The sequence below is a fragment of the Vigna umbellata genome, chromosome 9 (genome assembly GCF_029865625.1).
Source record: "Vigna umbellata cultivar VRB3 chromosome 9, Vumbellata_1.0, whole genome shotgun sequence".
In the NCBI taxonomy this organism is placed as follows: Eukaryota; Viridiplantae; Streptophyta; class Magnoliopsida; order Fabales; family Fabaceae; genus Vigna; species Vigna umbellata.
Window position 1 is genome coordinate 28,021,470 of NC_142173.1, and position 103,359 is coordinate 28,124,828.

At 32.7% G+C, this 103,359-nt stretch overlaps 9 protein-coding genes, 1 long non-coding RNA gene and 2 pseudogenes across 12 annotated transcripts in view; 3 read left to right on the top strand and 9 right to left on the bottom strand.

Annotated features, from left to right (window-relative positions):
- Positions 1-4,699: 4,699 nt before the first annotated feature.
- LOC148193136 (NADP-dependent glyceraldehyde-3-phosphate dehydrogenase) lies at positions 4,700-8,894 on the bottom strand. The gene is made up of 9 exons (XM_088098695.1): positions 8,591-8,894; positions 8,021-8,214; positions 7,794-7,922; positions 6,817-6,936; positions 6,456-6,592; positions 6,189-6,344; positions 5,467-5,845; positions 5,251-5,367; positions 4,700-5,126 (listed from the first exon to the last, which is right to left on the bottom strand). The coding sequence occupies exons 1-9, from the start codon at positions 8,736-8,738 to the stop codon at positions 5,013-5,015; spliced, it is 1,494 nt and encodes a 497-aa protein (XP_087954821.1). The 5' UTR covers positions 8,739-8,894; the 3' UTR covers positions 4,700-5,012.
- A 12,990-nt stretch (positions 8,895-21,884) lies between these two features.
- LOC124838863 (uncharacterized) lies at positions 21,885-23,195 on the top strand. The gene has a single exon (XM_047314570.2). The coding sequence runs from the start codon at positions 22,018-22,020 to the stop codon at positions 23,095-23,097; it is 1,080 nt and encodes a 359-aa protein (XP_047170526.2). The 5' UTR covers positions 21,885-22,017; the 3' UTR covers positions 23,098-23,195.
- Positions 23,196-24,946: 1,751 nt separating this feature from the next.
- LOC124838867 (uncharacterized) lies at positions 24,947-27,907 on the bottom strand. Of its 3 annotated transcripts, none has more exons than XM_047314575.2 (3): positions 27,794-27,907; positions 25,894-27,315; positions 24,947-25,792 (listed from the first exon to the last, which is right to left on the bottom strand). In XM_047314575.2, exons 2-3 carry the CDS (start codon positions 27,156-27,158, stop codon positions 25,300-25,302), a joined length of 1,758 nt encoding a protein of 585 aa, XP_047170531.2. In that variant the 5' UTR covers positions 27,159-27,315; positions 27,794-27,907; the 3' UTR covers positions 24,947-25,299. The 3 variants fall into 3 exon arrangements, with proteins under 3 accessions (XP_047170531.2, XP_047170532.2, XP_047170533.2); XM_047314576.2 differs by having other exon boundaries at positions 25,894-27,145; positions 27,794-27,903; XM_047314577.2 differs by having other exon boundaries at positions 25,894-27,100; positions 27,794-27,899.
- A 1,445-nt stretch (positions 27,908-29,352) lies between these two features.
- Positions 29,353-32,779, bottom strand: LOC124838866 (pentatricopeptide repeat-containing protein At2g33680-like). The gene is made up of 3 exons (XM_047314574.2): positions 30,618-32,779; positions 30,235-30,313; positions 29,353-29,965 (listed from the first exon to the last, which is right to left on the bottom strand). Exons 1-2 carry the CDS (start codon positions 32,761-32,763, stop codon positions 30,264-30,266), a joined length of 2,196 nt encoding a protein of 731 aa, XP_047170530.2. The 5' UTR covers positions 32,764-32,779; the 3' UTR covers positions 29,353-29,965; positions 30,235-30,263.
- Positions 32,780-35,967: 3,188 nt separating this feature from the next.
- Positions 35,968-45,213, top strand: LOC124838861 (FIP1[V]-like protein). Its single transcript, XM_047314568.2, has 9 exons — positions 35,968-36,648; positions 39,298-39,554; positions 40,025-40,151; positions 40,229-40,297; positions 40,409-40,549; positions 40,724-40,825; positions 40,931-41,205; positions 41,856-43,476; positions 44,363-45,213. The coding sequence occupies exons 1-9, from the start codon at positions 36,076-36,078 to the stop codon at positions 44,888-44,890; spliced, it is 3,693 nt and encodes a 1,230-aa protein (XP_047170524.2). The 5' UTR covers positions 35,968-36,075; the 3' UTR covers positions 44,891-45,213.
- An 11,859-nt stretch (positions 45,214-57,072) lies between these two features.
- Positions 57,073-58,029, bottom strand: LOC148193137 (ABC transporter I family member 1 pseudogene; annotated as a pseudogene).
- Positions 58,030-67,010: 8,981 nt separating this feature from the next.
- Positions 67,011-68,130, top strand: LOC124835213 (uncharacterized). Its single transcript, XR_007028540.2, has 2 exons — positions 67,011-67,794; positions 67,872-68,130. It is a non-coding gene; the product is annotated as an uncharacterized LOC124835213 (long non-coding RNA).
- Positions 68,131-68,266: 136 nt separating this feature from the next.
- On the bottom strand, positions 68,267-72,051 carry LOC124835217 (glycerophosphodiester phosphodiesterase GDPDL7-like). The gene is made up of 10 exons (XM_047310121.2): positions 71,930-72,051; positions 71,483-71,600; positions 71,121-71,402; positions 70,915-71,027; positions 70,299-70,791; positions 70,172-70,207; positions 69,790-70,071; positions 69,567-69,697; positions 68,951-69,425; positions 68,267-68,830 (listed from the first exon to the last, which is right to left on the bottom strand). The coding sequence occupies exons 1-10, from the start codon at positions 71,972-71,974 to the stop codon at positions 68,502-68,504; spliced, it is 2,304 nt and encodes a 767-aa protein (XP_047166077.2). The 5' UTR covers positions 71,975-72,051; the 3' UTR covers positions 68,267-68,501.
- A 2,802-nt stretch (positions 72,052-74,853) lies between these two features.
- LOC124835215 (temperature-induced lipocalin-1-like) lies at positions 74,854-76,217 on the bottom strand. The gene is made up of 2 exons (XM_047310117.2): positions 75,618-76,217; positions 74,854-75,215 (listed from the first exon to the last, which is right to left on the bottom strand). Exons 1-2 carry the CDS (start codon positions 76,206-76,208, stop codon positions 75,033-75,035), a joined length of 774 nt encoding a protein of 257 aa, XP_047166073.2. The 5' UTR covers positions 76,209-76,217; the 3' UTR covers positions 74,854-75,032.
- Positions 76,218-77,858: 1,641 nt separating this feature from the next.
- LOC124834863 (two-component response regulator ARR12-like) lies at positions 77,859-81,241 on the bottom strand (annotated as a pseudogene).
- An 11,826-nt stretch (positions 81,242-93,067) lies between these two features.
- On the bottom strand, positions 93,068-96,248 carry LOC124834895 (uncharacterized). Its single transcript, XM_047309715.2, has 5 exons — positions 95,554-96,248; positions 95,170-95,206; positions 94,727-94,963; positions 94,586-94,633; positions 93,068-93,609 (listed from the first exon to the last, which is right to left on the bottom strand). Exons 1-5 carry the CDS (start codon positions 95,850-95,852, stop codon positions 93,355-93,357), a joined length of 876 nt encoding a protein of 291 aa, XP_047165671.1. The 5' UTR covers positions 95,853-96,248; the 3' UTR covers positions 93,068-93,354.
- A 3,610-nt stretch (positions 96,249-99,858) lies between these two features.
- Positions 99,859-103,359, bottom strand: part of LOC148193138 (uncharacterized) — a 14,607-nt gene continuing 11,106 nt past the window's right edge. The window contains exons 3-9 of the mRNA XM_088099364.1: positions 103,058-103,097; positions 102,578-102,692; positions 102,176-102,211; positions 101,586-101,711; positions 101,065-101,171; positions 100,891-100,965; positions 99,859-100,592 (exon numbers count right to left, since the gene is read on the bottom strand). Coding sequence (XP_087955490.1) covers positions 100,222-100,592; positions 100,891-100,965; positions 101,065-101,171; positions 101,586-101,711; positions 102,176-102,211; positions 102,578-102,692; positions 103,058-103,097 — 870 coding nt within the window. The 3' untranslated portion in view covers positions 99,859-100,221. The remainder of the gene's footprint in view (positions 100,593-100,890; positions 100,966-101,064; positions 101,172-101,585; positions 101,712-102,175; positions 102,212-102,577; positions 102,693-103,057; positions 103,098-103,359) is intronic.

Genomic DNA, 103,359 nt, shown 5'->3' on the forward strand with positions numbered 1-103,359 from the left:
TTTGGCGGCACCTTGGAGAGAGGCGGAGAAGGCGTTGTAGAGAGGTTGAACAGGGTCAGCGTTCTGAGAAAGAAAAAAAAATTAAACCAAAAATCAAAAGGAGCAAAAGGTTTGGGGTGATTAAATGAAGAAAGTAGTAACTGAAGCAGGAGATTTGAAGGAGGAGGCGTGAACGACGTCGTTAAGAGAGGAGACGGGCATTTGGAGGATGGGGGAATTGGCAGCGGCGGAGGAGAGAAGGAGTTGATGGTGATGTTGGAGCATGAGAGCGGAGGCTTTGTCATCGGTGATCTGGTGGTTGCGAAACTTGGAGGCCAAGTTGGCCTGTTCGAGGTCGTAGGGGAAAACGACGTTGTTTTCCGGCGTGGTTTCGTCGGAATTAGGGTCCCATAAGGGGTTGTGTTTGGGGTCGAGTGTCCATGGAGAAGACGAAGGGAGATTAGAGAGCATTTGCTTAAGGAAATCCTCGTTTGAAGTTGCATCAAAGTGGATCTGTTGTTGATTGTTAAAGAGAGAGTTATTGTTAGCGCCTTGCATTTCTCTACTACAAGGTTGCATGAGATTAGAGTTATAAGCTTTAAAGCAGACACAAAAGAGAAGAAAGGAGGGTTTCAACACAAGAGTAACCGCAAGACAGTGCTACTTTTAAATACGTCCCTCACCACCAACCTCTACTGTTTTATTATTATTATTATTCATTTTCTTTTTCATTTCCCACCAAGGGTTTCCTCTACGACTTGTCTGTCAAGTTTCTTAATATCTCATATTTTATTTTCTTTTTCTTTAAATTGTAATGTTAATAATCTGTAATTGATTTTAATTTTGAAAATGTTTTCTTAACCATTCATTTTTTACATCTTTTTTACCATGTTAAGATCAAATAATATTTTTAGAAATGAAATTTCACGCGAAGAAGAGTGTTTTTGGAAACAAATTTTGTTTGACAGGTTTTTGAAATATCATTTGGAAAAGGGTTCATCTTTTTCCTCTTAAAATCTCTCTTTCTATCTCAAGTCACTCTCAGCGTTGTCTCTTGTATTAAATTTGAAATCTCAAACCTCAGTTTTCAAGCTCTACTCATACTTACACACTAAAAAGAAGGCTCATCCTTTGACGAAATATTAAAATAATACTAAATTGCCTATATGGAGTGATGTTCTACTGCAAGTTTTTGTACAAAATCAAATTTTTGTACGGATAATTGTTTATAGGATCATTGTAATCGATTACAAGGGACCTGGCCTCCACTTGAGGACTGCACCTAACTTGGTCATCACAATTGGATCTTTCCTCCATCATAAAGTTCTCAAACCTTAGTTTTCAAGTTATACTCACACTTAAACACTAGAAAGAAGTCTCAAAAAAATATGAAAGAAATACTTAAATTGCCTTTAGGAAGTGATAGTTCTTACTACTAGCTAAGTTTTTATACAAAATCAAATTTTTGTATGGGTAACCGTTTACAGGGCCATTGTAATCTATTACAAGGGACTACAAGTGTAGCCCATACAGTAGATTACAATGGCCTTGTAAACGATTACCCATACAAAAATATGATTTTGTACAAAAATTTGTACTACAATACCCAACTGTGAGAACGTCACTCTCGAAGAGAATTTGAGTGACATAACATGCTGTCAACTTTGACATTTGCGGATTATTTCCACATACCTCCAAATGATGTGATTCCTTGTTTATTAGAAAATAAATTCAAAAATCTTTACTAATTTGTGATTTTTGGACATCTCTACTTAATTGCTTAAAATTACTGTTTTATATATTCTTGCCGCCACCTCTGGTTGTTTTGCTCGTAACTTTCTTCATCAAACTCTTAAATAAGTTGATTCTTGTTTGGTTGGAATGTAGACTCAAAGAGCTCAACTGACTACTAACTCATAATTTTTAGACCATTGTACTAGATGCAGTTAATTTTCCAAAAATAATGTTTTTCTAAGTTTCCTAAGTTTATTATTGTTTCATGTTTCTAAGCTTCCTAAGTTTATTATTATTTTCCAAAAACAATGTTTTTCTATCTATGAGCATTGCTGGCCATAATTGATTACAATACAATATTCTTGTGATCGGTTACTAGAGGCTAGAAGGTCATTTTGAAAGAATGACGAATGCACAACTACATTAAAGAAAACAAATATTTCACGCAAACCCAAACAATAAAAATGAAAAAACAGACCAAAATCGCAAATAAGAAATGCTAGAGAAAATTGAAAGATAACACAAGTTTAATTGTAACCAATATTAAAATATTAAAACATATTTTTCTTTAAAATATTAAAAAAAATAGGCAATGTTGTAAATTTTATTTTCTAAAAAACAACTTTATAAATGAAATAGGTTTTAGTATACTTTTAAAAGTTCATTTCCATTTCTTTTAACAAAAACGTTTAAGTGATTAATGGAATATACTAAATATCCTCTAACCTACTTTCTAACAAAATAAATAAATGTTAAATACCAAATATAATAATAATACCACGTATAAAAGTGAACTAATTTAAAAACACATAACAATATAATATATATATATATATATATATATATATATTAATGATATCATATTATTAATAATTAATTTATTTTATTAGATATATAGATTAAATCTAGACTAGATTTAAAAAAATTTAATTCACTCAAGATCATTATTTAATTTTAACCTGAATATCAATACAATTTCTTAGCTTGCATTTACAAATGATATCTTTTTATACTTTTTGATTATTAATGTTTAAAGAGAACACATAATTTTGAAGAAAAAATAGGCTTTTAAGTATATATTATCTAGGAATCAAATTTTAATGAACACATAATATTATTATGTCTTATAGTTATTTAATTTTTCGTGTACTTTAAATCACATCATTTATAATCTCATTATCCACTTTTAAATACACAACCTTATTAACATAATATCCTGATATATTTTATTTTCTTGTTAGATAAATAACACGTACGATCTCATTTTGGTGCTATCATATGTATAAATAACGTATAAGTTGAGAGAAGATAGAAGTGAAAGAGAGAAAGCATAGAGTGAATTTGTGTACTGAGTTGGAAAGAAAGAAGAAAGTCTTGAAAAGAAATAGCAATGGCGGAACAGACGGTTATGAGTTACTCGCTGAGGTTTCGGAACTGTTGTCTAATAAAGTTTTGTTTTGTTGAGAATTCATAATGATAACATTTACAGTAGTTTTGGAATCAATAAAATGTGAACGTTAAACCCTTTTTCAAGTCAACTTTTTATAAAAAAAAAGAATTATTTTAAACGAATCAATCAACAACGTTGTAAAAAAGTTAAAAAAATGAGTTATCAATTTGTTCCTTTTAATTTATACAATATAATTTTGATTTTAGTAATATTTGGTCACCTGTGTTTCTTATAACTGAATAAACAACACATACGTGGACACCTGTTTCTGAAACCGTTACACGCGTCCAAGGTACGACTTTTTCTCAGAAAAAGAATAATAATAGAACATAGTAAGAGACGTGAATTAACGTTGTTATGTTTTTAATAAAAATAAATCAAAATATTGGTTTAATCTGTGTGTTCGTAAGAGATAAATGTTTATCATTTCTGTTTTCTATTTTTTGGTGAGGTGGGGCAATGTTAATTTACGAATTTCATATTAACACTTTATAAAGTACAAAAACTTAGATGTATAAGAATCGAATATGTTGATTCAAATCATACCTATAATATTTTTAATTTATTCCCAGGAAGCATATACTTTATGGGTGTGACATAACATGAATTGAAAGTAGCAATGGTCATTAGGTGATGTCAACAAAGTCGAAATGCCTTTCATAACGTATAAAAATATGTGACATAAGTTCAAATTTGAAGAGAATAAAATCCCAGCATTCTAGTTTTGTAGATGATGAGAAGCAAAGAGTTTAAACCCACACGATGATGAGAAAGTTATAGATAGAGAAAAGGGTTATTCTTAAGTGAGACAACAATAAACCTGAAAGAACATAGAATGTTGATATGTTATATTAGACATGAATAAATCTTTATTAAAGGTAGCTTGGTAATGGCAAAAGAAAGTTGTAGGTATATGTCCTTCTCCTGTACCAATCACATCCCCAAATCCCTTCAGCTCATAGGACTCTCTTTACACCTCAATCTCCACTTAGTATGGAATTCCCTAAGACCATTTCGGAAACTTTTCATATTTACTGCCATTTTTTTCCATTAATTTTTATCCATTCAAACGATGCTTCTTCCATATATATATATATTCATGTTTTTAATCGCACTTTATTCTTATTATTTTAGTTAAAAAATTGTTTTTTTTTTCAAAATAAAGATCGAATTTTACATTAGATAAATAGAATAAAAGAAATTAGGTTTACAAATACTGAATATAATTTTCTTGACAAGTTCATTAATTAAAAGTAATATCTGTCGAAGTTTGTAGGATTTGGGCTCAAGCCTGGTCCATAATCACGAAAAGCCCAATTTTTGTATTGTGCATGGTTATTTTTCTTTAGAGAGATGCATGGCCGTAGATAATAATGAATTTTAAGAAAAATCTGTATAAAATATTTCTCTAATTTCTCTGAATGTTATGATTTACTTTTTATTCATTTAATGGATGAAAAATTGATATCCAGAATTTGGAGTTGCATTTCGTGCACTAAGAAAAGTGGGATTATGAGAAAATAATTGGGGAAGAAATGGAAAGAAAAGCAGAGTTATTTCTCCTGAATTCACTGATTTAACATTCAACTTTTAACAGGAATTGAGTACATAATGATGACAAGGTAGAAGACGATAATTGATATTGGTATGATGCTAAAGATGAGAATGAGAAGCAGTCACATGAAGTAGATGTATGTGACCCATCAATCAAACTCATTATTCATCTCTATGATTCACGGCTGCCAAACAGAACCAGATGCTAAACTCACACAGTTTGTACGTTCACCATGACTTACGAGACTCACTATAAATTGTTTTTCTGCCACGCAAATGAATGACTATAACAGGACTAGCCCATGGTGTAGGAAGGGCTGGGTAAGTTGATCACAGTGGTTTTAACCTTGGTCATCATGTTTATGCTGTTGGTAATCCCTTGAGATCCAATGCCACTGTCCTTTATACCCTGTCAGACAGTATTTTTTGTTAATAATGGCTCTCACATTTGGATAAACAGTTTCATAATTTCTAAGTTTTGGAAATAGCAATTGTGAATTATGAGAATTTGGTTGGTTTTTGACTGGGTTCACCTGAAAGGGAAAATGGTCTGGTCCACGAGCTGGGGCAGAATTTATCTGAACTGTTCCTGTTTCCATTGCATCACTGATCATTATTGCTTTGTTTACATCCTTTGTGAACACACATCCCTGCACAAGTTCAATTTGTTGATAAAGTTACGTCTATCATAACAAAGCATTGTATAAAGGGCTAGTGATGTGCAAGTTTGAGGGCTGTAATTTTCTGACCTGAAGTCCAAAGTTGCTGGCATTACAATGATGGATTCCTTCTTCAACTGAATTTATCCTAATTACTGGCAAAACTGGTCCAAATGGCTCTTCCCATGCAATTCTCATGTCTGGCCTCACATGGTCCAGTAGCAAAGGCCAAATGAGATTGCCTTCTCTTTTGTACTCCTGGCAGAATGTTGCTCCTTTCTCCTTAGCATCCAAGACCAGGCCTTCAATGTAGTTGGCTGATGATTCTGACACAACTGGAGTGATATCACTGTCATCCTCTGGTGGTCCGACTGTTAGTTTTGCCACATTAGCCTTCACTTTCTCAACCAAAGCATCGGCAACAGATTCCATTACCAGGACAACCTTAACAGCAGTGCACCTCTGCCCACTTTTGTTGAAAAAAATATGGAATCATAATTCAAGTCAAATTCCTTAAGAATGTGATTTTGTTGTTGTTGAATTATATCTGACATATACCATAAGAAAAGCACATGATGCTGGAATTCTAACCATTTAACATTCATCTCATATGGGAGAATACACTGATATTAGAAGCAATACCTCACAAACTCTATATATTTCACTGAAAGATAGAAAACAAGAATGCATCATGCATGCAAAGTGTGGATGAGGAAGTCTGTTTGTCTATATTAATATAGCTCGCTGTTCTGCCAAATCAGTGCATTAGAGGAACCCTTGTCACAGAAGTACTAATACAGTTGTGACATTACCTGTATGAAAAGCCTCCTTTTATAATGTTTATTGCAACCAAATCCAGGTCAGCATCCTCAAGTACAATGCAGGCATCTTTTCCTCCCAACTCCATTTGCAGAGGAATCATGCCTGCCTTCTTTGAAATTCCAATGCCAGTATCTCCACCAGTAAAGCTGGCAAACCAAAGTCACAAGTCAGTGGAGGAAAAATTACTAGCACAGGGAAATTGAGGATGTGTGGTATGATACTATCACAGAATCATCCAAAGGGGAGCAAATCGTCACCTTATACAGTTCACTCCTGGATGCATTGTTAGGAAGTCACCAATTTCTGAGCCTTTGCCAGTGACACAGTTGATTAGCCCTTTGGGAAAACCAGCCAAGTGAAAGCAGTGAATCATGTGCAGACCAGAAACGGCTCCCTGAAATGGATCATTAAACAAACATTAGAAGGAGCAACAAAGGAAAGAAACTAAGGAAATAAACATCCTGGAATGGAATGGTTGTTGCTGTGATCTGTTTAACTGCTGCAACACTCTTAACGCTGGCATAGCACTTTTGTGACATGAGCTAGTTTTTACTTTGAGGGTGTGGATCTAACTAGTAGGTTCCCTCTGGAGGGTTTCACAATGAAGGATATAATTACCTGAGTCGGAGGCTTGAGCACAATGGAGTTTCCAGCAATCAGTGCAGGAGCAATTTTGGAGACAGCAAGATTAACAGGGTAGTTAAATGGTGGAATGGCTAAAATCACTCCAAGTGGAATCTGAAAATCAAATGAAACTTTCTTATTAGATCACATCAAAAACCAAATCTAGAAAGCATGAAGATACTTGGCTACTCACCTCATCACGATCATTCAGTTTGCTAGTCATTAAAAGTTACTAAGATAATGGAATCTGATGCAGATATTACACAACAATATGAACTCAGGGTTTTGATATTGTGTCTGTTTGTATGTGTGAGTTAGCAAAAATAATTTATTATATTGATTTTTCAGAAGTAGCTGACTGTGTCCAGGAATTACAGAAGAACGTACTTTTCCATGATAAAATATTTCTGGAATGACTATGGTCTATGGTGTCCACTGTCCAGTAAGCAAGTTCTTTATCAGTGTTATTTAAGTTGACCTCCCTCGATTTGTTGCACTAGTTATACTTAAACCATTCTTGATCTATAAATTTTTCTTACACGTGGACATCTTGAAAGAAAAGAACTTTGCAGATGAACGAAGAACTTGATTCCTCCAGTTAATTTTAAAAGATAGAGTGATTTATCCTTGACCTGATTATTTTTGTCATTTCTCCACCAATACACGTTATACACGAGTGTAGGAAAGCATGTATTGTCTCTCTGAAATTACTGTTTATTGCATCAATACCATATTTCTAAAGCACCCATTCTTCATGGGTCTTTTTGCTTATAATGTCCCTACTCCATCACCCCCTTTAAATGTGAGAATTGTTTAATCCATTCTCTTTGATATTTCACCCTGAACAAAATCTTTTATGTTAACATGTAAGCTTCAATGCAAAAATGTATGAGAATCCAGTAGTAAGTGAATTTTGACCTGTGAAGTCTTTTATGTTAAAATTGAAGTTTGAAAGAAGTGTTGAGATAAACCTTGGATGTGAGGCAATATTTTGTCCTTTCATTTCCAGGAAAGCTATCCGACACCAAGAACTTTCCCTCTCCCAGAATCCTTACCCCTTCTTCAGCACAGTAAGAAATCAGATCACCAGATCTTACAACCTTCAAGGAAATACAAAACCAGTTATCTCCATCCTTCCAAGTAATAGTCCAGAACAATAATTCAACTTGTTTCACATAACCCGTGACACAATATGCACCTCTGTAACAGCATCTTTGGCTGGCTTTGCTATTTCTTTCACCAGACACTCTGCAATTGGAGCCTTGTGCTCTTTAAGGATAGCAGCTGCCTTGTGAAGAAGTTCAGCCCGCTTCCACAGTGGGGTCTTTGCCCATAATTTTTGTGCAGATTTTGCCAAGTCCATGACCTTATTAACCTCCTCTTGTGAACAAGCTGCATGAACACCATTTTAGAGCTCATTTTAGAGCTTATCACACACACTTATCTTCACTGTAAAAGTAAATAAAAAGAAGAACCTTGCTTTCAAGATTCAGTTTGGTTACACAGAACAAGAACTTGAGCCCTAAAAACACAAAATTTAGCAACAGAAACTGCTTTCTCCTCACTAATTCTCCAGTCACAAAAAATTTAGTAAAAATTACACATCAATTGTTTCTCTACTAACTTTAACTGACATCTAGAATTGTAATTCTCAAGCTGCTAGCAACATCCACAAGAAATTGACTAAAATAAAGGGCTTCGTATCCAAGAAGAAGGGAAATCACTGACGAGCCAAGTGCTAGCATACGAGATTATTTAGGTGATTTACCTTGAACTTTGTATTGAGTCTTTCTTGTAGTGGGGTTGATGATGGCAACAGTTTTCCCAGAAGAAGCTTTCTTCCACTCCCCATCGGCATAGTACTTGTACACATCTCCATCCAAAATCTCTGCAAAGACACCGGTCCCGGGAGCCATGTTAGAAAAGGTATGCAGGTGAAATGCAAAAGTCCCAAGGAAGAGAAGTTTTTATAACGGTGTGATGAAGAGGAAGAAGAGATTTGAAGGTTAGGAGGAGTGTCTGGTGTAGTATGGTTGGTCTGGTTTTTCTTTTTTTCTGGTGATGGTTTGGTGTTGTGTGACAACATGCGTCGTATATGTAAGGAGAAGGTGAGCCACGCATGGTTTTGTCGTACATGTCCTATGACATTGGGACAAACAAGAATTGGTTAGGTGTATGGTTCTGAGATTGCCAAGTGTGGTTTGATTATCTTAATCACCTTGTCCTCTCTATGTTTAATTTAGTCGTAATTAGCATCTCATCATGGCGTGGCAATGCAAGTATTCAAACTTAGTATCTCCTTTTTTCTTGGAGGAAGAGAGAGACAGATAACATCACAGTTGTTGTGAGAGTAAGAAAGTGCTACTGCAGCAGAAACAATACACAATAATACAAAAAGTTTCTAAAAATAAATTCTAGTCTTTAACTATTTATTTTCTGATAGAAAAGAAAAGGCACGTGGCATGAATGGATATACTTGCTAATTACGTGGCATGCTAGCATTCACTCATCTCATGCATATTTTTCATGTATTATGAAAAAGTTAGAAATTTTATGGTAAGTTAAAATAGCTATCACACAAAAAAGTGGTGAGGATGAAGTGAAATCATTGGTTTTGTCGACGTTTTTAATTCCACATGTGAGAAATGCTGTTTGTAGATGATGTAGGTGGTTGGCATTTGAGTGTAACTTTTTGTGGTGGTAATTAAACGGTGAGTTAATACTGGAGCTACAAGTTTTCCTCAACTGTGACAACATATTTAACTGATCTGATATGCATAAAATTAATCTGCTTCAGTAGTATTAATTAAGGGTTGAGAACTACACCCTCACAATTTAATTCATGTCTCTTGGTATTATTTCACTTTTTCAAATGTTAGTAAAACCTTTTTTTTTAAGAGTATAAGTCCAAACGAACAGATACCTACTAAAGGAAATGTCTAATAAATATAATTATCTACTCCTGTATTATATATATTATTTATAGATTTTGAAATGAATTTTTTATTTAAAATGTGTTCAATGTTCAATAACATATTTTATCTTGGTAATTATCTAGACAATCTTAATATAGGAGATGCTAATCGGTTAATATTGATAATGACCTATCGATTTATGTTGGGTTGACTGGTCCGTTCAAATGGTATATAATCAAAATCCAAAAACAACCTTGTACTAACAACAGATTGACCCTAATATAAATCTAGTCCAAGTTATCTTTGTATTAGTTCTGTACATGTTGATGGTATTGTTAAAAATCTCACATGTGACTAATATAGAGCATACCTCAACTAAATTCAGACATTCTGATTTGTTTCAATAAAGCACCTACAACCAGACAAAGTTTCAAAGGGTTTTCTCCAAAAGAAAACAATGTCCAACATATTTGGGGTGTCATGTTCTCGAGTGCCCTCAAAAGAGGGGAAAGCATGTAACTTTGATTAAGTGAACATTTATAACCAAAAACATCGTCTTCGTTTCTAAGAGTTTAATTAAGTGTTGGTGCATTCAGAATGGAAAATAAAATGAAAAACTCAGTTTTGAGACAGTGAACAATGACACCTTTCACTGCAGAACATCGAGTGTTCAACGTAGATCTCATGCAGTTGACGTGTTGTGCAGGAATAGATGATGACCACAACACAGGTATATTTTCACTCTTCTTTGTTGGCACCTTATTCAGAATTAAACTGTTCCCACTTTTGAAGCTGATGCATGATGTCCAGGAAGACATCATGTTAAAGGGAAAATCAGAAAATTGTTGAAAGAAGGTGATTCCTTCAGAATTGTTACGGTAAAGTTTGTTAGTTATACAATAGAAACAGTCATTAGACTGAGCTAAAATTTAGGAGATAAACCAGGGCATTGATTAATCTAAGAGAATGGAAACTTTCCTAAGAAATTACTTACACATGTCAGGGGACAGACATTGGAACTTTCTTAATAACAGGAAATTACACGTGGAACACATCCAAATGATGAGAACACCTACTTTTTTTTTTGTAAGTAATAATACTTTGACATGTATTATATTTATTTGAAAACACATTTTATAAGTAAAATAATCATAAAAAAGGTTAATTTTGTATTTGTATTTTGTATTTGAATGATAATATCAAATAAATGTAAGAAAATTTTGTGTGTCAAAATATTTTTTACCATGTCACAAGATTTTGATGATTTAACTTTTATCGTTTTTGTTTATGTTGTTATAATGTTGCAATTGATATATATAATATTTTTTTACCAAATATCTTCAAATATTCTCTACAATTTCATTCAAATATAGAACAAATAATCAAAATTGAAATACTACAGAGGTATAATTCCTTTTACCATTTTTTTTTACGTATTTCATACTTGTTCATTTCCTCGTTTACTGAATTGATTGAGAGTTATATATGTTCTAGAAAAAATTTAATGTTATGGAAAATGTTGTTGCTCAATTGATAATGTGCAATACTATTGTTTTGTCATATAAATGATTCCATATACGCGAGTCTCTGAACCACACAATAATTTCTGCAAGTTTTTTGTAACCATTTGAAAGTGATGAAAACGATAATGTCGTAAGGGTTGAGACAAGTAAAGAGATGGAATAGCTAATATCTCAACAAAGTGTTGTTGAAAATTTGAAGAACATTGTCTTATAGTTAAGAAAAGTAAGACATTGCAAGGTATGATTTTAATTGAACACCACACAAAACCTGACAAGAAAAGAAAGAGTTGTTGGGAGTATTGTGTGGTAGATGGCTGATAATAAGATGAACTCTATCTCTTCTGAGATGAAGCAAGAGCCACTAGTTTCATCAATGGCTGAAAGCATATATAGTGATTTATGGCTGAGAACCATTTTCATTTTGTAGCCATTTGAGATGAGCTTACAGATATGTTCCAAAAAAGGGCATGGACCACCTTCTCATTGCTTCCTTTCAAAATAAATTTCCATGGTCACTGCTTCAACAACTTTTTTAGTATTGAAATTCTGTACTACATTCAATGTAGAGAGAGTGTAACACATATAGATCTCTATAATCATAAGATATTATTCGTTCTAAATCAAATTTTTACAGATTTATTTTTTTTATCAATGAAAAATATTTTATGTATATATAAATTCAGGTTGATTCCTATTTTTATATGATATAGAACTTTATTTTTATATTATATATGATTTATTTCTATCCTAAATTTAAATTTAAGACAAGTCTTACAAGTTTTCATCAAAACCTTTGTCTCAAACATTAACCTTTCACTCTTTTACACTACACAATGATTGAAGGTAGTTCACAGTGTAATATTTCAGTGTCATAAAAAATTTCCTCAAAGAATATCCATTTACGAAAAGAATATCCATTTATGCCACACTCTCCACTGGTTGTGGAATTGGAGAAAAAAAAACAAAGATTTGGTTCAATTTATGTAATACTGTATAATGTTTATTTATCTGTGTGCATCATATTTATTTTATCTTTACTTTAAATATCAAAGTTAGAAAATCATACTCTTTAATTTTTGTAATTAAATTTATATTTTAAAAGTAAGTTATTTATGTTTAATCTAAATAAAATTTAGACGAGGTAAAGTATGAAAGTAAAAGAAATAGAGTTCAGAGTTGCATAAAATTTTATCCTTTTAAAAATATTTCTTGTTCTAATTTTAGTGTGACTTCCATTAGTAATAAAAGAGAAAGTGAGATGAACGGTTTTATATTAATGTTAATATATTTGTTCATGTCTATTAACATTTTATTATTTATTTTAAGTTATACATTATTTTATTTAATTCATTTTTATGTTTATATTATTTAATTTATTTTTAATAATATATTGGTCTTCTTCAACTTTTATTATTTAATGATATTGAGAAAGTGACAGATAGAAATCCAAGATGCTAAAAATGATGAAGATGGCGTGGATTGGGAAAACATAATCAATAATAAAGGAACAAAAAAGACGGTTGTCGATTATTGTGGCAGCTTGGAAAGATGATTTTAGTGCGCAATACCAACCTCTGGTTTTTGCAAACAGAAATTATATTTTGACATATATAAATTTTACATTTATTTAACTTTATCATTTTATTTTATTTTAAATACAAAAATTTATTTTTTTATAATCATTTTATTTTTATAATATATCTTAAATAAATATAAATATACATCACCTTATCTTTATTTTATTTTATTTTGTAAATCACCAACATTATTTGTGTCCCAAAGTCTTTGGTCATGTTACATGTTTCCTTTTCAGCGGTTGGATTCCCAAAATAAGCCACCAAAGATACTTATTTTTGTAACTTGTCATTCTTCCAATAACATTAACATGAATTAATAATATGATGATTTTTTAAAATGAAATTAGAACTAAATTAAGATATTTCAAAAACGTGAGATTATATTAAAAAAGTATAAATATAAAAATAAAATTTATTCAATCTAATTTGTCGTTATATTATTTAATTTATTTTCAATTATGAACTAATTCTATATTTTAATTTATATTTATGTTATTGACAACTATATATTAGTCCTTTTATTTATTTGTTATTTTATTATTTAGTTTATTTTTATTAATGTACTAGTCCTCTTGTTAATGTGTTATTATTAAATTGTATTTATCAACAGCATGATGTTTTCATTTTCAATTTATTTATATTTTTATTATTCAATTTGTTTCCGGTTATATGTTGATTCATTTCCTCACGCTCTTTTTGTTTAAAATTATTTTCTACTTATCCTGAATTTAAAATTCTTGTTTTAATTCTTATTTTATTTTTTGTTATGAAATATTTTTGAAGTCCTATATCAACCAGACATAATATCAATTAAAAATATATAAGTGGATGAACGGAGTTATAATCTATCCTAACAATAATTATTGTTTATTGGACATATTACTCCATCTGCTATCAGGTCGTCGGACTAGTCATTAATGTTTAGTTTCACACTCGAGATCTATATACTTTGGCGTGGGGTATGTTGAAAGTCCCACATCGACTAGAGATAAAGCCAATTTAGAATATATAAATCGGTGCAAACCTTATCTTATAAGTCAGTTTTGTGAGTTTGAATTAGACTTAAAGTCAACTTCTTTCCAAAAGATATTTTAAATATTGTTATTTTATAATTCAAGAAATATATATATATATATATATATATATATATATATATATATATATATACACACGTTATAAAAAATAAATAATAATAAAAAGAAAATAAATTTTTAATTTAATAAATTTGAGAAGAAAAAAAAATTACATGTATACTTTACAATTAACTTCATAATTTTCATGTTTTTTTTATATTTCTTTGAATTGTGTATATAAATTATAAATTAATTTTTAAAATAAAACATGACATATCTGATCTTGAAAAATTAAAAGAACATGTGAGTTGAATTGAGAGAGAGTTACAAATATTTTTTTGAAATGAACATTATGTAAACACGTGATTATTTGTGTTTAGAAAGTCAATTAAACTTGGTGAAAATAATAAAGTAAATACATGGATATTTAGATGTTCTATAGTACATTTTATATAATGCCAAGGTTAGTAATATAGATGTTTTTTTTACAACCAAAAATATTTTCTAATTGAATTTCCAACATTTTTTAATTAATAAGAATTTGATGTATAATCTTTCGTTAAACAATAGAAACAAAATATAAAAGATGTAGTAAATAACTTTTTAGGAAGAAAGAAAACATTTTTGAATGATTTTTTTTTTTTATAAAGGAATATCTAATTCCAGTTTTATCCTTTACTAACTTTTAAGAATTAAAAAGTGTATCCAAGTTAGATTTTTTTTATTGTAAACTTTGCGAGAGTTTTATCAAGAAGTTGTACTTATATATATATATATATATATATATATATATATATATATATATTATATATATATATATATATATATATATATATATAAAATTTACCTGAAGTCTCATTCACTTAAACAACTTTTTATATGCGTAATTATAGTAGATAATGCCTTTTCTAACATTTTAATCATACATACAAAAATCACCTGCAAATATTATTAATATGTATTCTGATATGTATAATAACAATAAATTTATGAGCAATGTGTAGATAAATATTTATTTTTGTTATAATTGATGGGTAAAATAAAATTGCTAACGAAATAAAATTTATGGATACTTTCCACAAATAATTATCATACTGTTTGTAGTGATAATAATATGGTTACATGTTTATGTCCATACATTAATGGTTATGAAAGGTATTTGTAACTAATAATGGATTATCTTAAATTTTGTATTATGGTATTTTAACAAGTTGTGTAGAAATTAAGTGGGCATGCTACAGGACTAATAAATACATTTTTGGGCTTTTTAAGTTTTATTACTCTATTTTCATTAACCTTTGAAATATATATATAAAATAAAAAAGTAATAATTATTATTTACCAAACGTATTTATTATCATATTTATATTTATTGAACGATCATGCATTCCAAGTTATTTTTTAAAGTATTTTTTAAAGAAGTTCTTCCTTCAACAATAGCTTTGCTGATCTTACTTTATGTTGTCTTCATTTATTGTATATTTTTATTGTTCTAATTCATTTTTGTTGGTTAACTTTTTGAAATTTAATATTCATTTACTTTGAAATTTAATATTTATTTAGTTTAAAATTTTATATTTATTTTTTTATATTTTGTATGTATTTGAATTTCAAATTTAATTTAGAAAATTTACCGTATTTGGAAATTCAATTTTTAATTTTGAAATCCAATTTAAGAAACTCACCTAATTTTGAAATCTTGTTTAAGAATTGATTGAACTTTGAAAATTGATTTAGAAAATCATCAAATTTTAAAATTCCATGAAAAAATCCAGTGAAAGTTTTTCCTAAATTTCAAAATGTTATATTAATTTATTTCAAATTTCGAAATCGGATAACCACTTCTTTCAAATTTTAAAATCCAAAAATCAAATTTTGAAATATGATGAATTTCTTAAATATAATTTAAAATTCTGATACATGCAAAATACAATAAAAATAAATATAAAATTTCAAACAAAACTTAATCAACAAAAATGAACAAGTTAAATGAAAATGAAAATAAACAAAAGATGAAGGAAAAACAAAAGATGAAGGAAATGCCGTGGAAGGGAGTGAAGGAGAGAATATAAAGGAAAAAAAAATTACATATAAACTTAAACTGTGTTGAATTATGCAGGTCTTCTTTCTGAATCATCCTCCCCTACCCCTTCCTATTATTTTATTCCCTCTTCCAAACCTCAGTCCTCTAACATGAACAAGGAAAAATGGAGAATTTTTCTCAACCCCCTCCCCAATAGCATTTTGGGCCTGCCATCCCTACAGCCCACACCACGAACAAGAACAGCCCACACCACAAACAAGAATTATAAGCTTAACTTTTAATGCCACGTAATAAAAAAATTGCATTGTCAGCATATCCTTTTAACGGTGTTATCTTAATTTGACGGAAAGCCCCTATTTGATCCAATTTTACAAAAATAAGGATCCAATTGAGACGCCAAAAAAGACGGAGACCTATTTGAAATTCTGGACGAAAATAGGGACTTTAGGAGACATTAAACCTAAATATATTTGGTAAGAAGTAGTTACAGCTTACCTAATTTATTTTATATTTTATTTATTTATTTATTTATTTCGAAGATTAAATTTGTCTTTGAAGTGAATTTGAAGATGCAGGATAAAAACTATAAGGGTGTTGCTCCCTCCACCCCCACATCTCTTCCTCCACCTCCCCTTTACTATTTTGCCCCTTCCTCCACCTTTCCTTTACTATTTTGCCCCTCAGTAAAATTTTATTTTTAAAATTGTTGTTTTTTAATTTTATTCATTTATAACATATTTCACTGATAACCTACGTAGTTTCTTGTATGAGTAAAATATTTTTCTACAAAGCTTGGTGATCGTGAAAAGAATTATCAAACAATCTTCTTCTTGTTCTCGGTGCAGTACGTGGTGCAGTGCGTTTGTGGTGTAGTGTCCTTGTCGTGGTTCCTCTCCAGGTACGTAGTCATAATCCTTCCAATAATCCTAAACCCTAAATCCTTCCCATACTTCCAACTATAATCCTTGCATGAGCCGCAAAACGTAGTAAAATAAAAACGAAACGTAAAAGGAACACTGCCTATGGACGGATGACATCCTTCAACGGATGTCAACATCCGTTTAAGGCAAAACGGATGTCGACATCCGTTTAAGGCAAAACGGATGTCGACATCCGTTTTGCCTTCAACGGATGTTGACATCCGTTGAAGGATGTCATCCGTCCAGAGGCAGTGTTCCTTTTACGTTTCGTTTTTATTTTATTTGTTTATTTTATTTACAGTAATTTATATTTAAATTTATAATTTTAAATGTTATATATGGTTAGTTTTTAAACGTAATAATTTTGTTAAAATATGAATTTGTTAAAATATGAATTTGTTATAGGTGGAGAAGAAGCTTAACGGAAGAGAGAAAGGTAAACGAAAATGGAAGAGAGGAAGAGGTGCAGAGGGAAGTAAATCAGAAGTTTTAAATAAATTAAAGGTTTAATTGCTTCCTTTGTCCCAGTTTGGTTGAATTGTGTCAAATTCATCCTCATTTTTAAAAAGTTTCATTGTCATCCTCACGTGGTGTAAAAGTTTCATTGTCGTCCTCACGTGGTGTAAAAGTGTCAATTGAATCCAAACATAGAAAAAATTTGTGTCAAAGTAGTCATTTTTCCTATATATCTGTGTCTTCCTTTCATACAATCAAGTACAGATATTCATTTTACCTTATCCAATTAAGGTTTTTCATAGCTCCAGAGAAGTGACATATGAAAGGAAGACACAGAGATATAGGAAAAATGACTACTTTGACACAAATTTTTCTATGTTTGGATTCAATTGACACTTTTATACCACGTGAGGACGACAATGAAACTTTTTTAAAAATGAGGATGAATTTGACACAATTCAACCAAACTGGGGACAAAGGAAGCAATTAAACCTAAATTAAAATATTAAATAATAAAAATAAAAAATTTTAACTTTTGAGGATATAATTGTCATTTTAGAAGGATATAATTGGCATTTTAGAAAATTGGGGAGGTGGAGGAAGAGACGTGTGGGGGTGGAGGGAGTAACACCCAAACTATAATGAGTGTTGCCCTTGCACATGCACACCAAGGCCCAAAACAATTGATTATATTCAGTTGGATTGCTTCCTACACCTCTATATTTCTTCCTGAACCCCATTGGTGTGATAAAATACTATTTTATTCTTAAAAAATCAATAAAAACCTGAATTGTTTCTGGATACACTAGTACATTTTAAATCCGACATGGACAATCAAAACTACGTTTCAAATACAATACAGTACAGTACATGTTTGACATTGTGCATAATTGCATCATATTAACTACATAAAAATATCTCTTGGAGACTAATACTATTTCATTCAATGTTTTATAGTTAAATGTCGTGTATCTAAGTACTACTTTGGTATCGATTTTTTTAGTAAATTGTTTAAAAATTAAAATATAAATTAAAAGTTTTATATTGAGTAAAGTATTATAAATAAATAAATAAATAAAAACCCTTAAAGTTTTGTGTTAAAAAGATAGCATAAGATCTCATATAATCAAGTCATACTTCTTGATTGGAAATCTCCTCAATCTATCTTCCTAAGAAATTATCAACATAAATTAAATGTTTAAACACAACTTTATTATAACTTTTCTTTAACTAAATTCGATATCTATACATCACTTCAATACAATATTATAAAGTTAAAGTCATGCATTTAATCAATACTCCAATGCAAACTTATTTTACATTCCAATGATGAAACACACTTTGATTTCCTTTATTAAAAATATATAAAAAAAATTGTTTCAGAATATGACTTCTTTATAATAAATTTGTATGTACAACCTATTTCAATATTTTTTAAATTTATTCACTTTTATAATTTAAAAAAAAAATTACAGCATTTTCATAATTTATCCATGAAGATTGTGCTTAATTTGCTATGTTCAAATTAGCAAAAGAAATATTGGTTCGATTAAAAATAATTTGTGGGGTCATAGTTTTAAAATATTATCTACAAGTTTTCAAGGAGATCATTTTCTAAGTAAAACGAATTATATCATTAACATTATGTTTTTATAACTTTGGAAAGAAGAAGCCATGGAGGACGTGGTAGCCAAATAGAAGTAAGAGGTAATCTCTTTGAAAAATCTATTAATAGTCTCAAAACTAAAAGTTAACTTTAATAACTCACTCGAACATATACAGTATAATCTCCTATTTGAGTTTAACTTATATTCTACTTAAACGCTGATAATATCTATTTAGTAAAATTATATCTTTAAAGATATAAGGAAAAATTTTATTCCCAGGCAATATCTTTTTAGTTATACCTTAGAATATGATTTTATATCTCTCTTACTTTTTCCTTTTTATTAACTTTATTAACTTAAAGATATGGTTACACACTTAGAAAAGATATAGATATTTCCATTAATTTTTCAAACACAATTTTCTTTTTTATAAAAATTAATGCATCCTTTGTATCTATTGTTTCGGGTGAGGCAAGACCAACAGTTCAGATTGTGTTGTATTGTCATGTTTAGTAAATTAGTTATCGTTAAACTGTTTGGATGATATTTACAATAGATACTTCAATATCAAAATCAATTCAACATTAATATAATAGACAGAAAATAGTTAATGCAACAATTAATATATATAGACTACCTTCCTATCGCAAACTTTTATTTATGGGTTTGGTAATGAGTTATTGATTAACATTGGCCTAATTACAACCTAATTGTGAGTAATTATACTTTATTCTAGTTGATGAGTTTTAAGGTTAATCTCTTCTGGTTTGTTCATCATGATCAATCTAATTCAAGGTCAGATAGTTTGCTTGGTCATCATCCATGCTCGCCCTGCTACCTGAGCCAATGCTTGACTCATCCGAGTTGGTGCATGGTTACTCAATGTCCTATTGACCAGGTTGATGATTGGTTATCAAGGCTAATACATGGACAATCAACCTGTTTGTTGATTGACCGAACTCTATGGCATGTGCTATGGGCTATGGGACATCTATTAGGGGTAGTGTACAATCAACCAACTTGTTTAGTATTCGGTCGAACTCATTAGTTTACTCTTTGAACTCCGAGTAAGTTATTGGGTTGGTTCGTGGTTGGTCGTCCTCTTTAAAGACTCATCGTTGACTTACTGATTAACCATCGAACTGTGATTGATCGAATAGTCATAAAAATACGAAGAAATAAAAATGTTTCACTAAAAAGAAAAATCAAATATAAAAAATTTCATGCATGGCATATAATTTAAAATTTTCTAAATTTATTTAATTAGTAAATATAAAATGTTTTTCTGGTCTTGAGATAGGAAAGATTCCAAGAGTGATAAGGTAACTTATTTGATAATTATGTTATAAACAATTATTATTGAACAATTTTTTAAATTTTAAATTATTAAAGAAGTTAAACATATAGACTCTCTTATTTGTTTTTTTAAAAAAGTTACTAGATAAGTATTTTAATGCGTTTATTCTTATGTCAATCAAGTAATAGAGAGATTTTTTTCTTCTAAAAATTGACGTGAATTTGTAAAAACAACAGTGAACAAGAATCTAGAGACTAATAAAGAAGTACAGACTTAATGTCAAATGTTTGGTCAAGTATACATAAATTATGGGTGCAACGTGAGAGTTGCATTTCACTAAACTCACTTATCATTTATATTCAAATTATATCCTCCACTTACTTAATTATTTAAATTTTATTTTTCAAATAATTAAATTAAATAAATTTGTTGAATATCAATTTGTTAATCATTATAATATATTAATCAATTTGAGATCACAATACACTAATTTAACTTATTTTGTAAAAATCCAATAAATAGTATTTTTAAATTGGTAATGGTTTAAAAATAATTAAAAACTCATTTATTTTAATATTAAACTATTTTAATATTGATAATTTGTTATGAATGAATTTTATTATTTTAAAAATGTAATTTTTTTATAAATTATTTTTCTAAAGTTCTATGATTTTTCTTCTACAAGTTTTCTTCTTCTGTTTGCGTGATGAAAGCCTGAAACTAACCATAAGCGAACTTTTCATTTTGAACATATCAATTTTTCATATAGAATAAGTTGACTTTTTTTTTCTTTAATCTATTTTGTCTTCCTTTACTTTATAGTTGTAATGCATGTGATGTTTGAGTCTTCTATTAGATTCTTTACTAATTAGATATCTAATTGTCTTTTTATTATTTATAAAAGCATGATTTCCTCAACATTTGTAATATGATTATTATTATTATTTGCTTTTATTTAATGAAAATTTTGCACACAATATTTTATAACTATGATATATATATATATATATATGATATAATATATGATATAACTTTCTCCCTATCAATTGTTTATATGGGAAAAAGAAGATAAAGAAAATATATTTCAAATAATTCATTTTTTTCAATAATGAGTTAGGTGATTTTTTAAAAGTTTGAACATACAAAAAACATTTATCTTTACTAGTTTTGATAAATAAAAGATAACTACATTCGGTGAAAGCACACAAATCTCATTGCATGAATTCAAAAATTGCTGAAACTATAAACTAAATAAAAATAAAAAAATCCAAATACTTTAATCTCTTAAATTTAAGATACGTTTATTTTTTTCTCTAAATCTAAAATTTATTTTTTTTAATTATCATATTTTTAAAATATTTATTTTAATATTATCATCTTATATCTTCTTTGAAACATAACAAATGATCCATAATCAATTTATAAGATATTCTATTTATTTGATATTTTTGTTATCAAATATGTAATGAATATACTTTTTCATTCGAAATATTCATTTTAACAATCAAAATTAACATGCCAAAAGCAATATTTTTCAAATTTTAGAGGATAAAAAATTAACTTAAATTTTAAAAGATAAAAAGCAATCTTAAATTAAATTTTAGATTATATATATAAATCAGAACCAGGTTAACTTCTATTCTTAACCAAAGCTGTCGCCAAAGTCGGTTACTATAACCAATCGTACATCATCTTCTAGGGTTTGTTTCGACCATCGGAAAACCCCAATCGATCACTTTTTCAATCCCCAATTCCACATCACAAACCCTAGAAAATCGTTCAAATGAATAAAAAATCGCTCCAAATCCTGGTGCAGTCACCGGACCTCGGAATTTCCGTTCAATCCACTACCAATCACAGAACCCTTTCCGATGTCAAGCACCGCCTTCTCCCCCGATCACACCAATCCTTCTACTTCACCCTCAATGGCAAGCCCCTACCCGACGAAACCCTTCTCTCGAGAATTGCGCCTCTCTCCACCCTCTCCCTACGGCCCCGCCTCCTCGGCGGCGGTGGAGACGGCGGAGCCACCGGCGCCGAGTCCCGCGACTGCTACCTCAATATGTACGCTGAGAAGAAGCCAGATAAGGTGGACCCCCACGAACAGCGTCTCTCAAAGTGGCACAATTGCTCTCTCTCAAATGAGCCCCTGAGGGAGCCCTGCGTGATCGACAAATTGGGGAATATATTCAACAAGGAAGCGCTGGTGGAAGCTTTGCTGGGGAAGAAGCTTCCTAAAGAATTTGGGTACATCAAGGGATTGAAAGACATGATCAATATTCAACTTTGTTCGATTCCTGGATCTGATGACGGGGCAAAGTTTCAGTGCCCCGTTGCGGGGCTTGAATTCAATGGAAAATATAGGTTTTTCGCGCTGAAAAGCTGTGGGCATGTTTTGAGTGCCAGGGCTCTGAGGGAGGTTAAGTCTTCGTCGTGTTTGGTTTGTCACAAGGAGTATGCCGACGTTGATAAGATTGTGCTCAATGGGACTGATGAGGAGGTGGCGGTTCTGAGGGAGAGGATGGAAGAGGAGAGGGCTAAGATAAGGGAGAAGAAGAATAGGAAGGTTAAGAATAGTGATGATGGTGTGAGTTTGGAAGGGACTAAGTTGAGTGGTACCAAGCATCGTGTTGATGTTAAGGCTGTGGAGAGGGTTTCAGCTAAGGTGGAAGGAAAAGGCAAGGTTGCTAATGGTAACGTTGGTTTGAATGGTGCTGTTGCTGCTGCGAAGCGTTTCAAGGCGTCGGATTTGGCACCAGCGAATGCTACTAAGGATGTGTATGCGTCCATTTTCACTTCGTCTAGGAAGTCTGAATTTAAAGAAACATATTCTTGTAGGTCTCTTCCTCTTGGTAGAAACTGATTGAGGAATCTGTGTATTGGTGTCGCTACTGTTTTATTGTTGAAGAATGTACTGAATTTTAGATTGTTGTATAAGAAATTGAGTTTTCCTCTTATGAATTTACTGGTTTCATTTCCATCACATTATTATCATTAATCATACTTCGGAAGGAGTTTTGTTGATAATATCTATTATTTGGAACGAGAGAGATTTTGGAATTTGTACTCGTTGTTTTCCTATATTTCTGATTATATACCGCTTGCGCATTATTCGATAGATAATGTTTAAGTGATAGTTGCCATATAAGTTGGGTTAAGAATTGAGCATGCTATATTCAGGATAATTATTTTAGTTTGTCATGAATGACAGTTTGAGTAGGTCAGTGATGTCTCCATAGTCAGTAGAGAGCATTGCACTAGTATTACCCTTTCTTCCTTGTAGATAAGGAATGTGAGAGGGCCTTTCCTAGCGATTATAGAGAGCTTATTCCAATAATACACCATAAATTCTCAGTTATTAAGCTATTAAAAACTCTTTTTAATTAATTTATCATTTAAACCTTACATATCTTCTGTGAGCTTATTCATTGCTAACACCTATAAATGAATGACAAGTTTGGATCCTATATTGGAATCACAATGCTTATTCGTTGTGTATCAGTAAGGCAATTTGACTTCAAAACAACTGGTGGATTTTCTGTTAATGAAGTTTGTGCAGGATGAACCTGTCAGATGGAGTGGTCGTGTGCAAGGTCGTCATACTACAGTTTTATCTGTAGAATTACACGACTTTACGATACTTATGAAGAACCGTGGTTTTCATCTATATACTTATGCAATGTAAGTTGAATGATAACTTTTGTTCATAGTTTTTGTGTAGCAGTACTGCATTTTCGTTGTAGATGAGAAATGTAATTCAAAAACTGCACTTATATTGTACTGGGTTATTTCCTTTTCGTCCTTGAATGAATGATGCCGTATTTAGACCACGGCCCCCGTAATTCATATATCAGCATAGCATTTTGGATTTCCTGTTAACGAAAGAAAATTCTGTTGAGCTTTGACAGCATGGTTATGTATAAAATGAAAAACAGTCCTCTTGTTAACAACGAAATCGACTTTAAATATATCTATGTAACCTAAATCTTTGTTGCGTTCAAAGAACATAAAACTGAAAGCTAAACAATTTTTCACAGCTTGTTCGCAAATTTTGTGTTGATGAACCATAATCAAAATGAGAAGCGGAGATTTAGAGAATTCAAGAATTCTGGAAATAATCAGGGCTTGAAAATAAGACAGAATTGCTGGCTGCGTAAGCTTTTGGTAGTGTTTGGATAGAAAATCTGAAATGCACGAAGAACATACAAAGGTATGACATAAAAGCAACACATCACTTTTCGTACACTCGAATTAAATGATAGGTAAGTAGAAATAAAACACAAGTTTGGAAAGCAGAACAAATATAATAGGGTGGTTAACATTCTAAATTACTTTTCACAAGCAAAGATAATGGTATGAGCTTCGGTTTGAATGTATGCCTACGACAACAAAATTTACGACATTGTACCTGTATAGCATTTGATTAGAATCGTTGTAGGAGATCGATGCTTGACCTTTGCGGAGGCAAAAACAGAGCTGATAAAGTGTATTAGTGATATTTGTGAATAACATACAAATAAACTTGTGCTTACTTAACATTATCAATACATGGTCTATAATCCACGGATACAAACAATGCATTATCGGTTGTAGGCCCTTGAAAATAGTATAGAATGGCAAGTTTAAATCGTGACAATACAACAAAACTTGTAATAACCTGCAAGATCATTAATAGACGAGGTCTACAAGCGCTTTAAATAGAAGATAAAAGAAACAAACAGAATCACGAGTCATATGATTAGTTAGAATTGCAATGATATAGGTGTTTCTTTTGCAATGGAACTTAATTTACAGCACAAGTAGATGGTTATTGCTCAGCTATGGCTTAATAGGTAAATATCATATTGTAGACTAAAAAATAACAAAATCTAACATATATATTCGTCCATTACTTTTGTGTCGTTACCGAGTGATGGACTCAGAACCACATCACATACTTTATATATTGTATATGATGCGAAGCAGGGGAGATAGACATATAACAATCAATTGTATGCAGTGAAAAGTCAGGCCCAAATCAAGTAGAAAGAAGAGGTTGACATTAAAAGATTGGAAACACAGTTCACTAAGTCACTACTACTTCAGGATCAGTAGCACTCTTGTTATCAGTGATGGCTTGTTCAGGATCAGCAGCACTCTTGTTATCAGTGATGGCTTGTTCAGGATCAACACTCTTGTTATCAGTGATGGCTTCTTTACGATCAGCACTCTTGTTATCAGTAATTTCTTCAGGATTAGCAGTCTTGTAATCAGAAATGGCTTCTTCAGGATCAGCACTCTTGTTATCAGTGATGGCTTCCTCATTGACAACACGCAGATCTGGATAATTTCTATGGTTTAAAGAATGCAACCAAAGAGCAACAGTTCCTTCCTTCTGCTCCGTGGAAGAAATATGGGAATATATGTACTTCATTTTGAACTCCTCAGCTTCTTTCTCATATGCTTTCATTGACACCTCTTCATGGCTATCTTTCCACTTCTGGTTATATGAAGAAAAGAAGCACTCGTCCAGATATAATCCAACCTCAGGAGCAGTAGGCACATTAATGTTCACATCCCTGCGTTTAGGAAAACAAAAGTAGAAAAGTATATCCAATGAGAATCACAGCATTTCAAATGCAAACTTATAGATAACACAAACAATAGAAGTTGTACTCACTGCTGCAAAGCTTTATTGATAAGTGATTCTGGTGCACAATTTCTCATTATTGCCACTGCCAGCCCTATCATCTTCCGTATCTGATGAAGCATGAAGCTCTGTCCCACAACCTCACACTTTACAAACTCAATGCCCTCAACTACAACAGTAGTGTTAGCATTGAATGAAATAATGTAACGACGAGCAGCAGGGTCCTGTGCTTTTGTTCGGGTGGTGAAGTTATGGAAATTATGAGTCCCAACAAAAAAATTTAAAACCTTATTAAATCTCTCCCTCTCCTTCTCACCGTAACAGAACCTGCTTCCACCAGTAGACTTATCCACTCCGTTCATTTTTTCTTCCTCAATAATGTCTGAATTATTCACAGATTCACCATTCAAAGGCACATCCTCATCCTGAACAGTAATCATGTTCTCAATACCAGTTTCAGGGTTCGTGCCATCAACTAAAACTTCACCCTTAGTATCAATCCCAGACTCCCCATTTAAATGATTATCATCCCCTTTGCTCAGAGAAACTTCCACATCCTCTGCAACTACAGAATCAAGCACAACATCTCTGTTTGATCCAGCGTCAACATCCATAGCTTCAAGTTCCAGATTGTGCTTACGGTTGCCAACTAATCCTACCACCTTTCGGCCTCTCTCAGAACACTCCAAACATTTAACAAGCTCGTTTGTAGATCCCAAACTAGCCATGACAGTCTCTCTATCACGGTGACAACTTGGATCAAGAGCAAACACAGGAATGAGATAGACATACCTCCTCCGGTCACAGAACTTCTTGGCACTAAAAGAACCTGTCACACGCTTGTAACCAAAGATCCTTATCTGAGAGGGAAGGTTTGAATTAAGGCGGTCAACAAGGCCAGGAGGATCAATGTAGAAACGACCGGAGACAACCTGACCAACAGCACTAACACCTTTATCTGTTCTAGCTGAGCGAGCCCAGTCATATCGTTTAGGAATTCCACGATCATGTTCAGGAACAGCTCCAGACACATATAAGGCCTCTTCTAGGTCACCTTCAATGGTCTTTGCACCAGGGTTTTTCTGCATACCCTGATAGCCAACACCACAGTAAGCAAAGAAAATGGCAACCTTACGGCGTTTGTATCGCTTCTTGGTGCCCGGGGCAGTTTTGCATTCTTCATCGTCAGAAGTTGTGGTGGACATCTTCAGCTTCTTGGGCTCTGGCTCGTCCGCAGCTAATGGAGGTGGTGGAGGCAGGGATGAAGTTGTCAGCGCTGTATCTGGGTTTTCCATATTATAGAAGTGACAAGAATGACTGGTAGAAGTCAATGTTTTAAAATGTGGAATGTTCAACAACCGGAAAAAGGTACTGGCTCAAGACTCAAGAGTCAATGGCCAGGCCAGGGGACAACTAATACCAAATCATTGACACCAGCATGAGGCCACAAACCTAAACAACAATTTGATTTATTAATTCAGAAATGAACAAGTCCTATAGACGTTCTTTCAGTGCATTTATAGTTTCTACACACAGCTCCGGATGCAATTTCAATTTCTTGAAGTTTTAAAGAACTCGACTAATCACAGTTATCTCTACTTTTTGAAAGCCTTTTCATGTTTTGCAACAAGCAAGTTGAGAGAACAAATAATTACGATCACAACAGCAATAGCGTGAATTATTGCTTGCTGTTAACAGTTGATTTATGATTGAAACCACATAAAAGACTGAAACTATTCAGATAAAAAAGACGGGGGAAATCCAAAGATCACTAGGAACATCTACCCAAAAAGCATGAGATTTTCTTGAACTCCACAATCCACATCCACTTCGAAAATAGCGGGAAAAAATGGCACCTAAATATTATATCATATTTTTACAAAAGAAAGAGAATACGATAATGAAACAATGAGCGCAAAAGAGGTATTACCAGAGGAATGAGCGGGAGAACGGTTGAGAATGCTAGCTGGGTTGAACTGCAAAGTGAAAACGTGTGTGCGAAAAAGATGCAACAAATGTTAAACCCTCGTTTCAAGTTTCACAGACAAACTGGGCACGCGCCACTGATTTCTTACATCGGCCCCATTACGATTTTTTGCACATGGGCCTTAACCTAAAATTGAACGATGGGCTGACAACTTTTTAGGGAATTTTTTTTGCATCCGTGTTTTTTTTTCTGCACCCCCATAAATATTAAAATTCCCACTTTGCCTTTTGGTGTAAAGTTTTGTTGGATTGCTCCTCTGGAAACTTTGTGAATTGTGAAATCTAGAATTTAAAAATGTATACCAAATTACACAATCTAGTATAGTAAATTGAAAGTCAATTTTAATTTTGGATGGTGTAATCTATATAATTTAATATTGTTTTTTGAATTACATAATTCAGAAACTCTATTTTAAAAAAATATAATAATTTATGAATTCAAAAATGACTTTTAGATTCACAAGTGACCTCCGTATTAAACAATTCATAAGTCATGTTTTTCAAAAACAAAAACAAAAAGCTTTCGAACTGTAAAATTTCAAAAGCCTGGAAGTCTTTTATTTTAGAAAAAAAATTATGAATTTTGTAATTCAAAAATGTTTTTTTGGAATTACGCAATATGTAAGAAGTTGCTGAAGTAGAATTCGAAGAGTGGGTGGGGACAACAAAGCAGTGAAAGCAAGGAGGTAATGCTGTTTAGTCTTTTAAAGATCCTTTGGAAGTGCAAGAGAAAACCATAAGGATGCAAAACAAAATACTTAATTTAGTATAGTTGGTATTACAATTATTATTTTATATGCATATAGTTATAAATCATATATCACCATGCCTTCTAAAATTGGCCTAGAGATGGAAATTGATGTATTGTTTGTCTCAAAGTTCAACTTATTTTTTATGTTATTCACTGTGTAACAAAACATCATACGCCGACAAAAAAATGGGAAATACAAATCATACAAAATATGAAAGTCAGATAAATAGGTTGGGGATATGCTCTAAATACACCCGATTAGTTTGTCTGTGACTTTTAAAGTGATTTATAAGTGTACAACGAGAGCAAAAATATATCAATCCTTAATCTAAACGATTAAAATTGTAGGTACCTTAATTAATTTACATTAGAGGTATATTTTTTATGTCATTTTACATGTATATTTTATTTATAGGAATCAAACCTCAGCCGACAACCTTTCTAATCAAAATAGATAACTTATTTGTAGATCTTGTAATTACACTAATCAGTAAATATTACTGCAATGAACGAGAAGGATGGAAGTTGTTGCCAGTGCTGAAAATTCCTATCTCCAATTACTGCTGTTGGCCGTTGAGGATCGCCCTGTGCATAAAACTCTATGCATAGACAGCAAGTGGATATTGAAGATAATAATGATTCATGGATTCCAACAGCGAAGCAGCAGGCTTTAGCAAAATAAATTTTCCATCGTGTAGTTTTAATGATCTTAGATGTGTGGAAACTTTCACGTTAAAGCAACAATACGAAAATCAAGAAACAGAAATTTACCGTTATACCAAATCAGTGTATACATCTTGAATTTTATGCATACCTCCTCTTTCCAAAAGTTTTCTTTAGGTGCTGGGTTTTACGGTCCATGATGGGGCTGTAGTAATTCTATGTATGACCTTAGGTTTTCTTTTTGGCATATATGACAATATGAGCTTGGTCTATTTAAACAAACCAAAAGAACGCCTAGTCGTCTAAGATCTTGCTAGCACTAATAGCACATTTAGTTGCCTGAAGTGCAAATGACCCAGCGCATTATATAGCTGGAACAGAAGCAAGTATAATTTGTTAATTGACTCTCCGCTTCACTCTTAGGGTCCGATTGGTTGACCTAAGAGGATTAAATAGCTACTGACCTCTTTCTCTGGTTCCTGATCATGTATGTGCCCCATGAACGGCCTGACCAACGAGCTCATGAACTGCACATAACAGTCGCAGCTTGAAACTTTTGGATGTGGGCCAGATTCTGAATCATTGGCTCGTAAATTGCCATACTTCTTCATGATTTGACAATCCTCTTAGCTAACCAACCAGAAAAAAGCACAAGACAGCAACACCAATGCACTAATTGCAACTCAGTGGTTAAATGCCATCCTGGATTGCAATATATCACCATTAATTTGAGATTGTGATGAAGGGGAAAACAAAAGAATAGTTACAAAATAATGACTTCCAGGGCTGGAGGAAGAAATGCTAACATATAATCTCTAAGATAAAGAAAATTGTTTGTAGATGCAAAACAGAAAAAGGACAAATTACTTCACAAATATACGTAGAAGCAATCTTCAAATATCTCAATCAACGAATTGATATAAAAGGGGGACCATAAAAGTGAGGTTTCTGAATATAATGAACAATCTTACATTGGGCATGAGTTGATGATCTCATCAATCTAAAAGCCACCACAAACCCTGAGTTGTATCTCATCGCTGCCTTCTTGATCTACGTGAACAAGGGAAATGAAAATAAAGTTTAAATAAAAAACTAAGAATTGAAATAAATTATAAAACCAATATATCAAGAAGAAAAGGCAAGCATGAGAAGCAAATAAGTTTGAAGACAGAATATGCTGGTTCAGATGCAGATCGTATTTATCTCAAATTTTCAATACAGTTACTAAGAGGCTTTCTTAACAGTAGAATTATACCATACCCCGAGGTCCAATCCAAACAACAAAAGAAAAAACACTGCATAGATTACTTGTAAACATTGATTGGTACAGATGGGAACTTTTATCAAATAATACCTTTCAAATCATCACTGATAATTTTAGGAAGTAATGGATCAAGAAGAGGTTGATATCCTTCATCTTTCATTAACTTGGTTAACAGTTTTAACGCCAACCTTATTTCTTCAATTTGTGGGTGCATATTGTCTCCAACAACAAATACATGGGTCAAACTTTTCAACTCAATCCAGCTACAACCAGGTTCTTTAGTCACCCCTCGGGTCTTCATCATCCCCCTGACACGCTCCACGTCTTCCCATTTTCCTAAAGCCGTATATATACTCGATAACAACACATAAGCAGACGATTCTGGCGAGCCTAACTCCATTAGTTTCTCTCCAGCATAAGCACCAAGATAATAGTTACGATGGTTCTTACAGGCCCCTAATAATATGCGCCACAGACATAGACCATGATCAACTGTTGCTGATTCAATGAATTCTTTTGCTTCATTTAGTTGTCCAGCACGGCTCAAGATATCAACCATGCAAGCATAATGCTCTACTGTAGGAGCAATGTTAAACTCATCAAACATCATCTTAAAATAAACCCACCCTCTTTCCACCAAACCCATATGACTACAAGCAGAGAGAAGATTCACAAATGTGACACTGTCGGGCTTTGTTCCCTCCGAGCACATCTCTTCAAACAACTTCAAGGCTTCAATGCCGCGACCATTTTGAGAAAGTCCGGATATCATTGCATTCCACGAAATTACATCTCTAGAAGGCATCCTCCAAAAGATGCGGCATCCGTCATCCAAACTTCCACACTTTGCATACATGGCAGAAAGAGCACTTCCAATCGGAACTTCCAAGCTAAAACCATACTTAATAATCCCGGCATGCATTTGCTTTCCCTGATCTAAAGCCACCAAGCTAGAACAAGCCTTTAGAACACTAGCCATAGTTAAATCATTGGGGATAACTCGCCCCATCTGCATTTTACCGTACAAATTCATAGCACCTTCATAATCCCCATTTTGTACATAACCCGTTATGATTGAAGTCCAAAGAACAACATCAGGTTGTTGAATATACTCAAAACCATTCCGAGCATCCCCTATACTACCACACTTCGCGTACATGTCCACCAAAGCCGACATCACATACAACTGCAATTCATAACCCAGCTTCAAGGAATACCCATGCATTTGTCTCCCTTCCACAACAGCACAAGCATCACTACAAGCATTGATCACCCCAACAAGAGTATACTCAGTGGGCAAAACTCCAGAGCGATGCATATCATAAAACAGTTTCAGAGCCTTATCCGCATCCCCGCTCTGAGCAAAACCAGTAACCATAGCCGACCACGTGATCGAATTCTTATTCCCCGACAACTCAAAAGTCTTGAGCGCATCCTCCAAGCTCCCACACTTCGAATACATCGTCACGAGAGCATTCCCCACAGAGACAAAGCAAACACCCCCGTTTTTCATCGCAAGAGAATGAACCTGCCTTCCGGTGTCCACAAACACGTGACTCGTCAAAGCACTAAGAACACTAGTGATCACAAAATCTTTTTCATTGTCACTCTCTTTTTCATGACGCAATAGTTCAAAGAGCTGAAAAGCCTCATAAGCAAACTCCTTGGAAGCATACCCAGAAATCATGGTAGCCCAAGAAACCACATTCCTCACAGGCATTTCGTCAAACAGCTCACGCGCCTCCGCAACGAGACCCGTTTTGCAGTACAAGTTAAGAAGCGAACTGGCAACGAAAACGTCATCGGACCAGGCCGTTTTGACGGCAAGAGCGTGGGCCATGCGGCCGGCGCTGGCGTCGGAGAGGTTGGAGGAGGCGGTGAAGACGCCGGTGAAGGTGTGGGCGTTGGGGAGGGTAGTGCAGGCCATCATACGGCGAAAGAGACGCATGACGTGAGAAGAGGCGTAGGCTTGCTGTTGGGAGAATGCATTGATGAGACAGTTCCATGAGATGACGTCCTTGTGAACGATGTTGTCGAATACGAGGTTGGCTTCTGCGAAGTGACCACACTTTGTGTAGAGGTTGATGAAGGCGTTGGCAATGTGAGTGAAGGAGAAAAAACCGTTTCTGAGAATGCGAGCGTGCAAAACTCGACCTCTACGAAGTTCTTTGTTGACAGTGTAGCGAAGGAGAGCACGCAACACTTGCACGTGTTGGGGAGGAAATGGAAGAGGCATGCATCCACTGCTAACAAATGACAGTGTCTTTGTTCAACTTCACTCTTCTGGGTTTGCTTTATCTATCTTATATAAAGATGTAAAAAATTTAATTTTTTTATTTTTTTATAATATAATTATTGTTAAAATATAATTGTTACAAAAATATATTTAATTTTGTTAAAAAATACTTATTTTTAATATATAAAGATAATTTCTTTTCACATATTTCATATTTTAATTTTACCTTTTATAATATAATAGGAGGTATCCGTTTTTTAATTATTTTTAATAAAATTGTATATTATTTATATATTTTTCAATAATTAGGTCTGTATCTAATTACTTTATTGGGTTAAATATGTTTTTAGTCCCTAAACTATTGGCCGTTTTTTGTTTTCGTCCCTCTTTCAAAGTAAGGTACAATTTGATCCTCGTTCTTTTCGAAACGTTCGTTTTAGTCCTCGAAAAGTAACACCATTTAAAAATTTGGTCCTCACTCAGCAACAAAATGAGGACTAAGTTAGAAGGACTAAAACGAACGTTTCCAAAAGAATGAGGACCAAATTGTACCTTACTTAGGGAGGAAAACCAGAAACAGCCAATAATTTAGGGACTAAAAACATATTTATTTATATAATTTAGAACAAAATAAATTTTAAATTCTGGATCATTCAGTAAAACATCAAAGTGAATTTCTTTATTTCTGTATATTAAAGATTAATAAATTTTACAATAGTAGAATGATTTAAGTCATTCTATTTAAAAATTATATTATTTTTACTTATCCACAAAAATCATATTACACTAGGTCCCTGTTCTTATAGTTTTTGTTCTATTTTTTCTGAGAATATGTTAACACAATATATGATATCATCTTTATATAATACCATTAAAATATCTAATAGGACATTTAGATATTATATAATAATATAAGTTGTGTGTTTATCTTCCTTACAAAAAAAAATATTACATCTTAATATCCAAAAACACTTCAAAGTTCTATTATATACTTTCAGTTAATATTTTCTCTTTTCCAATAAATATATATATATATATATATAATAGTAAAGATTATAGATGTTATCTTATATGTGTCTGGATTTTTAATATTTATATTATAATATAAGTTATTAAATTTATAAATTGATTAAGATGTAAAGTCATTTTTTATTCGTTAATAAAATTAAATATATATTTACTATTATATATATATATATATATATATAATATATATATATATATATAATGTTAAATGTGTGATTTCGACTCTGCTAATTTTGCTTATCGGTTAGTGTATGAAAGCATACTCGTTCAACAATCATATAACTCGCTTAACAAAAATAAACACTGAAACCCACAAGTTTATATTATTCCAAAGTCGCCCAAGAACACTTGTCTCACCTAGTCACTTTCAAATTAGTGAGTTATTTGAAATGATCACCAAATCAATAGCTCTTGCTTATCGAATCTCCATAATTCTATATAACATAATTTGAAAATTTATATCATTCTAAATCAAACAACAATCATAAATATCAAAACGTATCAACTAACAAATATATAATACTTAAAGGCTTAATTTATTTCATTTGCAGCATCAACTAGAAAACATATGCAATTTCATAATACAATTCAATGAAGTCAAATTAAAACCCTAATTTAACTTCCCATATCATATTTCATTAGACAAATAAATCACACAAACAAAACACTATACAAGCATACAATTGACAATTTAAAGTATTTACAAGTTAAAAACAATGCAATTATTTCTTTCTTTCTTGAGAAACAAATGAATTTGTTCTTACGAATCTCAAATCTCTTACACTCACAAAATGTCCTATCTATACTTAAGAACAACACAAACACGATCACGATACACCATTAGAATCATTGATTAACAAAAACTTATATAAATGACTAAAAAGATGTATGTAAGTAAATGAAGACTCACATGCGATATATAACAGAAAATATTGAGAAAATGACTGAAACTTAACTTATGCGAACGAAAAAACTGATCGACCTTGAAAAGTTTAAGACAAGAATTATTATTATAGTTTCGCTTCTTCAATCATATGAACAAAGAGGAATGATCCTTAAAAGTAAAATAACTTTAGAAAAATAAATTTGAAAATTTAAAACAATAATGAATTCATATCAAAACTATTTATATAAAACTTTTTAATATTAAAATTATTGAATTTTATTGTTTTTAAATCACTATTATTTTTAAAATATTATTTTAACATCTTTAACCTTTTATAAAAGTTTCAGGAAAACTTTATTTTTTATTAAAAAGTAAAATAAAATTTTCCTTAAATATACAAAAGTAATAGAAACAAATTTTTACAATCTTATTAGTTATCAACTACTTATTTAATGGAATAGTAAGGATTTAATTACTGGCCTTTTGAATTAAAACCTTGTCCATGACATAGCTTTTTAAAATATGATATCATTTAAATGTAATTTTTTTATAGATAAAATTACTATCAAGCATAAAAGGTTAAAATATTAAAAGAAAATAGATAAATTTCAAATTCCTGTCCAAGATTCTCATGTCTTTAAAGAAAATGTTTTTCTTCTTCCAGCATGCATAAAGATAAATTAGTATATTTTAAAGAGATAAAATAAACAATTATAAAGTTATATAATTTTGTACAATTTTGAATTCTAACATCTTTTAATAATATTAAATTATGAAATAGAATATTATAAATTTGATAAAATAAAATAAATATTTTAAAAAATATAAAATATCAATATAATTTATTCACCATAATAACTATAATATATATATATATATATATATATATATATATATATATATATATATATATATATATATATATATATATATATACACACACACCAAGCAAATGAGTTTTTTAAAAAATGTACAAAACAATTAGTAAAAGGTTATGGAATTATTCAACAAATTTTTTACACCGTAAGTATATCATCATCTATTTCACCGTTTACCTTAAACGTATTTATATACTAAGACTATAAATTTATAATGTTACAATCTCATAAAAGGACTTTATCAATATCTTTTCCTTAAAATAAAAAATTTGGTGTTAAATTCCCAAACATTCAAATGTAAAAGTAGAAAACATATAATTTTATATTTCTATTAACTTAAAAGGAGATGTTAGAAGAGAAAGTGTGTATATTTTTTTTTTTTATGAAAATACAACAATAAAAGAGCACGTTAAGAAGGTGATGAAGATTGGGCTTTGGCACTCTGCCATCTCCCAAACCAACTAAGCCAAACAAAACCCTTTTTTCTTCTAACCTCAATACACTTTCTTGAACACAATCGCCATGGAAGACGATGATGACTTCGGTGGTTTATACACCGATCTTCCTCAGCCCTTCGCTCCTTCCTCTCCTTCTCCTCCTAAAGCTCAACCCATTCACAGCCAGCAATCACCTCAACAATCACCGCGCCACGCGGAACACGTAATCGCTGATTCCAACGTCGTCGTTGAACCTTCCGTTGATTTGATTGGCAGTGACGTCAAATTCGACATCGAGGATGAGGAAATCGACGGCGAGCCACTCATTCCGGGACTAACAGGAGACGCCGTGGGACTAACAGGAGACGCCGTAGAAGCTTCCAGAAGAATCGGCGAGGGTGATGATTGGGAAGACAGCGATGATAGCGAGGATGACCTGCAGATTGTGTTGGACGGTGGCCTTCCTGATGTCCGCGATGACGGTGGCCTCGATGTTGAGGCTGCAGCTGACTACACTGAGGAGCGCGATTGGGACGAGAATTCCACTCAACCGCTTGATGGTGAGAAGAAGGAAGCGGGAGAGTCGGTGAGAGTACTTGCGCCGAAAATTGGGTACAGCAATCAGGGTTATCATCATCCTTTTCATTCTCAGTTTAAGGTCAGTGTCGTTGTAATTGTACATTTAAGAATAGTAATAAATAAAGTTTGATGATCCAATTTAGCTGGTTTTGTGTCTCTTTTGTGCTTCCTTGTTGTGAATAGCTGAAAAAAGAAGAAAAGCTTAAAAGGCAGTGAAATAGAAAGAAGCCAATGCAAAAAGATTTTGTAATATTTTTTATGTTATTATTAATATTATTACATCGTGACTTACAGTTACACCAATGAAAAAAATTTAGTTGAAATTATTTTTTTGTTATCCTTTTCTTTTTGTACATTAGCCGAGCCTTGGATTCAAGGACCAACCGAGTATGGATGTTAGTTGACACATGCGGATTACAGAACATCAGAACATATATCGAGCATGACATCGTCATATGGGCGATGTTCTGTATGGTATCTGAATAACTTGTACCTTGGCAACCTTGTTTTTTTGTTAAATGTGAATGAAAAGGGCAAATAATTATGGTACTGGTTTGTGGGAAAAAAATAAAATAAGATGGAAGGATGTAATAAGTCTCTCTCATAAACTAAAATTAGTTTATTCCCAAGTTCATATACAAAAACTATGCAGAATCTCACTCATGTTTCATGGTTGAGTCGCTGTTATTTCCTAATCAGCTGCTACGGGAAAATGAATCACAATGAGAGTGTTTTCTTCATTTTGTTAATTCAGTTCCTTTGCGTTTGGTGAATCTTGAAGTATAACTGTTAATATCCCTTCTCGCTAGTGTATCAAGCTTTCTAAGCTGATTACTCTAAATATTAAACCATGTTGACATTAATTATTTTTACCGGTTTCCATATTTAACTTTAATCAACTTATCAAATAAATGTTCCTTTCCAAGGTAGTGCAGACTACAGAACAGTTTCACTGAATTTTGGGTTTTTTTTTTTTCCTTTTTTACTTTCTGGGGAATGGAACTGCTTGATCTTTGCATCTTTGTTTGTTGCTTGAATTGAGACGAAGACATCAACAACAAAAGTTTTACCATATTCTTTGAGATGTTATTTACCATAGAATTCCTTTTCTCCACTACTTTCAATGTTTTCCTCGTTATCTTTTTATCTTTTTTCACAAAACTAAAAGTATGCAATCTACTCTTCTTACTAATGTTTATAGTTGCCTTTTTTTCACATGTCCAAACCACACTGCACGGCAGTGAAGCATGACTAAAACTGGCAGCCATACTTCAATGATTCTGAGTCTGAGATCTAACTAATAACTCACAAATGTAAAAATCATGCACAAGCCTTCACTTGGCATAATAAGCTCCTAGAATATTTTTGTTCTAGACATTGGCTCTGTGTTATAATTTTTTTTTTATAAACAGTAAAAGAAGAAAATGAGAAGGAAAAATGAATTAAATTTATTTTAAAATGCAATTACATTTTTGCCTTTTAATAGAAACTGTTTTGTCTAACTTATAAGTTGATTTTAGATTATAGAAAAATAACTCAATTCATTTTACCTTTTCATTTTCTTTGCTATAAAATTTTGTAGAGAAATTTATTTAAATAGGACTACAGTGTTATAGTTTTTATGAGCTTTGACCTACTGGCCCCACATTCTAAATAATTTCAGCACAAGTAATCATAGCATAAAAAAATTAGTAAAAGAACACGGAAAATGTACTTTCAATTATGTGGGATGTTCATGCTGCTCAGCCTGCGTCACCTTTTAAAAATTGTGTATTATATAAAATTGAGGTAATTTTTTCAATAGCAATTGGTTATAATTTGCTGTTGCCTTAAAGAGTCATTCATGACATGTATATTAAATCCAGTTTGAGATGCTGCAGACACAGGTAATTAGCTGAATTCTGTTTTCAGAATTCCAGAACCATATTCTTTGACACACTCTTATGCCCTCATTTAGTATTGTTGGCCGAATTTTATGTGGGTCTCACTTCAATAAGTCTACATTATTTGCAATTATGAAATTAGTTTACCTGATTTATATGGCTTGTTTCTTCCAAGAAACCTTTAAATACATTAGAACGGAAAAAAATTCACCGAAAGGTTTATGTGCTCAAACTATATTGGTTATTAATTATATTTGGGTGAGCATTTACCAATTTGTTTTAGATGAACTTGATTTTGTTATATGAGTGTCAACCCAAGTGGTTTATGTGCTGTAATTTTTATCCAAAAAGTGAGCTTGTGAGAGAATTTGGTATAAAATTCCTATCCCACTGCAAAAGTTAAAAATTTTCATTGCTGGTTGGAAGCAGAATTGCATTATGATGCTTCAAATGTGAGTTGGGGGCTCTCCTAGCACATTCTAGTGGGGTCTTGTGATCAATTGTTTGTTTCTATAATTTATGTGTTTCTATGCATGTTGAACCTACAGAACTTGTGTCTCCATAGATTCTATCAGTAATTATGCTTTCTAAATTTGGCTGGTTGTTGTACTTCCTCTCTGCTGGTTCATTGATTAATTTTTATCTTAAAAGTAATCTTTTATGGAAGAGAAGAAACTATCTTCTGTTCCATTCATCAGACAGTTAGATATTTCATTTACTCTAGACTCGTATAATTGTTTCCTTCGTTTTAAGTATATAAATATGTGAACTATGGATTATGAAATGGAAAGTAATTAAGTATCTAATGATTAGCATTTTTCACTTTTGTTTTAATTGTAATGTAGTATGTCAGGCCAGGTGCAGCATCCATCCCTGCAGCAACTAGTTCTACTCCAGGAGGTCCTCTTGGTCAGATTCGTCCACAAGCTAACATGAATCCTTTGGCCGGTCATGGCAGAGGGGATTGGAGACCAGCTGTAATAAAAGGTGCTGCAGCCATGCAAAAAGGTTTTCAAGCAGGTTCTGGATTACCTATGCGGGGACACAGTGCAGGAGGACGGGGCTTTGGTGGTGGATTGGAATTTGTGCTTCCTTCTCAAAAGTAAAATTTAATTGACAATTTTATTTGTCTCTAGCTGTGTTAAGACAACAAAGGAAGTGATTGATGTCAACTGCTAACTAGAAATTCTTTTTGTTAAGCATCTGAGTTGCATTGCATTTAGGGGAGAAGTGTTTGGAATATGAAATATGCGGTTTCTGAGTGGAAAGAGGCTAATAATATTTTTTTTTTTGTTTTCCTTTTGATCTATAAAAGCTTTTTGGTAATTTTGATTTGAAGTATAAAGTGTAGATAAGGTTAGTAAACGAGCTTTATATTGCATAAGTTGTTAGATCAATATGTTAACCAAGGTCATCATTATTCATTTTTCTCGGAATGACGTTTTTGTAGGGCAAATCTACTTAATCGTTTACACCTCCATTTTATCGCCCCCTACGTCCTCCATTTTATTACTACTATACTGATTTATCTCCCAGTGATTTCTTTTTTAACCTGCCACTTTTTCTTTTCAGGACAATATTTGATGTTGATATTGATAGTTTTGAGGAGAAACCATGGAAATATCCTGGTGTTGATGTATCAGAATTTTTCAACTTCGGTTTGAATGATAATACCTGGAAAGATTATTGCAAACAACTGGTAATTTTTTTGCTTATATTCTTTTCCAGTAGAAAGTTAGTGTAGACTGAGAAAATCATTTTTTGACTTTCTTCTAGGAACAACTACGGCTGGAGTCTACCATGCAAAGCAAGATCCATGTTTATGAGAGGGGTCGAACAGAGCAGGTAATGATGTTAATGTTGGCTAGGAACAGTTCCTTATCACATATTTCTGGAGTTCTTTTGGTCCAGTGCTTATTTAAAATAAATTAAATCATCAACTTGATTTCATTCCAGGACTATGATCCAGATTTGCCCCCTGAATTAGCTGCAGCTTCTGGTATACATGATGTTCCTGTTAATAATGGTAATTATGTAAAGTCAGATGTTGGACAAAATGATCTAATAAAAGGTTCTGGACCTATGCGACCACCAATTGTATGTATTTCTACCATTCATTGAACTCCTCTATTTCGTTATGGCCATATACTTTTTTTTTCTGGCGTATGGCCTGCTTGTGTCTGGTTATTATAGTACAAAATATTTGTAGAAGTTTCTGCTTTTCTTATTGATTCTCTTGCTAGGAGTTATTAATGTTATTCATTTTTTCAGCCAACTGGGAGAGCAATACAGGTGGAAAGTGGTTCTGGTGATCGTCTTCCTTCCATTGACACCCGACCTCCTCGAATCCGTGATTCGGATGCTATCATTGAGGTTTTTGAGCTATTGTCATTAACAATGTGTCGTAATTAGATTTGCTTTTATTGTTGCATCCTGCATGTGCAATGTTGTTGTTACTCACCATATTTTTATGAACAGATTGTTTTACAGGATCCAGCAGATGATGTTTCCAATGCAAAAATTGATGATCAAGATCAACAAGAGGGTGATGAGCCCCAGAAAAAGGATTTTAGTGATGACCATGTATCTGGATATGAAATTCCAAGGTTAGAGTCCAAGTATTTTAATGGTCCAAAGGGAGAGCTGATTGGAAGAAGAATGCTCAATATGAAAGCCAGTCCTACTAGCATACCCATAGAAGATGAACATTTGCCCTTCCCCCAGGAAAAGACAAATGACTACTCTGATTCTAGGTACCAAACTCCTGACTCCTATTATGTTCTTTACATAGGATAGATATAGATAATTCAGCCAATCCAGGTTAAATTTAAAACCATTCTTAATCCATTCCACTTTGATCCTATTTATGCGAAGTTTGTGTATGATGCATTGTGAACTTGGGCGGCATGAGATAGGACCCAAAAATGATAATTCAGATCCGTAAAGAATTGCCTAAAGACACAATCAGTAGCAAATACTATTAGTTCTGGCCAGATTGGTCAATGTCGGCTTCTTATTCTTTCTCACATAAGCATTCCATATCCTATGAAAACATTGAATGCAACATAATGAAACATATCCAACTCCTAGGGAAAAAAGAAGGCTGAATCTAAGATCAAGGTCTTGCAACCACTCAATGTAGAAAATAATTTGGTTAAAAAAATATATTTGTCAAATTTATATTTAAAATGAAAAAGAAAAGGATTGTCCAACAACTTAGATGCTTGCAAACCTTACAGGAAGGGATGGTTTTTCAAGTTTAGGTGTGTTGGCGTGTTAGTAAAAACTTTCATTTTTAAGGACAACAACTTATTTTGTTATTCTTTGCATGTCCTGGTGGTTTTTGATGAGTGCTCATTTATTTTAATCTGCAATTCATTAACAATTTGTTTTCTATTTGCAGGAAAATGCAAGGAAGTGCATGTGATGATCAGTCTCCCCGTTTTACTTGTAGTCGAGAAGTGACAATTGTTGACAATAAAAAAGAAGGGTCGGTTGAAAGCATGGAAGCTAGACATAGTGCACACTTGTCATTTCCTGTCGTTGAGGATGTGAAGGAATCCAGCATTGAAAACAATCAGCTTGAGAAAGCTCGGACAACTGATAGAACTTCCAGGTTGGAAAAGGGAGATAGAGACTTAAATGCAGTGGACAACAGAGATGTCATTAAGGATGGGGTAGCAGAGAGACAGAAAATAACATCTCAAGTTGAGCAACCTTTGCTTGGGGATGGAAGTGATTGTGAGGACTCAAAATCTGTAAGAAGTAGTGATAACAGCAAAGCAATATCAGAAAGCAGCAGGGATTATCATAAGCAATGGGATGGTTTTGAAGTACGTCAGGATCCTCATGATGTTCATCTGGGTAGCATTAGAATGCAATCTCATGATAATGAGCAGGTATTCCATAGAAGAGAGCAAGATGGGGGCAAAAACACAGAGACAAACGGTATGGTGATTAGAAGTAGAGAGAATTCATACTCTCACAAGGACCGACACCCTAGCTCGGCACATCAATCACACATAAAGATTGATGGCTTTGAAAGTCAAAGAGATAGGGTTAGCTGTGACATGGATTGGGAACGTAGAAATGATGATCTCTATGGAAAAAGGGTTAAACATGATGAGCCAAGAAAGAGGGATAAGGGTAGGGTTCGTGAAAAGGAGAGAAGCGACAATGATGATTCCTTTCGATCAAGAAAACAGTTGGATAATGGTACCTACAGGGTTCCATATGACAAGGACGTCAGGTCAAGAGTCTCAAGACACAAAGAAAGAGATGATAGCTTGAAAGATAAGCATGAAGCTTTGGAGGATTTCCGTAACAAGAGGAGGAAGAATGAGGAATATCTTAGGAGGGAGCATGTAGCCAAAGAAGTTGTGCGTGGGTATAGAGAAAATGTCAATCGGCACAAGCCAGAAAAGGATTCAGTATTGGATCCACGGAAGAGAGATGAGCATCAAAGAAGTAGAGTTGACCTTGATGTTCAATATGCTGCCAGACAAAAAAACGAGGCCTGGCTACTGAGGGAGAGGGGTAATAGGAAGAGAGATAGAGAGGAGTGGCATCAGGTGAAACAGTCTCGCGAAGAACATCCATTCAAGCGTGAAAGAGGAGGTCGAGATTCTGTAAGAAGTGGACGAGAAGCTGAAGAAAAGATATTGGCTGGCCTTGTTAGGGCTAAGGATGAACATAAAGTTTCGGAGAAAGAATACCAACATAGAGAAGCAATGCGACACAGTGACCAATTGAAAACAACGGATCGAGTTAAGGGTGAAAGCCCACACCGTAAGGGGCATGACGATGCTAATGTCCGTGGAAATCAATACAACAGTGAGGAAAGGCGATCCAGGGAGGACAAATCAAGTAATCGAGGTTATTGTGCCACTAATTCTTTAGATACTCAAAGAGTTCACGAGAGAAAGCGTGATGACGACTCTAGGAAAAGCAAAGAACCCATTGTTGGTAGTTTAGGCACGTCCAACAAAAGTCCAGAAGCTCAAAGTGGTCAGACCAATTTCAAGGTATACTTGATGCTTATATATTTTAAATGTGAGATTTATCTGGAAATTATCCATCTCTACGTGTGACTTGTAGGAGAATGGGTCTATAATAATGGGTAAAATTAGTGCCTAACCATAGAAAACAGGCTTGGCATCGGGTATCTAATTTCATTCACATGGTTCCTCTTTCCCCAACTTAATGCCTAGGGAGAAAGGTAGAAAGCAGAAGATATGATTCGGTTTAGCAGAATTTTGTCCTTTTCCGATTAGGCTTTATAATTTAGTGCATAATATGAGCCATGCTTAAGTATCTATACAGTTAAGAACCAATCTATTATTTTAAGTTACAAGTTTCTTTTTCTCTACTGGCTGTAGTTAGTCCTTAATGTTTTTGCACAAGAGATTGTTATTATTTCTTTGACTGATATTATCTGTCACTGTCAGTATTAAGCTCGATCCTGCTTGTAATGACATACATGTGATTAATGATTGGAAGAAATCTTGCTATTACTGGAGTGTTTCCGCATAATTTGATTATATCCATCTCTCACATTTTTCTCTTTTTTCGCTATGGTCAGCAGTTGGACCTAGCCAGGTTTTCGAATTCCCTTGAACGTCATTGTATTTGACAGGATAGGTTAATGTAGTCAGCAGGATTCGGGCTGTGAAATATCACTCTTCGAAGAATGAAATTTTGAGACTTATTTCACGAGAGTGTGGTTTGATAGTTCTTAGTAAGCCTTGGACATCGATTTTAAATGCATTTTTCCTTTCTCCTTCTGTCTCTTCGAACCAAAAAGTGATTGTGGAATAATTTTTTATTCCTTCTTCTGATTTTGAGCTCAAGCTGATGTAAACAGTTACTGGGTACTAACTTATATACGGTCTTTTGTTTCTGTTTATGAAGGGCATGAAAGGCTCTGGCGATGAAGATCATGCAGAGGATGAAATCCCAGGGCATCGGCTGTCCAGAAAAAGGAATGGAGAAGCCAACTCAGATGATGAACAGCAAGATTCTCAACGAGGACGTTCTAAATATGACCGCTGGACAAAGGATTTCAGTAACAGCAGCAAGTCGTCATCTTCCTTAAAGTTCAAGGACCTTGAGAAAGATAATAATGATAGGTCTTCTGAATCTGGGAAACCTGTTGACGACGAATCTACTAAGTTAGTTTATACCAATCACCAACCACATTTATCAGTTGAGGGGAAGGGTTTTGTAGATGTGGAGATGAAGGATGCTAAAGCTAAAGAATTAGAGGATCAGCACCCTGATACTGTTGATAAATTGAAGAAGCGTAGTGAGCGGTTCAGGGTTCCAAGGCCAAGCGAGAAAGAGGCAGCTGTCAAGAAGTTAGAGGATGAAAATCCAATGGATTTTTCAGAGGTCAAACAAGAGCGACCACCCCGGAAAAGGAGGTGGATAGGTAACTAGATGAGAAATCTGGGAGCTTATTATCTGACTACAAATCTCGTTTATTTTTTACCCCACGAAAATGTATGCCTGGCCTAATTTTTGTAAATTCTAGCAGGCTCCCCTTCCACCCATTAAGACATTCAAAACTCCTTTACCATAATTCCTGATGGATAACCCCAATTTAGGTTTATTAGTGCATTGTGATTTTGAATAATTTGTTGAAAGTAACATTTTTAGTGTTTGACATTATATGTAGTTAGACCATTTTTGTAACCACGCACCCAATACATTATTATACACTGTATATATTGGTAAAATGTAGACCTTGAAATTTCACAATACATACACGTTTATCTGTGTCTAAATGTGATCCATATCGTAATTTGATGTGGGTTATGAGAATTATGGGATTAGCATGACCGAGGCTTGTTGCAATATTGCTGGTGATGCACGAGCCTTATACTGGCAGTGTTCCTCTTGTGACCGAGATGTTCCAAGTGTCAGAAACCAGAGACATCCCTGGTGAAGGACGGTCTGAGGTGGATGCTGCTTACTTCCTAACCTCTCTTTGGTGATTGAATATGAGATGTCAGCAATGATTGTTCTTATTGTAAACTGTAAGTTAATATTGATTACTGTTTTTTCCAACAAGAGGATGATTATACAATAATTTTAGCTCTGTGCTTGGCTGTATCTAGATGTTAATGAAATGTAGTTCATGAATTTCTGTAGTAATAACAGAAGGCATCGGCAAAAAATAATCCATTTACAAATCTTTCAATCTGCAAGTTTATGCGAACAAGTGCCTTTTTACATACTTTGGTTAGGGAAAGGATGTGGCAGATTCTTGCAACTTATGCAAATATTTTGCACTTGCCTAGCTTGAAAGACTAAAAGGGTAAAGACATTTGGTTGGTTTATTTGTGCTTATTTTTCATAAAAATGTGTTTTTTTTAATAAAATAACATATATATTCATTTATTAATTTATATGAAAAGCACTCGTACTGTGTCCTTGAGTATGACATGGTGATGCCAACTAAATAGCATGGTGAGTAAGTGGATTGTTTGTTAATACCACATCTTGTGGCAATGGTGATGCTAACTAAATGTCATCCACAACAAAGTTTAATATTAGACTTAATTGTTTAATTGGTGTCCAAATTCATATGTTAGTATTAAGTTAGTATCTTTTTAAAATGTCTTAATTGCGTCTTCACATGATATAATTACATCAATCAAATTATTTTAGAGAATTAATTTCGTGATGACTAACAAATAATTGTTTTTATGACGTGATGTATTTTGAAAAGCCATATTTTCATGTTACGAATAAATATTGCAAACAAATATAATTACATCAAGTATACCATTGACACAAACTTCTGATAGAAGTAGGCTTTTGCTTGTGGCTTCCGACTCCATCTTATTTTAATAAGTTTTACAATGAAAAAAATCCAAATATTATGAACATATTTGGAGAACTTTTTTGCCGAAAACATTTAGAAAAAGAATTAAAAGGTGAAATTTATTTTTTAGTAAATTAAAAACATTAAGAATGAAAAAAAGTTACATTGAAAAAATTCAAATATTAAGGACATTTGGAGAACTTTTTTGGCAGAAACATTTAGAAGAAAAATTAAAAAGTGAAATTTATTTTTCAGTAAATTAAGACTAAAAATAAAAATTTAGAAATTTTAGAAAAAGTAATTATATCAGAGAAAAGAGACTCAAACCAACTTTGCACAGAGGAAAAGAAAACGGTTACTATTATTATTATTATTATTATTATTATATTATAATAATAATAATAATTATTATTATTATTATATTATAATGATGATAATAATAATTATTATTATTAATATATTATTATTATTATAGTATTATCATTATTATTATATTATTAGTATTAGTATTATACTATTATTATCATTATTATTATTATTATTATTATTATTATTATTATTATTTAAGATTTGAATTAATTAAAGCAAAATACGGGACAAAATAAGAACATTAAAAAAAGTATAAATATATATTCATAATAAATCTTGTTGCAATATCAATAATTGTGTTTTACGTATTTAAATTCTGAAACAAATATCAATTGTTTTTTTTTAGGATTTTGGGTTTATAATTAAATGAAGCTAGTTCATGATTAATGGAATAGATTTTTTTACAGAGAAATAAAGAAGCATAGAGAAGAAATGAAGTTGATTAATGTCTGACAAGCAAAAGAGAATAGAAAAGAGAAAAAAAAAAATGCCAGAAATTTTTGTCAGATCACCATCGAGTTAATTCTTTTTTATATATATTTAATGGAGGAAACTTGATCAATGTAATTATAGGAGAACGTGTTTTTAGAAAGAGTAACAACTTTAACACAACGACTGAATTCGAAACCAATTAAACAATTAACTCCATATAATAATATTTCACTTATATTTATGTATAAAGGAAATTTTCCTTTTTGTATTTATATTTATTTTCCAATTTTATTTTATGAAATAAAAGTTTTTTAAAATTAAAATAGTTATTTTATTCACTCTACTCTTTAAATGAATCCTTTTAAAATTCAACCATTTTTTCAATTTAATATTTTTTTTAAGTTTAACTTCTTTTTTTAATTTAATTATTTTTTAAATTTATCCATTAATCATAAAACTACTTATAGAATAAATAAATAAATTCAATAAAATTCTAAATACTATTTAATTTAATTTTATAATTTAAATAATCACAATAATAATTATATTATTTATATTATTATAAAGAAAACTTGTATAACATGTGTTTTTACTAATAAATAGTAATAATAACTTGTTTCATCTTCAATATTTTAATTAGTACAAATTAAATATAAGAACTTTTTATTTTATATTAAAAAGTAAAAAATAATAAAATCGTGTACTGTAAGAGGACGAATAAAATAAAATAATAAAGCATGTGAAAAGAGTAAAAGGGAAAATTTATAAACATTTTAAGAAAAAATATATCAAATAAAAATGCTCAAAGTTAGCGTTTTAGTAAACGTCACCTTTCGTAATATTTAAAAAGCAAACACTATAAACTATTGAAAAGATTTGGTTTACCGAAACCCTAATAATAGATTCACGCGAATTTTTCAGCTAGTAAAAACAATTCAAACTAACTAAAATGGCAACTCTAATACGTTGCGTTTAAGACTTATTACACTTAGTTGTATTTTTTCCTGCTATTTTAGTTTTTAATGTTTTAATTATTGGTAGTTTTAATCCTTATTTGATTCCTTAATTCTTAATTATATGTAACCTTGTTTAATTTATAATTTTAAAAATATACTGACTCGGTCTAATTATATTTGGTAATATGTGACATTCCATAATTTTACTTCATATTTATTCTTTCTGTAAATATGAGTTGGGTGACAATTCTAAACGTAGTTGATAGTTTTTAACTATTTTTGAAATTTTGGAATGATTCTATCTACGTTATCCATTATAATATTGTTGCATTATGATTTTTTTTTTAAGATAATGATACTTTGTCAATATCTTTTTATAATATTTTAACATCATTTACGTGTCATTCTGTTATTGATCCAAAATTACTCCATAATCAATAATAATAATCATAAACACCAACATAAACCAATTTAGAATGACATGTAAATAGTATTAAAATATTGTCAAAAAAATATTGTCAAAATATCATTATCTTTTTTTTATTCAATGAGGGTTTGAATGTTAGTTTTTAGACCCTTTATTCAATTTGCAAAATTTAAATTTATTTTTTTCCCTTTGCACACTATAAAATTGAGATGAAAATGTCCCTCCAATTTTATGTTTGAGATTTTATGTTTGAGTTAATGTTATGTCTCTAATTTTGAAAATCCTATAAAATTCCTTTTATTCACAATACAAATTTCATATGTTCACGAGTTATTACTTACAAATATGTTTTTTGGATCTTGTATTTATTTGATAGTCTATAAATATATTGTTTTGTGCATACTGTAAAACTGAGATGAGAATTATTTTTTCTGTTTATTTATTTATACATGTGTGTGTGTGTGTGTATATATATATATATATATATATATATATATATATATATATATATATATATATATATATATATATATATATATATATATATATTACCTTCTTAACTTTTAAGTATTATTTAAATCTATTTAAGTAGTTTAGTATAAAGTTTATTTTTAACACCCGTATCACGTCAAAAACACCCGTTACTACATTTCATCTTCAACCATTTTCATTTCTTTCTGAAACTTTTGGGATCCTCATTTCATTCTTTCTGGTTTCTCCCTCTCATCTTCATCCACTCTCCGAGGCTACTATCATTGGAGTAATGGAAGGAAGAAGAGATCTCAACAGGCGTGTGAGAGTCGATGGACAAGTGTTAATGATGGTTTCACAATTATTCGTATAATTATTCGTTTTCATGTTTCTTGGGATTGAAGTTAAGAGTTATTATGTTTTCAAAATGGGTCTTTGGTAATTTCTTGGAATTAATTCAAATAAACTCAGCAGTAGGTTACTCTTCTCTTTTAAGAATTTATAAACTTTTAAGCTTTTTCTTTTACTCTCTTGGTTTTGTTTAAATTTTTTTGCTAAAAGGTAAGATCAGCCACTTGATGCTTCTATTGTTCGGTCTGAACTTTATATTTGTTACATTTGATTGGATCTTGATTGTTTAACTGGATTTTTTATGTTATAATGCTTTATAATTGGGTAACTGGTTTCTGATACATTAGAAATGAAGGTCTGCAGTAATCAGCAATAGCAGGAACTTTCGTAGTTGATGATTGTCCATTCTAATTCTGTGTGCTTGAAATTCTGTTTGGGAGGCTTTCTAATTCACTGTATAATCAGGTATTACTTTGAGTTTAAAATACTTAATAGTTACTTCAATTTACTGGCTAATATATTGTCTTGCACTTCACTGATATGTCAATAGGCTCTGAAGAAAATTTCCAAGTTTGTGAAGACAAATATTCTTCATGGTCCTGTTGCAGAGGTTGGACTGCTCTGTTTTGTGCCTGTGTTCACTCGAACCCAGAAGAAGCAATTAGTCAACTTGTTGAGCCAATATTACTTTCTGTGATATCTTCTTTGAAAGTCACCACGCACTGGATTTGGAGGAGGAGGAACTTTTGATGCTTCTGCTTCATCAAAGGCACCTTGCTTGGTCCTGTGATTATCTTTTACTGCTTTGCTGCTTATGGATTTTCTTGAAAGGTGACACTTTTTTTCAGGTTAGGTCCACAATTTCACCAGCTCTTGAGGCTGCAATAGACTATCAACTTAAGATATTGTCAGTTTACATCATATATGGAGGTCCAGCACTCCTTCGCTACAAGGATCAATTCAAAGAAGCTGTCTTCTTTCCTTTTGACTCACCATCTTGGAAGGTCTTTTTATTTCCATTGGTTCCTAATATATTTGATTGTTACTTCCAATGATAGGTCAATGGGGTTGATTAGATTAGTATAAGTATGTATATATAAGTGTTTGACTATGTTTATTTAGTTTTTTCTGCCCTCATTTTCTGGTTTTATATCTTTCTTTTGAAATTCAAATGTTAAATTTTTTATTTTATAGGTATGTTCTTAGTCACCCTGATGCTGTTGCCGTTGAAATGGATTAGCACAAAAGGTTCGCTTGTGTTGGGTTCGGTTGTGATCGATTGGGTTCAGTTGGATTGGGTTGAGTTCGGTTGGGTTGGGTTGGGTTCGATTCAGTTCAGTTGGGTTGGGTTAGGTTCGATTTGGTTCGGTTGGGTTGGGTTCGGTTCCGTTGCGTTGGGTTGGGTTCGGTTAGACTCGGTTGGGATGAGTTGGGTTCGGTTGGGATGGATTGGGTTGCTCTGGGTTGGGTTCGGTTGGGTTTGATTCGGTTTGGTTCGATTGGGTTGCGTTGGGTTGGGTTCGATTGGTTTGTGTGTGGTTCGTTGGGTTCGATGGGGTTGGATTGGGTTCATTGGGTTGCGTTGGGTTGGGTTATGTTGGTTCGGTTGGTTTCGGTTGGGTTGGATTGGGTTCATTGGGTTGGGTTAGGTTAGGAAGAGTTGGGTTAGGTTCGGTTCAGCCATGTTGGGTTGGGTTGGGTTAGGTTTGGTTGGGTTGAGTTAGGTTTGGTTTGGTTGGGTTAGGTTGAGTTGGGTTGGGTTCGGTTGGGTTGGGTTTGGTTGGGTTTGGTTCGGTTCTTTTGGGATGGATTTAGTTTGGTTCGGTTGAGTTTGGTTGGGTTTGCTTGAATTGGGTTTGGTTCGATTGGTGGGGTTCGATCGGGTTGGGTTCGGTGCGGTTCAGTTTGATTTAGTTGGGTTGGGTTTTGTTCGGGTCGGTTCGGTTGGGTTGAGTTTGGTTGGGTTCGATTGGGTTGGGTTGGGTTGAGTTCGGTTCGGTTGTGTTCAGCTATGTTGGGTTGGGTTGGGTTGGGTTGGGTTGGGTTGAGTTGGGTTGGGTTGTGTTCGGTTAGGTTGGCTTAGATTGGGTTGGGTTCGGTTGTGTTGGTTTCAGTTGTGTTGGGTTCGGTTGTGTTGGGTTCGGTTGGGTTAGGTTCGCTTGTGTTGGGTTCAGTTGTGATCGGTTGGGTACGGTTGGGTTTGGTTGGGTTGAGTTCGGTTGGGTTGGGTTGTGTTGGGTTGGGTAGAGTTGGGTTGTGTTGGGTTCAGTTGGGTTGGGTTCGGTTCGATTCAGTTGGGTTCGATTCGATTTAATTGGGTTGGGTTGGGTTCGATTGGGTTTGGTTGGGTTGGGTTCGATTCGGTTGGGTTGGGTTGGGTTTGATTCGGTTCGATTCGATTGGGTTGCGTTGGGTTGGGTTCAGTTGGTTTGTGTACGGTTCGTTGAGTTCGATTGGGTTGGGTTGGGTTAGATTGGGTTGGGTTGGGTTGCGTTCGGTTAGGTTCGTTTCAGTTGGGTTCGGTTCGGTTGTGTTGGATTGAGTTCGGTTCGATTCGGTTGTGTTGGGTTAGGTTCGTTTCGGTTGGGTTGGTTTGGGTTGTGTTGAGTTCAGTTGTGTTGGGTTGGGTTCGATTGGGTTGCGTTCGGTTGTGTTGGTTTGGGTTGCGTTCGGTTAGGTTCGGTTGGCTTGGGTTGGGTTGGGTTCGGTTAGGTTCAATTCGGTTCAGTTGGGTTGGGTTCGGTTCCGTTGGGTTGGGTTCGGTTGGGATGGGTTGGATTGGATTGGGTTGGGTTGGGTTAGGTTGGGTTGGATTGGATTGGGTTGTGTTGGTTTGGGTTTGGTTGGGTTCGATTGGTTGGGTTGGGTTGGTTGGGTTGGGTTGGGTTCGTTTGGGATGGGTTCAAATTGCTTGGGTTGCGTTGGGTTGGGTTATGTTGGTTCGGTTGGTTTCGGTTGGGTTGGATTAGGTTCGGTGGGTTTGGTTAGGTTAGGAAGAGTTGGGTTAGGTTCGGCTATGTTGGGTTGGGTTGAGTTAGGTATGGTTTGGTTGGGTTGGGTTTAGTTGGGTTGGGTTGTTTCTGTTGTCTTTAGTTGTGTTAGGTTGGGTTGGATTCGGTTCGGTTCAGTTTGGTTCGGTTGGTTGGGTTGAGTTCGGTTAGGTTTGGTTCGATTGGTGGGGTTCGGTCGGGTTGGGTTCGGTGCGGTTCAGTTCAGTTTAGTTGGGATGAGTTTGGTTCGGGTCGGTTCGGTTCGGTTCAGTTAGGTTGAGTTAGTTTGGGTTGGGTTCAGTTAGGTTGGGTTGGGTTCTGTTAAGTTTGGTTGGGTTGAGTGCAGTTGGGTTGGCTTGGGTTTGGTTCCGTTCGATTCGGTTCAGTTGTGTTGGGTTGGGTTTGGTTGGGTTGTGTTAGGTTCGATTCGATTTTGTTTTGTTTGTTTTGTTCGGTTTGGTACCTCTTATTTAATTTTATATCCAGCCCATCCCAATCGAACCCAGGCGATCCCAACCCAAACCAACCCATTTTAATCGAACCAAACCGAACTTAACCCCACCCAAACCAAACCCAACACAACCAAATCCAGGCCCCCCCAACCCAATCCAACCGAACCTAACTGAACCGAGCCGAACCCATCCTAACCCAACCCACCTAACCGACTCGAACCCAAACCAACCCATCTGAACACAACTCAACCCCACTCAACCAAACCTAATTGAACCCAATCCAACCCAACTAAACCCAACCGAACCTAACCCAAACGAAATCAACTGAACCCTACCCAACTCGACCCAACCAAACCTAACCGAACCTAACCCAACTGAGTTGAACTGAATTGAACCTATCCCAACCCAACCCAACCCAACCCAACCCAACTCTATCCAACCCAATTCAACCGAACCAAACTGAAATGAACCAAACTCAACCCAACCCAACCAAAATAAACCCAACTGATTCCATCCGAACCCAACGCAACCAAACTCAATCCAACCAAACGGAATCCAACCGAACCAAAAGCGAACCTAACCCAACCAAACGAAACTGAAATTGTTGACAAGTGCGTAGAGAATGTAATAGAAAGCAAAGTTAAATTCAATAAACATATACAACTCTTTCTTCTACCAACAATGTTGAAAACCTTGGCCAAATTTGAAACCGAAGAACATAAGAAGAAAGAGAGAGGTGAGAAAAATGTACGTGGATCACGCCTTCTCGATTTCTGATGAGGACCCGATGATGAAAACCGCGTTCAGGGAAAGCAGCAACAACAAGCAACCGATAAAAGATATCGCTCTCGCAGTTTCTCTCATCGGCTTCGGAATCATAGGCATCATCGTCGGCTCTCTGATGTCCTACAATCAGATCGGCGGTGACGTCGCTCACGGTAACATCTCTTTTCAGAATGAAGAACTAGTTAATTGTTTTATTTTTTAATTTCATGTTAATTGAATCATTGATGTATAGGTATGTTCTTTACGATATTGGGATTAGTTTTGCTCATTCTGGGTTTCTACTATACGCGGATTGCATATTACGCTTACAAGGGATACAAAGCCTTCCCTCTCTCCAATGTACATCCTGCATAGTTATTTTCTCGACTACTTCATGTATAGATCTTCTTTTCGTCTCTTTGTTTTCTATTTTTCTATTCTTTGGTAAGTGACTGTTATGTTTATTTATATTACATGCGTTTCAAAATTAGTATATTTATTACTCTTAAGCTTCTTCTTTTTTACTGAACAGCCTTCTGCTTTGATCTTCTTTCAAATTTTCCATTATACTACTGTGAATAGTTGAAAAAGGAAATAATATGTGTGCAAGGACTGATTCCCAATCAATGATGGATGAGTGACGGGATCAACAGTGGTAGCTGAAAGCTAAGAGCTACAAAACTGCAGGGACTACACTAAATCCTCATCAATGATGGATGGGTGACGGGATCAACAGTGGTAGCTGAAATCTACAAAACTGCAGGGACTACACCCATATTTATGTGACTTGCAGTGTCTTGGAAACGTACTCCCCCTTAGTGTGAAGGTGGAAATCTGAAAGATCACAGTTGCTGAACCACTAAAACAAAACAAAATATTAAGCTACAATGCTGAAATAAAGGCATCAAAGATCCAAAGACATGTTGGAGGTCCAAAATTCTTTGCTGGACAACTCCCAAGTGGTGATACTTAGCAGTGTATCACAAGAAGATCGGGCTAAACTCTAGCATCGAACAACGGCAAACAGTGCTAACTCTAGCACCAAACAGCGGCAAACAGTGCTAACTCTAGCACCAAACAGCGGCAAACAGGGCCAAACATCGGGCTAACTCTAGCACCGAAAAGTGGCAAACAGGGCCAAACATCGGGCTAACTCTAGCACCGAAAAGTGGCAAACAGTGCCGAACAGCGGCAAACTAAACGGCGCCGGACAGCGGAAACGGCACCTGGACAGCGATCAATAGTGGCTGGACAGTGGTCAAACGGCGCGGACAGCGGGCAACGGCGCCTGGACAGCGGGAAACGGCGCGTGGACAGCAGCAAACGGCGCGGGGACAGCGGCGATGGTCTGGTTGGCGAGACCGACTCCGATCATCAAGTTGGGCAGCCATGGAGAGGGAGAAACCCTAAAGAATTCAAAGTACTCCGATTTATGCAACGACCACAGATCCAGAAAGAGGGCGAAGAGGCGATCACGGCAGTGCTGATCGGCAGCGGAAATCTCCGGCGACGCGCCGGCACGCGCGGCGGCAGCAGCGGCAGCGGTGACTCTTGCGGCGGCGCGTGAGAGGTCCGTTCGCCGCGATCTTCATACCACGGTGGTCGCCCGGTCGAGACGATTCCGATGGTGTGGTCGCCGGTCGATTCTGGAACTCCGGCGGCGGCGGCGGCGGTGGCCGGAGGCGGCGACGGACTGGCCGGAAAGAAGCGGCGGCGACGATGGAGAGATCTGACTGCACGGTGCTGACTGTGGCACAGATTTAAGAGAAAAAGAAAGAGAGAAGGGTTGCCCACTGAAATTTTAGGGGCTGCCGGCGGCCATGGCGGCCAGCCGCCGGCAAACAGCAGAGACACCAGAAGAAAATCAGAGAACCTGGCTCTGATACCATGTTGAATATAGTGAAAAACTATATTTGAATAATCTCCCTTGTGTAAAATACACACATAGGGTTCTCTATTTATAATAGAAGAAATATGGCTAAGCCCAAAATAAATGAGAAATAATAACAAACTAACTAAAAGATAAAAGATATATATATCTAACAATATGTATGAGCTAAAATTTATGAACAAAAATTGTGATAGAAGTGTTGTTCAAACTCTAAATTAAATTTCAAAATCATATTAAATAAAAATATTATATAAATTTCTTTAAATTATAATTTATTTGATATTGGATATTAGAGGTTGATAGAAGAAATATTACATTCCATAAGATGATCATGCATGCATAATGAATATCATCACCATCACCATTACCAGAAAGTTGACAGGTGTGCAAAGAGAGGTGAAACTTTAACAGAAGGCAAAGTAGAATTCAATAAACACACACAACTCCTGTTTCTGTCGTAAATCTTGAAAACCTTAGCCACATCTAAATATCCAAGAGCACAGAGAGATAGATGTGGATAACTCCTAATCCATTTTCAATGAGGACATAATGATGAAACCGATATTTGTATAGAGCAACAAGCAAACAATGAAAGAGATCACTCTTGCCATTTCTCTTATTTGCTTCGGAACTCTAGACATCGTCATCAACTCTCATATCTTACAATCACATTGCTGTAACATCGCTCACGGTAACATTCTTAATGCATATGTATGTTTCTTACAATGTTGAAATCAATCTTGTTCATTTTGGGTTTCTATTGAATGCAAACTGTGTGTAACACTTACAAGAGATACAAAATTATTTTTCTCTGACGTACGTACTTCCCCACATAGTTCTGTTAGCTTTATCACTTCAACTCTACCTTCAACCTTTATTTTGACCTCTTCATTTTTTTTTTCTTTTCACTGTTAAGTGACTAGTATGTTTATTGATATTGCTTGCGTTTCTAAATTAGTATATTTATTACTATTAAGTTTCTTTTCACAGTCATTCTACTCCGATTTTCTGTGTGTTTTCATTATGTGATTGTGAATGGTTAAATTTACTTTGCATAACGATTTCTGTTGTTGGTGTATCTGCTAGAGCACGCACAGGGAAAATGGAGAAGCCAACTGCGATGATGCACAGCAACATCATCAACTAGGACGTTCTTAATATGAAGGCTGGACAAGCTATATAATAAGGAAAGGGATTTCAGTATCAGTAGCAAGTCATCATCTTCCTTAAAGTTCAAGGACCTTGATAATGATAGGTCTTCTAAATCTGGGAAACCTGTTGACCAATCTACTTTAGTTATACCGATAAACGACCACTGTTATCTGTTGAGGAGAAGGATTTTGTAGATATGGAGATTAAGGATGCTAGAGCCATAGAATTAGAGGATCAACACCCTCATACTGTTGATAAGTAGAAGAAGCGCAATTAGCGGGTTCAGGTTCCAAATGCCAAGTGAGGAAAAGGCCTAGTAGAGTCAAAAGTTAAAGGCTGAACCTCAGTCCTCTGCAGAAAATGAAAATCCAATGGATTCAGAGGTCAAACAAGAGCAATCACCCCCGTAGGGACAGATAAACAACCTGTGTTCGTCAGTCTACTGTGTTAACTACATGTATTAAGAAAGCATAACAATTTTCCTGACCTGCCTTTATAAACAAGGAAAAACATGCATGTATCACTCCAAGTCAAGATAAAGCAAAAATCTGCTAATTGGAAAACCATTTCCAATTGCATTCTCAAATGCAGCACATATACCAAGAGACAGAGTTCACATTATCAATAGACCAATGTGATCGAGATTCAGCTCCTGATTAAAACCAATAAGTAAACTAAATAAGCTATAGTAAAGCTTTGGACTTTTTCAAAAGCTAAAAATTCTACATCCAAACCTCATTTTTAAACGACAACGAACTTATGTGAGTAGAGAAGCCCCAAGAAGAAGCATCCAAACAGGCCCTTAACTGATATCCGCCCGATCAAGCATATCCACGTGGGTCATCCTCCTGGGAAACCTAGGTGGAAGTTTCAAAAACATGGAATCTTCTATCTCGATGGGTAGATGAGTCGCCACAATCACAATTCCTCCGTGTTTCCTATGTTCTGCGATGATATACTCAAGTAACTTTACTCCTTCATCGTCTAATGCAACCGAAGGCTCGTCTAGCAACCATATGGGGCGATCAATTGCGAGCAACCTGGCAAGTTGTAGTCTTTTACGCTGGCCCATAGAAAGCATCCTTGGTTTTTCATTAGCTAATTTTCCTAGTCCCATCAATTCCACTGCAGCCAAAGCCTTCCCTTCCTTGTTCTCAAGAAGTTCAAACCATTGTACATTGTTGAGAACTGTGAACTTATCATTAATGGCGTCCTTGAGAGAGAGCCAGTTAAGTTGAAGCTTATACTGATGGAATATTGCAGATTGTTGTATGTCATGGCCATTCCAAAGATTTCGCCAGCAGAAGGACGAGAAAACCCAGCTAACATACGCAGGAAAGTTGTCTTCCCCGAGCCATTTGCGCCGTTAGCACAAGCGCCCCTCCATCATGGAGAGACACATTCACATGACGCAGAATTTGCTGTGCATTTCTCATACATGAGACATTATTGAGGAGGAGACGAGGGATGGGGCTCTTCGGTGCATGACGTTTAACAATTGAAAAAAAAAAAAAACTGCCAAATGTGTGCAAACAGAAATTCCTAAATAATGCTTTCTGATCCTTTTATTTATACTGATGATACAGTTAGCAGTAGTCACCGCGTCTCCTGCACAATCCTGCGGCGAAATAGGAGAGAAAAGGACAATTTCTCTGCTGAAGAGTAACTCAAACTTAACTACACACGAGGCAAAAACACCTCTTAAAAATACTAACAATTGCCTCTGGTGTTTAAGCATTTTCTTCAATTCCAGATATAGATGAAACTTGAGGGTTGGACTAACATGAAATTGGATTATAATATAAGCACTGCAATCTACAGAAAATCTTATAAGCAGCAAGTTGCAATGCAAATGACAGTATGAATCTATAATAATATGCAAGAGTCCATGATCAAAGCTGACATGGATTGATCACAAAACAAAATCAGAATGAAATCAAAATTTCAGCACCAACCTATTGCCAAAATTCGGTATCAAATCAGTAATAAAGAACACCAAATCAGAGTCAGCTCAAATTTAAGGATCAGATTCGGAGTGCCAAACATTAAAAATCAACCCCGAAAAAACAAAAACTAAGTCACTGATTTGATGTGAGAAATGAAAACGGAGGGCCAACCTGGACGGCGACCACTGGTTTCACGGATTTGGCAGCTTCGCAGTGGTGGCGGCGTCGTTGGGGGCCAGGCCTGAGAGGGACCAGGCGCTGCAGAGAGAATAGAAGATGAACGAAGAAGAAACAAAACCCTCTCGATTTGAAAAGCCTTGTCACTGTAGTCATGTTAAAAAAAAACACTAAATTAGTTTAAAAACTCAAATAGTCCATCTTAAAGTTTTTAATAATTTAAATTAATTTTAAATATGTTAAAAATATCAATGTTAAAAATTGATTTTAAAACACAATGTTAAAAGTTTCAACTAATACTGATATAAAATTAAAATGTTTCAAAACTATAATTTTCATAGACTATTTAACAACTCTTTTCCAAAGACCAATTTAGATCTAATAATTTATGGAATAGAATTAAATATATATTATATTTTTTCTTCAATTAAAAAAGAAAAATTAAATATAGATTTGAAAGGGGTTCCTTCACTACTTTTTGTGTAATTTGTTCAAATTGTTAAAAGTAAGGCATTTTTTCTATAAAAATATTAATTATCAGTGAAAAATTTGTTGGCAACTGAATAATTCATTAAATATGAAAAATAGTAAAATACGTATTTATTTTCTTAAAATAAATTCTCGTAATTTTATTACTCGAATCTGTGTTGGTAAATGACTAAAAGGCCATTTTTGCAGCCGCACACTACATTTCAGAAGGAGACCACTCGTTGATGCTTTCTTAATAATAATAATTAAATAGATTTTTATAAAAAAGTTACTGAACTAAAACACAAATGTATACTTAATTTAAGAGTGGTTCTCTCTGGATCTAACCGGTCTGCACCTTCATATTTTTCTATTATTCTAATCGTGTCTATGTCAGAATAGACGAATATCTAAGTCTTAACTGTTGAAAGGATGTTGGTACTCGGTTGGATTGGAAGCCTTTTTGAGTTAGATGGAACGAAAGTTGAGACGTAGTAATTGAGAACACGCTGGCAAGAAGAGCAGTTGTAAAGGTTGCTACTAGAAGTGCGGTTGGGCTGCTAGAAATGCGATAACCGTAGTTAGAAGTGTGGTTCATACCATACCACAGTTGAAAACGCGGTTTATACCACGCCGCAATTGGAACTACGGTAACCACACTTGGAAGTACGACTCATTTAAGCCGTAGGTGAAAATTGCGGTGAACAGATTTTGTATTGCCCTTTCTTTCTTTTTCTTTGATTCAGTATATTTAATTGTTTTTAATTTGATTTGTATTTTATTTTTTTATTAGTTTATTTAAATACCTAATATTTTGCGATTAATATTTTTATTTGTATTTTTATATATTTGATATTTATTTAAATAGTATTTTTAATCTAATTAACTTTTCCTAATTTCTAAAATTAAATTTGTTTGTTAATTTTTTGAATCTATAATTATTTATTAATATTTTATTTTTCAATATGATTATTATTTAATTATTTGTTTATTTTTTAAGTTTTGATTCGTTTTTTAATTTAAATTTAATTGTTGTCTTTTTGTGATTTTTAATTTTTATCATTTTTTATTTATTTTTTATTATATTGATATTGATTTAAATATTAGTAATAATGTTAATTAAAAATTTACATTTTTTAATTTTAATGTTTTTGAAATTATTTATTTATTTAAATAATATTTATGATTTTTTTTCTTAAAATAAAAAATTTAACAAATAACAAATAACAAATTAAGGAAAAAAATTTAAAATTAAATTAAAAATCACCAAATATAAACATCATTAAAAAAATTAAAAAATTAACCATAACAAAATGCATACCATATATACAAAATAACAAAAAATATTCTAAACTAAATTCTAAATAAATAGAAAATTGGGAGGTGCAGGTAAAACATGTGCGTGACTTCACTAAACAATAGCATAGGATTAAGGATGAGTGGTGGTTGAAAAATTATTAAACTATTATTACACTTTTTTCGTATTTTATTAAACGAAGGATATAATTGTAAATTGGAGGTGAGGTGAAGTGTAGGAGGAATGCTCTTAATTTAATTAATTCATCAACTTTTAGGAAAAAAAAATTAAATAATATTTTTTACTAATTTTTACTTGATTAACTTTCACATTGTATTTCTTAAATTAAAATCACGCATGTTTTTCTGTATAAATATTATATTTTTTTAACAATAAAATTTGTATACTTAAAATATCACCTCTTAAATTTTGATATATAATAAATATTTTAACCACGATGGTAATAATTTAAATTAAGAATAATAATTTTATATTAACAACGGCGACAACTTCATATTAATAATTAAACAAATTTAAGTATAGCAAATAACAAATAATTTCGTTAATAATATAATATTATTTTCTTAAAACAAATACAAAATAATAAAATATACAGTATAATTAATAATTTTCTTGAAATCAAATAACTAGTTTCTTAATTCTAAATACAACATAAATTACTTACTATGTATAATTTTTTTCCACCTAATGATTAAAATATACAATAATCAAATTTATCACATATTCTATAAATTGAAAGGGTTTTAATAATTCAAAACCCAAAAAAGAAAAAAAAAACATTAGTTCTAATAATTAAATGTGTCTTGATGTAATAGTCATTTCATTATTTCTTGCTTAAATGCATTATCATATATTTTGATATGATATATTTCTTTCAATAATATGAGCCTGATTTACATCCATAGATGTATTTACAAGTTATTGTTAGACTCGTATCAAGTCTATTATTCTTATCTTTGGCGTTACGAACTAACGTAATTGTTTGATTTTATAAGTCTTAGACACAATAATCTGAACAATAATAAAAACTAGGTTAAAAGTAACTCTCTTTAGTTTTCAAAAATTTTAAAAAGTATTTTAATTTATTTTGTAGTCGTAGTGTTGTCAAAATGGGTTTCAACCCATGAGCTAACCCGGCTCACCACGAGTTTGAACCAGGTTGGATTGGAAAAAAATGTGAAAATTTTGATGTGAGCCAATTTTGACCCGGCTCGCTAAGAACCCGGCTCACCCGGATTGAACCCGTGGTGAGTCGGGTTGGCTCACCAATCCACCTATTTTTTTTTTATTGAAATCAAATTAATTATTCAAATTCTATTTTTTTTATTGAAATCAAATTAATTAAATTAATTATTCAAAATGTATAACATTTACTTTGCAGTAGAGCTTTTCGTGTTGCGTTGTGCTTTTGTCTATCCAAAAGTTCCCCTCTACTATATATTTTGTTAACGGTCATATGTAGTTTATTGATTAAACGGTTGTGTATGTCTCATTAAACTAAATTGGCAAAATTTTATGCTTGATAGCTTAAAATATATAAAAATAGAGTTCTTTTATTTCATTTTCTTTTATATCAATTGATTCAATTATTACTATTTCAATTTGATCGATCAAAGTAACATGTTATAAGAATATGAGAAGAAGAGGGTGAAAAAAAGTTAAGTGACATTTCTAATTCGTGGTCTAATTCGAAAACATTTTGCTTCCAACATAGGAATTGCTAAGAGTAAAATTCGGCAAAAAGAACCGATTGTATGGGAAATACTTCAAGAAGTTATGCAGGGACATCCCGTATTGCTAAATAGAGCACCTACTCTGCATAGATTAGGTATACAGGCATTCCAACCCATTTTAGTAGAGGGGCGTGCTATTTGTTTGCATCCATTAGTTTGTAAGGGATTCAATGCAGACTTTGATGGCGATCAAATGGCCTCGTTTAACCCACCAACCCGTGGTGAGTCGGGTCGGGTTCAAATTTTTTCGGCTCGCTAATAAATGAGCCGAATTGGGTTGCTCACTAAGTGGTCAACCCGTGGTAAGTCGGGTTGGGTTGGGTCGGGCCGGGTTACCAGTTTTGACAAGTCTAATATTTATGTTATAATCTAGTCTTTTAATATAATTGGTTTATTAATTAGTTTTTGTGTTTTAATTAGTATTTGTTATAGTTGAGTTTATTAACCTTATATACAAAAATATATTAAGAAAATTAATTGTATAAATATTTTTAAATATTTAAAGGTATTTTAGTGTAACGGTAAGTCATCGAAGTATTAAAATAAATTTATAAGTATGGAAATAAATTTATTTGATAAATAATTATGATGAAAGATAATTAGATAAATATACTTAAATATTTTATTTGGTGTTTTCAAATAATTATTTTATTTAAACAGTATTAGCAAATATATTTTTAAATATTTATAAATTTTTACGATAATCAAATATATCTTAAACACATTAGATTGTTTAAAAGATAATTACATAAAATTATATTATCACAAATAATATTAAAAACATAAAAGTTCGAAACAAATACCAATCTAACTTTTATATAAAAAAATACAAGAAAACACGTAAAAGGAATTTAAGAACTTTAACCTAATCACATTATACATTTTTACTTTTTAATGTTATTTTTCCATCACATAGAGTGTTAGGCCTCTGAATTAATTTTATTGTAATTTTTTAATTAGATTAGAATGAAATATTTTTTTGTTCTTTTAGTTATTTTTGTGGTTTATATTTATTTTGTGTTTTTTTCTAAAAGTGATGATTTTTATATAGTAGTTAATTAACGAATTTATCTATTATATGAGTTAAAAAACTTAAATTTAATTGAAATTATACTCTGATTTAATTTATAAACTGTAATGTTTAGTGTGATTAAATGAAATTTTACTTTTGAAACTTTGATTTGATTAAATATAACTACTTTAACTAAAATTAGTCATGACTTTATTTTAATTAATTAGTTTTTTAGTGGATGAAGACACAAATGAATATACATTAGACATATAGAAAAATGTTGTTTGAGACTTAACTTTTAAGTGAGATTATAATTTAATTAAAGTGATAACCGGCAACAAATTTATTGAAACTTTAAATTGATTAATTTAAAATTTTAAAATAATAATTAATTGAAATTTTTATATAACTAATGATAAATGAGAGAAAGGAGTCAAATCAAGGTTTTTTTTTATCTATTTTAAGTCTTTGTTTCATTAATTAATTAATTATTTAAAATGTTTATCTTCATGTCTTGATTTCATCGTATTTTATTATGTATAAAGTTTATAAAAATTACCATCTTAAAAATTAATGATATGTTCATTGAAAAACAAGTGAGTTAGTATACTATTATTAATTTTGTTGTTATTATCTTAATATTAATTTAGTAATATTTTTAACATCCCAAAAATATAACTGTAAACTATATTTAAGAGTCCTTGCATTTATTACATTTACAATAAAATAGTTTAAAACTTTACATAAACCTATACTAAAACAACCCAAAGAACAAACTGATCGGTTATATAAGAAGAGTATCAGTCGAACGGTCCTACACTCAATGCAAAACAAGCACAAGACCGAACGGTCTTACTCTAACGAAAATCATCCTTTCCTGCCAACGCCTGCTCCAGAGAACCCTCCTCACCTTCTGCTCACACCCATAGGGTGATCATTGCAATGACAAAGACGACCGAACAGACAACATGACAAGAAAAAATAAGGGTAAGTTTGTGTAATTTAATTAATCCGGTAAAACATATAATTCACACAAAATCTCATATTTAATAAAATCAATAGGTCAATCATGCAACAACCAATCATACATTTTCAACAATAACCGAATGGTAAAACATGCAATGACCGACCACTTTACTCTGACTGTCCGGACTGTATGAATTCTGTGTAGCTACGACGTTTGTGCACCCGAATGATGTAATAGCTGGGATGCCCTCAACAGCTGTCACCCGAGGTTAGTCCATTATACCTCGCCCAAGTTCACCTTGTGGACTAGGACCTCCTGCCATTCTCACACATGATTTACTCTTCTCTACTTGAGAATGAGTAATCATAAAATATAAGGATAAACGTCAGCTAAGCATAACCACATTCATACTCTACCATTCAATAACAAATCCTAAGATATTCCTCCCTAGAATACTCCTTCATATCCATATAATACAAATCACATCATACTTTAATGTCATCATATTTCTTCATCCATAACACATTTAATTAAAATCAAACCGAACGAAAAAGATCAACACAACCTATAAACAAGGTTGAACACCCTATGAATGTTGGAGACCGAACAGTTTCTCACTATCCCAGTATAGAACCGATCGGTAACGACTATCACACATAATTATGAATGAACGGTCAATTTGAAGAACAAGGCTCAAACATGAGCCAAATACAATTTGAGGGTCAAACACTATAACAACCGAACACTTAGATCTTGGCCCGAATACTAAGAACTTAAACCGAACACTTAGTGTAAGACCGAGCGGTCTTCACTATCCACAAAACAGGACCGAATGGTCCATACTCGGTAAGGTTAAGGAAATGGGCGAACACTATTAAGGACCAAATCACCAGGGAAAGACTAAACACTAATACAAGTCCGAGCACTACCAAGACAAAGTACCCACTTAAAACCGAACACTCTGGACTTAGACAAAATACTCTCTTAGGACTGAACTTTAAAGCATGATCGAACGGTCATTTAACAGGTAAGGCCCATCAGAGGCCAAACATAGTTAAGACCGAACATCAATACCAGACCGCGTACTAGTGTAAGACCGTCCGGTCATTAACTGAAAACTCCACAGAAGCAGAACTTAGTTAACACCGAACACTAGAGGAAGACCACCCACACCTAATACCGAACGTCATGAACTGGTAAGACTCCAAAGAGACTGAACCCAGTTAATGATCGAGCACCTGAATATGGCCGAATGACCAATCAGCGCATGACCGAGCGGTCAACAGCGAATCCTCAGTTTTCTGCATAATTCTGCAGAAACTTCTGCATAATTATGAACACATCAAATTTTACCAAAACTAAACATTTTCCCAAACTTCTAATCTTCCAAACACGAATCATATACACACTTACACCTATCCAAGAGTACCTAAATCTTTCTAACATCATCCTAAAGAATCTCTTATCATATTTCATCCCAAATCCTGCATAATCACAACTAAATGACCAAAAATTCATTTTCCTACTTTTGACACATTATAGGAGGACTTAAAGGTTCTAACAGGTCTAAATACACTTGCTCAGACTCTTCCCACTGACCAACCTCACTCTCGACCCCAAACTCTCATTTTCACGTACTCACTCTCTCAAAACCAGAACAGACCGAACACTTATGCAGAGATTTCAACCAGTTCACAAGTTCCATTATTCATCAATTCAACACAATTCAATCAAACATTCAATTCATATACATGCAACCATCCAAACAGTAATTTCATACATAAAAAATCATAATTAAATCAACTAGCTTCCCTTACCTTTAACAAAACCGAACAACTTCTACACATCCAACAAATTTGTTTGAACCGTAAGAGAATCCTAAAACACCTATGAACTACCGATTGGTGAAAGAGACCAACCGTAGAACCACAATGAAATCAGAAAAGGAAGACAGAATACGTAACACATGCAAACAGGATGGTTCCTTGCATGAAGCAAAAAAAAATTCACTAAAACCAGAGAACGAAACTTACCAGTTCTAAACACAATTGATCGATTGGATAGGAAGCTCTTGACGTCTGGATCGTCTAGGAAGCTTCTGATCACCGATTAGATGAATCTTCAGTGAGAAAATATAGAGAGAAGGGAGAGGGAAATTAGGAAATAGTGTTTCTAGAGAGATAAACAGTTTTAAGATAATGATCTGAGTGTTTAGAAATTTCTATTTATACTGTTGGTGTATTTCAACATTTAAAAGTTCAGTTCAATTATTTTAATACCTTTATCTACTCTATTATTCTATTTTCTGGATCTTTACAATATTAATTTATCATATGATCATATTTTAATATTAAATTTAAAAATGACAACATTATTTTTTAATTTTTAATTTTAAATAAAAAAATTTCTCTTAAAATTTGTGAATTGAAATTACTTTTTAATTTTATAGAACTAGATTAAAAATGACTCAAAAACAAAATCTATAATCAAATATTAATTTTATTTAATATGTATTAATTAATATATAAATATACTACTATTTAACTATTTTCCCATACATAATTTTTTTACAGTTTTATCTTTATTCATAACATTTTGATAACTTTTTCTATAATTATTACCATAATTTTTATTGTTATAAAAATATTATTATCATTTTTATAATTTTTTTTTAATAAAAATAATTTTAGAGGTAAAAAAGTTAAAGACACAACATGTATATTTTCTACTTTTACAAAATAGAATCAGTAATTTTTGCAGGGGAGATCTTGACTATTGAATGACTAAAATACCTCACCCCCAGTCCTGCACCACAAGGCACCAGCAGGGTAGAATTGGAAAACACGGAACAACCTTTGCTAGATTTCCCAATATAAATATTAGCCACTGCAGATGTTCAAGCAGATTAGGGTTTCTGTTGCCGCCACACTCCCTCCTCCCTGAATGAGATGTCTCTGCTTTGATGCTTCCACAAAACCCTAATCTCGTGGCTATTCCATTTGTTTCATCCTGCACCTCCATATTTTCTTAATAATAACAATAATAATTGGCGCATTTCTTTTCTTCTCTCTCTTTATCCCTCTTTCAGTGTCTCAATTGACACTGCTAAATTACTTGTTCCTTTTTTTCTTTTTCTTTTTCTTTTATACTTCAGGGCCATGGCTTGTTCTCTTCTGTTTCTCTGAACCAAAAGAGGCTGTGAAGATTGTTTTGGAGTGTGGACCCGATACGTCGGTCGCCGTCAAACATCGGTCGCCGGTGGCGAGGCAACGTTATCGCTTGTGTGATCTTGTTGCAGCCATCCGTGGTGGTGTTGTTTTTCGACTTCCGATCTGTCGTTGTGATAGATCTGAGCCTCCGTGATTCGCGCTCGAATATTTCCATCGTCGGCAATGTCTCAACGTAGTATTTGTCAGAGGTGTATGGAGTGAGAGAGAGGGAAAAACGCCTTTCCCGATCTCATCGGTTATTTCTTTCCTCTCTCATTCCATACATCGTCCGACGAACGTATCGTTGATCGGTTCTGCATGGTTTTTTTCACTTTGTACCCTCCCTGGAAACCCTAATTTACTTTAATTTTTTGGTATTTGATAGTGTGTGACATGTGGTCGATGCGTTTGCTGTATTTTAATTTCAGGTATTTTTTGATGCTGTGATGTTCTTAAACTTTTGTAACTGATGTTTTTAAACTTGTTTCATGCAACATGCCTGCAGGATGGGCTTAAAGTGAAGTTCTGCTATTCGGTTATCTTCGAGCTGTCTAAGAAAACACGCTTGGTGTACATTTCACGGAATAACTAGTCACAATATTCTATATCAATTTATATTTCTGATTTTCTATGTAATGTTCATCAACGGTTTGTGTAGGAGTTTGAACCGTACTTGTTCCATTCATGTAACAATATATTTATAGTTAGATTGTAATAGAATCCAATTCTTAAATTGTTGTGTAATTGTATGATTGGGGAAGTCATTTAAAGTTGTTACGATTGCATTTGAAGAAAGAAGATTAATTACTGTATGTGCAATTGTTTTAATAATTATAATTATAATTCTATACAATGTCCTTCAGCATTGTGCCCTTTAAATACTCGACGCAGTGTATTTCGTTGCAAGCTTATAAAATTTTGCATTTTGGCATGGATTTTGCGTTTATATTGCAGTATTGACACAATTCCCAATAATCCAAATGCAAGCGTTGGCAAAAGGGTTGCCTGATGAATAACCCATTAATAAGAATTGTAGAACCAATCTCGTTGTTTCTATGATACAAGATGGAATGTAATTGTAGAACCAATGTTAGGGTTAAGTTAGTGTTCTCTAGATTTTGCTATGTTTATCACATTAATTTCTGTGCAAGAGCGTAGCAAGCACCAAAATGGCAGCTGAGAGGCCACAGTTAGCAAGCTCTGCCGTGGCGGCTGAAGCTGCAGGACCGTCGGCAGCAGGTGTAGCATCATCAGCAGGTGTAGCATCATCAGCAGGCCGAGTTTCAGCCGGTTTAGAAGCGTCGCTGACTGGAGGAAGAGGTGGATCAACAACGTTTGCAACCTGAAGAGGAGGAAGTGGTGCCTGCGCTTGTGGCTGGTCCTGGGCTGGGATAGTTTTCAGTAGATCACCAGGTCTGGCCGGTAAGATAGCAAATTGATTGTTAATATCGCTACAGGGACTCCCTGCAAGTTATAAAAGGGTAGATGGAGTTCAAGCATATGCTTATATACGGATAACAAAAGCTAGACTCGTAGTAACTGGCATTATTGTTTTGCTTAGGCATGGAGAGTGGAATGACTCACAGACGAATCTACTCGAAGTGCCAGGAAAGTCGGTGACTACTCCATCAACCATAGCAGTCTGGATGTAAGTAGCAATCTCGATATTAGGGTCTGACCAGTAGTCGAATGCCAGTGATGTGTATTCATTTTTAAGTGTACGGACGAATACTGTGAGGTTTGCATCTTTCAACTCCTTAACAACATTGGTCAATCGATACAAGTAAGAGGCATATACTTCGATAACAGAGGTTTTTGGAACATTCACTGCATCCGCATACTTTTTTATCTCTTCCGCTGTTTTTTTGGGCACGCTACCAATCTTTTCACTCAAAAATAGTACCCTTTTGTAAGACGGGTTATCTTTAAACTTAGATAGGACCGAGCTGTCATCTGATTGAACCAGGACTTGTTGCTTGTCGAAGGTGGCGTTTTTCAAGGCACTGCTAACAGCATCCACAATGTCAAGACCCTTTTTTGATGCAAGGTACGCCGCATTCTGTGAGGCAATTGGAGTTCGCAATAATAGAAAATTTTCAAATAGAAGGAAAACGATTGCAGTAACACATCCTTCTTAACATGTACCTTAATAACTAGTTTAAATTTTTGTGAGAAATCCAAAAGTAGTGATATTGCTTACCTGAATGTTTATCAAAACGCCAGGAACTGCCTTTGTCTTGGCTAACTCCAGAAAATCTTGAAGGGTGATCAATTTACCGCTGCTTTTGTTTGCAGGGTTTCTTTGGAAATCGCCGTTTTTAACAATATGAGCTGAAACAAGAAATTTGTACTGTAATTTCATTGTTGAAATCTCAAAGGTTGAATCTGAACTTGAATCCTTGAAGTTCTTTAGAAGTATTTACGTTTTAATTTCTGAATCTCACTCCAGGAAAGGTCAAAGGAGAATATTCCAGATTTTGGTTGAATATCTGGGACTTTGGAAGATCGAGACATAAATTTAGTCATTGCGTTGGTATCTGGGCCTAGGTCTGAGCTATTTGAGCAGAAGGCAATGCCATCTCTTGTCATTTGAACTGAACAATCTATAATGTCAGCACCGTCATCTATTGCTTGCTTATATGCAAGATCACTGCTGCCTGGATAAATTCCGCTTGCACCATTGTTGCTTATGACCAAAGTTGGTCCTACAAAATCAAATTTATAAGGTAAATTTGTCATCCACCTGTTTTCCGTGTCTTGTCCGTCTGGGGTATGATTGAGAACATTTTAAGATTGATAATATACCTTTTTTGGGCAAGGTATTGTTGTGTGAAAAGCAAACTGTAAAACAAAATATCTGTTAGAAAGTTGAAGAGGTGATCTTCAAGTTAGAAATAGATTGTGAATTTAAGTGGAATGTTTGACATCTCACATATTGCATTTGATGCTGTTGATGGGAAATCGGTGACAACACCATCAACAGAATCTCCCTTGTCGAAAAATTGAAGGTACTCAGCGGTAGGATCATAGTTATAAGAATAGCTAGCAAAAAAATCATTAGCAAAACCAGAAGCATAGACTTCTAGTCCAGATTTATGGGCATCAGCCACAACTGTGGTGGGAAGTCCCAGATATTTGTCTGCTTTAATGGGCCATATGTAATCTTTTGGGACTATTATGCCTGATGCAAATGACTTGATTGTAGCAATATCCTTTATAATACTTTCATATGGCTTCTTGGTTGAAGGTTCGACATCCTTAGCGTTAAGAAGTTGAAAGACGACCTTGGTATTGTTAGATTTCTGACTGAGACTCTTCAAGAAGCCCATATCTGAAGCTGAAACAAATTCTATTCGATAGGAATCCAATAATTCCAAAACAATATCTTCCACCTTTACTCCCTTTTCTTGGTAGAATGCTGCATTCTGCAACAGAACACGCAATTAATATTATAATAATTTGGTAAACAGAAAGAATCTAGGAATGTGGCGTGGTGCTTGTAGAGTTTCAATTCTCAAAGAAGGTCCCGAATTCAGAAGGAGTAAAACCTGAACATTCAACCAAAACCTGGGGGGGTTTTTCGTGCTCAGCAGACTATCAAGGTTGAGAATTGGATCAAGACCATCGTAAGCACTGGGTCGTGAAAATATGGCCTGAATCACTGCAGATCACAGACCAAACCTTCAATTTCAAAGCTCAAACCTAACAGTAGTTTTTTATTGCTCCTATTTCAGCCTATAATCTATTAACTCACCTGATACATTCATGCCAATCTGTTCGGAATTGTAATCCACTGAAAAGTGTCCTTTCACGTCCTTCCCATTAATATTATAGGTACTTTCCTTAGGATCGAAGAACTCTATAGTTGTTCCATTGTCAAGTGTAGATCCCGTGATGCAAAAGGCCCCGCCATCTTTTGACAACTGAAGATTGCAAAATAAGATGCTGATGTCTCGTGCCAATGTAATGGCGTCTGGAGAGCCTTCAGGGAAGAGTCCCGAATAACCACCACGGGCTATTACAAGAGGCTCATTGCCTGCAACATCAACAAACAATCACATCAATGAGCCAGGGAAGCCATTTTTCAGAGAAACAAAAAGTCCTACGGATACCAACCACTTAATGTTGACCATTTCGGGGAAGCAACTTTTGGTGCAACTGCAGGTTTTTGTGCTACTATTCCATGAACCAAGAAGAAAATCAGAAACAAGCTTCTGAGCATTTTGTTCTTTTCCTGTTACAGTCCAAACTAAACCGAGTCAATGTCAAGTGAAACAAACAATCAATCAATCAATCCTTAAAACGTTCATTTGCCTTAAAATTCCTACGTTTGTGCTCATATAGTAATGGTTTCAAATTTCTCTTAATATTTTCCTTTTGGATGTTACACGCCTACTGGAATAATCCCACTTCATTCTCGTATTATTCAACCTCATCATCAATTTTTTCTTGTGTCAATCAGAATAGCATAAAGGGTTCAGAAACAAAAAAGTTGATCATAATTTTAGTTTCATCTCCGCAAACATGAAAAAAAGGAAAATAGAAAGAAACAAGCATGCATACCCAAAACTGATGTTCGAACCTCGATCTATTGAATGGATGAAACATGCATTCCCTGCGAGTTTTTCTCAGAAGAATCCTCGAGGGAATGTAATGGAAAACAGGAAAACGAATTGGTGAGTGAGATTGACTCACAAATATTATTTTTTTGATCTATTTCCACACATTTTCGCGCATAAATGGTTGGCCAGCCTTACATTGTTATTTTTGGAATGTTTGCTGTTTTTGTTGCTTTTCCAACTGTTACATCTAGGGTGGGCAAAAAATCTGTTTTACCCAATCTGGTCCACTTTTGCACTCTTTTGTTCTGTTTAGAATCATTTCATTAAATCTGTTTTTTTTTCTGATCTGTATTTTATAATTTTTCCAGATCAGATTTATGTTTTACTTATATAGATTTTAAAAGACTGAAAAATCTAAATTTGGAATCCAAAAAATAATAATCTGAAACTGGTTAAAACCCACCATAAACCATCTTTTTGGCATTTCGTTACTTTCAACTACACAAGAAAAGGTCGTTTAACAACATAACTCTACTCAAAAAATAAATTAATTTACAAATTATAGTAATTTGGATTAAATCAATGATTTTGTTTTATTATCTGGACGCCTCAAAAGAGATATTTTGATCTTTGGTTTATGATATGAATTCAGTAAAGAATTGTGAGGTTTACATAATTCCATTGTAGTCTATACTATTATTTATTTAGTTACGGCAAATATATTTCCTTCTTTATTAACCATAACCGAAAAGGTGTTTTAAAAGATGAAAAATATATATTTAAATTATTTTTAAATGATTAAAAGGACAATTATTGCTTTAAATGAATTTTTTCTGTTAAGAAACATTTTTTTTTGCATGAATAACAGAATTAAAGTTATTTATAAGTAAGTACCTGAATAAAATAATGAGTTATAAAAAATAAACTCTGAAAATTCATAACAAAACATTTAAGTCATATAGTAAAACTGTTTTGGGGAAAATAATTAATTTTATGAAATGTTGTATTATTATACAGATTATACATAACGTTATAAATACGTTTCATCCCTCCAAATATTTAATGCGCATGGAAGAGTAGGAGTCAAATTCATAGACATGTTTAAATTAATACATACATTCTATGATATTACATAAATTTGTCTAACATTTATTAAAATTATTAAAATAAAACCGTAAAATTGGCTCCAACTCATAAGTCAAATTAACTCGAGTTTAAAAAAGTATATACTATTTTTAAATATCCATCAAACTGAATACAACTCTCTCAATCCTAAACTAAATATATCTTGTTTATTACTTTTATTAACTACTTAAGTTGTAAGTTGACACTTAATTTTTTAACACTAATGTTTAATAATATTTGAATGGTTTTAATATTTAATTAATTAATTATATAAATTATTATTTTTAATTTTAATTGTGATTAATATATATTAAGATAGGTAACACTTTAATTATATTACCAAAAACATATGAATCTCGTCCATCTATCTTACAAAATTTGTAATTGAATTAAAAAATATTATTCAACCTCATAGTCCATCAGAATAGCATAATGAGATCGGAAACAAAGAAGTTTATCATAATTTTATTTCATCTCCTCAAACATGAAAAAAAATGAAAATAGAAAGAAAGGTTATTGAACATGGCACATGCATGCATGAAACAGGCCTTCCCTGCGACTTTTTCTGAGAATTTTTTCTATCTCTTTCTACATATTTTCGCTGGTTGCTTTTTCTATATGTTAAATCAAACTACGTTTCTTTAATGAATTATTTTGTTTTAAAACTTTAATACGTTTAAAACACCAACATTGCTTACATTGTCATTTTTTCAATCCAACTATCATTTATTGTTTAATTCTTATTTTAATCTGTTATATAGGATGACAAGAATACAGATAAGTATTTTAAAACTTACTAATAACCATATATATATTCACAAATATTAAAAAAAAAATTTATAATTTTTAAAATAAAGTTTAAATAAAATTATAAAAAAAAATATATAATATAATTTAAATTAAATATGAATTATAATTTAATTGTAATTAAATTTAACCAAATAAAATATCATTTAATTTTAATTGATATTTTAAAATTATAAGTGAGGAGATTATCCTAAAAAGTCATGAAATCAATAATATATTTATCCTAGAGTGAGGAGATTATCCTAAAAAACCAACTCATCCAAAAATATATATTTATCCTGTGAGCTAGTGCGATAAGAAAAGAGAGACGGCGTTGAGTGAAAAAATTTAAGTGAAAGCGAACAAAAAAATGAATCAATTTTAGTTTGAAAGAATTGATTCTCCTCCACCAATGTAATAGGACCGATTTATATTGATTCTCATCTATTTATATAAATAGTAGATTAGATAGTGATATGTATATACTTATATATTAGATTTATATTATGTTTAATAACAATAATAATTCACATTTTATTTTAATATAATTAACACTTATGTTTTTATTTAAATTATTGTTATAACAAAAAAATAATATTTCATATTTTTATCAATTAAAATATTTTTTTAACCTATCAAATCCATCACATCACTCACTATCTTTCATAAACTATCATTTTAAATCTCTTCATTTTCTCACCATCTTTCTCTTAATCTAAAAAACCTCACATTCACTTCATTTTCTCCTCAAATTCACTTCCCCAAATCCATATTCTAATCCAAACACAACCTTAGTTTTAAAATAATTCATATAAATTAACCTAATTCTAATCCAGAAAGAAAAGATAATTTATTTTTTCTTCCAAAAATAGTTCGGCTTGCTGACATAATATTTTTTTTTGGTAGATATTTGTTAAAAAGCTGAAATTCCGCAGAAACAACTCTACTTTTATTTCTAGCTACTCCCATAAAAACCATCTGAATTTACCATGAATCTCACACTTCTCATGGAAATAGGTGTAAAGTATTGAAGTTTGGATTCTCACCAAGAACAACTAAAAACAAACACAATAAGAACATCAACGATAAACTTTACAAAGTTCATATCATCATCATCATCATGACCTTGGTATATTTTGCATTTACTTTTATTACTGATATGAAACACTCTCTTTCACCTTCAGATATAATTACTATTTCCCCAGAAGGGACTTGAACCACCAAACGCCTTTGGTGTCCTCAGGACCTTCTCTCTCAGGTGGAGGATTCGTGTGTGGAGTCTTGTGGAGTCTGCTCACATCATAGCCCTCATCCTTGGCTCTCTTAACAAGCTCCTTGTAAATTTCCTCATCCATTTCATTCTTCCTCGACAATATCTAGAAACCAAAATCACCTCAAATTACTATACCAAGTGACCAAATCATTAATAAACAACACATTCACAATACAAAAAACAATCAATTTTACACTTTCAGACTTCACAGTTAAAATCAATATATCCTTTTCACAAGGTCTGTTTCCATCTGACAGATATCTATCTACACAACCCCTCTAGAGATTGAAGCTCCCATAAGTGCCATATGCACATTTCTGAAAATCAAAGCTCCCAATCATATATATTTGAGACATTTATACTAAGAGTGTGTCCATATGTATTTAAAAAATTGTTCTTTGACTACAATTTTCAAGGTTTCAGATTTATCTGCAATTTCTAGTGATATGAAGGAACATACATGGTGATGATCCAAGCAGAATTAAAAGGGAAATAGGGTTCTTACCCAAAGATAACTCCTGCTAGGTTGGCCAATGAGAGCATACTGATAATCAGGATCGATGAACAAAACCCAGTAATCCCCAGTAACAGGAATGACGGGTAAGAAAGGAGGAACCCAAAACCTGACCTTCAATTTGGCCTCATCACTATCGGGATCTGCCTTATGAGCAGTGCCCTCGATGAAGCTTCTTTTCCCACCGCTCCAAGTTTCATTCAGAACTCTCACAGTGCCGTCATCGCCCAAAGTGTAGGTGGCTCTTGTGTTGACGCCGTCACTGGGCTGAAACCTCGACGGAAAACACGCAATCTCGTACCACCGTCCCATGTACCGCTTCAAGTCCAGACCTTTCACCACCTCCATCACTTTCGTCGTCATCCACAGCAATGTCAATGATGCTATTGGGTTACTCTTCACAAGAACAACAGAGTCAGAACAAAATACCACCAAAGACGGTTGTTTCAGTTTTGGTGTACAAGGTTTCAAGGTTAGCTTTGCTTCAACGTTGGATTTTGATCTTGCAAGTGTGATAGAGTTGTGACCGTGGATGAATTGTGATCGTACAGGTGTACAGTGAATGTAATTCATTGATGTCATATTGCTACTACCCAGAGTCAAGTAACTTATATCACTCTTTACAAGAGTTTTTATATTATTATTATTATTATTATTATTATTATTATTATTATTAAATATGAATTAACACCTTATTATCTTAACTGAAAAGCAGAGGATACAAATACCACTTACACCTGACATGTGTACATCCTAAACATTTACTATCTTCCTTTAATCTCATATTTATTTAGACTTTTTTTTTCTTTTAATAAATAAAAAATAATTTATTTAATGAAATAAGTGATTAAATAATTTCTTATTTTTACAAAATTATATATATATATATATATATATATATATATATATATATATATATACACTAAAAATGGTATTATTTTTATATTTTTCAACTAATTACTCATCAAAATAACGAAATTATAAAAACTAGTAGTATTAAAAAACTTATGTGTTGCTTATTTTTTTAAGAGAATTATTTAATTACTTATTTTATTGAATGAATAAATAAATAAATTATTTTTTATTTATCACATAATAGAATTATCCAATTAAAAGATGATACACAAAAAAGTTATTGAATGATGTATTTTGATTGTAAAATAATATAAATTCTTAAAAAGTTATATATATATATATATATATATATATATATATATGTATGTATAAATAATAGAAATATAAAATTATATATTATTAAAATTCTATATATATTTTTTGGTTTTTCTAATGATGAACAAAATTTTCAATCCAATTCCTTAATTTTTAGAAGTATAATACTACTGAAATTCAATTAAAATGTGTCTCATTTTAAAAGTTTTAATAATCTAACTTTAGTGTGAATTGAAATTGAAGTTTTAGTTTTATAAATTATCAATATACATTGATTGGTTATCAATAGTATCAATTAGTCATCAATGCCACCGACACTTATAGAAATAGTATCAATTGGTTATAAATAGTATCAATTAGTGACTCAATAAAAAATTGCCATATTATTACTTATAGAAATAATATGTCTATTATATTTTATAATCAACTTGTAAGTATGGTTTTGATGATAAGTTACAAATTAGTAAATATAACTATAATTTTCTTATTGCGTGCGTCAGAGTATAATGCCTTCTTACATAATTCTTTGAAATATTCTTTTTCATACGTTACACTTAAAATATAAGAACTTATTTTGTTGTAAACGTTTTATTTTTATATCTAATTTGCACTAAGGTTCATTTCTGCATTTAAGTGAAAGAGACAAGTTAGTGAAATTCCTCTCTATCAAGGCACATGCACTTCCCATATTAAGATAATAAAAACCAAAGTGTTCCCTATTACTATATTTTTTTACGAAAAATCAAATCCTTGAAAACAACAAATTCTATTAGTGACAAGTGAAATAAACAATGATATCTTCTGCTAAAAGTTATGTCTAATTCAGCAAATTTTATAATAGTTGCATAGCAGAGCCTGATAGACACACTTATGTTATTTTATCCCTTCTACGTGTCACTGAACATTCATGCAGAAATTTTGTCTACATTATAGCGTAAACCAAGTTCCATTCTTATTCTTCCACGTACTTAAATCAAATTATATAACTGAACCCAATACTAAAAAGTTAAGACATATGTATAGTTTATTTTATATAAACAGATCACTGAGAAAGTGGAGAAATTTGACGTTACTGCTGTACAAGTAGCACGTACTTTGTCCATTAGAGAAATAGGAAATTACATCATTGCGATATTACACACGATGAAATGACTCAAGGAAGGAATCAGAAGGAGTTATTTGCATGATCCATCTTCGTAAGCATCCAACTCTATAGGTCTTCATTCATCAACATAATCGCATTTAGATCCTGAATCAAAAGTAGTATTTCATGAAATGATGCAGTTTAACACAGTTATATTCCTTAAATCAGACCAAACTAGATTATGGAAACTGTTTAAACCATATCATTGCAATAAAAAAACCATTCAGGGCAGGATTAAAAAAACTTGATATTGCAAGAAGAAAGATTTGATCAAATACCTGTTCGTCTATTTCATTTAATATGTCATCCAAGGACTCCAAACTATTCTGCAGGAGTCCTTCACCGGACTTCATGCTCTGCAATACATACGCATCATTTGACTTCATTGAATAGAAATTCTCACCTTCACTACACACTGTGATTGATGGATTTACCCCATTCATTTGGCCAACCAAAGATGCATCAATTATGTTATTGTCAACTGTACTATTTTGTTCATAGCTGTGTCCCAAGGAACTAGTGCCTCCATTAGGAGAAATGACAGGATTTATGGAATTGAAGGTTTGACTTGTGTCTTTGCTGCAACCTCCCTGGTTATGTTGGGTGTAACACGAAGCTAATAAGATATTCCCAAGTAAGCCTTCTTGGTGCAGCATCTCACCTAGGACATCATCCTCCAAAGGAACACTGGAAGAAAAACCAACTGGACTGTTCCTACTGCAAAAATTGGATGAGGACAACTTAAAGTTATGCTGAAGTAGTTGATCATTATTGAAAACGTTACTGACAGCAGAAGTATTTGAAGGACAGGTAGATATCGGAGCTGCTTCCTGCCACCTTTTATTACTATAATCACCCCCCATTTTAGAATAACCAAAGGAGTTTGGATCAAAAGATTGTGTTTTCACAGCAGCAGCTCCAAAAGATGAATGATTTCTGGATGCTTCAGAATGATGTTGAAGTTGGGAAATTCCTTGAAAAAGTAAATGATTATTGGAGAGACCGGGAAGAGATATATTAGCTGCATTTCTAACAGTGGCTATATTTTCCGAGAAACTAGAGAAATCTTTAAGTGCAGCTGAGTGATCAAGTGGATTAATATTAAACCTCCTAATACCAGCTGCTGAGTTGTTCGGCTTAAACAGGTTAGCCTCCATTGATGTTGGAAAGCCTTGCAATAAGCTTGAGGTTTGATTTGCAGAAAACATAGACGAGTGCATGTTTCCATTTGTTTTTATGGAACTGCTGTTAATGTTTCGAGACTGAGAAGCCTGAACAATTGCAGATGAGTTCATTCCTCTCGTGTTCAAGCAGGATGGAGAGTTTAACACACGAAACCTTCCACCAGGTGCATATGCATATGAAGGTGATGTGGTGCTCAACATAGCTCCTGATTCAGATGAAGTGCGAAAGCAATCAACTGAACCCATACGGTGGTAAGGATTGGGCTTTTTGAGACCGAGTCTGAATTTCTGTGAAACAAAGAAGCACAATTACCACAACACAAGATATAGAGCAGAGTTGTTAGTTCATTGTGTACACTGTTCATAAACTTTGATTGTTCATTTTTTAATGAATCATAAGATCTGAAAGATTTTCGTAACATTAATTCTCTTGTTTATAAGGAAAATTACCCACTAGGATAAAATGGAACTTTAGAGTTCATACCTGGAGATGGCTTGCTACGTTTTCTCTTGAAAGTCCATCAATATTCATCAAGTCAAGTATTTTCTTGGGGAAAGCCTCTGCATTAACAGTTGTAGAAACCTTACATTAGGAGCTATGAAATCCATAAAGGAGCACACTAAGTTCCAAGAAAAATTAGAAAAGTAACATGTCTTTTATCACACTCACTGTCAATTCCCAGCTGATTAATGGCAGCAAGAAATTTGTTATGCAACTCAGTATCCCAAACTAAACGAGTTTTCTTCTGATTGGAGGGTTCATCGTTCTCTTTGTCATCTTCTTCTATTTCCTCAGCCTCACAGCGTTCTTTCCTTTTATGATCCACTTTTATATTCTGGTTTGCATTAGTTTTTGGTGCAAAGGCTTGACTACATTCCCCAGCAACAGTGCATGGTTCCTCCTCATTTGCAAACTTGCATGCCATACTGCAGTCTTTTTCCTCACTTGCAGTCTTATTCTTATCCTTGCTGTCAATCTTCCTCCGCACTACATGTTGCCATATGTTCTGTAACTCTTGAATTCGAACTGGTTTGGTTAAAAAGTCACAAGCACCATATATGACACCTTTCATCACCCGTTCTTTATCACCGTACCCTGACAACACTAGATAACAACAAACACACAAAAACGCAAGAGTTTAAGTTCATAACACTATTCTGAGATTGATTTTCTCTCAAACTTTGCTTTGTGAAAACACAAAATATACTGAAGTTGAATGAATGTGAAGACAAAAAGTTTTTGTGCTTACTGATAACGGGTAGGTCCGTCTCAAGTCCCACTTGCTGAAGCAGCTTAAACCCATCCATTTCTGGCATATTCACATCACTGATAACAAGGTCAAACTCGTTTCTGTTTTTCCTCAGCATTTCTAGAGCCTTCACTGATTGAGTAGTTGCAGTAACTGGAACAAACAAACAAACAAACATAAATCTGATGTGAGATAAATCAAAGCAGACTCAATTGTCAAGCGCTTAATCAAACTTATTATTATGACAGGATTCATAGATATAAAATTAATGCTGCAACGCAAGAAAACCAGTCTTGAAAAAAAAAAGAAACTGTTTTTGGTGAAAAAGAGAAAGAACATCCCGGTCTTGCAATTGTCAACCACAAGGTATCCGTGTCTCATTAGTCCAAAACTTCACATGGAAAGAGAATAATATGTAAAAGAAATGCAAGAATTTACTACTAGTAGGATGATGAGACGCAAAACCAATGCAGAATCGTGAATTAAAACAGAAAGATAACAAACCATTATACTGGCATTTGCGAAGCAGATTCTCCAACACTGTGAGATAAGTTCGGTCGTCATCAACCGCAAGTACACGCAAACCCACAGGAAAATGGTCTTCTTCCACCATCTTAATCAAAAACTAAATACCCAGATGAGGATAAAGCATTGTTAGGATAACAAACGAGTCACAGAGCAAAAAGCTCCAATCTTGACAACAGAAACCTTGTTTGCAGGGCCTCTTTGACGCAACAGACTAATAAAATATAACAAAGAAGAAAGACGGAATTAAGAAAAGGGTTGAAGGGAGGGTAATGCAAACAAAACAATAGAAATAGGCAATGATAGTGATGATTACCAAGAACCAATGAAGGATTCGATTCAAACATTAAAAGAAATATATATATGAAACACAAATCTTTATTCTTTTAGAATTTCAGTGAAAGTGTCTTTCTATGTGTCTGCTGCCAATGGCATGCCTCTGTCACCTGCAGTTAACTTTTACTTCCAACACAACAAAATTAGTCTCTTAGTCTCTTTCTCTAATTATTATTATTATTAATACCATTATTATTTCTTAATTGTCACAGTCAATGTTCAATATAAACACCATAATTAGGCTCCTTGTTACCTTTTTTATATTCAACGAGAGAAAACATATGTCTCTGTCTGTGTCCGGATTAATTGCATTATTATAGTATGAAACAAAACATACACGAGTGAGAATATATCTTACAAGAAATAAATATTTTAGTACGAAATTGTATAAACAAAATAATATATTCCTCTCTGTTAATTATTATACATAAAATCACCAACATATTGATTGATATGATATCTTCATGTGTAAAATATGTTCAGAAAAAATAACTAATTTTGGTAGGTAATTATATTAATTAAATCACATTCTTTTTCTCTCATTTATTTCCTATTACAGTTTTATACGACTATTTTTATTATCACAACTATGTCCCTTATTGCATTACATTTATTACTAGTATTATTATCTATTTTATTTACATCTGTTTCTTCTTTTAACCTTCATACATGCCGAAAATGACGCCTTATGCCATACTCAACATTTCTTATTTTCTTTTCCAGTTATAAATTTAATATATATGTATAATGTACTGAAATTATTATTAATTGTGAAAAAACAATGCTTATTATTATTATTATAATAGTTTGTCATGATCATGTCAATAATACTAATTTTGTTATTTTATTATCATTCTCTTTGTCGGCTAAGAATGGAATTGTTCTCTTTATGTCGTTAGCTTTTTGGACCAAGAAAACCTAATTAGTCTTTGTCTTTAATCATAATTATATATGTTAATAGCTGCGCTGAATCCAACATGGCCTCGTTCGAGTTCTTTCTATATTCAACAAAACCTTCTACAAGATTGATCATTCATTTTCTAAACTTCTCATTTTAATATAAGGTTTAATGTCTCGGTAGGTCCCTATTTTCGGCGTGAATCTCAAATAGGTCCCTTTTCTTTTCGGCGTCTCAATTGGGTCCCATTTTTGTAAAATTGTAACAATTAGGGGTCTGGCGTCAAATTGGACAAACGGCCGTTTAATTGTTTCTTACGTGGCATGAACAGTGTTTTCAGTAATGACACGTGGCATGATTCCCATCTGACACGTAAGAAACAATTAAACGGCCGTTTGTCCAATTTGACGCCAGACCCCTAATTGTTACAATTTTACAAAAATGGGGACGCAATTGAGACGCCGAAAAGAAAAGGGACCTATTTGAGATTCACGCCGAAAATAGGAACCTACCGAGACATTAAACCTTAATATAACAAAAGTCTATACTCTACCACGCCCACCTATCACTCGTTCATAATGCTCATTATTAATTATTTTATCATAAATAATTGATTCTCTATAATAAATATTGATGTATTTATTTTTTAAATTATAATTTTAGTATACAAATTTAATTATGTTAATTTTATTTAAAATTTATTACGCTGTTAAGATAATTGAGCAATTACTGATTGTGTTTAATTTTAGTAATTGTCACGTGTATATTAAAACAAAAATTAATAATAATAAATGATTAACCTTTAAGGTGTTATGATAATTACTAAAATACCCATAATTTATTAAAATCCAGTTTTTCTTATCAAGAATGTAAAATGAATAGATTAGAAGATGGATGAGAATATGATTAGCATTATGGATTAGTTCTTGATATCATATTAGATTCTGAGAAGAGAAATGAACATAAATATACACAAATTAATGAAAGATCTGGTTTAGTCATCACTTACAGAAACTTCGAAAAATGAATTCCACAAGACACACATCACAAATATAAATATCTATGGTATTTTCTTTTATCACAATTTTGATTAAATATTTTTTCTCTTTTATAATTATATTCAAACCACTTTTAGGTCTCAAATTTAATTATTTTTATATTTTTATTTATTGTGATTTTTTTATACGAAAATGTTGAATAATAATTTTAAGTAAATTTCAATCGTTTGACTAATTTAATATTTATAAAGCTATTTATATTTCTAAGTGTTTTTTTTTTTAATTTTTAAATTAGGGGAAGAATGTTATATGTGATTTTTTCATTTCTACGTGAAATTTAAACTCATTTGGATTATTTTCAACAATCATCACACAAAAGCAGTGAATCTCTTTCATAATATATTTCTCCTGTCATGGTTGCGGTGTTGTTGGGTTATATTGTTGTTGTTACGAGAGTTTAAACTGACCACTTTATAGAACTTTGATACCATTGATATTTTTTTTTCTTTTTAAGATGAATACTTTTCATCTTATTATACTCTTAATCATACAATTCTTTTTTTTATTTCATTCAATGGTTATTAGATCACTCTTAATGCATACATACATTTTATCTTTTTAATATTTATATTTATTATTTATTTTTATCATGTATAACACTATTTTTTGTGATTTTTTATATAATTATATGTATATTGTTATAAATCTTAATTATCATCAAAATATCAAATATTTATATTTAAATTCAATCTATTATTAGTTTAATCATTTTTCTCTGTATCATTTTGTTCAAATGGTGTGTTATAAAATTTATTAGTATATCAAAAATATATTTTCATTAGAATTTAGAAAAAGGAAGTAAATAAAAATTTGAAATATTTTTAAAGGGTTATTTTGTTATAATTTTTTAAAAGTATTTTTTAACTTTATCAATTTTGTTACATTAATGCTTCTAAAATTAATAAATTTTATGTGTAGTTGTCTAATCTTTTATTTAATACTCTAATTTTAAATTTATACCATTATAATTTCTTTTCAAATATTTAACTTGAAAAAAAAACAAAAGTGCCTAATTTATTTATTGTGACTTTTAGTTATTTGTAAAAAATAATTAATAAATATTAAAATAGTAAGAAAATAAATAGGACACATTTTTCTGTTGGGTTTATCAAGGAGGGGGTTCAACTGGAGAGACATAAACATTAATGTCAACGGATTGACACCACTATTTATCCAAAACCTTAAGGCGACGGGTTAATGGGTCTTTCATCTTTATACAATGCTCTACTTTCTCATAGGTAAGACTTAGACTCACTTGAATTTCCAACAATCTCCCCCTCAAGTGTGAGTCCCTTCCACCTAGGTATATTCTCCGAAGCACTTCCAACCAACCACAATCACGAGTAGTTCTTTCCAACTGCATCTTAACAAGATTCGCTTACATGAATAACCTTTGCTAGGAAGACTTTCGATATAGGAATCATTATACTCGTCTGAGTCGGTCACCAAGACAAACTATCGGCTCTAATATCATCGTTGGATCTATCAAAGAGGGAGTTCAACTAAGGAGACGCAAACACCAATGTCAACTAAGTCTAATCATATAAGGGATTGACTCCACTCTTTACCCAAAACCTTAAGGCAATGAGTTAATGAGTCTTTCATCTTTATATAGTGCTCTACTTTCTCAATTTTTATCAAATATATGACTTAGACTTATACTTGAATTTTCAATAATTTATATATATATTATAATATTTGTTTTGAAGACGAGGATAAATTCTATATCAATTGAAATTGAGGATATTGATGAATGTTTACATTGGATCATGGTGAACTAATGAACTCGTCTTTTGTCTTTTGCGTCGTCATTTTGCATCTATATTGGTTAACTAATTTCTTTTTCATACAAATTATATTTTAAATGCTAATAAATAGTATAATAGTATTTTATTTAAAATTAATAATTTATTATTAAAATATGAATCTTAAATTTTGGTAAAATTTATTTAATTTGAATAAATTAAAAATTAAGAATACATAATTAAAATATCTCATTTGAATTATAAAAAGATAAGAAAGATGTCACTCCAATATATTTTATCTTTCTCTTTCAAAATCGGAATACTGAGTCTATCCTAACACCTCTCACTACGTTTCGAATTGTAGTTGAAGCATCCACGTGGGTCTTGTGGTCCACCTATCTTTTCCTGTCAAAAACAATTGAAAGACTAAATCTTCTAATTGATACAAGACAAATTTCTTATTTCTAATTAAATAATTTCCTTTATTGTATCCGACATTGCACGACTAAGGCCTTGTTCACTTGAATGGATTTGAGAGAGAGTAATTGAGGGAATTTGAGAGGATTTGAAAATAATTTTTTTTGTTGATTATTTGAGTGAATTTGGAGGTAAATGAGATTGGATTTGGAAATAAATTTTTTTAATCTGTCACGTCAATCAAATCCTACACTAATTCTCACAAACTTTACTTTCAAATTCATTCTCACTTACCTCCAAATTGACTCAAATAAATAACAAAAAAAATTATTTTCAAATCCTCTCAAATCCCCTCAATTATTCTCCCTCAAATCCACTCAAGTGAACAAGGCCTAAGGTATCATCTATTAGCTATAGTTGCCAATTTGGGTATATTTTTATTAAAAATCACTAAATTAAATATAAAGCCATTATACAAATATTTTTTAATTTAATATAACCTTTAAATTAAACTAAATTAACTTCTTTTTTAGCCTTTGTTGCTATAAGATTGTTGTAAAATTATATAACTATATAGTCAGAAGTTATAGTAATGAATTTGTTATAATATTTAGATAAATATAACTCTAAGCATACTACTGTATTTAATTTGATTGTTGATTTTTAATATAAATCAAATCTATATCTAAAAATTCCAAAAGAAAAAGTTGAGGACTTGGTCAATTAAAGCATTTTCAGTCTTAGACTCGTAGTTGTACCATACTATCGTATTGTGGTACATCAATTTTTTTTCAACCTGTGAGACCATGAAAGGTGGCAATGCCACCCTGTTACATGTTATGAATTTATTTTGAAGTAAAGGAAGAAATATAAAACAAATAATATGAACTTATGCAAAGAACGTGATTGAGTGGAAAAAGATATTTTTAATTACGATCAATTTTAAGAGTTGCAATTTAAAATAGTTTAAATATTTTTTTATTATTTGAAGTGTTTTTTAAAAATAAAATTGTAACAAAATTTCATATTTTACAACAATATTTTAGATATATAATGAGTTGTAACTCGCGAGGACTCGTCACGGATTCGGGCTGAGTTTGGTTTGGAAAAATATAATTTTTTTATGCGGATTAGTTTTTAACCCAGTTCACTTAGAATCTAGCTCATCCGGGTTGAACCCATGGTGAGCCGAGTTGACTCACCAACCCACCTAATTTAATTTAATTATTTATTATTTTGTTTCAAATTCAAGACTCTAATATTATAAATGAACAATACAAAAACTATCGAAGTTATTTGTTCGCATTTTGTGTCTGTTTTTTATTATTATTGTATGATACTTCTTTTTAGTTATCTTTAAAGGTTAACATTATTTTAGATTGAAATTTATTTAGATTTGAATTAAAAAAATTATAATTTTTTTTACTATTAAAAAAAACTTATAATTAAGTAAGACAGTGAGTCAATCCATTAATCTACCAACCCGTGATGGGTCGAACCAAGTTCAAATTTATTCAGTTTGCTAATAAATAAGTTAGATTGGATTCATTCACTAAGTGACTAACCTGGATCGAGCCAAATTACCCGTTTTGAAAGAATGATTGATATTAAAATCATTTAACTTGAATTTAGTGTATTTCACTATTCAAAATAGACAATACCATACTCAAAATAAGCATAGTTATCAATATATTATCTTACTGTATAAGAATTGAAATTTAAAATAGATTAAATGCTAATTTTCTATTTGAAGTATCTTTTAAAATTAAAACTGTGATAAAATTTTATATTTCAAAATAAATAATATTTTAAATATATTTCAGTATTTCATGTTGATATCGTACTAAAAATAAGCGTAGTAATCCTTTAGGTCGGGCAAATGAAAGAGCATATATTAGTCGGATGAGTGGTGCATAAGATATTGTTTGTACTTAAGAGTTTGTTAGAGGTGAAGAAATAAGAAGGGAGAAATGAAATATTTTGGATGGAAGAAGAAAGAAAAAAGAAGAAAGAAAAAAGAAGAAAGGACAGGAATGGAACAAAAGAAGGTGGGGAATGACGTATCAGAGTGTGATTGGTGGAGAAGGAGATTAGGAAGAAGACAATCTAAAACCCACTTCCTTTCTTTCTCATTATCATCATGTTGCCTCTCACTCTATAAATTAGACATTGCATCACCAAATTCCAAATGCTGGGGAGCACTAACATTATTTCCACCTTTTTCTCATACAAAACATCATCCATTAACTATGTCGGATCTCCATCCTTCCAACCTCTAAAGATTCACCTCTAAATTCTCCTATTATGCTATATTAACATCATAGAAATAAATAATTACTACTTATTAAAGTTATTCAACTCTAAAATTATTATTATTATATAATTTTTGGACCACTTATTTTTTAAATTAAATACATTGAGATTTTTATATTAAAGATAAATTAGAAGATAATAAAATGATTAGGCTTTATCTTTTGTATGTTATTGTACTGTATGACATGATCACCATTCATCACGAAGAGGAGCGGTCGACCTAGCTTACTTCAACCCCCAAAATTGTATACAATGAAGACGGAGGTCATCTAACAACATATGAATAGAGGGTAATTATCAATCAATGTAATCGGCAGAGATTTGGTTGTGAGTAGAACTCAACTAATCTTAGACTCATCTCAAAAACTATAACTATAAATACAAATCAAAAGTAAAAGGTAGAAGAGAATATTTAATGTGAATTTAAGACTCTACTCTGATCCCGTCCAGACTATTTACTGACTTAAGCATTGGAATACCTTTAACAGGTATCTCAAATGGTTGACGAAGGAGAGTTTGAACCAAAAACGAATACAACTACCTGAACGGTTAAGGAGTGAAATTGTGAATGTGTATTTTGTTGAATTGTTCGACCCTACGTCCAAAACACTTATCAATTTAATACATTCATAAAAAGAATGTACAAGATATCATAGTTATATTTTAAATATTTTAGAGGTGAGTAGGTATAAATTCATAATTTGAGTATACCTCGTGGTTAAATAGAGAATCCATTTTTTTGAAGTTCAAACTTATTCACTAGTGCAAAAAAGACCTTTAACGTCACCCTTTAGACGTCTGACCCTCGAATATCCAACATTAAAAATGACCGGTGGCATTTTTCGTAAATAAAACAACTATTTAGACGTCGGTTATGGAGGGAACCGACTTCTGAAGCACTTTAGACGTCTGTTATTGGGGGAACCGACGTCTAAACCCTCAATCCAGAACTTTAAAAAGTCACTTTTTGACTCCATTTAGACGTCTGATCCCGCCACTCCGACTTCTGAAGCACTTTAGACGTCTGTTATTGGGGGAACCGACGTCTAAACCCTCAATCCAGAAATTTAAAAAGTCACTTTTTGACTCCATTTAGACGTCTGATCCCGCCACTCCGACTTCTGAAGCACTTTAGACGTCTGTTATTGGGGGAACCGACGTCTAAACCCTCAATCCAGAAATTTAAAAAGTCACTTTTTGACTCCATTTAGACGTCTGATCCCGCCACTCCGACTTCTGAAGCACTTTAGACGTCTGTTATTGGGGGAACCGACGTCTAAACCCTCAATCCAGAAATTTAAAAAGTCACTTTTTGACTCCATTTAGACGTCTGATCCCGCCACTCCGACTTCTGAAGCACTTTAGACGTCTGTTATTGGGGGAACCGACGTCTAAACCCTCAATCCAGAAATTTAAAAAGTCACTTTTTGACTCCATTTAGACGTCTGATCCCGCCACTCCGACTTCTGAAGCACTTTAGACGTCTGTTATTGGGGGAACCGACGTCTAAACCCTCAATCCAGAAATTTAAAAAGTCACTTTTTGACTCCATTTAGACGTCTGATCCCGCCACTCCGACTTCTGAAGCACTTTAGACGTCTGTTATTGGGGGAACCGACGTCTAAACCCTCAATCCAGAAATTTAAAAAGTCACTTTTTGACTCCATTTAGACGTCTGATCCCGCCACTCCGACTTCTGAAATACTTTAGACGTCTGTTAATTGGGGGAACCGACGTCTAAACCCTCAATCCAGAAATTTAAAAAGTCACTTTTTGACTCCATTTAGACGTCTGATCCCGCCACTCCGACTTCTGAAGCACTTTAGACGTCTGTTAATTGGGGGAACCGACGTCTAAATTTTGGCATTAAAACACCGTGAACGCGAGACAGTTGTTACGCGCACTCATTGTTCATCATCTTTGTCGTGTTTTCTCTCTACGGGTTACACTTTTCAGGTTCGTTTTCTCACTTTTGCACCGTTTTAAATTAATTTTACTCCGATTACATCACTCTTTGATGCATTATCTTTCATTTGAACCGATTAAAATGCGTTTTCGTTGGGTTTTGGTGCAGTTATTCTCGTGTCTTTAGGCGGCGTTCTATGGTGGCGTTCTATGGCGGTGATTTGTTGCGTTTTGTACTCCTCCAATTCCCTCCACTACGTTTTTAAAACCATCCAATAAAAAAAAAATGTACAATACATTCTCTTCAACTAAAATATAAAGTTGTAAACTCGAATCACCATGAGTTAGGAACAACCTGAGAGACGTCGAACCTATATGGATCGAACGTCTATATAGAAGTCGGACCTATATAGGTCAGACGTCTATAGAGACGTCGGACCTATATAGGTCGGACGTCTATAGAGACGTCGGACCTATATAGGTCGGACGTCTATAGAGACGTCTGACCTAAAGGGCCCGACGTCTCATTAACGTCACCCATATAGACGTCGGACAGAGATTAGACGTTAAAAGCCCAAAATAACAGACGTCTAAAGTCCTTTTTGCACTAGTGATTTTTATTTTTATTAGGATGAAAACTGTTTTTTTAATAAGCTTTAAACATTACTATATATTACTTGGTGTGGATCATGAACTTTAATATGGTCCGCTTGACATTAAACTTAGTAGCTAAGTTTATATTCATTATTTAAACTATATTGAAAAGATTAATAGTATTATTTTATTTAAGCTCCCACGAATAGGTTTTTAGGTAAGTATGGAAATGATAATCGCATTAAAGTATTGTTTATACTAAACATTTATATTGCAAAGTTATAATGAATCCCAAATTTTGGTTAAAGGAAAAATGAAGGTCAAGCTTGGTAAAAAAAAAAAAGTATATTATTATTGATAGTTCTTCAAAGAAGAAAAAACAACTACCCTTAGAAGAGATTAAGAATTTAAAGACAAATAAGGTCAATCTTATCTTGTACCATCAAGACTGATTCATTCCACCATCTATTCATTTTAGTGGTTTTGGGCAAATAAAGAGAGTCCTTTAAACATAGTTGATAATGTATATATCTACAACCTCTGATGTGAGATCCTTATCACATACTTTCTTATTTGCAAACATAATTAAAAGGGTAAGGATGATGTTGTAACTTATTTTCAATAATATTATTGAAATAAGTTAAAATTTTATGTAATTTTTATTGTAATAATTAATTGTTTTAAAAACATTTTCTATTCTTATTTTATTTTTAAAAGGATTTAAAATATTATAAATGCATAATTATGGCACACACAAAAAATGTTTGTAAAAAAAATTAATTATTACAATAAAAATTACATTAAATTTTAACTTATTTCAATAATATATAATAGAAAATTTCTCAATTTTGTACACATTTTCTATTTTAAAAATTAATTCTTTTTACCTTTTTTTAATATCAATGTTTTTAGTTTTAGATTAAAAAAAAGCTTATTTTGTATTATTTTATTTATTAAAAAAATTTATAAAAGAATAATATATGCACACCTTATACTGTAATTCCTTTTTCTAATTTAAACATCTTAAAGGAAGTAAAATTATTTAGAAGAGTTAAGGTTTGAGATTTTATCAATAAAATTGGTACTTTTTTTTTTTACAATCATACTTCTGTTGTTGAAAAGAATTGAGCATATAACAATTATTTAACTTTTTATTGGAAACAAACAAAGACCTACTATTTAACATATGTATGGTTCAAGTTTTATGAGGAAAGAATGACAATAGCATCTCTGTTTGTCTCAAAAAGGAGTGAATAAAGAAAAGAGAATTTGCTAAGTTACTTATAGCTATCATCCATTCCAATTTCTTGAGAAAAGTCAAATAACATTGAGAAAATTACTATTTTACTCCTAATATTGATAAAAGATTCCATTATACACTATGGATGAACTATGTGTCAATCCCTTTTAATTAACTTCTTCCATGAATATACCAATAATATTTACATTTAGTAAGAATGTATGTTCAAAAGTAGAAAAAGAAGTAACAATAATTTATTAGTGAGAATAAATTAACAAAAATTAACTTTAGTAGTAAATCATAATAATGATAGAGTTTAGTTAACCTCTGGTAAATCATGATTTGAACAAAAGTTGTAAGAAACTTGCTTTCATCCAAAATATGATATGAAACTTTCTTAAGAAGAATCTCTCTTGATAAGGAAAAAGGCTTTCTTTTATAATATAACCTGAGGAACATGTCAACACATACTGATTTTCTAAATAATCTTATAATAATAGTTATAATATTCATCTACATGTATCATTATTTTTTATTCATACTTCAATAATAAATTATCATAGAGACTATTTTTAAAACAAATGAAAATCAGATTCAATAATTGAAAAACTAAAACTGACAAACTCTGAATATTTTAGTCTTATTCGTTTTGAACAAAAACCCTGAATAATAAGGAGACAAGACAAACTTCTTTAGTTTTACAATTTAGAAGTTATTTAACATTTAAAATCCAAAATTTATATAATTTAAAAGTAAAAAACGACTTCTAAAAATTAAAGAGAGGAAAAAATAATAATTTTTGAATTGTACAATCTGAAAATTATTTAATTTTCAGATTGTCCTGTAAGTAATTTTTGGCTTTCATATTATATAATTTGAAAGTCTTCTTTTAAGGAGAAAAATAGCTTCTGGATGATAATTCAAAAGTTATTTTTATTTTCCGAATAACAGTCTAAAATGAACAAAATGAGATTTCTTTTATGTAGGAGTGCATGAAGAAATATATGAAGGTGCATGAAGAATTAGCCTTCTCAGAGCTAGTATTAATTCCTTTTGTGTTTTGTTCTAGCTTAACAGAAAAAAAAAGTCTTTACCAATATTTGAAACAGACAAAATATTAAAAAAGTACTTAAAATTAATATTAATATATAATTTAAAAATATTTGAGGAAAAAATAAAGGTATTGTGAATATGCATAATTAATTAGAAATAATTATGATTTAACTTTTGAGAATAAGTTAAAAAATGTGTTTTTATAAGGAAAAAAAATATTAAAACACTTAATCACTTTAAAGAGGATAAACTCCACTTTAATGTATAAGGATGGGTGACTTCAGTGTCAATGATTTAATACCAAATTCTCTCCAGCAATATGCATTTTTTAATAAGCCAAAGTACAACTGATTGACTATGTCGTATTATGAATTTCATAATAAACGTGCTACATTTGAGACTGACAAACACTAGCTGTCAAGTACTTTGATAAACAATCGACAAACAGAGTACTTAAAATAGGTAGGAAATGTATGTACCTTATATTTAAACATGTTTTTTAAACTACTAATGTACCAAGAAAAACAGAACACGCATTACATGTTCTATGGCTTCAAATTCCACGGTACATAAAAAATATTACTGGTTTCAAAACCTTACGACAGCACATGATAAGGTATTTGATGATTATAATGACATAGTAGTGGAAATAATAGCATTGTTTTCTTCAGAGAATGGTCTTGGTCTGTACACAAACTCAACAACTTTGGCAGAAATCCAGAACAAGGATTTGGATCAGAAACATCATGTTTCAGTAGGGTTAGGGTCTTAGACATCCTTAAATTCTAGTTAACTGAGCAGTTGCCAAATCATGAACCAAAGTAGCATGCATGGCAACTAAGGCACTATTGAACAAACCATGAATCTGATTCCTTACATCCAAAGCCTCAAAACTATCAAACAAATCTTAAGCATTTGTTATGTCTGGATTCAGTAATACTAGGATTTTGAGAGAGCTGTTTGCTTGACTGTTTTGTGAGTGCGAGTTTCTCCATTGCATTTATGAACTTGCGCAAGTATTTGATGTACTCTGGGAATGTTTCAAGGTTGCAATGACCACCACCCTTTACCCACAAGGGATCATATTTTTCCTTTGACAGTTCCCATAATCGCTTGCCGTGAGACCAATCAACAATATCATCATTTGTTCCCTGCACAGAATCCCATTAGCAGACACAAAACTATTAATTATGTTAATTCATCAAAACGATGCCATTACAGGTTAAAATATCCATGCCAACTATGCTGTTTTGTATGGATTATGGACTTTTGGAGAACTGAATTCATGAACAATAACTTATGGCAGATCTAAGTAACACAGAAGTTGCAGAAAACAATCATGAGTTCTAAACGATAACTAATTTTCTTACTCTTCAACTGTCTTTATTTCTATTTCAACACCAATCATGAGTTACCTGTTCTATCAATATAAACAACAGAAAGGGGATATGTGGAAAAGCAGAAATACCAAATATTTATTAAATTTTGTAATGGTCCTCGTTAGGACAACAGGTGCAGGGTATTTCCAGGTTCTATATTAGTGGGGAACAAACAGCATAAATCCATTCTCAAAAAATAACATTAATCATAAACGTCATGAAAGAAGAATTTGGAAAAATCACATTTCATTTAGTGTATATATGGATACAAATCTGGTAAGTAACACAATCCATGCTGACATCTCTTAGTAGCCTTATCATAAAATGTAATCAGAATATGAAGTTGTTGAACATGCAGATCTTATTGAACATCATTTACCCATTTTATGTCTGTCTTGGGAGTGCTGATTGCTCTTGTAAATTCAAGTCAACATGCAAAATAGAGTAATACAAATAAAATAGGGAGTTATATCAAGTGTTGTCTGGTGCTGTTCCAAATTTTGCTCCAAAATCTATTGCGCTTTGCATCAATAATTAATCTGCTTTATTTCTTTTCAGAAGCTGAAGAAATTGATAAAAGAATTTACCAACTGGGTAGCATAATCAAAGAGTTTCTTAGACCAGATGGAAATAATGATCCAATAACGCAACAACAAACATGTGTAAACATATGAACAAACTCATTGGCAGTGTCAGGAAAAGGAAAAAGAAAATCATTCGAGAACCAAGGATGGAAATAGATACTTACATGTATAACAAACACTGGACAGTTGACATGTCGAATTTTGTCTATATTCTGAAACGTTAAAAGAGAATTTTGTAACTACAAAGCTCAGCGAAAATATTAGAGTAGAGTCATCAGAATTATGAACACAGAGGCAAAACTCACTTTAAATATGTCAAACCAAAATGTCATCTTGACAGGGTACAAGACCCTTATCCCTGAAAGTATGGCACTGTGAAGAACAACACCTCTCAACTTCTGCAACTTAGAAGCCAAGTGCAGTGTGGGCCCACTTCCAACCGATTGACCGTACAAAATCAATTCTTCTTGTTTAATTCCATATTCACGCTTCAAACAATGATATACAGCTTCTATGTCGTAATACGTGTTGAACTCAGATGGCTGCCACAGTTGAAAACCAACAAAAACATCATTGAGAATAGCAGCAGAATCATTTGCAGAAAAACACTTCAAATGGAATTTTTATAACCTTGTTTCAAGCATATACACTGTCTTATATGGAAATAAATCAAAGCCCCAAGAAACTTTATTTGGAAACAAAGAACAACCACCACAAAAAAAAAAAAAGGAAACAAGCGATTACATACCTTACCCGTAGATGCTCCATATCCTGAATAGTCATAACTGCAAACATAAAACAAAGTAGAAACAAAATTCAGAAAGAGCTTATGTTCACACCCCAAAATGTTTTCTGAAATAGAACATTACATAAGTTGTCAAATCAAGCAAAATGAATATTAAAATATACATTTACTTTTATGGAAGTGAAGCAAGCTCATGTATTACTATGCATGAGCTTACATACAGAGTAAAAGACCAAGAAGTTTTGCTCAAGATTAAGACACAGCATAATTATCATCTTTATCAGCTACCAAACAGCTAAACAGACACTGATATAAAAAGATGTCTCCATTGAAAACGAACATATAAGAAATTAGAGGCCAAAGAAGAAGGCGGTGGTTTTGGTTGACCTCATGATGTTGACACGCAGGTGAGCTCTGAGCTCGATGAAGAGGTCGTGCATCTGACCCAAGTCAGCGGCATTACCGTGAGAGTACAAGAAGGTGAAGCGGGCAAAAGGGTGTTTCCAGAAGGTGGCAACGATCTTGTTGCCACCCTTAGTGTCGAGAATGTGAACGTCGACGTTTTTGTCGGCTGTGACACCCGACAGCACCACCCTCCCATCCCCCTCTCGGCAAACGTCGTAAGTTGGTGGCTCTGGCGGGAAAAACGCGAATTTGGCAGCCACTGTTCCCGTCACATTGCCCATTTAACGTAGGAGCGCGCAAACGGAAACCCACTTGAGCATGAACGAACCCAACACAGTAATGGTGATTTGCCTTTCTGGGCACTTCTTGTTTCTCTTATTTTGTGTGTGAGAATGAGAAAAAATTATAAAAAATTAATTTTTAAACAAAAGGTGTGTTTGTTTGAGCTTAGTCTTTAAAAATTGGTTGTTTTTTGAGGAAGAAGAAGATGAAGAGGATGTTGTGTTGTGTTATGGAAAGGTGTTGTTGAAGTTGGGAGTGGGTTGTGATGTGAGGAAAGTGAAGAGTGGCAGAAAATAGATCCGACCTAAGCGGGTGAGCTGGAAGTGCTGCTGGGCAGGACCATTCATCTTTTCTTTCTTCTCTCTCTCACCCTTTCACCTATCTCAAATACAATTATCACACAACAAATCAATTAATTCCTTAAATGCTTAAACATCTTTTACTGTTTTTTAATCTGCTTTCTATAATTTATTTTTCAAAAATTCATGGTTTGTAAAAAGCATGTGATGATTATTCATTCTAGACCATAAACAACAAGTACAAGTGGTTCTATATTTTAATCTTTTTAATCCATAACTTTTATGTATGAAATGAGTTAAGGAGGAGTTTTTGATGATAAGAAAATGGAAAGAGAGAAGATGAAAAAAAACTACAATGGCCCTTTTTGTTTTTTTTTTTCATTTAAGACCGAACAAATTTTAAATCTTTAATATATAATTAATTTTTTCTTGAGTATCTAGTAAATATTTTTTCAATTTTTTAAATATCTTCTATTATTCATGTCAATCATAATGTCCCAGTGGTTAAGTTAAAAACACTTGTGATGGGGTGGAGATATTTAAAAACTATTTTATAAGTCTGTTTTGAAACAGGACAACAGACATTAATTGAAAATTTACTACAAATTTTAAATGTATTCTAATGATCATAATGAACTGTGTTATGATACATTGATTGGTGCACTGTACAATGATGCCCTCTAACTGAAGTAGGTAACCTCTTATCCAGAGACTGCAATGAAAAGACAAACTTACCCTTCAAAGATTATGATTCAAAAAGAATTTGGGTCCATGTCATTTACCACAATGCAGATGAGATAAGACTAAATAAAAAATATATTTTTTCTATTTAATGATATAATAATATAAAAGATTAACCACTAATAAAAGATTATATAAAAAATTATTATCTTCAATTCAAAATCTTAATAGATTAATATATATTTATATATATTTTTTACTTTTATCTAATATAATTTTTTTAACTTATCTTAAATTTGTAATATATTACTAAATTTTATTTTTATCAGTTTTGCTCCTTGTTATACATTAATTACAGCATTTTTCTATCATTCTCCAGGTTAATATATTTTAGCTATTTTCCAAAGTTGTGTCAACAGCTAACATGATTGTTGTGACAAACTGGGAACATTACAAATTCTTAAATTTGAGTCTCTAAAACAGCTTACGTTAGTATATCAGAAAAAAAATTATAGTTGGAACATTCTCCAATTGTATAACATTTTTATTTTATTTTTATGAACAGATAAGAATAACATACATGTAGCACTAAATAATTACATTAATTTATTTAAATATAGTGTTTGTTGGTTTGCTTGTTTAACCCTGAAACAGTGTGCCATTTGTGGTTAACAAGAGGATCAAGATGGAAAGATGAAGACGTAAGAGTACAGAGTCATAGAGGGTCTAGATTCGGTCAAAGGTAGCAGAGGATCTTCAAATAAAGAGGGCCAACTGTGACAGAAGAAGGGGTCAAACATGTCAGAGTAGACATTCTATGTTTATCTTTTGCTTTTCAGAAATATACAATTTGTTCTCTTCACAAACACTTTTTTTTTTCAATTATATTATGAACTCCTCTCTTTAGATTCCTCTGGGTCATGGATTTTAAGATCTCTCATGTTGTTTTATAAAGATTCAGCAATGTCATGTTGAATTGTGAAGATGAAAGATTAGGTAACAGTAATGTCGAAAATTATAAAAAAGTAGAAATTTTTTTACTCTGAATCTGTTGCTTTCATTAAATGGACTAACTTATAATAATGTATTAATGCTTTGAGACAGAAAAGTGTGGTTTTACTTTGAACATATCTTTAAGATATGAGGATTTTACTTTTCAACTATATGTATGTACTTTGATTAGTTGACAATAATTTATTTGTTTTTTAGTTGATTGTTAATTATTTCTCAGTTGTGCATTATTGGACAAACTTTAAATATTTATTATAAAAAATGTTATCTATTGAAATTGGATAACTTTCAAAATCCCCAAGAAAAAGGAAGAAAATTTGACCAGATTCTTGATATGTTGTTTCATAATGACCAAGCTAATCCTTTTTATGGCAACTTTCTACATGCTGTTAGGAAACTGCTTTGACATAATGAGCATGTTCTATATTTACTCCTTGATAAATTATGGCATTATTATTATTATTATGAGCAGTTCATGTTCAAAAAGGTACAAAAAGCTGAATGGTAAAGTGAATGGTTTTGTTTGTCAACAATTACTCAACCATGTTCATCCATTTAAAGTATTTTTTGAAAATTGAAGGATTCGAATGCACTGTGCATAGCTAGAAAATCATGCAGCTGTGCCTCAATTAATATTCATTTAAGCTTGGAACAGTTAGACATACGCAGACCTATATTTTTCTCTCTTAAGCTTGAGATAGAATTTAGTGATTGTCCCTATAAAGGCTATCGTGCCAACTCTAAAACTGATGAAACAAAATATGATGTACCAAACTCAGAATCTTAATTACAGTAATCTAATTATGAGGATGAGGAAGCAAAGTAAAGTACGCATTTAGTATGGTGCCAGGAAGTTGCAAGTTTTAACCCTATCTAGAAAGACCCTAGGCTAAGTTGGAAAACATAAATGAGTTGTCAAAGAAATGGAAATATTAAATGGACCAAAATGTTGGCTTTACGGTAGAAAAACTAGAGAAACTTAATTGACTAATCTTTAAGAGGAGGGGCCTCTGGAGAAGAAAAGTAGAAATCCTAATAAATGAAGGAATGATGTTAATGGTATATCAAAATTGATGAAGAGAAACATGTTGAGATCAATGAATCAGAGTTCTCTATCAAATTATCAAATTATGTATGGACACTAAAATAAAGCCAATAGGGTGGGGTATTTGATCATGTTCACCACACAATTATAAAATGGTGCCCCCAGATTTTACAATAAAGTTAATAGCAATTTTTAGCAGGGTCAGAATCAACTCAATGTTTTACCAAGAAAAGTATTTGGAGTTACTTTAAGCTTTCTTTTTCACTTTATTTTCTGTTATCCAATGGCTGTAAAGGAACCCGACGAGTCAAAAACAGCCCATAGACTGCTTGGAATTCGGTGCACCAAACCTTAAGAAAGCAAAACAGAAAAGACAGTGCCAAATAATACTACTACTGCATACTTTTGTAGAATGGAAAGCTTAAAAAAGAGATTATTATATAGAAGGGAAAGATGCTTGTTAGTGCTGACAAATGATATAAGAAATTAAGGAACCTGTAAATGATTGTAAGTGGTATTCGTGGAATATGTCATTCACCAATAGCAAGGTTAATCGAGGAAGTCTAGGAAATGGGTCATTTCTTTCATGTGAATGAAACTTTTTCTTAACTCATCAAAAGAGAAAAAATTAATGAAAAGAGGAAACAAGCCTGCATCAAATCATTAAAAGTTTGGTCAACCTTCAGTATCACAGCCTCTTTAACCTTTACTTTAGAGCTAAAAGTCAGGGGAGTCATTTCATGACCAAATGGGATCACAGCCATCTGCCAAAGCACTGCAATTTTCATTGGGTCCAGAAAAAAAAAAGACACAAATAAAACATGAAAATGTACTCCAACCTATCAGCTGCAGAATCCGTGTATAGTGCTTGCAAAATGGAGTAAAATTTGGACAATACAATGGCACCACAAGCAGACAGTGCCAGGTTAAAAATATTAGTCACCATGACGGCAAATGGAACAGCCTGTGTAATCCAATAGACCCACCCATATCATTCAACATGAATCCAAATGCGCAAGGACAACAAAAACAAACAGGGGTGCAGTCCTCTATGCTAGGAAGAAAATAATTTGACACGAGCCCTTCACATTTGACTTGCCACATGAAATAGAGGTGCGGTACAAGCAATAAATCACACCAGCTAGATAAGGAATGAGTATAAGAGCATATGCCATTTGTGTAGTCTATATAGTAGTTATTAACAATGAAATTAAATACTATTCATCGGGATAAGGAATCAGCTTCGATGTATATTTCACCCTTGGCTTTATTCATCTACGCATTAAAATGGGTGTGACAGAGGCAGGAGCCTAAATGTGGAGGATGAGGATCCTAGCTGACCTCATATAGTATGTGCTCTTCTTCTAATGTGGTCCTATCTTCAACGACTGAGACCCAACTTTCTGCAATCTTAGCAACTCTCCCTTCTGAAATCTCAACTAAAGTAAAGGCTCTTCTGGTACCTTTTGCCTCTGATGAGGAAAGAGCACTTTCCTCGTCTAAGCTTCTCTTGTCTTCATCATTCAACCTTTTGACCCTAGGAACAATTGCCCCATTTAAGTATATGGTGTTATCAGGGCCAACCACAATCATTTTCCTAAAGCCATTGCCATATGCCAGCTCTTTGTGCATGTGACCAAATACAACCAAGGGAATTGATACTTGATCATTCTCTTTTAGCAAGGATATGGCGTGTGCTAGATCTGTCATATAAACATAATAAACTAGGTAAAAACTGTATTATCTCAGTTTTGTTATGTTTGCATTATCTCCATCATTCTTCAGTGGCACCTTAAGGTACAAATCCACTAAAATGGAAATGATTATTCAGAATAACATACAGAACCATCTGAAATGAAATGAAAGATTGTTATTCAAATAATAATAAGCGGGAGGTGGAGGCTGGAATACGGCCTTGACAGTTGTCGTTATTGCTGAGTGCCAAAACCACAAAAAGATAATATTTTAATAAAAATTTAAGTCATGAAGTATACGTATTACCTGGATCACCATAATCACCATTACCCCCAAATTCCCAGTCCTTTCCACATATATCATTCAAATCAGAACCAAGGCCTATACAAATTTAAAATTTAAACATCAGGATGTGTATTAGGTGTGATAGACAAGCAGTACCAACAGAGCTGATAACAAAATTGAAATGCCATGTGTCACCTGAGGGCCCGTTATGTGCAAGTAATATAAGAAAATGATCATCCGGTGTACCACGAGCAGCTTTCTGGATTCTCTTAGCACTCTCATCCATGTCTTTAATTCCATATCTATGACAAAGCTCAACTGATAAATTGATTTCGAGCTACCATGGAATTATAGTAATAGTTAAAAAACACAACATATATGATCTCCTAAACAAATCATAAAAGACCACCTAACTCTACTTCTATTGTGGATTATCTGTTGTCACAATAATGGATAATTAAATGAGGCGAGGCGAGGCAAGACAAGATTGGGCAAGATAAATACATTAAGAGCATCAAAAGTTAATAATGAGTAACTGTTGGAAAGATCGTACAGCATTCTTTCAAGGTGATAATGTGATGGGAGAAAAATGGTGATTGGTGAACTTAACTCTTTTTTGTAGGCATTAAAAACTAAGGTGGAAAGCTGAAAATACTAAATACATTTTGAGCCTTTTGAGGATCGAATTGTCTGATTACTTCCATTACAATACACACCTTGCAGAAAGAAGCTTTTTCTGCGACAATGGTTTACCCCCACAAGAAAATGGCCGTCCACCAACAACGCTTACTTTTATTAGAGGGAAGTCTGATCGTCGATAAGCCACATGCTCCTCACCAAGGCTGAATTTATATTGATAGATTCATTTATCAGTAAATTTTCTAAGGATCTCCATAAAATAATAAAAGCATAATAAGTAAACTCAATGGAATTTACAATTATCGAGATTGGGGATAAAATTAATCTGGGAAAGGTGTCAACAAGAACTCTAAAGTAGTTAACTTTGCTTTCAGTAATTGGTAACTTCTCTAGAATTGACACGTTTCCGGAACAACAAAAAATTCATCATAGATATTTTAAAATCTCATTTTAAACATTTAATAATGGAAAATGAAATAGCCCATTTTCTTTTGTTAAACCTGTGAACAAGTTAATTCACCTATAGCATTATATAAGCACATAAACAGAAATAACAGATATGCTTTTGTCAAAAGTAAATTAATAAGATTTTGAAATGCATAAGTCAAATTAATAAATCAGAGCAAAATTTTCTCAGAATAAATCAAATACTTATAGATAAGCTTACCATTCTAGCTGAAGCTGAACTTTATCCTTCTCCTGGCTAATATTTGAATCAAAGTGTTAGTTTACAATTTGAATAGAAATCAGCATTTGCAACTACCACCTACTGCGTACAAAACAAACTCAAACAAATTAAGCTTTTGACATAATACAAAGCTTCTACTGTCAAAAAGATTGGACGGATGGGATTATTTGTGCGTGTGTTTGCATGTTGTTATCAGGGTGGTGGGACAAAAAAGATGTACTGTAGACATAATTTCAAAGTTTATTTTCCTAGTTTTCTATCTATTTCTCAAATGAAATTTTCATTAAGCCCTATGGAATAATCAAACAACATGAACCTTTTTTCACAGAGTACACAAACACACACAAAGAATGATTCCAGGAACAAACTTGTAAACTTCACCTTTTAGAAAACTGTTTAGTGAACCAGGCATCGTGGTTTCCCAATATAACTGCTTTAGAAAATTCAACATTTGCAACACTCTGAACGACTTCAACATTTTCATCACCAAAATCACCTAACAAGATTGAATGTGACAGTTGAAAAAGGATGAAAACAGTAATACACAGATAAATCAAATAACAAATTAATCATAACAAATCATAAGTTATACAACAAAGATAAACAGGCCATAAACTTGGCACATGCTGATTTGTACAGGTCTCTGGCTATTAATGCAAACCATACTCCTAGGTTATTTAGAAGTTAAACAGATCAATGCCATAGCATTCAATTTTCAAGATGGACACCGATTTTTCATAGGTCTACACCAGCTATTTTCATAACAATTAAAATAGGCATAGAGGAAGTAAAGACACTTAAATGCATTTAAGAAAAATCACTGTAGTATGATAGGTTGATCAGCAGTAAAGTGAAGCTTGCCTGTAAACAGCACCAAATCTGGCTGCACTTCAACATAGGACTAGATTAGATTGATAGATCAGATACGAAAACAAGTCAATAATATTGTACATTAAGTAGTTGCATCAACTTAATAGAAATTAATGATAGATGAATATTCAATATCACAACTTTCTCTTTGTTTTCTTTCCCCTTCATGGCGTGCAAAAAGGACAAAAAAAATTGTTCTTACTTCTTATTTTGATTTCTCTAGTTTTAGTTCCTTATAATTTTTCCTTTATCATTTCGTTCCCAAATCTCTAACCAAGATTTGATCTTACACA

Coding starts and splice junctions, on each gene's coding strand:
- LOC124838867 (XM_047314575.2), bottom strand. CDS start 27,158: ATGGAAAACCCAGATACAGCGCTGACAACTTCATCCCTGCCTCCACCA. Junction 25,793..25,893: donor ATCAATAAAGCTTTGCAGCA/GTGAGTACAACT, acceptor TCCTAAACGCAG/GGATGTGAACATTAATGTGC.
- LOC124835217 (XM_047310121.2), bottom strand. CDS start 71,974: ATGTTTCATCCATTCAATAGATCGAGGTTCGAACATCAGTTTTGG. Junction 71,028..71,120: donor GATTGGCATGAATGTATCAG/GTGAGTTAATAG, acceptor TGTGATCTGCAG/TGATTCAGGCCATATTTTCA. Junction 68,831..68,950: donor CACTTCGAGTAGATTCGTCT/GTGAGTCATTCC, acceptor TATAACTTGCAG/GGAGTCCCTGTAGCGATATT.
- LOC124834895 (XM_047309715.2), bottom strand. CDS start 95,852: ATGGGCAATGTGACGGGAACAGTGGCTGCCAAATTCGCGTTTTTCCCG. Junction 94,964..95,169: donor ATGGAGCATCTACGGGTAAG/GTATGTAATCGC, acceptor CAACTGTGGCAG/CCATCTGAGTTCAACACGTA. Junction 93,610..94,585: donor GTCCAGTGTTTGTTATACAT/GTAAGTATCTAT, acceptor GATTCTGTGCAG/GGAACAAATGATGATATTGT.
- LOC124838861 (XM_047314568.2), top strand. CDS start 36,076: ATGGAAGACGATGATGACTTCGGTGGTTTATACACCGATCTTCCTCAG. Junction 41,206..41,855: donor AATGACTACTCTGATTCTAG/GTACCAAACTCC, acceptor TTCTATTTGCAG/GAAAATGCAAGGAAGTGCAT. Junction 43,477..44,362: donor GTGGTCAGACCAATTTCAAG/GTATACTTGATG, acceptor CTGTTTATGAAG/GGCATGAAAGGCTCTGGCGA.
- LOC124838866 (XM_047314574.2), bottom strand. CDS start 32,763: ATGCCTCTTCCATTTCCTCCCCAACACGTGCAAGTGTTGCGTGCTCTC. Junction 30,314..30,617: donor TATCAGTGATGATTTGAAAG/GTATTATTTGAT, acceptor TTGTTCACGTAG/ATCAAGAAGGCAGCGATGAG.
- LOC124838863 (XM_047314570.2), top strand. CDS start 22,018: ATGAATAAAAAATCGCTCCAAATCCTGGTGCAGTCACCGGACCTCGGA.
- LOC148193136 (XM_088098695.1), bottom strand. CDS start 8,738: ATGGCTCCCGGGACCGGTGTCTTTGCAGAGATTTTGGATGGAGATGTG. Junction 6,937..7,793: donor AATATTGCCTCACATCCAAG/GTTTATCTCAAC, acceptor TTTGATTTTCAG/ATTCCACTTGGAGTGATTTT. Junction 6,593..6,816: donor TGCTCAAGCCTCCGACTCAG/GTAATTATATCC, acceptor GATCCATTTCAG/GGAGCCGTTTCTGGTCTGCA.
- LOC124835215 (XM_047310117.2), bottom strand. CDS start 76,208: ATGACATCAATGAATTACATTCACTGTACACCTGTACGATCACAATTC. Junction 75,216..75,617: donor CTAGCAGGAGTTATCTTTGG/GTAAGAACCCTA, acceptor TTTGGTTTCTAG/ATATTGTCGAGGAAGAATGA.